The sequence below is a fragment of the Galendromus occidentalis genome, unplaced genomic scaffold (assembly GCF_000255335.2).
Source record: "Galendromus occidentalis unplaced genomic scaffold, Mocc_1.1 scf7180000077451, whole genome shotgun sequence".
Classification (NCBI taxonomy): Eukaryota; Metazoa; Arthropoda; class Arachnida; order Mesostigmata; family Phytoseiidae; genus Galendromus; species Galendromus occidentalis.
In genome coordinates this window covers 292,418-429,529 of record NW_003805439.1, presented here as the reverse complement: position 1 = coordinate 429,529, position 137,112 = coordinate 292,418, and the positions used below count along the sequence as shown (strand labels likewise).

At 51.7% G+C, this 137,112-nt stretch overlaps 15 protein-coding genes across 16 annotated transcripts; 7 read left to right on the top strand and 8 right to left on the bottom strand.

Moving 5' to 3' along the window:
- The first annotated feature begins 34,972 nt into the window (after nt 1-34,972).
- LOC100908790 (ETS-like protein pointed) lies at nt 34,973-49,714 on the top strand. Its single transcript, XM_029111590.1, is given in 9 exon segments — nt 34,973-35,087; nt 35,456-35,547; nt 37,738-37,855; nt 38,879-39,082; nt 42,952-42,979; nt 43,124-43,347; nt 45,294-45,506; nt 47,924-48,004; nt 48,681-49,714. Coding segments are annotated over 9 exon segments (2,109 nt in total).
- Nucleotides 49,715-58,401: 8,687 nt separating this feature from the next.
- LOC100899417 (pancreatic lipase-related protein 2) lies at nt 58,402-60,252 on the bottom strand. The gene is made up of 5 exons (XM_003743738.2): nt 60,217-60,252; nt 59,844-60,098; nt 59,311-59,737; nt 59,039-59,227; nt 58,402-58,842 (listed from the first exon to the last, which is right to left on the bottom strand). Exons 2-5 carry the CDS (start codon nt 60,096-60,098, stop codon nt 58,595-58,597), a joined length of 1,119 nt encoding a protein of 372 aa, XP_003743786.1. The 5' UTR covers nt 60,217-60,252; the 3' UTR covers nt 58,402-58,594.
- A 1,935-nt stretch (nt 60,253-62,187) lies between these two features.
- Mpc1 (mitochondrial pyruvate carrier) lies at nt 62,188-63,655 on the top strand. Its single transcript, XM_003743737.2, has 4 exons — nt 62,188-62,486; nt 62,740-62,743; nt 62,888-62,984; nt 63,108-63,655. Exons 1-4 carry the CDS (start codon nt 62,419-62,421, stop codon nt 63,311-63,313), a joined length of 375 nt encoding a protein of 124 aa, XP_003743785.1. The 5' UTR covers nt 62,188-62,418; the 3' UTR covers nt 63,314-63,655.
- Nucleotides 63,656-65,359: 1,704 nt separating this feature from the next.
- LOC100908648 (VPS35 endosomal protein sorting factor-like) lies at nt 65,360-69,117 on the top strand. The gene is made up of 11 exons (XM_003743796.1): nt 65,360-65,443; nt 65,534-65,655; nt 65,749-65,942; nt 66,022-66,235; nt 66,347-66,576; nt 66,697-66,876; nt 66,972-67,368; nt 67,456-67,677; nt 67,793-68,277; nt 68,370-68,729; nt 68,820-69,117. The coding sequence occupies exons 2-11, from the start codon at nt 65,542-65,544 to the stop codon at nt 69,115-69,117; spliced, it is 2,694 nt and encodes an 897-aa protein (XP_003743844.1). The 5' UTR covers nt 65,360-65,443; nt 65,534-65,541.
- A 233-nt stretch (nt 69,118-69,350) lies between these two features.
- On the top strand, nt 69,351-71,666 carry LOC100899132 (uncharacterized). 2 transcript variants are annotated; one of them, XM_003743736.1, is made up of 4 exons: nt 69,351-69,608; nt 70,440-70,740; nt 70,860-71,123; nt 71,274-71,666. In XM_003743736.1, the coding sequence occupies exons 2-4, from the start codon at nt 70,447-70,449 to the stop codon at nt 71,307-71,309; spliced, it is 594 nt and encodes a 197-aa protein (XP_003743784.1). In that variant the 5' UTR covers nt 69,351-69,608; nt 70,440-70,446; the 3' UTR covers nt 71,310-71,666. The 2 variants fall into 2 exon arrangements, with proteins under 2 accessions (XP_003743784.1, XP_018495234.1); XM_018639718.1 differs by having other exon boundaries at nt 70,860-71,666.
- A 623-nt stretch (nt 71,667-72,289) lies between these two features.
- LOC108864320 (ataxin-8-like) lies at nt 72,290-72,924 on the bottom strand. The gene is made up of 2 exons (XM_018639717.1): nt 72,650-72,924; nt 72,290-72,612 (listed from the first exon to the last, which is right to left on the bottom strand). Exons 1-2 carry the CDS (start codon nt 72,882-72,884, stop codon nt 72,464-72,466), a joined length of 384 nt encoding a protein of 127 aa, XP_018495233.1. The 5' UTR covers nt 72,885-72,924; the 3' UTR covers nt 72,290-72,463.
- A 589-nt stretch (nt 72,925-73,513) lies between these two features.
- LOC108864309 (proline-rich protein 2-like) lies at nt 73,514-75,210 on the bottom strand. Its single transcript, XM_029111589.1, has 3 exons — nt 75,145-75,210; nt 73,815-75,056; nt 73,514-73,684 (listed from the first exon to the last, which is right to left on the bottom strand). Exons 1-3 carry the CDS (start codon nt 75,208-75,210, stop codon nt 73,514-73,516), a joined length of 1,479 nt encoding a protein of 492 aa, XP_028967422.1.
- A 404-nt stretch (nt 75,211-75,614) lies between these two features.
- Nucleotides 75,615-77,763, bottom strand: LOC100898842 (SWI/SNF-related matrix-associated actin-dependent regulator of chromatin subfamily E member 1). Its single transcript, XM_003743734.2, has 6 exons — nt 77,584-77,763; nt 77,331-77,440; nt 76,842-77,177; nt 76,536-76,693; nt 76,254-76,422; nt 75,615-76,073 (listed from the first exon to the last, which is right to left on the bottom strand). The coding sequence occupies exons 1-6, from the start codon at nt 77,642-77,644 to the stop codon at nt 75,807-75,809; spliced, it is 1,101 nt and encodes a 366-aa protein (XP_003743782.1). The 5' UTR covers nt 77,645-77,763; the 3' UTR covers nt 75,615-75,806.
- Nucleotides 77,764-78,399: 636 nt separating this feature from the next.
- On the bottom strand, nt 78,400-79,350 carry LOC100908509 (glycine-rich protein 5). Its single transcript, XM_003743795.2, has 3 exons — nt 79,214-79,350; nt 79,013-79,130; nt 78,400-78,914 (listed from the first exon to the last, which is right to left on the bottom strand). The coding sequence occupies exons 1-3, from the start codon at nt 79,314-79,316 to the stop codon at nt 78,428-78,430; spliced, it is 708 nt and encodes a 235-aa protein (XP_003743843.2). The 5' UTR covers nt 79,317-79,350; the 3' UTR covers nt 78,400-78,427.
- Nucleotides 79,351-79,987: 637 nt separating this feature from the next.
- LOC100908365 (isoamyl acetate-hydrolyzing esterase 1 homolog) lies at nt 79,988-82,004 on the bottom strand. The gene is made up of 5 exons (XM_003743794.2): nt 81,801-82,004; nt 81,564-81,622; nt 81,131-81,341; nt 80,768-80,983; nt 79,988-80,695 (listed from the first exon to the last, which is right to left on the bottom strand). The coding sequence occupies exons 1-5, from the start codon at nt 81,894-81,896 to the stop codon at nt 80,516-80,518; spliced, it is 762 nt and encodes a 253-aa protein (XP_003743842.1). The 5' UTR covers nt 81,897-82,004; the 3' UTR covers nt 79,988-80,515.
- Nucleotides 82,005-88,602: 6,598 nt separating this feature from the next.
- On the bottom strand, nt 88,603-89,582 carry Bug22 (cilia- and flagella-associated protein 20). Its single transcript, XM_003743735.2, has 2 exons — nt 89,081-89,582; nt 88,603-88,921 (listed from the first exon to the last, which is right to left on the bottom strand). The coding sequence occupies exons 1-2, from the start codon at nt 89,401-89,403 to the stop codon at nt 88,627-88,629; spliced, it is 618 nt and encodes a 205-aa protein (XP_003743783.1). The 5' UTR covers nt 89,404-89,582; the 3' UTR covers nt 88,603-88,626.
- A 1,042-nt stretch (nt 89,583-90,624) lies between these two features.
- Nucleotides 90,625-92,612, top strand: LOC100908224 (metal regulatory transcription factor 1). Its single transcript, XM_003743793.2, has 2 exons — nt 90,625-90,844; nt 91,404-92,612. The coding sequence occupies exons 1-2, from the start codon at nt 90,795-90,797 to the stop codon at nt 92,428-92,430; spliced, it is 1,077 nt and encodes a 358-aa protein (XP_003743841.1). The 5' UTR covers nt 90,625-90,794; the 3' UTR covers nt 92,431-92,612.
- Nucleotides 92,613-92,994: 382 nt separating this feature from the next.
- LOC100908084 (protein dopey-1) lies at nt 92,995-116,309 on the bottom strand. Its single transcript, XM_029111588.1, is given in 23 exon segments — nt 92,995-93,517; nt 93,653-93,841; nt 93,975-94,373; nt 94,500-94,655; nt 94,767-95,088; nt 95,345-95,639; nt 95,803-96,054; nt 96,097-96,629; nt 96,718-96,950; nt 97,047-97,245; nt 97,583-97,715; nt 97,884-98,140; nt 98,253-98,495; nt 98,569-99,745; nt 99,834-100,038; nt 100,130-100,325; nt 100,436-100,532; nt 101,066-101,727; nt 101,797-102,128; nt 102,257-102,745; nt 102,922-103,306; nt 103,405-103,648; nt 115,963-116,309. Coding segments are annotated over 23 exon segments (7,518 nt in total). The 3' UTR covers nt 92,995-93,344.
- Nucleotides 116,310-122,685: 6,376 nt separating this feature from the next.
- Nucleotides 122,686-126,391, top strand: CtsL1 (cathepsin L). Its single transcript, XM_003743730.2, has 4 exons — nt 122,686-122,743; nt 124,491-124,583; nt 124,693-124,845; nt 125,397-126,391. The coding sequence occupies exons 2-4, from the start codon at nt 124,491-124,493 to the stop codon at nt 126,144-126,146; spliced, it is 996 nt and encodes a 331-aa protein (XP_003743778.1). The 5' UTR covers nt 122,686-122,743; the 3' UTR covers nt 126,147-126,391.
- Nucleotides 126,392-126,899: 508 nt separating this feature from the next.
- Nucleotides 126,900-129,414, top strand: LOC100907943 (xaa-Pro aminopeptidase 3). The gene is made up of 6 exons (XM_018639715.1): nt 126,900-126,946; nt 127,413-127,599; nt 127,705-127,996; nt 128,105-128,275; nt 128,403-128,747; nt 128,855-129,414. Exons 1-6 carry the CDS (start codon nt 126,922-126,924, stop codon nt 129,281-129,283), a joined length of 1,449 nt encoding a protein of 482 aa, XP_018495231.1. The 5' UTR covers nt 126,900-126,921; the 3' UTR covers nt 129,284-129,414.
- Nucleotides 129,415-137,112: the final 7,698 nt, after the last annotated feature.

Sequence of the window (137,112 nt, the reverse complement as noted above, 5' to 3'; positions counted from 1 at the left end):
AAATGACCCATAGAAACGGATCGGGAAGAATCATGTTCCTCTAGCGCTTTTTTTTTTTGAAGGGTACACAGAGCTCCTGCATTCTAGCTACCCTATTGAAGTCCACTGCACGTCGCGTCGGCGGTGGTTTTCCGGCTTTTGTTCCAATGCCTCAGAGGCTCGGCTCTGCCTCTTCTTGCTTCTCAATTTCACTCCGTAATTTGCTCGGCAATTCGGAAGGCGAAATGTTCTGGTATCTGGAATTACTCGGTCCAGCTTCAGCTGATCGATCTTATTATTATTCTAATCCGTGTACCATCCAGCATCTGAAATCCCAGAGCGAGTACTTTCATGAATAGAGTGCCAAGTGTCGTTTTGTACATGCAACGCTGTCATAGATCATTTTATCGACTTTCAAATAACCAGACACATTGGGTGAAGAAAACGACGATTCCGATCGTGTGTGGGAACTATGCAGAGAATCTATTGTTGAGAAAAAAATCGAAGGACTCTGCGGAACGATTCGTAGGTGAAAAAACTTCTACAAATCTACTGGGTCCGGTCCGTAATGATCCGTGGTGCTTCCCGATAATCATTGCTTGGACGAGTTTTCTTTTTTTCTTCCAAGGTTTCAAAATAACTTCTTCTGAGCCGGCGACTGAAACAAGTAAGGGCTGCGGATGTTCAAACTGGGATCGAATTGCTCGTCGTAGCACATTTTTCTCGAGCCCGATCTATTTGTATTTCGTATCGGTCGCGCAATTGAATACCCTCCGGAATTCGGAATGCACTCTGTCGACAGAAATTCTAAACCGAGATGTGCAGTCCGCGTCTAAACGATCCCGAGGTTCCGGGGCTCTCCTCCAAATCGTCTGGGACGAAGCTTGTTAAAAATGGCTGGCGACCAAGCAAGACCTGATTTGCCCTTCTGATGACAACTTCGAGACAATACGCTCGTTCGATCGACGTCCTGTCCCGTAACATAAACTTGGAAGTATATATATCACAAACTCGATGGAGTCAGTGTCGCTCGCAGATACGAACATGGGTTTCGGGAAGGCATGCTCCCACCTCCCACCTCTGATGACCATCGTCGGTCTTGGATCCTGAGAGCTCAGCGAGTAGGTTATTGCAATGAGGCATGGACCAACCCAGAGATTCTTTCACGGCGGTCAAGGCGGTAACCCTGACAGAATAGCGATGTCTCTTGAATCGATATCCATTCTGTGTCTCACGAAAAAATGTCCACGCCGCCCTACCGAACATCACGAGGTCAGGGAATAGATTCTGTCCGGGAGGGGAAATGAGTATTCATATATTCTAGGTATATTCGTAATTAAGATGCCCTTACGAAAATACATGACCTATCATCGTGGATCTCGATCTTCGCTTGAGTTATTAGCAGTATCTGGGAGGAAAAGCCGATAAGGCTGGGATTTTCTATTCGTTCATCGAATCAGATTCCATTATCGCACTAGGGATATCGAGGAACAATCCGAAAAACGGGAGCCCGTCGAGGATATAACGGATGCGCTTTAATCCGAGCCAATTTCGGAGGAGTCGCCAGCTATGAACATGCCTCGTGATGAGGGATCGGCTGCTTCACCATTCACAACCCCTCTTCCACGGCTACCTAATATTGAATCGTACCGACCTCGACAGAACTGACGACGTCGAAGGTGCGAAACGAGCCCGAGTCTAATAGTCGGCGTATCCTCGTTCAGCTCTGAGGTCGGAGATCCTTTAGCACTGAAGAGAAATCGATTTCTGGAGCATCTTTTCTTCCCCAGGTCTCTGAGGTCTCGACCATGGCGGACGCGACCAGGAAGCGAAAGGTGCGTATTCTTGTAATTATTACGATTTACAGCAACCTTTTAGTTCAACGACTGAGTTAATAGTTCCGCAACAGCGGGGCAATAGTCCAGGCTATTTGAACATCTACGTTACACCGGAGTCCCGCTGCCTCATCTGAAGAACAGAAGATAATTCTTGTTTCCATCAGCTCGGCATGTCAGTTGGATGCATCGAATGCATTGAATTACTTTTGATATTCTTCTCGCGATGCTACGATGACCCCTCGTCGCTCATTTCCCTGACATTGACCCAAGGGCCTTCGGGAACGAGAGAAGTCTCCCACGACACGGCTCCGAATCAATAATAACTACGGCATGCATTTCTTGCTTGTGGAGACGAAGGCGGAAGAAAGTGAAAAGAGAAAAGTCTCACAACGCAAGACAATGCTCTTGACATCATCGATTCGGCCAATCTGAAACCCAGAGACAGAACTCCTTATGTCACTCGAAGAGAAACAAAAGGCATCACAACGGCCCTGAACAAATCCAGACTAGTGGACGGAACCGAGCCAGATTTTCGCATGTCTGAAGAGGTGATTGTGTTGAGCACCGTGGATCAAGATGGTGGAAGATTATCAAGTCCTGACGTCTGCGTCGATTGTCAATACTGTCTGCTGGGAGAAAGATATATGGATGTCTCTCTACCATATTAATTCCCCCGTCAAATGATCGACTGGAAAGCGCCGATCAGATCCCAAGTGAATCGAGGGAAAGCCCCGCGCGGGAGGTGCTTCAGACCCCGAGAAGGACTCCTTTTGCAACCCGCTCCCGATAGGGACTCGCGGCTATCGAGAATATCCACCGGCCAATTCTTACCTCAACGATCCTGGTCGATAAGCTCGGTGCTCAAACCGAGCGGAGAGTATCTTTTTTCCAATGTTCCGATGAGCTAGTTCCTTCTAAGCGGTATCTTTCAAGCGACGAGCCAGCCAGGCGGCCCGCAAGCCAACTCGATTCGACCTTCTTCTTGGAATGGCCATTAATAACAGTGCGTATCCGCGACGTAACATCTCGATCGTTATCATTTGTAACCGATATTTGCCGCTGATATCCTGTGTTTATAGCAATTGGGGCTGGGTACACTACTGACAACGCTAACGTCTCTCCGTCTGTCCAGGCGTGCGTATTTCCTATCTTATCGAGCGTATCTTCTGTTCCGGCCCTTTCTCCACCTCATGAGCGATTCCTGCAGTTCTTAGCGTTGACGGGACCCCTCTGGTTTGCGTGAAACACTAAAGTTGGCGTTCTCCAGTTGGCAAACGGGCCGCGATTAAACGCAAGCTGATCGAGTTTTCGCGATAGCGCCGACACGGGTGCTCGGCCATAGGATTGAGTGGCAATCGAATCGTCGACCGTGGATTCTGTGTCTGAGAGTCGCTCGTGGAGGGAGATCGAGCCGGAAGCTTGTGGTCTCTTCAGTGTTCAGTGACATCCCGTGCGGGGAAGCGGCACATGTGTCCCGGACTGATCCGTGAGTCGTTTTCCCCCGGTACCGTGTGAGTACGATACGTGAGATTCGGTGCTGACAGAGCGCAGCCAAAGCAGGCCCTCGTGCCCCCGGTGAGTTCCTTCCCAAGAGAAACAACAGTTGTGAGTCGCTCCGTAACGAGCTGTTGGCTCAATGAGCCTCCATTGTCATGGGTCTTGTTCGCTTTCTGTGCTCGAAAAGCCAGCCGGCATCATACTCTCACTCGTTCGCTCTCCGTTGGAGAGTCAGACACACAGACAGATAGGCGAACAGACACAAGTGACTCGGACCGAGTTCTCACGGACTTCAAGCAGCTGCTGCTTAGCCACAATCTGAGAGAGCAAGGCCGCCCCCGAACTAAAAGACTGATCTCGGCTCGAGAGAATACCTCACTCTTAGATTTGCATTTTTCACTGTCATACCGAAATCCGAACAGAATCGGTCGGAGTTGAAAGCAAGGAGAAAAAAAAGCTACAACTACACGCTACTGAGCGGCTGCGGTTCCATCCCATCGCTAGCCTCGTTAGCCTTATGCAAATGGAGTGGCGTTTTTTCTGGAGATTCGAGCTAATGCATCGCGCGTCGGGAACGATTCCAAGGGGTACGTAGGCGAGGTCTGGCCGTTCACAGCTTCCGAAAGTTTTCAAACAAGAGTCCAGGGAGTCTGAATGACCTCGGTAATTGTTGACGGAGAATCCTGCCTCGTGGATGATTGGAACTCCACTCGGCTCGTTGTCTGGTGAGCTAATATTTCATCGCGGGTGTCATCTGTATGCTCTCTCCGCTTTGATACATGTCACCGTGTTCCTTAATCAACGGTCTTTCGCTCCGCGTCACTTTGATTACTTCCCTCTGGAATTCAACCAAGTAGGATTCCGTTCGGCTCGCATTCCTCTCGATTCGCGACTCCGCTGTGCGTAGAGGACCGCCTATCATGACTTCGGACTTTCGCGCACGAGCATCCACGGCTGCCGGGGCGCCGATGATCCAAGATCCAGGTTGAAGGCGACAAAGCCTTCCTCAGAGACGATGCTCGCTCGCATAGAACGCCGCGAAGAGTTTTCAGCGGTAACTCCGTCGTATCTGACGTCCAATCTCCGTGGCATTTTCACAGAACTACACAATTGTCACGGTGCAGCATGATTCCGTCACAGTGAGAGCTGTTCTTCAAAACAGGTCTTATACTTGAGACATGTCTGACTTTTCCGAATTCGCCTGTGTGGGATAAGCACACGCGAACCTCAAGAGCCGTATCGTGGGCTGGCTAAGCGCTAGCGGATTCGACAATATTCCCGAGAAAAAATATTGCTCGATATCGGACGGAATACTCGCCGCTCTCGTTTTCTTCCGATAAACCGCTGGCATAGCACACCAAACTCGATCAGGAATTCCTGAGAGAATCCAGAAGCATCGATTAAAAGCCTTATGAAAACAATGAGCTCAGCTTGTAAGTCCCAGCGCGTCGTACTTAGGGGCGAGCTAATTTAATCGGTCAATCGGTCGCCCGACAGAACGTAGCTGCGCGCTCCGTCGTCGATCGGCGTCCTATAGGAGGATCAGATGAGCTGTCGACATCTGCAGTATCGCTAGGATAGCTGGAGAAACGAGGCGACTGTCCATTCGGCATAGGGGCCGATAGCGGTTGAGATTGGCTTTCCAGGAGACTCCTAGATCTCGGCGAATCGCCCTGTATCGGAGTGTGTCGAAACCATCCTGGAGTGGAAATACTCCGGATGACTACTCATCCCTCGATCAAATCGCCCTTGATAAATTCTCGATAGCGTATACGAGCACTTCCCGAGCGAGCCGTGTGCTCTCCTCGTCTGAAAACACACAGGATAATTTTTTTAGCGAAGAAAAAGCATCAGCCAGACGGAAAACCGATTTCTTGCCTACCGATCATTCGTTCCCCGGCACCTGGTGGTCCTGATCGTCCGCGGCCTTCCAAATCGTCGGACTTGTCTCTTTCTTCCGAAGAGTCTCCCATAACCCTCCCTCTGAAGTGCTCAGTTGAAGCTCACGGTATCTCACGTTTGTCGTGTATGAGCTCGAGCTCAGAACGACTTATCTGTGTGGCGCTCCCTGCGCAGTCCACATGCAGAATGCCCCGATTCTTGACCGTTCCGGAGCTCTTGAAACCTCAGGCCAGGCATGCTTCCGCTTCAACTCACCTACAGTTTCCGGTAAAAATAATCAATGTAGTAAGGAATCCGATGCGATCACACTTCGAGGACGCCGCGTTGAGTTGGGCAGAAAAACATGAAATCCCGAATAGTTTTATGTCGAACAGAAATAACATCATCATTCGAAATGTGAGTTGACCGGAGACTGGCCTTATCCCTCCACGGAGGAAACTCTTCAAGCTCCCGGAGGGCGGAATCGATTAAGAGATTTCCGAGCTCTTTGTGGGTGTCTTGGGGAGAATCCTCATTCTGCCGCATACATCCGACGGGGGATGTGTTCCAAGAGGCGCAGACTTCACCATCGATTTCACTTTCGTAGGACCTGTTCGCCGGTGCCCGAGTTCGCGATGGTGTCGCCGCTGACTCGAGCAGCATCCGGAGTGAGAAGACAGGTGTCGCAAGGCAGGCACAACCTTGAATGAGAGTGCAGGTGTCTGTCTGTTTTCACGAGTAAACCTCCATCCTAGAGCAGCTAGCCCGACTAGCACGTTGGCTCGAAATGAAGTTTTTTGGCCTCATCCGGTCTTGAAGAAGGCCGAATCGAGCGAGCGAGCGGCCCGCATCCTCCGAGCCCTGAGAACTCGTGTGGAGTCTGCTTTGATTTCTTTAAATTCCTCGGCGAGTCTTGTTCTCACTGGATGTTTTTGCTTCCAGCGACACAAGCCAAAAAAAGCTTTCAATCAGATTCGTATAAACTACCTGTCGGAATTAATGAAGACAAGCTCGTTCGCCCAGAACATGACGGCAGCCGATCTTCGAGGGTGGATCTCGGCCGGAGCCCTCCACGAGCCTCGATGGTGCTTAGATTCTTCGGGACGCCGGACGAGCTCCGGGGACTATTTGGGAGACCTCCCAATCTTCGGAGCCCGTTCGGAAAGAGATGAGCCAGCGAAGCCGTCACGTCGGGATGAGAACTCGTGAACTCTCCCGAGATTCGTATGCCTCCGCAATTTGCATGCTGACTGACAGTGGGAATAACCGGTTTCGGAATGTTGTGTCATTTTTCTCTAATCTCCGCTTCGAATACAACAGGCTGGGGAGGATGGGCTGTGAGTTCGCGGAGGTGTGGTGTGACCAATCAAGGTGGCGGATGAATGAAAAATAAAAACATACGCACTCTCAGCTACTCCGTGGAGCTCGACGAAAAAAACATACTTCCTCAAGGCTTCGTGAATGAACTGCAAGATACTCTCAGTTACTCGTTAACGGCTAGCGGTAGAATTTGAGCAGGTGCTCCGCACAATCTGACAACTCTTTGCCTTTGAAGCTTCCCAAAGTAAAAGTTTGAATCCAATATCCGCTCAGACCGTCGAGCTATTCTGTTCGCATCGTTCGCCATGGGAGTCATTGCGGTTGTCTATGTATTGGACGCGTCCACCGAAACGACATAAAAACAGGGACATCAGACGAGGGAGAAATGATCGAATCAACAACAGATATTCACACAGAAGGTCGTCACCACGGACCGAGTGATGGTCTAGGAAAACTTCCCACTCGTGTGCGATCGAACGAACGAATGAAACAACATTGATCCGGATCGTATGAACCCCGGTATTGATGATATAATCTGTGACGAACAGCCACGAGGTCGCAACAAGTCGATGATGCTCACGACGAGGCTTGATGGTTACTTGAGGGAGGGGAGGAGGGCATTCGAACGAGAAAGCGAGCGGACATGCAATCGGGCAGCGATGGTGAACCGGCTCGACTAGCGATCAGAGCATCGAACGAACGGAGGAGCGAATCACTGATGGGACTGAAGGAAGCGGAACGTGATTTTCACTCGATAGAATTCTCTTATGTGTTCCGAGCGTCGATATCGAACGAGGAAAACAATATTGAAAGCCGACGCATCAACCCTGTCACAAGCTTCTAGATTCTAAATTGACTGATTGAACGAGTCACTGACGCACCAAGGCATCGAATGCCTACGTAAAAACCTTAGCCGCCGTCTAAAAACGACGCGGATCGCAGAGCAATCGTCGGACCCGGCCGATCGACTGAAAATTCCGTGGTCAATGCCAAGGTCGCTCCAAGTACCGGATTACCCCAGTCCGCTGAAGGGCTCAACCGCTCGTGTTCTTTCGCTCACTGGTTGGTTGCTTCAGTCAGTCGATCGTCATGTCGTTCAGCGCGTTGATAATTCTGATAGAAGAGGACTCGTTGATCGAGCCGTTTCTGATTCAAGAGGGCATGCAGTGAATGCTCCCGATAAAGCGGCGCACGAAGCCATCAGGAGCACCGACGGGAAGGAAAACTCGCGTTGCGAATAGACTTCATTTCCCAGACGAGGTCTGGTTCCACCCAGAGTAGACGAGATGAACGATGATACTCGGAGAGCAGTCTAGATAACCGCGGACACGTGCGCTGGAACTAGAGTCACGAGCCAAGAGGATTTCACTCACCCGGACGATAAACCTTGCAAAAAATTCAGGCCTATCGCCATATCATGCTCAGAGCCGTCCCCGCTCTGGAATCTCAGCTTATCTCTAGGCTTTGGGTCATGATAAGAAGATAAGCATCAAGCGATTGAGCCGAGGTGCGATTGGATAATCTGGAACTTATCGCCACCGACGGCGATAGATCGAGTCGAGTTATGCCCTTTTGACGAGAAGCAAAGACGAGCCCTCATAATTATATTTTTTCTGCTGACGCTCTACCGCGATTAGACAGGTGACGAGACTGCTTGTCCTCGCTTTCCCTCGATCTGATCTCATGAGACTATTACATCAGCAGCTGTCAGATCCATTTCGAGTGGAGCGAAGATGAGCTCGCTTGTAATTAGAGCAGACGATTTCGAGATGCCGCTCTGCAATTGGCGATGTGCGCCGCCTGAGGAAGGAAAAGGAGAATACTTTGCTCGAGAGAAACTCGATCCAAGCAATCGGAATGGTGATGTCACGCGGAATTCGTCGTCGAAACATATCAAACGATTTTTTTCACTCTTCACATTCGTTCGAATGGATTCTCGTACTAGTGACCGTGCTCGATCCGATCGCTTCGGGGATCGGTCGAGCTCAGCTTGGGCCGGCATTTATTCGACCTTTGGTTCCATGGTGCTGTTTTGGTTCTGTTGGTAAGATGACGACAAACGGGAAGGCGGCGGCGGCCGCGGCGATGGAGAGTTGAGCTGTACAACGCTCTCGAATTAGGCCACGATGGACAGCAGCTCCTCTGTGCGCCACGAGATCAACAAAAAACAATCTCCTCCAAGTCGAAACAATGAGGCGCGGCGCACGAACCGCAAACGTTCAAACAAATACTCCTCCGAAAATTAACAAAAGCTTTCGACTTGGTTCGGATTCACCGCGACACTTCCCCCTGGAGTTTGGCCAGTCTCGAAAGTTCTTCCCCATTTCTATCACACCCTCTGAGGAATTTTTTTCCGTTCAGATACTAAACTCGCCAGGGTCCTCCGAGCGGAGACTATTCAATTTTGATTCGTCATCATTAATATCATCCTGTCACTCATCACTAGCATAAATGAGGTGCTATGATCATGATGATGTTGGAAGCAAACTTCCCGAGTTATTCAAGGGAGGAAATGTCAACTTTCTGAAAAGGAGCAAGAGCTCCTCTGATTAGCGGGATTTCTCAAGACGAAGTCCTGGGAGACGGTGCTCGGAACCGCTAGGCTCGAGCGCTAGTCACGGCCGTCCGCAGAGATTGATCAATGACTCCGGTGAAGCCGTTTTTCGAAAACCGCCCTCTCCGTGTCCTATCATGTGTCGCCTCACGTTGTGCGGTCAGGAGGGAAAAGGCGATTCCGGAGAAGAATTTCGGGAGCTTCTCGACGGCGGAGTTCGTATTCCCATCCAGCCACGGCGGGCATTACGATCTCTCGATTCCATTGGAAGCGAAGCGGAAAAAAACGATGCGAATACACTACGGCCTCTCCGCTGACGGCTACAAAAACGAGCCAGCGAGCGTGACAAAGAGAATCCGACGGATCATCGGTGGGTTAGTCGGTTGGTGTTCGGGATTGGTCTTGATTGTTTTTGATGAGGAAGTTGTAATCTGGGCGTCGCGAGCTGGCTCGCCAGGGACACAAACGAAACAGCCTCAGCCGCTCAACTCTAGTTTATGCAGTGGCGAGTGGCCGTGCTCGCACGCGTAGCCTCTCATTGCGCTCCGTCCAAGTCGCACCTGATCAAAACGGGGAGTCCACTCGGCTCGAACTGATCAATAAAAGCCGTTTAACACTCAGCACCGTTAGTGTAGCGGAGACACTTTCGTGATCGGAACGATGAGACGATGAGGAGATCGAACATCCACAGCATGCCCTCAAGTGAATTCCGCTCGAAGTCATATGAAGCTCGAATTCCAAAAGCAGAGAAGCTGCGAGCAATCAAGTTTTCTCCTTGCGCTAGGCTCTCATCGGTCGTTGATTGTGATTACTCACTAGCTTTATCTGTCCTTTCAGCACATCAGCTTCCAGCTGCAAACCAACGCCCGGATTAGGAATCCGTCGCAAAACTACCGTTTCCGTACAATGCAGAAGGTTCCGTCTCTCTCAGACTTGTCTGACGACAGTTCTCCGGGTGAGTTATGGCCTGCGCCGGGCGCTATTTCGCTTTCAGAGATCCTTCATTAGAACCACGAGCACGAAGAGTCTATTCGGTGGCTTATCTTGCCTGATAAGACGAAGAAAGAATCGAATGTCGATAGTTCATGCCGCAGCGTTAAGAGACGTGTCATCGAGCATTCATTGTGCTGATATAGGGGTTTTCTCGGTTTCGACAGCGCGACATTTCATTTCGGAGCAGCGACGCATGTTAACAGCGGTTTCGTCGACATAGAGTCATCAAAGAAATGTTATTCTGCCATTTACGGGCTAATCTCGAAAATCGTCCGTCGGAATCAATTCTGTGTCCCGCTCCCATGGTGCCACGGAGAACTCATTTTCCCGAGGAACGTATGTAGCGTAGCGACTGATTGATAATCCGGCAGCTTTTGAGCCAGCGTGTGGCCGATAAAAATAGGTACATAAATGTGCGTCGACCGCTCGAATTTCGTCTTTGACGAAAGAAGAGCGTACTAATAGCGACTCTCGATACAGCCCACGCTTCTGTACTTCTCATTCTATCTCGATTTCATTCTTTCATTCAATTGGATACCTTTGAGGAATTTCGCGCCTTCCATCGAATGAATTTGCTTGATTGGCTCTATGAGCATCCATATCATGGCGCTTTATCTCTAAACTTGATCTACGTAGTTGGAATTTGATTAAGGAATGACCTTGATCTTGATACCGGACTTTCGGATATGGCGTAGATGATAATTCAAGAGTGTTCCAGTTTTCCCGATTTTGCCGCCGCTTAGCCGAAGGACGTATTCAATCACGAGCTCTGTCCTAGGATTCGTCGCCGGGCGATACTCGGAGAAAGTAAGACGCGGAAGAAATGCATCCGCTCACCTCGTCCCGTCGTCAGCGCTCAGCGCCTTTCGGGTAGGAAGGAGTGTCTGTATCTTTGAGTCAGCCTCTGGTGTTCCCTCTTTTCTCCGTCTTCCATGAAGATTTCGCCGTTCGAGAATTTACGATTCCGCCTCGCCGACCGGAGATGATGCCAATCACAGTCGAGTCGGTAGTGTGAAGATCGCTTCCTCGGCGTGTCTCAGAGGTTCCACGCGTGTGTCGACCCCACCCGAATATATCGAAACGCCGGGAGCCGCACTCTTGTGCCAGCGGAACGAAACACCTCGTAGCCGGCCGGGATCTTCATTTTAATTTAAGCCTGAATCACCTTTACTCCGAGATTCGCCTCATATTCCATCTCATTTGTTTCTGTCGAACGGAACTCGCAGGCTGCAGACGACTCGCGCAACGGCTCTCCGAGACGCGAGTGGTCCGTTTCACACCTCGCGATAAGATCGCAGTGTTGTGATCTTCCTTGCGTCAGTAGAGTAGAAGGACGCGCGGACAAGGGCGCTCACAACAACGACGGATCCGGCGGCGTCGACGACGATGAACAGTAGCGGTGACGAGTATGCAAGGTCCTCGTGCGCAACTTGCCCAAAAATGAGTGAATTCGTCACGCTGTGACTTTTTTCAAGAGCCCCCTCTATTTTGGCCCGTAGGCAGTCAAAGTGGCGGTCGCGCGACCGGTACTGCCTCTGCGGCTACTCCACCCACTTGAAGGGAAGGTGTCAAGCATCCACCTGTCTCATTGTGGAGTCGTAAATCTGCTCTCAAGACTTCATGGCCATTGAAATAAAAGCAGACTTTTGGCGTCTGTCTGCTCTTACTCGGTATTTCAATGTCTCCTGACGTCTGTTCGTCCGTCACAGTCAGTCAGTCAGATATGCCTCAGGTGCCTCGATCTTCGAAGTTCGGAGACGCGAGGTGCCTTAATGACGTTTGTCGTTGCCGAGGAGAGGTCTACGCATCTGATTAATGCTCCTGTACAAGGGAAGCAAGCGAGAGGTGATCACGGAGCAGTCTACTCCCTACGGTGCATCAGGTGCCTACGATCATCCAGGAAAGAAAGCGGCCTTCCATGACTCCCATAGGAGCTGGCGATCGAACACCGGCCGATGAGAACGCTTTCGCTTCGGTCTGCGGGGTCCCTCTTGTGCGCTTCTCCTCGCGCCGGCGCCCCATCCCCCCCCTCCTCCCTCGAAAAATTTCCACGAGCTTCATTCTCTCGTCGGAATTCTGGTCATCATTCGATCCGCTCCGGAATTCCGGAAGACTTCGGATAGGGGCCCCGGAATGAGCAAAGATCCGATATTTCGTAAGCGTCTTCGATGAAAGAATTCTCTGCCCGCAACGCAAACAACGCGGTTAGAACCACCTTGTTGACATTGCTTTCGGTGCCGTGGGTATCCCATTCTCCTTAAGGCGGACTTCCGCTATCGCTCCATTAGCGTGGCGTCGATCTCGCTCGTTAAGTGGTCCAGTGCTCAATATTTTCGGCTGGAGGGATTTTCTGAAAAATGTGCGAACGAAGAAATATGGAGGAATACGGCTCGATACGTTTTTTTTCTTGCCCCTCTGGGACTGAGGAAAGTAAGAAACACCGCGAGACAAAATCATTCGATATCCGGATCCAGCATCCGGCTCGATAACCCGTTACGAAACGACAAGGACATCTGCGTTCGAGGAAATTCGTCAAACGCTTTCCTTAGTGTCGCAGAAGGCATTCGAGAGAAGAAAAAAACTGAGGAAGGGAGAGATCCTTTGTGGTACTTCAGAAGATCACTCCACACGTTGCAGCTTTTGAATCGAAAGCTCATTGGTTCTCTCATCGGAAAGAAAACGTTGCGCAAGATCGGAACTTTCACGTACGGAATTTTCAGAAAGCGACTTCCTAGCGAATAAGGTCTTCAGAGAGAAAAAAATTCGGAAGCCCCTCTTGTCCCGGCTCGCTTCATCTCTGCTTTAAGGCCCAGCTTGTGTGGACTTTGTGGGCGAGAGGGGCCTTCATTGTTGATGGTGGGGGCGACTGGCTCAGCATAGAGACATCGCGTGACCAGAGCTCCGAATGGACAACATGGATAGAGGAAAAGTTCTGTTCCAATGAAAATCTTGAAAAGCTTCAAACAAATCACGGCGAAAACGACGCTCCTTTTCGCATTGTTTCAACCCCCTGTTGCTTTCGTCTCGAACAGAACTTCCATGTCGAATTTGTTTTAGTTACTGATTCTCATTCGCCACTTTTATCAAAAAGCGTCTCAAGGTCTAGCATTGAATTTGTGCTCCGACCGAGAGATATCGTTTCGTTCCCACGAATAGATTCAGTGCGGAAAACCCGCGGAAGCGGGATAGGATTATTGAAAACAAAGGATCAGCGTGGGACTGTTCCTCAAAAATAGGTTGAACTCGATTCTCCCGGAGATCGCGCAGTAATTCAACCGGACTCCGTGATGGCAAACGGGGAATGCTTCCGCGGATCCGCTGGAGAGTCCCAGGAAGAAGTTCGCTCATAGTGGAGTCGCTCCGAGGCGCTCCTCGAGCAGTCCTCCGTAGGAGATTTGCATCAGATACTGCGGCAAAATTCGTACTCGAGGAAGGGGAGCGATTGGAGCGGACATTGGTCTCAACTTGTGGCCTCTTCGACTACGTGGTTCCTCTCCAGTGGAAAGACCTGATTCTCCCATCAGGATCCGGTGGAGCTCTATAGATTTCGGAAATTCGGCCACGGAGCAAGTTTCCGGACCCGTGCAGCAGCGTCTCGGTGAGTACCTACTATCGAGTTGCCCTCCTACGCGCTTTCCCAGTCCCAATCGGAACCATTCACGATTCAGCGCCGTGAACTCGGGAGAGTTCCGGATGCACGATATCCCCCGATTGATTCACCGAAACCAATGGGCTTGCTTCAGAACGATTCTCATCAGCTGTGTCATTTTCCCGGATACGTGTGCGAAGTATCCGTGTGACCTCGGGGTATCCCCTCTCTATCCAATGATCTGCTCAGGCTGAGGAAGCGGCTTGAAATTCGATCGGTGGTTGGTACCGGGAAGGAACGGTCACGTTGTATATGGAACTCCAAACGGCGGCGGATGCGGCCCGGAGGGAGGGATGCATGGATAGTTTCATACATGACGGGAGTTGCGTCTAGCAGAAGGCTCGTCTTCGTCTGGGTTTCTCCGAAGGTTACGGAGTAGCTTCATTGTGCATTCAAAAACGGTTGACGGTTTTTTTCGCCTGAGCAACAAGACCGACCGTGTGTCAGCCAAGCAGTCAGTCAGTCATTCAGTGAGCGCGCCAGCCGGCGTCGCAGGAAGGAACCACACCCGAATAGTGTTTGGGCTTCTTCATTTGCTCAAGATACAAATTGCGAATGAATGTTCCAATAGGCACCCATGCGCCTCAAATCGAGAGCTTCCATATTCGGCTACCTCTCCAGACTGTCGCGCAGCGATTCTGAAAAACCACCTCCTACTCCTGCAGTGGTCGCCCCGAGCCGTCCTTCAACGCCTCGGCGAAAAGTCCCCCCCCCCCATCAGATCCTCTTCGAATTCATTTCATCGACCCCTGAGCTCGCGTATGCCGAAATAAAGAAACCCGTTCGTCTTGAATTTCGTCGCCGAAGACACAATGATTCGTTCATCTTGGAATCCCGGCACTACCCCCTTCGCCGTACAGCCGCGCCGGAGAGGTGAGAGAGGAATCGCCAAAGCGTGAACGTTTTTCGTCTTCTTGAGCTAACCACGTCTGCTCTACGGCTGCCGCCATCTCCATGGTAGAAGTGCTGGTCGCACCTGTGGACTCTTCGGCGGCGATTCGGTCACCAGATGGGGAGCCCATACACGGTTTGTTGCCACGAAAGCGACTCACCTAGGCGGACAGGCACACTCTCACGTAACAAAAAAAGTACCCAAAAAGTACTGTGGTCCTAGAGCGGGCAGCGAGCACGCAGACGGGCACGTAGCTCCGTTCGCTCGATGAGTCGGAATATTCATGAGTCAAACGTTTCTCTGGCGTTTGTTTCTCGTCATCGGCGATTAATGATGGATGCGTTGGAACGTTGGAACGAAGGACCTCCTCCGTTAACCTTTAGGGTTCACGGCCTCGATTGAGCGTACGCTGCGACGCACACCCTGCCGGAAATATTGGCATTTAAGAGCGGTCGGCTCCCGAATGCGGACGTGGGTCACGCTGATAAGGAGGGGCGACACGGCCTTTCTCAAATTTTCGACGAGAACGGAACACGAGCACCGGTCGATAGGTTCGCCTGCAATCGAGTCGAGAGCAATAAAAAAATAGAAAAGCGATTGAAGCGAGATTAGACCGGACGCGAATTCGGTAGAGTGACGTCATTCACGCTCGGAGGCACCAACGGACAGCTGAGAAATTTTCCTGAAAAATTTCGATAAGGACTCCCGTAATCCAAGTAGTGCGCTCAACAGGCACAGTCGCGCTCGTTGGGTCAGCTTCTTCGAACGGACTTTCGCTGTGATTGTGGGAACGTCAATTCATGCACGTGCTATGGAAGACTGACTGAGGTGTGACATACTACATGGTCGCTCGATCGCACGCACATCCTGCCCTAGGCAAGGAAGCCCGAAGGAAATCACAGCGGGAGAAAAATTGTACTACCTACCATACAAATCGATTCACAGCCTGCGCATGCACAACGCGTTCGGCTCAAGCGACAGCAGCCATGAGTTCACCTGTGCTTCTTGTCCCATGTCCAGCTATGCATCCCACGTAACTGGACCGGAGAATACGGTGGCCTCTTGAAGACCGGTGGTGGTTGAGCGCAGAATAGGCACAGAGCCACTCCGACCACAACCGACACCGTTGACCAGAGAAGACGGAACGCCAAAAAAAAAACTATGATCGCGTCTACCAGACAACACCCAAAAAAAGTCAACGGACGGAACAGTCTGACCCACTGACGTCATCCCGAAAACCCCAAATCTCCTCGAGAAACGTTTCGGCTTCCCGATTTTGAACCTCCTCTGGTGGAAGGTCTCCGGATAATCAGAGTGAATCCCGAAATTACTCGCGAGACGGGGCAAAAACACGCGGTTTTCCCCCTGTCGCTTTCGCCGGGCAGTTCCCGGAAAAATTTCTTCCGATCGCCCGATTTAATTGCGGCTGACTTATGACAACGATGACGTCAACGGCGCGGCGCCGATCCGACAACGCGACCAGATCTACTCGACGATGGAAAATGAAGAAATGGAAGCACTCGAAGTACCAGAGCGTCGAGGTTCATTTCGAGAAGTCCGAGACGTACCCAATAACCGTGACAGGGAATCCGGGAGCCAGAGTGGCCCGGCTCCTCGCTAATTACTCGTTCGATGAGTATATTCCCGATTGGTGCCCAGCATCCACTGAGCAAAGGCCGGTCGGGCGACGGGTTGGCCAACTGGCCTCCGTGATGACCGGTCTCGTCTAAGAAATCCGTAGCTCCATACGAGCAGCGGTCTGAGCATCTGTCGTGGGTTCCCACGTTCCTCCTACACACATCGTACACATACTCGTAGACATTCACCGGCTGTGTGGCCGCACCGACGGATGGGGTATTATACGCTCATACACTCCTTCGTACAGGGCCCCTAAAGCACAGTTTCACTTGCCTGCGTTCCGAGCGGCCTGTTCTACTGCCTGCTCGCTCGCTCACTCGCTCGGCTCGAGATCGTGCTCAGCGTACTCCGAGCTTTCCTTCCCGAGACAGGTGAAGAAATTTCATGAGAATCGGGGGAAATTCTCGGCAGATTTATCGCGCATGGAACCGCGGTTCGGGCTCAAGTTTGAAGCAGAACGGGACCCTTGGCTCGATGAATTACCGAGGGCGATTTGTCGATTTCTAGGGAGTCAGTGGAAAACGCGAGATCAACTCACCGTCATTCACGGCATTCCGAGCATTGAAATGTCTCGGAACGCTTCGGCGATAGTTTGGAACGCTCTTCTTTCCAAGGTGTGACTCATCGAAAGCGAGCGGACCATTATGCTTCTGATTTGTCCAAGGTTAGCTTCCGAGTATCCGCCCGCAACTTCTGGTCACGCTGCGACGTAACTTCTCGCAGCTGCCGTGGAAAACTCCACACCCAAGTTCTCAGCTATATTAGAGCATATGTAGGGAATTTGTCTTATAACCTCATAACTCTCTTCGAGGAAGCTGGCTCGCTTCGGCATTATTCTTGGAAGCTCCGAGCGCATTCACGTTCAATCGTTGGCTCACCATTTCTGCTTCCGTCTCCCCTCTGTGCGTATTCGGAAACTGCCAGGAGATACATGATTCTACAATTCGACGGATGCTCCTTGTCGATGGAAAATTGTTCCAAAATCATATCGGAAACTCGCTTTTCCCAGATGCGTCTGAGACAGCAGCTGTCCGGATCTCTTCGCCCCTGGCGTTACCGTCAGCGGATCGGATTTATCGGCTTCCGACATGCGTATGTGTTTGCTGTGATGCGATTGTAATGACGCTGATTATAGTGGCGTTCACTGATCACGCGGCTTGGTTGTCGTTCCACCATTTCCGACGAGTAAATGAACGAGCTGATTGTAGAGATTCCGATGGATAATTGTGCGGAATTGGAGAAAGTTGAATTTCTATCTAAGACATCAAGCGGCATTCGGAAAAATATTCCGCCTGCAGTCCGTCAATCTTCCAAGGTGCGAGCGGACCTGCGGACGCGATTCCGACTCATCGACAGCATCAGGAGGATTGTTCTGGGACCTCCACCGAGTGAGTGTGAGGATGGAGGTCAGGGGAATTCCGCAGTCCGTAGCCGCGCGGAGCGATCTGATGCATGTTCTAATCATGCGTCATATGGATTCTCGCACTTCGGCTCGTTGTTCGCGTGCGGCGCGTCACTGACCATGGTTTTCGTCGAGATCTCGTCAAGTACGGAAAGAACAGCCCAATAATAATTGCTGCGAGTGTGAAATACCGAAAAGGCATTCCTACGGCTTGGGCAGAGCTGCGAAATGGCGAACATGATCACGGTGGCCAACGTCGGAGCCGGTGCGAGAATCAACGCGAGGAAATGAAGCTAAGATGTGACGACGAATCACGATTCACAGCCAGTCTTCAGATTAGTCATCAATAATTGTGACGAACTGGCGTACATGCAAGGAGTCCCTACAGGTGGCTCTGAGTCAGGAAGCAGAACAAGACAAATAGATCGAGCATGGAAACGCGAAAAATAGCGACTGGAGGCGCGTACCGACCGCCTCTGTGCTCTACGGTACACGAGCGCGTGTGATAGTGTGTATACTACAGGGCAGGGTTGTGTGTGCATAGCGCAATTGCTGTCGGACTTGACTGGGGCCTCCGCCTTGTCTGTTCGGCTTGTGCCAGCGGCAGTTGTGATGGTGGTTTCAGCAGTAATCAAATATCTATTAAACAAAACGCTGTTCGGCGAGATTGGAATTAAGCGACGCTCGCCGACCAACGGTCTCGTCGCCCCCGCCACCACCGTTATGGTTGAGCGTAAAGCGAAGCGGAGCTCAACAACATGACCGAACGACCCAGCGTAGAAAAGACCTCCCAGTTGACGATCGTGACGGGCGTGCCCTAACTCCACAGTTCGGTGTAGTAGTAGTAGTAGTTGTAGTAACAGCACCAGCCACGACAGAACCGAATACAACTCTATTCGCTCATTGAGAAACACGGATTTTTTCTGCATTCTCGGAACGAAGCCTCGCCGTCTCTGGGTTTAACTGAATGAATGAATGAATGAGTGAGTGAGCGAGCGATCTAGTGATCCGTAGATCGAGGAGTTCTGTTCCGTCCCAACGCGCAGTCTACGGGCTGGCGGGTCCGGCTGAGACGAAAATCGCGGAGGGGTTACTCGATCCTCATCGAAAATTAGAGTCATCGGCGCCGCGCCATCAGCGCTCACGGAATCCATGAATGAATGAGTAAATGAATGAATGAACGAGAGGAGACAACAGAAACATTGTTCCTCGGCTGCATTGTCTTCAGCCAGCCCGTCTGACAACCGGCAAGCGGGCTGAAGCTTCTCGAAAGTCTGAATGGCACTTGGAGCCGCTCGCCGTCGTTCATGCTCCGTCAGAGCAGACAGGGCAGTCCCAGCTTGTGGCTTATGCGGCAATTACTCTCGAGATCAACCAGAAACGATAACGACAGGCAACGATGGCAACGATTTTCGGCGGCGGTACTTCTCTCGAAGCACTCGGAGTCGTCGTATCTGCAGAGCTTCCTTCTCGGAGATCACATGCTGAGTTTCTCTTTCGGTGAACTCTGGAGCTCACACCTCCGAGGCGTGACTTCCGAAGACTTCTCATACTAGATGTCAGTGGCTTGAACTTCTCAGCAGCTTGCCCCGAGTTTACTTTCGTGGGATGTCTTTCGTGTTGTTCGGATTATTGATATCTCCAATGTGTGACTCGAATTTCGTCAAGGCGGCCGTAATGAGCGTGGAATCTTTCCTAGTAGTCTCGGCGGGGCCGGATCATCGGATCGGACCTGAAGACCTGAAAAATTAATGAATTTGTCACAGTCATCATCCATTTCTCGAATTCTGAGCGGACTCCATCTCCGGGAGGAGATCGGTAGTCGAAGATGTTTCTCAACGGACCTGATCGATGGCGTACACAGGAAACCCTTGACGAGGCCGAAGACTTCTGCATGAACTTCAGCAGAGCGAAGTTTTGCCGTAAAACAGCTCCGTTCGATATTTGCGTGCACGTTGGCCCCCCTCTGGAGGGTTGCCGCGGCGGCTTTTTTTTGTCAAGCATTATCGTTTCGGGTGGCGACCAGGTGCAGCAGCCTGCACCAGGTTGTTTAATTATGGAATGAGAAAAGGGACCCCACGACAGGTCCTACATTTTCGACCCAGATGTGAAAGCAGCTCAAGTGCCCGCTCACTGGCTGCTATTTCTTCGTGAGTTTTCTCTTGTTTTCGGCTTCTCCGAGACAACATGAAAGCTTGTTCATAACGGCATTGACTACTGTGGCAGCAGCAACGCCGTCAACGGCGTCAACAGAGGCGCAGCAGCGTAGATTATATCTGCGATCTGTCTATCTCCGTTGTGTTCATGAACATGACAGGGAAGAGACGATATGCGACCGAGCGAGCAGCACTCTCTACGAAACAAACCACCTGAGTTCAGTGTAGCTCGCGTCGCTTTCTCCGTAGAGTTGCGTATGATTTTCCTACGCCGCCGCTTCTTGATCGTTCGAGAGTCCATGATTGGGAGCGCTCATCGAGATTTCTTTGTGTCTCGATTCCCCGGTCAGAAGTGTCGATGAAACTTCGCACCGCGGATCCCATGGAGTGTTCGCTCTGGGTCGACACGAGTCGATCTCTATGCGCGTGTTTCCGTGTGGTCAGATGAGATATGAGGAAAATGAGCCCATGGCGGAACAGTCGAGTTATCCGCTCGAGATCTAGTGGAAGAATTTCTCAGCTGCTATGTCTTGCGCTCGAGAATCGTCAATCGGCACACAGCCTTGCATCCCATTCCTTAGCGAATTCTTGATGCTCTCCGGTCAACACACGGTCGGAAAGACCGATCAAACGGATCACGGGTTCGCGGAATGCGTTTCGCGAGCTCACTCCCAAAATATTCTTGATCTCGCCCGGAACAATTCTGGGAGAGGGTACCGCTTGGACTTGGTGGGATGAGCATCTGATCCCCGAAAGCTGTTGCGAATTGAGTAACAGGCTCTGGAGGCTGCTCAATTCATGAGTCCATCGAGCTAGCATTGTATGCGCGATTTCGCCCCATGTAGAGGAGGGAATCGTAGACGACTCGAGAGAGAATCACCCACAAGTTCTCGAACACCGCTCAGGTTGAGGGGCTTAAGCGCTCATTCGAGTAAACGGCCGTCGCGTCGCCGCTCTACTCTCTCATGTCTCCGAGCCGGGTACCGAGCCGGGTACCGAGCCAGCAGCACCAGAACGAGAGGTAGCAGGTGTCACTACACTATTCAAAAGGTCGACCGTTACAACGGTAATCGTCGTGGCCTTTAAATATCAGCACCGGCATGGTGGAGCTATTTTCTATGCCGCAGCGAATACAGGGGATCGCTGCCAATTATTATAGTCGTTCGATGCCTGTTGCCAGCCTCCGATGCGCGGAATCACCGGCACGGAGTGAGCAGGTCCGCGGCTTTCCGTCTCGTGAAAGCCCTCCATTTTGTGAAGGCCCAAAGAGAGCCTTAGGAGTTGTTTGAGGTCGAGAAAAGACATCCCAGAAGCTGGTGATGAGCAGCGTCCCTTCTCTCATCCAATCCAAGCTCGCTCGATGGAGTGCTACTTTTCTTTTGAATGGAGTACGACGGCGTAGCGGCTTCTGATTCTATGATCTCTCCATGAGTTTAATGAACGGCGAGCGGATGGGTGTTTGGCGCATTGATCAGTGGCTTGATCGACGGCGCGGCGGAGCCGCCGACGCCGCCACGTAGATTCATGGCGTACACGGTACTGTAGTGCTACCCTTGTTGCTTTCAACAAGTACTAGTAGCTAATCTCCTCTCTTAGAATAGACGGCATGGATGCCCTCTCGCCGCGAGAGGGCGCCTATAGACAGCGGTAGCAGCCGCAGCAAAGTTGTCTATGCACGAACAAGCGGAGCGTCTCGCGACCATCCGCCTACACTGTGACAGTGAAGAGCTGCGCGCGCGGAACCACGAACAATAGTTTCTTCGAGACTGCCTTCCGCTCATTCACCCGCTCGCTCAATTGCTCGCACTTCAGACGTTGTTTTCGCTCGCGTAACGGACAACTCTTCCGTTCGGAAATTGGCATTTGCTTGACAGCTGTCAAACCGTTACTCGCTCCACCGAAACTTCAGTGTCTTCGATCAAGAGCGATCCCCTACGTTTCTGAATTGGGCGACTCACTGTTTTGTGGATACTTCTGACGTGGAGGTGATGGTCCTGATGCTCGAGGACCGGTGTGCCGGCTTTCTGCCCTCGTGTTCCATTCCAAGGGCGAGCGAAGTCAGTAAAATGAGACCGCCCAAACCGAAGATGTCCATCCGGAATCTCAAAGGTACGTTGTCGTATTTTTTCGGGGATGGTTTCTGGGATTAAATGCGCGTCGGAATCGGAGGAAGCATTCGTCGTATTCGGGAGAAAAAAATCGAGCCATAGAGAAAAAAAAGTCTGAGCTTGTGATGGAAGTCGATGATCAAATGAGGTACCGGCTGTATTGGGAGCACGGCTCCCTCTTCGTCAACGGTGGCCGCAACAGGTGGCACAGAGAGCGCCCGAGTCGGCGCAGACAGAGAAGGACGTTTAGGTTACGAGATGTCTCGTGTGGTTTCGCTCGTCCAGTCTTGACTAGGTGGCTTCTGAAAGAACTCCTGGAATTGTTGAAGCTTTTGTGGCGGGCTACATCGATAGATAGGAGACGCCTTTGGATATGGAACAGCACCGTGAGAATACACGATGTCCATTCCATCGGAGGATGCGTGAAATCCAAGATGCTTGTTGTCCATGCTTGGCGCATCTGATCTTTGTTTTAAGTCCTAGGCCCAGCCCGGAATTTCCGCACTCTGGAGAGGAGCTCAGTTTACGGCTTCGCACCGGCCTCGCGCTTTGTCATCTGTCTGTGCCTACGGACTCCAGTGCTTGACCCAAATAGGGTAAGAAAAAAAACTTCGCAATCCGTCGTTTGGCGGACGCTCGATCTTTCAGTCTGGTACTGGCTCCTCGTGAGCGGCACTTTGTTCTTTTTTTTTTGTCGCTCCCATATCGTCGAGGAGTTCTCGGAGTAGAAACAAGTGGCCGGAGCCTCTTTTATTGACTGGAGCAGAGACAATCTCTGATCTCTGTTCCCTCTCACCCTCTCAATCAGTCTGTTCTGATATCTAATGTAGCCACACACTCCAATCCGATCGAGTCCGACTCAATCCACATGGGCCTGGCGAGCCGCACTCGATCCACACATATTGAGTTTACAGCCAATTATTCCGGGATCCCTCCGACGAGCATGGACTTGAGTTGGAGTTTCTTTTTTTTCTTGTTTCCAGAAATCAGAACAAACTTCCAACGCCCAAAGCACGCTCGAGGTCCGTAATTCGCAGAGTTGTTCAAGTGGCCCACCTTCGAGGCCGGAGAGTTTTTTTTTACGACACTCCGCTAGCTTGGTGGAGCGGCGGAGAAATTTCGTTGAGCCTGAAGAACGAACGCAAAGCATAACATCAGCGAGCTTTATCGAGGGATTAGGCGATCTACGCGATCACGGGCCGTCTGAAATTACCTCCAGACGATTCTTAAGCCGTTATGCCGTGCCCGGAAAGTTTTTTCTTTACTTTCGATACGGCTGAGCTCCGTCGAGCTCAATCGACGAGAGTAGCTGCTCTCTTCAGCGGCCAGCTATTAGCCATGCTGATAAAAGCTCAGCCAGAAAACACAGAACTCTGTCTGCTGCGCGCACTCGGGCAAACGGCGCGATCTGTTGTAACTGTTGTTGCTGTGATTGCTATTCGGATGATTCCCTTCTGCTGCAGCTGCAGGCTTCGTACGCCGCTTAGAGACCGTGCGCATCTGCTCTCGCGTCTTTGTCGGCAAGAGTTGCGTCGCCGTGGTCGTCGGCGACGTCTGCCATTGCTGCGAGCGTCCGATAATCAGTGGGTCTGTCTGTCTTCCGTGAAGTTAACTGTCCGAGTGAGCAGAATTTTTTTCGGCTAATTATCCGTTCGAAACCGCAAAGCGATCCGGTGTCGTAGTCTGACTTCGTCTCACCAAAGCATTGTTTTGCATCTCGAGTTTATTTCATCTGCCCCGAGCGAAAACCACACGTGGTTTGTTATGACGGGAATCCCGAGACAACCGAGACCGATTCGACAAATTGCGAATAAGACGAATGAGATTTAGAACGACGTCAGTCGACCAAGAAAGCTCTACGACAACTGGACCCAAGTTCGAAGCAGAGGAATACAATGACTTCGTGCTCGTAGACTGGTTTTCCATTTGTTTTCGCCTCGTATCTTGAGGTCATCCTCCACTTTCGGTCCGTTGAAAAGACTACCATTGATGCTCTGTTATCACTGCAATTGCGCAGTGCTCTACGTCGGCCAGCGTCGATCGTAAGCTACGAGTATTCATTGTGAATTGTGACGATCCGAGTCATTCTCATGGGCTAAAGCGATCACACCGCGGTTTTCGCAGCTATTTGACGTTATACGGGGGACTGATATCAAATTGATAGGATTAGACTCTTGATGTTATGCTGGAACTTATCGCTGCCGACCTCTCCATCGTCTAACGAGGACATCCAGTCGACAACACACTCATTCACCGACTCCCTCGCTCACTCCGTATAACGTAGGCATACGGGAGACACTGACCAGCCGCGTTCAAGCAACCGTCAGTCTGGGTCTACTCCGCGCGTGTTTCGAGGAGAGAGGAAGAGGGCCCTGGCTCGGCAACAAAAGAATCTAGGTGTCCAATTACGGGAGGTGTAGAATTCCTCAAAGACTTTCTTCTACACAGTGACTGGCTGACTGGAAGGATGCTCGCTCGCTCGCTCGGTGGGTCACTCGGTCGGCTAGCCGGCGGGCCAGCCGGCCCTATTGGCGCGCCCTGCGGCCTCCCAATCCGTGAATTCACTCTCGGTTTCCCTAAAACAAAACTCCGAGCGCTCTGAAAGCGATGGTGGAATCGAGATCGCGATATCTGCGCATATCCCTCGTCGGAGCGTAGAAGAGGCTCCCGCAACTCTAGCCAAAAGTGGATCGAACTTATAATTTGGACGCTTCTACGAAGAGGCAAAACACCGGCTAATTGGCAGCGAACACTCGACAGCGAACAGAAGCTGACCATCCACCATCCTTCGAGCCGGGGAAGGAAAAGGAAAATATTATACAATCAGGTGCTCGACGCCGCCGGTGCAGTCGAAGCGGACTGCGCGGGTAATTTATGTCAGCTTGAAGTTGTCGTTGCTCCACTGCTCTACCGATTGGCTCGATAAGACAGACCGAGGTGGGGGAGATGAGGAAACAAATGACATTATAGCGAGGAAGCGAGCACTGTAGCGTGGTCGGATTGAACCTCTGTCATGCATGCTCTCATGATTTCTATTGACGAAAAGACTGCCGAAGCGATCAGGGTAGGAGAGCGGCGAGAAACCGGCTCGCTATCTCCATAAGCGAGTCCACCGTCCACGCATCGGCTTGTCCATTTGTCCGTCCGTCCGTTCGTCCACTCGGCCGCCCGTCGATGGCAATGGTAGGGGGAGTCGAAAGAGTCGACGGAGAGGCCCCTTGAAGATTTCGGGATGCCGTGCGCGCGTTTACTACGTTCTGCTTCGTGGGCGAAGTGGTGGCCTTTCTGGTGCTGCACGGGGAAGTCCGAGCTGAAAGTTGGATAGACTTTTTTAGTCGTTCGGGCACCGTTCTCTCTATGATTTGATGAATGACGAGCTTAATTCACGCACACTGACACACGGAACCTCCTTCACCACCCCTTCTCTCTCCCAGGCTTTCGCTGATCTTCTACCTATCCTGCACAAATGCGTGCGGGCGTGCGTGCTCGTGTACGCGCTGACCGGAGTTTACTTGTGCCGGTGGGCATTCGGGCGCTCGGGTTTTTCAGTCTTGCCTGGGCGATACAATTCAAAATTATGGCTTCAGATATCCTACTTTCGAAACGACGACGACGACCGAGCTCGCGTAAACATTTAGACGGCGAGATTTGAAGGTCGTTCTGCTGAATTTTGTTGCTCTCCGAATAAACAGGCGTGCTCTCTCGGACATACATGGTTTAGCCCACACTTGGAGTTGGAGCACGGATGCGACGAGACACACGATCGGGCACGGGGCCACCGAGACCACGAAGATCAAGAGGATCTTCTGGTAGGTACTGAAACGAGAAGAGAATCCAAGATTACTCGGTACGGACCGATGCTCTGGCTCGAAAGAGTTCAAATGCCAGGGCTCCGGCTGAGGTAACGATTCCATCAAGTCGCGCTATAGCCTGATGACCGAAAAAGCGTTGCTAACAGGTCGCTCGGAGCAGTCTCTCGCTCTACATGTTCGTCCCAATGATTTCGATCTCAGGATTCGGATTCGTAGAGTCTGAGGCCCTTACTCCGAGTGGCCATCGCGTAAAGCGGCCGGGCTGGGAGTACCTATGTACACAGCTATCTCACGGCGTTCGAGTGTCGTATCTTGGCTAGAATCGTCTGAAAAGCAACGCGCTCTAGCACTCGGCGATCCGTTCTGTTGAAAGGTGGACCGAGATACTGCCGGGAGGCTATCCGATGAGCTCGGAAAATCAGCGAGGTGCGCCCCCAATCCCAAAAAGATGAATTCATCGAGAAGTAGCATGACGGGCGACTCTCGCGCATGATACATTATGCGACGCTCCGCTGACACTCGTCGAGACCAGTTTGCAAATATTGTGGTTGGCTGAATCGAACGACCTCAATTATCGATCCCAGGGCAACCGAATGATCGATCGATCGATGGATCGACCAGTCGTCCACTGGTCCGCGCTGAATATCCAATGCATGTCCGCGTTTATGTCTTCCTCGTTCCGGTTAATCGATGGTCGAGTACATTCCGGGTTCCGGAAAGACATACTGGAAGCCCCGAATGGATGCGACGAAGGGGCAATTCGAGCCTTCGACGATCGTGGTCGCCGATCGAGATTCGGGCATTTTGAATGAATTCCTCAGCGGACCGACCCCGATAGAGGACAGAGCACTCGTGGGGCGATCGGCGAACCGATCGAGTTCTCATGGCTGGATCTGAGGTCTAACAGCTGTCAAGGTCATCGAGTGACCGACCGTTAGCCCAGAGGATCCGTATCTGCCTCGTTGATCTCCATGGGAGGCTTCAGTTGGACCGACGGAGAGCCTCGAGTTCGAAATCGAGATTTCCTCCCACAATCCGACGACGACGTCGACGGGGCGAGCTTACAGGGGCCATTGGCTTCGATGATCTGTCTCCGGAAGAGGTGAATGTATTGCGCGCTTTCGGATCGTTGCCTTTCTTCTCGGCGTTTTTCTGTCCATCATACACACGAGTCACCCAATCGTCTCCTCGTTGGTCGGAGGTGTATCCAGCTTCTGACCCAAATCAGCTTGTCATGGGACGAGAATTTCCGGAAGTTCGGGGCCTCGGTATTTCCGCTGTGTTTAACTCGTTGGCTGTGGAATGGTTTTTTTTCTTGAAATGCTCCTGCTCTAAACGAACTAAACGCTTCGAAAAAAAGAGGAGATACGGCTTGGAACGAGGAGACAGGTTGAAAATAGCTTTGTTTCGAAGCCGACAACTTCCTGAGTGGAGAAGAAGAAGGAGACTCCTTTGGTGATCAAGGGGTGAAAGGCAAGCCTCCGCATGGAAAACGCATTCCGGATGTTGTCCACATGCCCTCCTCGGAAGGATTCCTCTGTTCCAGATGAAGGAAAACCTTTTTCCAGGCGGATCGTTCTTGTTTGCTGTTCTGAGTTTCCGAACTTTCGTCCTTCAATCATTCTCGAGCAACATCATCCAAAGCACCGATTCCCGAAGTCGCGCGATTGGGTGGTCCGCCCATACGCGCCCCGTTCCCGGAACGGGTCCTGGTCTGGAGGGAAAAGAGTCTCGCGGGCACCTGATTCCGACGTTCGAGCTTCCCGCCGATCGAGTGCACAGCGAGGTGCGAGGTCCCACGAGCGGCTCCGGCACCGAACGGGAGAACTCATGGGAAATTGACGGAATATCGGTCGGGAGATGAGACGAAATCATTCTAATCGGGATACGAAGAATCGGAATTTCAGCTCGATTCTATTGTTCTAGTCGGTTTCCTGAGCGAATGAAGAGATCCTTCGCCGAAACTTTGAAGGTCGGTGTCTGAGCCGCGGTTCAGCTGCACTCCGATCACCGTAGTGTTAGACGACGGGGGTCGGCTGGTGGATATGGAGCAGAGTAGCGGTCACTACTCGCGGTCAGGTGGATTCCCATGCAGACAGGCCTGCCGGCCGTTCAGCAAACTTTCTGCCAGGCATAGTGGCAGGCTGGTGGGCAGGCATCAAGCAGTCTGTGTCCAGGCTAGCCGTGACCCCGCTCTTCGTTCCCACGGTGTCTGCACCTTCTGGCCCATGTGCTCCCTCTCGTATTATCAACTACGAAAGGCCCAACCAACCTGAGGCCCTGCGGCTAGTACCGACTGCTGTCATCCATTCAAGCGATCCCTTCATTCAAGCTTTCGCTCTCGTTTCGGGCGATCGTCTCGAGACTCGACACAAGACCGGGAAGATGGATTCCATCCCCTAAAACGGAAAGCTTGCGCACGAGCGTTCGTATGGAAGCTCCAATGAAATCGAATGGAGCTCCGGATTGCTTGGATGTAGACCGAGATCTTCAACTCGGTCGGACGCGATCGATCGATGTAAAATAAACTGCTCCACGAACGCCGGCCGATCTCTTCGAGAGTCGCGTCTTTTTCAGCGAATCTAATTTGTTTGGTTTCGAATCGGTTTATTTGTGGAGCCAATTCGATCCGGGCTCCGAGATCGGGCACAGGGCATCGACGATCGTCGCATTCCGCTGACATACGAGAAGTCCGCTCTAACTCGTGTCAGAAACGGCTCAAAGAGCGCTCCGATCGATGGGTGAAGAGTCGGACACATGATCCATTGAGAGATTTTTTTCTGCAATTCATGCAAGAGTCGGTGGCTCTCAACTACTGACAGCGTACTATCACATTACAAATGAACGAGACATCGCGGATCTCGGAGGAATCCACGAGTTTCTTCTGGCTCGGCACTACTCGTCTAGTCGCATCGTGTCTCGTCGTAGTAGCGGCTCTGGCTATGAATGAAAGTCCCCAGAATGAGAAGAATTCTTCTTTCTTCTTCTTCTCACTACTACTACTACTACGATGGCGGCGGCGGCGGCGGCGACAACGACGACGACGACAAAGAAGAAGAAGACCTCTACTACAAGTTCTTCAGCTACTGCGAAAATAGCGACTACCGCATGAAGACATACGATTCCTTATTCGAGAACGATGTATAGATCACTGACCAGCCGACGTATACGACCGGGCATGGGTCGAATGTGGATATTCTCTCTGGGTTATCCAACAAGGAGCGCAACCTTTGGAGAAAGGCAAATATGCTTGAAAAACACTAACGTTGAACGGAACTCGTATCGGCCGAAGCGACGACCGACGGGAAGATCTTCTGCTATCACAGCGAATTCTGGCCGCAGTCGACCCGGCGTTTGCCACCGGAAGCGAAGGCGGGGCTTTGTTCAAATAGGAACAAGTCGACGTCACGCCACGCAAAGAACGAGATGAACCAGAAAATGGCAACATTCGCCCGTTTCCCCGTAGAGATAACAAACCGAGCGGCTTGCTTGGCAGGCAAACCAAGCGACCGACCGCCCAACCGCGTGTTCGCCCGCTTACCACCGATGCACCACCCCATAAGACGATAAACAACGGTTTCATCGGGAAAGATCATTCGTAGCAAATGTCCGCGCTTCCCAGATCCGGACGTAAGATCAGTTTCCACGGATTTCGCCAACCTCGTGAGGACCGTCTGAGCGATTTTGAGATTTCGGGCTCTTCAAAGGGTGCTGAGTGAGTCCTGAACTCCTTAAGGGGAATACGAGCCTCGGGGCATATCGAATTCGATTGGGCGAAAGGACTGAGCAGAGATGCGGGAACGAGAAGTCGAGGGAACCGTCGCGTCGTCTGGAGGTGCAGGCGGCGTCGACCGCATAAGTGATACGTGCGCTAGGGAGCTTTTGCTAGTGTATTTGAGAAAGAGGAGCTACTTGATGATTGGGTCGAAGATTGAGGGTGCGCCGTTCTTCGGCTTCAATCGCTTCGCCTTGTGTTTGATCGGGCAGCTGAAGAAGCAACGGGACTCTTTGTGAAGAGCTAGTCCGGCGATCTTTCAGTGGGCGCCTTCCCGCTTGCTCTCGCTCGCCTGCGATCACAGACACCCGACGAGTTGACTTGAGGACTGTATTCACGTCGTCGGCGTCATCATCATCATCATCATCATCCCCATCGTCTCAATTGCGTTCTTCCATCAGCCAGATTCTGACCGTCGAAGTTCGAGCAGGTGCCTCTTCTCGTATAGGGTCCAAACAAGAAAGCGAATTCGACAACGACCGGTCCTGGGAACCGAAATTTCGGTAGCATGTTCAGTAGTTGATGTTTCTGTTTCTTCGACCGACACGGCGTGTATTCGAGGCACAAGTGCCTGAAGAGATCGCCGCTCCATCGGATCAGGCCTCAGGCGTCCATTAGCCGTAATATTCTCAAACGACTACTTGAATCGACCGTGCATCCGAATGATCGACCGCTAGAAACACTGGGAGAGCTTGAATGTCCTTGTCTTTCCGCAGCGTTTCTCGACGGTTCCTCCGTGAGTCTCCTGAACGATGGAATCCGTGTTCTACAGATCAATGATTATTGATCTGCAGAACCCTCGTTCGCGCCAGAGGGTTATCGCGCGATATTCAAGCGATAATATCACTCGATTCCGGAGGATTTCTTCTTCTCGAGCGCTCGGGTGTGTGCTTCGGATCCCTCTCGAGCTGGTCGGGACACGATCGCGGTTGCCGGCACGTCGTCTGCCCGGATGCCTAATTAGAAGAGACTGTAATATCGACAATGGGAATACACTAACCCCGGACCGGGGGTGGAACCGGCACCGATGAATGAAAAATCTGGATCGACGGAACGCATGGACTTCTGAGCTCAAAACTGACATTGTAGGTGAAAACTCATCTCCTTCCAACTCTTATGAGCCTGAAATTCCAAGAGGGGACGGATAATGGGCTGCCAGCATTCAGATGCAAAACACCGCTACTTTCAAGCGAGCCGTGACATAACCCCTTCTGTGTGGCGTCGCTCTGCTCGTCGCGGTCCTAGCGGTTGATGGTACCGCGGCCGCTGCGGTAGTCGGCGGCGGCGGTGGTGGGGCTTAATTCACGGTTTCCGGTACTGCCAAGAGACGGACATACGGACAGACTACTACTACTACGACGACCACGGGCTGACTGCTTGGCTCTCTCCATCTGTGCTGGCTGAATGGCTAGACTTGCCTGCCTGCCTCCCTCCCTCCCAGTCGGTCGGTCGGTCGGTCGCTCGGCCTGCTTGCCTGCCTGCCTACACCTCAACAGCTTCGTCGACATCCGGTGCCTCTTCAACGGCAGCTCACGGCATGCGACACTTCTGCCGACCGAGAGAAAAACCGGGAGAAATTTGATGCGATGAAGACTCACTGCCACCACCGCCTCCTCTTTCTCCAGCGCCGGCCGAGCAGCAACCGAATTGCGGGCGATCGGGCTCATTGTTGAAGCGCAGAAGTTGTGCTCCTGCCCCATTCATTATTATTATTATTAATTAATCGACATCGATATCAGCAGTTTGTCGTGGATTCTCCCGAGGTATCCGCATCGTGCGACTCGAGTCAGATACTTTGACCGATGCGTGTTTCGTATTTTTCTGTATTATTCAGGATTTTTAGCGGGGGATTTCTGAGAACCTCACTTCCGAGGTTCATCCGTGCGAAACTCACGGGACGTCGACGCAAGCGTATTACGAAGTTCCGAATAAATGTCTATCGAGAACTTCATTCGAAAACATCATTCGATCACTTTGTTTCGCGTTCCGCGTGATTCACACGAGAGCGAAATCCACAGTGAGTTTTTCCGCCACTCACTGACTCGACGACGAGAGTTCATACGCCTGCCGCGCTCGACATGGTTTCGCGTCGAATTATCTCCTGCATTCGTGCTATTCGTCGTGTTCAGCAGAGATCGCATCTGGAGCTTCGAGCTCGTCATTAGGCTTTCCTCAGCGCTCGATTGAGCCGGCGTGATTGGTCAGGCAATAGGTGACGCTAACTAAGTATCAAAAACTCGCACTCGAAAGATGTGCGGGGTCCATCGCGGGTAAACACCCGAATCCGTGAGCAGCCGATCAAGGACACCGCTCCCCCACTCCATCTGAGGTTGATGTCGGGTCAATAATCGACGGACGTCGGATCTGCTCAACACGAAGGAGCAGGTTGACGACGGCGAGGCTCAGATTCGAAAACCCTCGGAAATCTCATCCACGTCAATCTGGTCGAGACAGGGAAGGCGCAGCGGTAATAAGTCATGGGTGTGAGCATGTTGTTTTCCTAGCTCACACAACTTTTCCAAGGCACCGACCGCAGTCGGCACCGACGTCATCGCGCCCGTCACAACGTCACAATCAGCTCCAATGCCGTCGCCGATCACGGACCGTTGCGGGTCACGGAAAGATTCAGGCACAGTGCCATTTAGAGATCGGTTTCCAAGAGAGAACTCTCTCATTCGTATCGTGCTTAGCGCGGAGGTTCGCGGACCCCGATCCATAGCAGCCTGCTGAAACAATGCTCCCGTGACTTGCGGCGTTCTTATCCGTCATTGAAAACGGACGAATCAAATTCAAGGGAAAGGGAGCGAATTGAGATAATTTCAATGTTGAATTCCGGATCCTCATCGACATGGTCACTGGCGGCAGTCGAAATTTCGTGCTCTTGGGCGATCTCTCATCGGAGCGGAGGCGGCCACCTTGCCCCAGAATCGGCCGTTATCTGGATGGCATGGGGTAATTGGAAAATACACCGCACTGAGTCATTGGGACACGCTTGACCTCCAATGTCCCTTGTCAAGTCAGCTCACAATGTGTTCGGCTCGTGCTCTCCTGACCGGCTGCCGTCGGCTCACCTGTTGCCAAGCCCGCCCGCCCGCTCACTCACTCTGTCCCTCCATCCCTTCCTCGCCCCATCGCTAGTCCGGTCTGGTGAGCAGTTGTCGAAAAGCCTGAATGAAAAGGCGACTGCACATGGCATACCTAGCATCTCGTCGGAGCTTATCAGCTGGTAGCGGCGGTGGAAATCGCGACCATCTGTAGCGTCATTCCGCATAGGGCTCACCCAAAAGAACGAGCGAGCGAGAGAGAGACTGACTGACTGGCGACACGGTGAATGTATGAGAGAGTGACGGATAAAATGAGCCTCGTTGAAATCGTCTCTTAAAAGGGGTCCCCAACATTGCAGTCCGGATTTCTATGCGTTTCCGGCGTATTGTCTGAACAACCGCCGCTGGGCTGTCCACCGATCCCGCTGACGTTACCGATTTTGCCAGCAACAACAACAGCCACCGTGTGTTGGTGGATTGGTTAGTTTTTCATTCCCTGGGTGACTTGACCACGGTGTGGCGCGACGGACTCCTCTCTGGACTGGCGCTTGATGTTGTCACGAAGGTCTCCGTCCCACATAACGTAGCCGCCGACCATTCTGCCGAATCAGAGAGAAATGAGATGAAGCACCCCGCTAGTGTATGAATGAGTGATAGAATGAATAGATGGAATGACAACGAACGAATCACGTCCATGGAACCCGACAGAACGGGGTCTGGCTCTAGTCGAATTTTAGCAACGGAGGGCTCCGATTTTAAACTGATTACTAAATCCGTTTGTTTCGGTGCTAAGTAAGTCGTAGGTACTCAAGCGACTCCGACGTGACGTCGTGCCGCTTCGCCGATGGACATTTCCGAAGAGACGCTGTCGATTTTATTTTCTTTTTTACGTCAATCATCATCATCATTATGGCCTCATACGTCAATCAATGAAATGATCGAGATCATGATGATGATTATCACCGACGAGATTACTCCGTAACATTATCAGCGACTCTTCGGGAAAATAAAAAACGCCCTCATCTGTACGCGGAACTCTTCGGTTTCTATCGGAATACCCAACCCTTCTTCGCCATGAAATCGCCCGACCAGAAAAGTGTTTCTCGTCCGCAGCAGTCCAAGAGCATGCGAGTTCGCGATAGACATTCGGATTCGTCACCCGAACTTACGCACTAATCCGATGAGCGAGCTAGGACTCGAGACGTTCTCTTCGGATAGAGTTATCCAACGTATTGAGCTGCATATAATAATCTAATTATTGTTGTCGTACAATAATTGAATCGCTGTTCCGCTATCCGATCGACCTTGAAACGACGCTTCCCGGTTTTTCTGTCCGGGATGAGCCAATGTATCAAGACGCGCAACAAGTAAAAGGAGCAACGTTTTCGCCGACCGGGCAGCTTTTCTTTATAAAAAAAAGTCTTATCTCTGACTTCATTGCTTCGCGCCTCGTCGACCTCCCTCTTCATCGCCTTTCGCCGATGCGTCGGTCAGATGCATGGATTCTCCAGAGTGAGAACATCGCCAAGAGTGGCGACTCGGCAGTATGCGATCATATGAGAGTTCATAGTTCAATCACCATATTTTTCAAGGCGACCCCGCTAGCAGACGGAAAGAACTGCTGGAGAACTTGCGAGGGCGCGAGCGGATGGTCGAACGAACGAACGAGCCAGCTTTCTTTCCTTATGGCTTTTGCGACGATGTCCTTGCGTGATATTGAGAGAAAACTAAATAGATTTGTGTCTGTTCTGCTTAGTTTGGAAAACAAAAACCACCGAATACTGAGCTCGGCGACGCCTTGAGTCGTTTGCTCGTTACCGAAAATGCTGGAACCGATGAAGACCATCGACAGAATTAGAAACGACGGAAAAAACCAACGAATTCTGTTCCCTTGAAAAATGTCCATTGGACTTAGAATTCATTCGAGCGCCTGAAATATGTTCGTGCGCTTCTCCTGAATCTCATCAACAAGGATCACGTCGTGACTTAAAAAAAAGAACTGATAAAGCAGAAATTCCTGAAAAATCGGCCAGCTTTCTCTTCCAAGACGACCCCACGATTGATCTTCTGACTTTTTTTTTCTTCAAAAAAAAGTTCGTTCGAGAATCCCGTAGTGCTTCGCCTGTCCGTGCTTGCCCCTTGTGATGCTTCCCGCTGTTGTTGTTCTAACTCGAATGAATTGCTCGAGTGAACCGACGACGGTGACGATGTCGACAACCGCAGCTATTGCGGAGGCTTTGCCCCGAGAGAAAAACAAAACACGGTAGACTCGAATCTGAATTTCCTACAAATCTGCAAACCTCTGACGCGCGTCAAAACACCATTAGAGATAATAAACGAGACGGAACTCAAGCGTACACCTGTAGTGGGCAGAGGGCCTGATTCTCGATCGAAGACATCGTCTCAAGGTCGACGAAGTCTTCTCAGCGACGTCATGACGCGGCCGCTGCCGTTCTTGATGCCTCCAGTAGCTCTGACAGCAGCAGCCGCGGATCATCCATCGAATCTCGTGGTTGCAGCGGCCGCGCCAGAGACCGCACACGTTTCAGGTCTGTCCGAGCGAGCATTCATATTTTTTTCTCTTTCACGCAACGACTCCCACTTGAAACTTGACATCAACAGATCGCCGACGAATATCATCAGAGTCTTGTTGTCACCAAGCGACGACAGCGAGACAAATTCGATCTTAATCACGGACAAACCGCTCCGAAGTCAGCTCCGATGTCTTCAATAATTTTTTTTCTCTTGGTGGCCAGCCAGGCAATCTGTCAAAGTCGACTCTTGATTTTCATCAAGTGTGCGGCTCATATCCATCGAAGTATGCGGGCGATCGAGTGACAGGCCGACTGCGATCAACCACAGAATAAGAAGAAACTCCACGCGATATCTTCCCACTTACTTTGTCTTTTGCACCGAGTGTGTTCCCCGTCGTCGCTTCTCCCTTATTCTCTCGAAAGAAATGCGAACGGCCTCTGACAGCGATAAGCCAGCCGGCAGGTGATTCGAAGTCCACCTACAGAAATTATATAATGTCCACAATTTTCGGCGGATGACGGGTACGATCTGGCCAGGTCATAAATTTTCCGCTCTTTTCCGTGGTGGAACAAAATCGGAACTTGTCAATGGATAAGATACATCACTTTTGGCGTACGAGACTTGGAAAAATTAGGAATTTTCTCCCTGGAATCGCTGTGACGATTTATCGGATACATCTCACCCCGCTGCCGCATCAGAAAAAAAAGTCCCAGAACAGTTTTTTTCCGACGTAGTTTACACCGAAAGTTTTCTCCACTTCTGGGGAAGCCAATGGGTAATTCCATCGGACGATAAGGACTGCTTCGCTTTCGTTCGCGTCTAGTTGCAATGGCTGGCTCCATTTTGCCGAATTAGCGCTAGGAAAGCCCAGAAGAATCATGGCATAAGAAATTGTATCACGACGGAGCTTCAAGTTCTGAATTGAAAGAGTCCTCAAAAGCCCAGTGCTGTGAGCTTCCTTGCTCGGCAGTGAACTGACTCTACCTCATGGCTTACAGCGCACAGGTGCATTGCAGCGGCGAGCGATAAGGCTCTCGTTTTCTGAGACGACGGATGCTCGGCGATCCCGAGCGGGATTATGAATGCGGAACTCTAGTCCCTCGATACGAATCGGAGTTATCCCGGTAGCTCATTCGCTGGGTCGAACCGTAATGTCCGGCACTCGCCTCGACTCCCTCCAATGTCCGAAAAAGTCTGGCACGAGAGCGATGTAGAAGCGCTCCGACATCGGAAACAAGGCGGCAATCTGCGGACCGGGCTGGAAAAGGGGAAACATGTGGAGCTTCCATATAGCTCTCGTTCTCGTATCGTTGGGAGGAATGGAAACGCAGGCTGATATGAATGAGCTTCCATAGTCCGTACGAGAAAATACGCCATGAGGGCTTTTCACCAGCATCAGCCTGCATGATGAGCAGCGCGTAGATCTGATAAATTTCCGTCAGCATGTAAGCTAAATCGAGACACCGGCTGTTCCGTACAAGCGGTGAACGTAATTTAAACCGTCCCTGAGCCATTCACGTACCCGTTCGTCAATTAGTCCTCGTAGGGACTGGGTAGAGTTTGTGTGGATTTTATTCTCAAGATCCTCGATAGGCTCTTCAATGCGCTTCCTTACGAGGCCTCAGCGTTGGCCTTGAGAAAGAGCTCTGAATCGAAACTCCAGATGTTGAAATGAGCGAGCTCTTTTAGTGGGAATGCTTTGCAACCGGTATCGTTGGTGAAGGAGGCATCAGCATCAACAGCGAGATGAATATAAAGGATCCCTGTTCTTCTCCTTCGATTCTGATGTCGAGAAAACTAGTTTACCCGCCGCCCTGGACTCTTCGTCGAACGAGTTGAAGGATACAGAATCCTCGATCCCCATGGATTGAACGAGTTCGGGACCTCGATCCACGGCCGAAAGGGCGACGAGCTGTGAGAAGCTCCTGCTTAGTCTGCGAAAACGAGATGATCCTGTCCGTCGTCGCTGCTGGACGGAGTCTCCCGGATGAGGTGACTCAAAAAGGGAACGAGGGTGTCGAGGACGCGGTAATCGAATATATGGAGTTCCTTCTCGACGCAGGCTAGAGTAAAGCGAGCCCTCCGATCGCTTAAGTTTGATACTTTTTGCAAGTTTTGTGGATCTTGGTTGCGTGGAGCATCCCCCTTCCGAAACAACGAAGGACAAAGTTGGAACGGAATGAAATGGAACGAGAGCCTATTGAGTTTATTCTTCTGGGGAATCCGAGCAGACTTTCCTCGTGTTTGCGTAAATCATCGGATTCGACGATTCCGAGCCAATGGCTGGATAACCATTTACATCTTTTCTTCGCTCGATTGTTTTTCTCTTGTCGAAAGTTTTCCTTTCGCTTCTTGTATGTATGTATGTATAAGCCGACCAAGCAAGCGACTATCGCCCGCTCGACTAACAACCAAAGCCAAGGCTGACATTTCTAAGTCCAGAAATATCGACTTCAACTCGCCGACGAATTCTCGGCGTTATGCGACGTCGTTTCGGATCATGCGCTGGGCAATATATGCACTTTGACTCATGGATGGGTGACGCGGCGAAAACGATTACGCCCGAGAATGGGCAATGCTCGGAACGTTCGGAAACGAAAACTGATGGACTGAAGTCGATGACAACGTTGATTATAACGATCGGTGCTTCTTTTCTCTTCCGCAGATCTCCCGAGTCAGGTCCCACCGCTCACACCTGGCACCAATCAGAAGATGGCGCAAGCCTTGCGAGCATCGTTTGCATCCTGGGAGAAAGTTCAGGAAGCGAGTAACACTCCAAAAGGTGAATGAATGTCATTTGTCTCCTGTATTTTCGAGGCCTCTCCGAGTTTCCTCGTGGCGTCTCCGAGTTTCTCCAACCCCTCTCCGGGGGACGTATTTCGTTCCGGCACGAATGCGCTGCTCACGGTCCCGGGGCGGCTGAGTGAGCGTCCCGGTGGCCATCGGAGCTAAATCGTAGCGGTAGCGAGTTCTGACTGAGCACGACGAACTCAGTTTTGCGTGGCCCTGTGGATTTTTATGGCTGTTGAACAGTCGAGAACGGCTCGCTTCGAGGGACGATGGCATCACGGAGAGCTCATTTCGAATCAAATGGTCAAAACGTTTCGAGGCATGTTGCGGAAAATTTCGGAGAGTCAGATGAAGAGCGTATCAGATAGCTTATGGCGGTAGTGCACAGTTATCTCGACGGCTACCGTCGGAGCCTCTCCTGAGCCCATGAGAAGGCGAGAGAGAGAGCGTGAGAGTATCAAAGAGAGAGTTGGAGTGAGGAGCAGTGGTTTTACCTTAACCAATTTGAGAGCTTGGCTCGTGCACCTCTCTCACCGGAAGTTCGGACAGTCCCGGAAACGCGGCTTTATATAACAAACTAGAGGAACAACGAGATGAAAATGAAGACGACGCCGATTACCACGAAACTGGGGAGAGATAGGCGAGCTGTACGGCGAAGCAGATGCACGATGTTTTTCGTAGAACGAACGGATGAAATCGAGTTGAATTATCGCTTGACACGATCCGTGCTCGCCAAGCTCTTCTCTCGGCGTCAGGGATCGGTCTGGATCATGCGCGAACTCCGCCTGAGTGACACATCGATCGTTTGGTCACTTGGACGGCCGCCGAGGGAAGGAATGATACGCTTTTGTTTTCCACTGATTCGTTTGGGTCTCCGTGACTCTTGTTCACGATCGGCTATGTCTGATCAAGGCTTGGTCGAGTGGAGATCTTCTAGAACGGAGCGCCACGGTGGAGCCCAACCATGTGCTGCAGGGCTCGGAGGAAGGAAAATCTGAAACGTGATGTTTTGCAGATCCACGCCAGTGGTCCTCTCAGGACGTCCGCCATTGGCTGGCATGGACCATCAAGGAGTTCAGCCTTGAAGGGGTGGATCCTGGCCTATTCGGTACGTTGGACGGTCGCGAGATGTGTGCAATGGGCAAAGAGGCTTTCCTTGCGAGAACCCCGCCCTACTCGGGCGATATCCTCTGGGAGCATCTTGACATCATGCAGAAAGGTGAGTTGTGTTGCGACGTACTTGTGCTCATCTCCGGAGCTTCCTGTCTGAGCCTGTCTCCGATGGAGCTGATCTGGGACTAGAAAAGCGTGAAAAGTAAGCCGAGTGCATGAAACGAGTTGGTGAATGAGAAAATCGGTCGCCGAGCAAGATTCTGCATGGCGGTTCAGCATGCGCGCGAGCACTCGTTCTAGGGGCGGACGAAAAAGCAGTAGAACGACGAACTAGCAAACGAACAACGAACAATCGAGCGAACCTTCACGGAGCAGCAATAGGAATTTTCAGTGAATTTCGGTACTTCCGCTAATTGTGTTGCTCTCCGACGACGGCGGGACTGCGTGCCTCGCCACTAACAGTACTCGGCAGCCCCGAACAACAGGGCCGACGGTGCGTGCAACAAGTCCAAGGCGAAAAGTCGTCCGGCCTTCTGAAAGACAAGCGGGCGGGCGGTCAGGCAGACAGGCAGAACGTCGTCGCCGCCGTCGTCGTCGTCAGACATGGTGAAACGCGCGGTGAGTTCAGAGAAAGTAGTGGACTTTCTTCGGTCACACCTCCGTCTCCGACATCCGGTCGTTGTCTTCTCGAAGAAGCGAAACGAACGGACCGAGCCAACAGCACGATTGAAGTAACAGTGCGACTTCCGTTCCTCGCCATTATCGTCGCCGTCGTTATTGTCGCCGCAGCAGCAGCAGCGTCGGCGCTTAAGGACTCGAGTCTCCGGAGGGTCCGGAGATTCAGCCAGAGGTCCGAGGTCGGGTTCAGGCTATCGACGAGAGCAACCACCTGAGGTTATGAACTCTGACCGATCCTGTAGTATGTAGTACCCCTTCTGTTTTTTTCTCTCTGACTGAGTGAGTGAGTAGCAATCAGGTGGCTTTTGCACAGGAATCCGCATCGGCGGTAGGGGACAGTTTATGAACAAGCGGTTGATGCCACAAAGTGGCGGGGGAATGAGGTTGGTGACCTGATCCACAAGTGACACAAAGGACAGGAAGCCAACTGGATCTAGACTGCTTGGTGCAGCGTTCTATCGCCGGCTCGTTCGATTCTGGTTCACGTTCCGGTCGACCAGCCCCAGCGGTTCCCGTGCGCTGCACTCAGCAGAGTTGTTGTCACCGTTCGAGCCAGGCTATGAGGTCCGCTATCTGTTCGACATGTTCATTTGTCCTGTTTACCAGTTTCGCTCCCTCCCTCCCTGCCTTCGGCTCCTGCCAAATAATTCCCTCCGCTGGTGGGTTGCTCGACTGCTTTGTCTATTCGGATGCTGGTGGGTGGGCGGCCGCGCAGGCAAGCCGGCAGGTAGGTAGGAAGGCATGGCAAACCTGGGCGAGGTGGCCGGGGCAGAATGACGCTTGGCGGAGCAAGAAGGTAGCTCCGTCGGTCGCTTGATTTGTTCTCTGGTTGGTTGGTCTGTTGGCAGCTAAGCCGTTCTTTCAGTCGACCCGGGCCTCTGAGTGGCGCGTGGTGCCCCAGTTGCGGCTATCCAGCACCATTATGACTACTCACCGCCGCCTCTGTCGAACGTCGTCCGCATTATGCGTTGCCGTGCGCTTCTTTCAAAGCGTACTGCTGCTACCAACGCCGCTTCTGCTGAAGCTTTTTCGGTACACCGGCTCCGAAGGCCAACCCCTTCCGATAGGCTGAGTTTCGGCTCGTTCGAAGATCGATCGACAGACCGAACCATCGATCGATCGATCGCTCGCTCGATCGGTACTGCGCCGGTGGGGGCGTCGGAAGTGTGTAGTAGCGGATAGCAGAGAAATTTTCTGTTTACCATCCAACCCGTTTACTCTGTGTGTTGTTTCTCACACGGAATTCATTACACATCAGGAGGGGCATGTGTTCCTGATCATCGTGTCTTGAGAGCGTGAATTTCTCGTGGGCAGGCGAGGGCGCGAACTCGGCCACTCCTCCTCCAAAATCGCGAACATACTGCATGCATGTAACGAGCTGAACAACGATCACCCAGCATCGGATACGTCTGGCGCGGCGGGAGATGGCGACAAGAATCGGCGGTATCGGTCTCGGGCCAGACCAAGCCCGCGGCTCGCTCACTCGAAATCTGAGGAACTCATCCCAATGATCGGCATGTCTTTAATTTAGACTCGACGCTCCGTAGAAGCGCTTCGTAGAAGGTGTGAAAATTGTGGGAGCCCATGTCTCGAGACTTACGGAGCCATCCCCACGAGCTTCGTCGTAGAGTTTGTTTGTATCCGATGACGGGGAAAAATCGGAGCTGGCGTCATCCAACCAGATGGTTCCGAGAGTGCTCTTGACCTAAAACCGATCGCAGCCTCAAAGTTCTTGAGACGAAAAATCTCCCGCGTGCTCCAAAATGATTCACGAGCTAATCGTGGTTCCGGTTCGAATCCTAGCACTGGTTTGGACCGTGAATATATTTTCCGAAGTCCGGAGGCGATATCGAAAGTGAGAAGTCTCCGCCAAATGATTCGAGGTCCTCCATTCCGGTTCGGACCGCTTCCAGTTTTTTTTTTTGTATTCTTCTGACTGAAATCTCGAATAATTGATTAGTTGAAAACCTTTCTCGAATCATCTGCTCTGGGAACGAGCGAAGTCATTGATGGATTATCATCTGTCGTCGGATTAATGAATGACCGCAAACACTCAGGATGACGGAGCGCATTTCAAAAAAACAGAATTTTTTCCACGGATGCCGAAGTGAACAAACGTGTGTCTTTCTGTCCTGCCGAGTGAGGGTGTGCGAATGTTTGTGTCGCAATTTTTCCCCTGCAGCCCTTTCCAGCTTCTGTCTCGGCTCTGCGAGAGTGGTGTGGATGATGTGAGCTGTGCTGTGGTAAGTGACGGTAATGTTGGCAGCGGCAGTGGTCGCTCCGCCTGTTCGCTCAGCTTGTGTCAAAGCGTCCAGTCAGTCGCCATCAGCTTGCCAAGCCGCGCGGACATACTCGGCCAGTCGCTCGACTGTCAGTCGGTCCGTCAACCCACCAGCCTCTCAGTAGTCAGTCAGGCAGGCGGATTTCTCTCCGCACCGGCATGACACCGGCGCCCGACACTTGTTGATCTGTGTTTCCGTCAGAATTGGTTCGCTCCTGGATTCGCTTTGCCGCCGGCCGGTTCCTGACCGGTGAGCATTCTAATCGCCTCGGAGGGGGACGAAAACAGAAAGTGGGTGCCCGTTCCGCGGATTCTGAACGTTCCTGGTGCGCGGGAGGATACACCGAACCCGACTGAAACATTTTCGGCTCATCGATTGAGCTCGAACTGGATTCTCTAAAGTTCGTTGTGCCGATCGGAGATTACTATAATGACTATAGTCGGACTACACAGTGCTCCAACACCTGTTGACATGCATCTGATGAGATCGTTCGACGGGATTCTTTCTGAAGGTCTCGCTGACCACGAGGATCTACAACCGAGCGTGAGCAGTAAGTTTCCCTACGAGTGCGGAACGAGAAGTTTGCCCGCGGCGGGAGCATCGGAAAAAGTCGCGCTTGTTGCTCCGAGTCGCTCTGTCTTCCTCCTCGGGCATGATCCATTTCCTTTGAGGTACCGAGGGTCCGTGATGGATCCTAGCACCTCCGCTTAAGCAAGTCATTTTCGGCCCGGACGAAGCGCCCTATACGAAAATTCCACCACTTCAGAGTAGAGAAAACAGAAGGGGCAAGATTTGAGCCCCGTCATACTCCGGAGCGGCGAGAGCGTCTCAATTCCGTTGGCGCCAACTTCCGAGACGTGGTCCTCGAGGATGGCTACGATTCAGAGGCCCATCTCCTGGTTGATGTCGTCCGAGAGCAGCGCGCGCGGCTCAAGAGGATACGTCGAAATCGCCGCTCCTCGAATATTCTTGCCGCTGTGAATTTGACGTTGGATTTGTCGTGAATCGGAATCAGAATCCAACGCGCGCGCATCTGGCGACCTGTAAGTGCTGGGTCGGGAATAAGTAATCCATAATTGGGCTTACACCGACCCGATTCGAGCAGCTCGATCACATGTGGATGCCATCTCGAATTCCGCGCAGGTTCGGAAAGCAAGCTCTTTAAATTCCTCGCTCAAATTTTGTAGAAGAGCTCAGGATCTATCATCCTCGAAAATCGAGCTAAAAACCTTGGCTGTGACGTCAGCTAGAGATCTTCTGAATTCTCGTATTTCCTCGCTGATGTTCTCTACGATTACGACGTTAATGAATTGTTGTCACGAGGAGATCGTTCAGAATAAACGTCGAGACATCGCATTCGTAAAGATATCGAAATCTTGTTCCCGTTCGCTCTCAATGAACGCGTGCGTGAGTGCGTTTACGCTGTTTACGTTACAGCTCGAAGAGGGCACCGCAACAATTGAACCCAGCGTCTGTAGGGTTCGATCGCGTGTTCCGTGAATGAATGAATCGGGTTTGTGCTCGATGAGCTCCGTAGTGGGCATCATCGTGTTGTGGTCGTGGTTGTTTTGTTATGCGATCATACTCGATGCTATGTTTTCGACCGTGTCATGGATCGAATTTCCAAGCCCAGGAAAATATTTTCCCCTCTCTGCTCTCTCTGCGGGTCGGTCTTCTGCCGATGCTCCCGAGATAACCCCCGAGGATAATCTTTAAAAATGTCCCATCGTTTTCTGTAGATGCCCTTCGGCATTCGTCCGAGAATAAAAAAAATAAAGGACTGAAACGACGGAGCTTGGCGCACTAATTCGCCACCGTCTGATGTTCGATTTCAAAAGGAAGAGTCGATACAATGCCAATACCTCGCTTGAAGCTATTCAGAGCTGTTCTCCACGTCTGTCCGTTTGTCCGAAGGATAACTGAGCCAGATAACCCGGTGAGGGACTCCCGAATCGATGCAGCATCTTCAGTCGCCGCGATCAGCTGGCACTTTCTGTGGTCGACAAATTGATTCACCACCGTGAAGATGTTGATAGGCGGTCGGTGTTCGCTTTTGACAAGTGGTAGCAACCAATCTTTTCTATTCCTCCCGTCGGAGCGCGCGGATCATATGACGATACGCGGACAAGTCATTGCCGCTCGGGTGTCTTCAAAAATTGCAGAAGAAGAGATCAAGCTATTCTCAGTCAGAACGAGTCAGACCTTGACAATCACGGAGGCGGCACGGAGACAGCGTAATTGGCGACGCGACTCAAAAAAAACTCCGTCAGTGTGTCCTTTCAACCGTCTTTCTATCTGTCCATCCGTCTTTCTATCTGTTCATCCGTCGTTGGTCGGCTGGACCGGCTCAACTCCTGATTGCCAATTCGACGCTTTTGAGGGAGCACTTCGATTTGGAATCAATAATCGTCGCTAGCGAAGCTCCGCCGATGTCTTATGCCGTCATCATTAGCCTATTGCGGCATCGCATTTTTCTCTCCTTCTCGGAGCTCACGAGTCGGAAGCGGAATACACGTCTCGTCAATCTGTAAAATCCTCCTGGCACACCGTCGACTCGAGAACGAGACTGAGAGATCTCTGACGACATCATAGTCATCGTGCTGTTGAATGAAAATGTAGTTCCGTACACAGTTCACAATCAGCTCACCAGATGAGGAGGCGAACTGGGTCGCACACTCACTCTGAGCGTCAAGGACAGCGGCGCACTCGACGCTCAGGAGTCCGAAATCCGTCGTGACGTTCTTCAAGCTCTAATTTGTCCGAAGCATGGCCGATCCGAAGCGATTTCGGGTATGAGAGAGCGGCGAATACCCTTAATATTTCTCGGACATGCGATATCGATGTCGATTATCTCTTGTGGAGTCGCTTTTCTTCTGGTTGTGCATCTCTGTAAAGCGGAACGTTGTGCATTAAAGGCTAAAGAGGCTCGCTGAGACGATTTCGCTCCATAGGTTATGACTTAGTGGCGAGTTGTTGCTCTTCTAGCCTTCAAGAGGGCCTCCACCTCAGTCGATCGGGCCAGTCGGCGACGCTAAGTACTGCTTACGCACCTGTGCAGATATATGAGCTATTCGAGTTGAACAAGCAAAAGCTGACACGCAGACAAAGATTACTCCACGATTCACGTATTTTTCCTCTCTTCTGTGAATGTGACCGATGCCTGTTGGCAACGGAGCGGCTCGACGTGAAATCACGGGTCGAATGGATCTCGAGATGACGTCAAAGCATGCACATCGAAGAATATAGATGGAGACTTTACCTTCGCTTGAAAATTCCGGAAGAATCGGTCTCCGTGCCTCATCCATGCATGCCGCACTCGAGGACGTGGAATTATAATGCCGCATTGTTTCCTTCCAGATTCAGATAAAGCTCTCCCCGAAACGCCGGTCGATCCGTTAGCTCCCGCTTTCACGATGACCTCGGCGTCGGCTGCGGAGTTCGAACATTTCTTCCACCATCCATCGCTGAACACCAACAACAACAACAGCAACGATACCAATAACAACAGTACCAACTCAACTGAAAGTGCGATTCAAGCTATGAAGAAACAACGCGCAGACCTTACGGAAGGTAAGTTCTTCGGATGTTCAAACCTAATGACGACCATCTCCACGGAGCTGTTCTTCTCGATTCCAGTCGAGCCTTAAAATCTTTCACGAATGTACCTACCCAATTTTAATTGTTGCGTATGAGTGAATCTCTATGCTTAATGGGGCTCATGAGGAGAAAACGTCCATGAAGCCTTGGCCGAGAGCGCGTTCCGAATGAATATATTCGAGTTCTCCCACGGCAAGCAATCGATAAGAAATCGCAGTTTGTCGGCGAGCAGCTGCCGCCATCGTTGACGGTCCGCCGAGGCATCGCTGGCGCCTCCGCTCTCGAGTGACCGTCCCGAGATCTCCACCTCATGAGTCAATCGCTCGGAGAAGATTTGAATTTTTTCCTATGTCTCCCGAAATCCGAAGAAGGTGTACAGCAGAGGATCCCGTCCGTCTCGATCCTCCCGGAGCCGAACAGGGGGAAGACGGGATCCGTCTAGCGCTCCTCTTCCCATCTTCACATGTTGTCGAACCAAACGAGCGTGTCTGACCAAGTCCAGGTTGTTTAGTAACGGACTTTTCCGGTCCATTCATCTCAGAATGGGGTGGTGTTCGCAGTAGGAGAACCGGCTCTCGCGCTAGGTATGCATGCGCATATTCTTCTATATATACTGGTTCTTCTCCTTCTGCGTCGTCGTCGTCGTCGTACTACAAGTACTAATACTTCTAGTGTGGCTGCTGCCGCTGCTGCTTCTTCTTGTACTTCTTTTTCGTTTTCTGTATCGTGCCATCCATCGGGGGTCTGCCGGAAGCTGACTTCCTGTGGGGTTGTTGAGCCAGCCCGCTAGCCAGCCAGCCAGTTGAGCCATCTATAAAAAGCACTACAGACTGTTGTAGCCTGCTGCCACTGCGGCGGCGGCGGCGGCCGTCGATGTTGCCGATGCTGCCGCCTAGTAGATTGCCGATAGATCTATCGTGCTGCTATCCACCATCACCACCACCTCCTCCCCCCAAAGGGTAGTTGTTGATGCGGCGGTTCGTAGCAGTAGCCGTAGTAGAGGCTGTTCTACCTCGTCTTCTATCGGGGAGCGGAAGTGTGGCCGGATGTCGGATCTTGACCTAGAGAGGGGTCATGCCTCCCCCAGTAACAGCGAAAGTTTCGACAAACATGTGGATGCATGCATGCGTGCGCTCGCTCGCTCGCTTGCTCGCCTTCCAATCGGTACTGCTCGCTTTCGATTCACTCGCTCGATTTTGATTCGACAATGCGATGGAATACGCTCTGAAGGATGCGCGGTTCCTAGCTCCACGGGAAAGAAAATCCCGTGAAGTTGTAGACCGTTCCCTGCAGGCCCTCTCGAGTTTCGCTCGGAAGATCTTCAGGGTCCCTACCTCCTCGACAGAAGCGGCGAGTTTGCAGAAGCCCTTCTGAAGATCTCGAAGTTTCTCGCTCTTCGTTCCTCCAGCGAGGAAATATCGGCCTGTAGAGACGAGAGGCTTCCTGTGCGCACAAGACGAGCTGGAACCCTGACCCTCCGTTGCTTAGATAGTAGATATACAATGTGAAAGGTTCCATCAAGCGGAGACGATGAGCTCCCGATCTCGACAAGTTGAGGAAAACGATCCGCGTGGGAGGGGGCATTGTACACATTACCCGTGAATGGATGTGGATTGTACACATCTCTGGCGTCTCGTCTGGTGGTGCTTTCGGTCGGTGTTCCCATCGACAGGTGCCGCACCGCGATCGTCTGACTGAGTGTCTTGAACTTTCTTTCTCATCCCTTCAGACGACTATGTCGACGACGGCTGCTGCTAGAGTTGCCGTAGCAGCAAGCCGAGTTCGATTAGTTGATTCCCACCCTGTACGACAATAGCACCACCTGTGCTGAGTGCCTCTCTTTTCTCTCTCGGTCGTCTTCTTCTTTCTCTCCTCTTTCTTGTTCTGTCGGATTGGTGCACATACGCAGTTCTGTCGTTTCGTCTGGTTCTCCGTCTTCTTGAACCGGCATGGACCGAAGCGTAGACCAATGAGCGCACAGCTCGCCCAGTTCTCCCTTTCTCTTCCGGAGAGCCGAATCGTGAGACTTGAATGAACGTAGTCGGAGGCCTTCTACACCTCCATTCAGTTGAGTTCGGCAGGCTGAGCAGTGAAGACACAGACTTTTCGTTTTCGAACTTTGTTGTCGAACGGCCTACCTGCCCTGTCTGGTCCTACTCAGGCCAGTCCCACTCTGAGCCCGGTCCAGCAATCCCGCTGGGGACTTGTTGACGTGTGCCGAGCTTGGAAGCTATTGACGTGTTCTGAGCGTGTTCAGTGCGACGACCATCTCACTAGGATTACTCGCCACCCCCCCCCCTTCCTTCTGCTCGGCCTTAGGGCAGAAGTCGCGCACCTTGATAGCAACCAGCCAGCCACGATTGAAAAGATGTTGCTCTCGTCGGTTCCAGGAACTCCTTTCGACACCAGCAGACTTAACGGATACCGTCTACCTGCTGACGTGCAGATCAAGGTCGAGAAGGCCGATTGTGGTGAGTAGTTCCCGCTCGATAGTTCCCATAGGGGTCGATTTATAGGAGGATACGTTGCCTGCATGGAGGACACGTTGTTCTCCGCTCCCTATCCCAGTCATCCTCTGTCCTCTCTCTTCCCGAGCTGACATGGATTGCTGAGATCTCGTACGCTCGCCTTGCATCTTGGTGATTCGGTTAAAGACTATCTTTCGGAACCCCTCGCCCTCTAGCGGTTCTCGTTCGAATAATCGTCGAAACCTATTTGTCTGTCTCGGTGTCTTGTGCTCCTCCGGCTATGAGTGGACGCATAGACGGTCCAGTACATCCAAGACGACACCTGATGGGGATCAGAGCGGGCACTTGAACAACCTGTCCCTTAGGATATACCCTAGGCACAACAGATGGAATCCGAGGCATCTTCTCTCCGCTTCTCGTTGTCGTCCCCGTCGCCGTCTAGGTCGTTGTTGAGACGCAGTCGGATTTTTTCTGTGCGACCATTTGTTGATTCTCGCCGCTGCAGCGTCTCTGAGGAATATCCATTAGAACTCCCGAATTCGGGCGGCGGCGACGCCACGGCTTCCTGCATAAATTCTTTTCGAATGCATGAGGTTTTGCCTCCCGTCGTAGACTTCTGATAGGCACCGTTTCCGCTCCTGAGAATTGTTGTTCTGACGTCTCGATCCCTCTTCCACAGGTTACATATCTGAGGGAATGGCGACCAGTGCTCCCGACGCTTCCCCCGAAGTCATAATCGGCTCGACATTCGACGACCAACACTACGGCCCAGACCCTGGCCAGTATTATCCCAACTATTTCGAGCAGTCGCCCGAGTTCTACCCCTCAACCTCGTATCACAACTCGTCGTACACGGACGTGAAAAATGTCGCTACTTATTCAACTCAGAAGAATCTCTCTAATGCTCAAAAACCCTATCCGATTTCGATGTCGACCTCAGCCAATATCAACAACAATAACCTGTTGACTCCCAACAACAACACGAACGGCACCAACAACAACAATAATAATCAGCTGTCGAATTTCTTCGACCCGAGCTACGAGACCCCCTTCCAGACGGTACCGCAGGTCCCGAGCTCCCAGCAGACACCTCAGAGCTCAGGCCAGGGCAGCCCCCAGGCGCTTCAACAGAACCGGGCGGATTCGTCATCCCCGAACGCCTGGACGCCAACGTGCATGCCCCAACAGAGCAGTCCACCTCAAAATCCCAACCAGAGATTCCTCAACAGCAACGCACCTTCCGCCGTCGACGCTTTCTATCCCCCTTACCCCATGCAACGGTACCCCTTGACCAGTTACAATGGCGATTCGAGACCAGTTATCCAAGCGTCGGTTCTAGCCGGTAGCGGGCCAATCCAGCTATGGCAGTTTCTCCTCGAGTTGCTCACCGACAAGTCTTGCCAGAGCTTTATTTCGTGGACCGGTGACGGCTGGGAGTTCAAACTCACCGACCCCGATGAGGTCGCGCGCCGATGGGGCCATCGCAAGAACAAACCAAAAATGAACTACGAGAAATTGTCCCGTGGACTACGGTACTACTATGACAAGAACATCATTCACAAGACTTCGGGCAAACGTTACGTGTACCGTTTCGTCTGTGACCTCAACAGCATTCTGGGTTTCACGCCAGAGGAGCTGCATGCCGCCGTGGACCTCAAACCCGAATCGAAGAAGGAAGAAGATCAAAATCTCCTCTCGATTAGCCAGTGTTAGCAGATGGCATTCAATCAAAGCACAGAACGAAGTCAGTGAACATATTGAGAACAACGCTCCTCCGCGGCGAAAGTCTCTCAGATGAGCTCCGGAGCTGTCACGCAGGGTACAGAAGACACGCATTGAGAGCACAAGCACACAGAAGGTGTTCAGAGGAAACTAGGAATGAGTTCCCGAGAAGAATGAAGACGTCGCGAAGAACGACGGAGGATGAGGAAGAGGACGATTCCATCTATGAGGGTACGTCCACGCGTGGTAACCTGCGTGAACTCGTTCTGGTCCCGACCCTATGCAAACGCCGCGAAAATTCCCCCTCGGAGCCCCTGCATACGTCGCGGCTCGCGCCTTAGCTGAGAAGATATTGTGGAAGGCGGGCTGGCCGACTGGCTGGCTGTCATCATCCTATGAACCCTGTACTGAAGTGCATCGTATTCGGAGCCCGCTGGTTCATGCAATAGCTGTGATCTCAAAGGTGCGTCCTCTACCATCGGGGTCGCCTTGCTCTCGAAAACTACAAATACATCATCACTTATTCTCACCCGCTATACTTCATCAACGCTTGGAGCCGTTCAGCGGAAACCGTTCGTGTGGCCGAACCTAATGCTCTCCACCTCTGCGTGCCCCAAATCCACAGAAAGTGCCTTAGTTTATGAAAAACAAGGTTTCGGAACTAGGCGCACGATCAATGAGAATTTCGACGAATGCTGTTCTCGTCCCGGGCCGGTTCGAGTGCCGTCCCGCTGTTAAAGTGCTGTACATAGATGACGTAATATATTACTTCGTACCGAGTATATTTATTTCATAGGGAAGCAGGAAGAATGACAGAGCGAAACATACCATGGTGAAGCAGAGCCTGATGAACAAGTAAATAACCAAAAACCCTTTAGATAGTTCTCAGTAATAAATACGACCAGTTACATTTAAGTACGAAATTCTGTATTCTTCACTTACATAGATGACTCATCCATGGGGCCGATTGTCCTTCGCTGTACCTGCCTGTCCAATTCGAGGGTGGGAAGGGCTTATGATATTCAAGCAGCTCCTCACGCCAGCCAGGAGTCAGAAGGGTGTAGTTATTTTACTACTTTGAGCTTGATTATAGCGAGAATATTCACCGGAGGTCGCAAGGCTCCTCATCAACTCAATTGATGGCTGGGACCTGGGACGCAATCGAAGCGAGCGAGGAATAATTGCTGATTCCGAATGTTCCGGTGTGCTTGAGAGCACTTCGGCAGGGGAAACGGGCATGAGAAGTAGAGCTCCCGATATTATATGGCGTAATACATTGTGGACAGCCTTTCGCCGACGCGGTACGCTCAGAGCTGATCTTTCCGGACTTGGTCACAAACTCAGTCACTCGAGATTAAGTGACATCCTCCGCATCTTCTCTCCGCGATACCTGGTGATCAAGGACTCCGATGAAGGAGCCTTGAGCTCATGAAAGAGATCGCAGAGTCGAATGCCACCGGAATCTATCTGTGGAGAAACCGAGACGAAGGCAAGTAGAAATATCGGTTGAGCGTCGACCGTTTTATGAATTCGCCGCGTTAAGGCTTACGGAGAGTGATAAGGGGAGATCCCCCTGATCCTCTGCCCAAGACATGGCCGTACTCCCTCACTAGAGGGCAAAGAATGTATTCAGTACATATTCAGTATGCATTAGGTAGTCTGATCGGGGACCAAATTCCGTAATTGCTCTTGGAAGACTCGCCATAGGCGAGAATCTCTTTGGTAGGCGTCTGGGTCTGAAAGTCGAGGGGCGGAAATCTGCTAGCGGATGGCGATTTTATGAATCGAGGGCTACGCTCTCATCCCCCAGTCGACAAGCCGATTGCATCATGATTCATTGCTCTTAAGTTCTACCTTTACCGATCTTACACCAGAATCCCATTGGCCGTATGAGGACAAATCTCGGCCGAAAAAGTTCAAGACGCAATCAAGCTTCTCTTCATACCTCGCGAGTCATCGTAATGAAATTTAGTAAAATCGAGAATTCGCTCGCGCATGTCGATATGAATATGAAGACTTCCGCGCCAGAAAATCGACAGATTGCCCTCCGCTCGCTCATATCGATATGAAAACTTCAGCGTCAGGAAATCTACAGATTGCCCTCGTCGGATTGTCCCCCATTTAAGCTCCCACCATTCATGCCCATCGTGGGACTGCAAAAATACTGACGGCACTCTATCGAGGTTCGTCTAATTGACAGCTCCGGTTTTGTGACGAATTCAACGACGAAATCATGAAACAATGAGAACGGCTGAGAAACGACCCTCAGAGTAGGGCGACCTCGTAGCGTAGGAGCCGAGAGTCTTTTCTCGACCTTCTGATTAAAACGGAAAACAATGGCGAACCGAATGAACAGGCGATCTGAGTCGTTCGAGCTAAGAGCCGAAATCAGATGATGAAGCAGTTGCCAGATGCTACATGGATTGGATGCCGACCCCTCAGATATTGGGGGACGCAGTTTCTCGGAACGCTGTGTCTCCGTCGAGCTCGAGCCGCAGAGTCCCAACCCTTTAGAGCAATTATCTAGGAATTTCGACGTCGAAACGTCTTCAACTTGGACCGGGTGACAGCTCGAATGAACTTCGTCATATGACCCTGAGAAGCCATTTTAGTCGGGTTATCACTCCGGCCCCAGAAGGTGCCCAGGTGCCGACATTGCACGTAGACATTTGTATCTCAAGATCTACAGTTCCATCGCCGTCACGCTGCCATTCAAAGCCCCCTGGAGTTGGCGCCCTCTGTCGATAAGCGTCTCTTCCGAAGAAGAGCGTGTCGTTCTCACGCATAGGCTATAGAACGCAGCAGGCGTGACGTTTTCGGGATTACTTCGAGTGTATTCGGAAAGACCTGCATCGCCTTCCTGCTAAATCGTTGCCACCGCTTCGGAGGCCTTGCAGGTCAGAATATCAGTGACCCGGTCGATGCCTATACTATGGCTTTGTTTATGCCGCGTCCCCAGTCCCCACGATGACGACGACTACGCGTTCGATGTCTACATGAAGAAGAACATGATTCGAAGTGTCCTCCCATCAGCGGCCTGGTGAGGAGATGGAAGATATTCCCTCGGATCCAAACTCATGCTTGAGCTAGCCCCACATGGAGTATTTAATATCCCTCCCCCATCGGCTTCAACCTGGCTTAGGACCCACCCGCGCAAAGAACCCCTGGAGCTCCGACATATCGGTGTAATTGATTCAAAGCGCCCGAAAGATCCACCTGAGCGACCGCCATCTCCGCCATGCGAACACGAACCAATCTCGTCCGATGGGACTATGGGTGTCTCGAAGCGTCGGCGTCGCAACGAGTGGACCCATCAACCGGTTTTAAGTGTAGATAAATTATCTGATTGAATCACAGATGTGAGAACTCCAATTCCGCGAGCTCGTGAAGAGAGCGGAGTCGAATTCAGCTTTCAAGCTAATGGGTCAGGAAGTGCTCTCACGATCCGAGTCGCCGCGGCCGGAACGGCATTCAGGACAGGTCCGCACTCCGGATCGCTGTTTGCGAGCAAGAGGGAAGATAATTTGAGATATGATAGAGAATCGTGAATCTCGTGGGACGATTGATCGACACGAATCAGGTTTTCCTGGAATCGAAACCTGATTCAGTACAGTATTGGGCTGCCCGAACGAAAAACATGTTCGCCACGGCTCGTCATCTCGCTGACCCGTAGGCGTTTCTGGCAATGAGTGCGACCGGAACACACTGGACACCGGCCGAAGCTGGTGCGAGTTCTCAGCGGTCTCTCCGGAGGATACAGAAATATCGAGATTTCTGAAGATGAGTAGTCTATTCGACAAGCTGGACAGATGAAGTTTGCAGGGGTGTTTTATTTACAGGCGTTTGTTTGACGTTCTCCTGTCATGTTACAGGTAAAGCCTGAGCACTAACTGCGGCACCTTCCTCCGGCACAAGAACGCTACAGCCTGATATCGGCGTCCGGCAACCGCTTGTCCGCATCCTCCAACTATTCGTTCCGGCTACGAAGGATAAATCGAAAGAGGATCGGTCAATCGGAGACTCCAGCCGAGTAGGACGCAACAAACGCATTGACAAGAGCCAGACATCCATCGAGTCGAGAGTCGAGAGACGAATAGTCTTACGCCAGACTCATGGATACGTCAAGCTCGGGCTTATAGCGGGGGATCCCTCTGAAGAGATGTGAGGCGTTCTGTACCATGGATTGAGGAGGCGGAAGGGCGCCGGGAGTTTTGGCTTTGGCGCGCAGATCTTTCTTGGTTAGTGCCTTCGATCGCTTTTCGCGTTCTGGGGACGACGGGTCCGTCGATACAACTTTCATCGATACTGTCATTCATCTGAGGTTTGGGTGAGCACCCATCGAGCAGGTCTGTCGGAATCCAGATAGTCAGGCTCAGTCATCGGCTTTAGCAGAGTACATATGCTCGTATGGCCTTACGTCTCCGGCTTCCCAGCTCAGAGAGAACTTACCGCAGGCGCCGTGTGCATGCGCCTCCTGCTCTGGAGCGATGTCTCCGCCTGCCATTCCGCTTCGATCCGCCATCCGAACGAAAAGTAGCCTTAGGGGCTGATGAGCCCATGGTAACAAGACATGATCGAGACAACTGCGATACCGGAGTCCCGATCTATGGAGCTTGATAGATGGATATGGGTTTTTTGAAAGATATAGGTTTTGGCTAGAAGTTTTCCAGGGGGCTCAAAATATGGATCTTGCTTCTACTCACTGACTCACTCCGTCGAATATGGGACCATATCCGTACCTTTATCCTTGGACGGGCTCAGAGCATTCCGCGAGTCGGACACGTATCGGGGAAACCACGTGCAGAAAAGTGATGCCGTCATGAAAGCTGTCATTCGAGGGAGAACACGCCTATTCCTCAAAGAACAGGCTCTTCTGATTGTGCAACTCGTTCTCCCTGAGGCTGACATCTTTAGGCCCAAATGGTCAAAACAACTGCTCGTGACCAGTATCGGGAGCACAATGATCTGTGAGATTAGAGTTCCGAACCGAATCGGCTCTGACGAGGACGATGAGAGATATCGGGAGTTCTGGAAAGGATGGCAGCCATCAGCTTAGCCCTAGCTGCTGGACTTTGGACAGGCCGCACCGATGCGGCCTCGAGCTGCGGAGAGCAGAATCACACCAGACCAAGTTGCGAATACTAAAATATTTACTAAGCAAGTGAAATTCAGTCCGCTCGCCTCGGGGGTGCTTCCTCCCGCTGCCGCAGGTTGTACACACATCGAATCGTCACGGTTCTTTTGACGGCCATCGCTGTCAACATATACGCAACATCGAGGCAGCAAAGTCTTCAAACACTCGTACCGGAACGACGTTTCCCTTTCGGAGACCTGCGACTCCTTGGAAAGCCCTCGGCAGGACACCGCACAACCCGTGGAGCAGATTCGCCAGACATAGATGGAATATTAATTTGTAGATTCTACTGATTTCACGGCGTTGCCAGCCCACCAGGAAAAGACAGAAGACGTATCCATTAGGGGGACACATGGCCACCTACAGAACGCTGTATGACCAGCTCAACATAAGAGCTGCCGTGCCGCTCCGGCCATCAGCCGTGCTCGAAGTAAGACACCCAAGTCTGAATAGTAGTTTCGAGTACAAGGAATTTCCAATTCGAACGAGCGGATGAGCTAATTTCCAATTCGAACGAGCGGATGAGCTAATGTCCAGTTTTGGAAACGATCTCCTACAGATTTCAACCTGGAGGAAAGGCGTCGTCCCATTTTATTGAGTCGACGGCGCGGCGTTCTGTCTCGCAAGCCGATACCACCCGAGATCCGGGTGAGCAGCTGTTGCATGAGGATGTTGTTCATGAAATGAAGAGTCATTGAGATTCCTTATACTTTGTAACTGTATATTGATCTCAGCGCGAACAAACCGACCGATACATTCCATGATAAGAAGGTAGGCATGAGAAGGCTCGCTTCATACAATCAGGTTCACGTGTATATCAACAAAAACTCGACTTGATCGAGTGAATCATTCGACCATCGATTTCTCTCTAAACTTGAGCAACATCTACCACAAACGATAACGGACAACAAGGGAGTATTCATTTCTGTAAAAAACTGGACTCGATTCGAAACTTCACGATGTAACATGGTGGCAGCTCGGTAAAGTGAATTTAACCAATCTAGCTATGATGAAAGGCTCTTCTAACACTTTTTCTTCCTACATACGGATGATCCGAAATCTACCTCGAACGGGGGATGCCGATTTCGGGACATATCTGTACAGTGAGCGTCGTGGAAACGCTCTTTGACACTTTGAAATTTTTCCTCCTCGCGGGCTTCGAGCTGACCCGTCTGCGTCTTCTCTCCAAGCTGCGATCCGATTGAATGAAAACTCTCGAAATTAAGCAAATGGCTGCTGACGAATGAGTGAAGGACTGGAACGATCACTGCCAAAAGCAGCACTGAACTGCGGTGGCCTCTTGCGGGCTCCAGGCTGAAATATCCGAGCGCATCACCCCTTAGAAATTCCTGTTATCGGCACGGAACGAGCCCCGGGTATCAATAAGCACTGATCCGCCTGCGAGAAGCTACCAGCGATAAATACCTGTAGTCATCAGCTTCTGTCGATGTTGTCGCGACTCGAGTAGATATGAAAGATGGAATCAGACTCTCGATCCATGGAGTCAGAGTCTGCGCAGAATTGCACAGATCCGTTTCGCAGAAGCACATGTGGCCGTTGCCGTCGCTCTCCTGCATGCAAACGTGGTCTACCAGGAACAAATTAATTTGCAGGCTAGTCGTGCAAAGACGCCGCACGTTTGTCGTCACGTTTGCTAGGCCCGATGATGTTCCAGCAGTGCTGTAAGACACGATCTTCACGCAGCATCTGGAGGGAATTGGGCGTGAGCGTGATATTAATGAGATTATATCAGGATGATTATTTACAATATTACACAAATACAGGATAGAGTTATGATGATCAGATCTCGACGCTGTCGATGGAGCTCCTGCGTCCCCACGTTTCGTATGCGTCGAGCACGCACGCGTGATGCGCCTGGACTCTCTGGCGAGCGCAAATCTCGGGAACTTACCCCAAACATTTCTCCACCAGAAGTTCGCTGTCGTAATAATCCGTATAGTTCCATGGATCACCACATTTAGGATCATGGGTGGAGTCGCATTTGTAGCAAGGTATGCCTTCATCTGCAAACGGAAAAAAAAAGACTCTTCAAGAACGTCGAACACTAGAAGAATTCCACAACAAGGACAATGGCCGTCGTTTGAGCTAGAACCGATTCGCTGATGTCTGACGAATATTCCCGTGTCGGGATATCACCTACTTATGCATTCTCCTTCGGCAAGCGCGACGCCTTGATGGCCCACTGAACAGCTGAAGATCGCGGCTACGGGAATATTCGAGGTTTATGGCGACGGTCGATTATTTCACTTCCGGGATCCACGAGTCGACAATTAAAGACAGCTCACCGGCTAGAAGCATCACTCGAAAAAGGAGATTCGAAGCAACTACTGAAGACAATCCTCGCAAGGGATTCCAATGCTCTGTCCTCTGACTCGCCGTACGCGTTCTGGAATCACGTATGCATGGTACTCGGATATGGACCGTGATAGCTCATTCAGTATGAAGGATAAAACATACAATACCACTGCAATAATTCTCACCGTTTCATCGCGCGTCTTATCTCTCGTGATCCGATTCTGCAATTCGACGATTTGTTTCTCGGAGCGCTGTGCACACGACGGCTCGGATTGGGCTTCCAACCGCGAGTATAGCCCACCTGTGGAAGATTGCGAGCGTGAATGCTCTATCTTCTCGAATGAGATCATGGGAGCTGGTATTTCGCATCGTCGAATGATGGGTCCGAGGTCGAGACTCGCGGTTTTGTGGAGGAATCGTTCCATAACCCGAGTCGGGGACTCGACTGATGTTCATGCATTGCGAGGCAGTCTCTCCTCTTTGACCCATCAATCGACTCGATAGCGCGAAATCGAATGCACGGACGTGGACCCTCCATCAGGTCTTTTCGCCGATGAGCTCATTATTCACATAAGAACTACCGATCTCCTCATCGGGCTCTCTACAACACTGCGACCGTGGGTTCAGTCCACTAACGTTCCATTCTTTTTTGGTCGCGAACGATCCGCTGTGGATTATTTATCAACGGTCGAGCTCACCGTGTTCCAGTACGTTTTCCGCGAGACACACGCTACGCTCGGGCGCGTGCAGCTCCCAGAAAGCAAATCTCGCTCGTTCCATCCGCAGGCTCAGGCTCTCAGGAAGAGGGACGCCATTTTGATGGCCTGCTGCTCAGAGAACAAAACTGTATCTACCAGCTGAGACATCGAGAGGGTGCACTTTGGACCCGCGCAGGCCTCGAGAGAGAACCTTCGCCGGTGTATTCGGCTTCTGATTAGGGAACAGTCCTCCCCTCTCAGGGGATCGGATGGTAAGACAATACCCGAAGACGAAACTCGTGGTAATTTCGTCGGAGCGTATTTTTCTGTCGAGCTGAACCCTGGTTCAGAGACCTCGTCAGTCCCGCACCAAGCTTTAGGGTCGTAATTTGATCCCAAGATATAGCGGAGCGAACAAAAAGCGGCGTGCTGGGAATGAGCGAGGACGGAACGGACGGAATATCTCACAATCGTCCTCGATCTAACTCTCATGACCAGTTGACTCTTTTCATTCGAGTACCCATACATTATTCTCAAAAGTATTTATTCATCCAAAGAGCATCGTCGGCTTCACCAGGCCCTGTTGAGCGAGTGAACACAGCGCTGAAGAATTGCAGAAAAATCGGCTGCATTATACTCCGGCCCGGTACTCTCCCTTTGTTGAGTAGCGACGAAATTACGATCGAGAAGTCAGCCAAGCTGAGTCTGGTCACACCGCATTATTTAGAGTTGGTAGTCCGTCATGCAGAATGGCTTAGCATCGTTCGTTCTTAGGAAGAAGATTGCATGTTCGGCTGTAGCGTTGAACTGGCTGATGAAATGTCTCGCGTCCAAAACCGGATGGCAGCTGCCCTTGAACGCGTGTTCGACCGAGGCGCAGGGGAAACCGCGATAGAGGCAGTTCTGGATGCTCGTCAGAGCTTCAACGTAGTACTCGTACGCGCGATTGTGGGCGCAAGCGAGGTCCAAGACTGGGAAGCCGAATCCTACTTCAGTCTCTCATTCAATCCCTGAGCTAGCTTGTTCGTAGAAGAAAACTCAAGGATCTCGATCCGAGGCTCGCTAAGAGTTCGTTCCACGAGTCGGAGTGGAGGTCGGAGTGGGCACGGACGAGTCATAAAGGTCCGTCTGATTGGGTGAGCGAATGAGAATACTCGTTATACTCACAGCGACAGCCGGGCTGATCGATACCCCCGTTGGGGTAGTAATCCACGTGTCCGTAGTCCATGCTCAGACCAACTTTGCCTCGCCATAAAACATTCCCTGCAGACGTATGCACCGCTTCCAAGAAATGTACGTGCTCCTTTGAGGGCCAAATTCCATTAACCTCGAATAAGGGTGCGGCGCAGTCCAGAGCTGAGGGAGATGGGAACGTCAAAGCCTGCTCATCCGTAACATTGACTCATGGAAGCTTCATGGTTGACGAGTTTCATAGATACCTGTGATTTTGCCGATCTTTTCCCCCCAGATTTGGAAAACTTCTTTAGCGAAAAAGCCGGCAACCTGAGCACCGAGGGAAAATCCGATGAACTCGACGTTTTCCAAAGGGATCGCGTACTCCTCAACAAGCTTCAAGCATAGATGGGCGGCGATCCTCCCGACCACATCAGCGTTCGCGGCAGCGCCGAAATAGAGGGTCGAAGCTCGAGCGCCTTTCGTCCAGTCGACTATGATGACGTTGTCACCGTGGACTTTCGTTTTCGCCTCCTTAATCTCGTGGAGCCAGCTCAGGTCGCCGTTACCACCGAAGCCGTGAGCGACGAAAACGAGCTTTTTGCGTGGATCTCTCAGTGACTTCTGAGTTTCTTCATCTTCCTGACCTACGGTCGACTCGTAGCCATAAACCCTCGCCGCAGAATCTGAAGTCTGGAAGACAATCAACGTCATTTCAGGGACCCCACCCGATTTCCTATCCGCGACAAGCTCGGGAAGACGTCAACGTTCGAGGATCATAAGCCTTTGAGGTCCTTACTGGAGTGTAAAGGCGGAATTTGGGGCTGATCGATTGAGGTGGTTCCGGAAGATATCCGAGAGGCTGCCTGCTGAAGCAACCGAGGTCACCGTAACACGCGCTCGCGTTGAGCGAATACTCAGAGTATGTATTCACTCTGCGGCTCTCAGCGTTCATCATCAGAGCGATCAGATGATTATCGTAGGCATTCTGCGCGGAACCTGCGCTGACTATCGTGGAGCCCGCCAGAAAAGTAAGTCCGCAGAGGAGATACATCTGGAAGGTTCGAAACCTTTTCCTTGGGCAACGGTGTCGGCGAGGATCGTGCCATCATTTCTCGAAACCTCTGAGGTCAATAACGACGACCCCGCAGCGCTGAAACGTAAGACATTACCTTGCTAGGCGTTCCGTGGTCTGCCCTCGGGGAAAACAGCGTAGTTTGCCGAAGGAGACAGCGTTTAAATATCGCGATACAATCTCGAAGTTAAAGCCGAAACGATTCAACTTTGATTTACAGCTGTTGAATTCCAATGTCTTTTCATCTCACGCTATCCGAATACTATGCGAGGAACGCGATAGACTGTATCGTTCTGGACAGATTAGTCGCGAAGATAAGGATCTTGGATCGCGTCGCAATCTTGGCTCCCCACGCGAATGCCCTACTTCGTAATGACCACGGACTTGAATATTTCGTGAGCGTCAAGCCTTTCCCTACAAAGGCCGTCTAATGCTCCCGGCTCTGCGTAGCCTCACCGCGAGATCCGCAACATGTCAGCGGCCGCGATCGTAATATGAATAGGTATGTTTTTCATGATTATACGTAGGCGTGAAAATAGAGGATGTTCTGCGCGGAGGGCGATCATCCGTATCCGCGGATCCCGGTTTCGCAAATCGGCGGATCTCGAGAAAAACTGCCGATATATGAGGAGTTCAACCTTCTCTCGACCCCCGGGGATCTTCCTCTGCAGGAACGGGGGCCGCCAGAGGGCTCCACTTGGAGCGAGGATATTCGTCGTCGTTGCAATTTTCAGTTTTGTAGAGCTCGTCGCGACCTCGTCTATTGAGTCTTCCAAAGAAGCTCCTTTGGAGAATCGCAGCCAGGGAAAGCCGCAGAGGTTTTGGTCCCGCTGAGAAGCTGATGAAGAGCGGAGGCCATGGGTGATGCCGACGTTTCCTGTATACAACCTCACCTCGTACCACCGCGATCAATTGGGGAAGTCTGGCGCACGATGGAATATTCTCGCTCCTTTCCGCGCGACTGCGTGAGAGCATTCGGATCCCATTAAGATGATACCGCTCCCGGATCACCTCAAAAAAGTGTGGTTAAATTATCATGTGTTGTGCCATGATGATAATGATGAGCCTCGAATACGAGGATCGATGTTGGAGCTTTGTTCGACTACACAGAATAGCCATGGTAGATGGTAGACACCCATTGGGACATTGGTCTAGGAACATTCTTCATGCGTCGATACGTCCATCATCCCCTTGGAAAATGTCCTCAAGAAGTTCTGAAGGATCTCGTCTGACTGAGTTTGCGGATTCGAACCGATGTTATGGCACGAGACAAGAAACATCTGAACTGAACAGCGACATTCGAGCCTCTACAAACGGTACGCAAAAGTCCTCAACAAGGCAAGGATCACACACATGCTATCCAACCCACAATCGTCCAGAGCATGTGTTCAATCTTGCCTCCGGATTCCGCTAGGGGAGTACGAAATCCGAGACCAGAAGCGACGAAGGGAAGCGACCGGAACTTCGATTCTAGCCGCGCGACTCGGTTTCCCGAAACCCGACATCGGCTGCAGTATCGATTGGAATACAACCAGGAGATTCCTCGAGGTCACTGATGTGATAGCAGGTATGTCCAGGCTCGACCTTGATTTCCTCACAAAGTCGAAGCTCCTCTTGAGGCTCTCGACCTATTGTATCTCACGTACTCATTTTTATCAAGTTGGGATAATTATCTCCACTATGCTCGGAAACAGCTGAGAGTTTTGCCGGACTTATTCCGTGAGATCCCATGTCACCTCTACCTGATCCGCGGGAGAGGTGTGCGCCTGCTATACAATTGAAGTTAGGACCCCCAGCCACTTTCACCTCTCCATCCGAGTCTTCTTTCGAGACTGCATGATCAATTTTCGCGGGGTCGTGTCCTCGATCCTATACACACAGCCTAATTCGAGCTGAGTCTCCCGTGGAGAAAAAAGATCTGGATAGCTCAAGATTTCGTGGAATACGATTCGGGCATCGTTGCACTGCAATGTAGGCCAAGACAAACGAGCTGTGAGACGAACAGTGAGTTCAGCGCGAGGCGTGCACTCGTCCAGAACACAGCCGCATCGTCTCTCCATGCAGCAGCATTGCCACCGATTCTCTTCAAAACGGTGGAGACAGCATGCGAAAGGTCTGCAAAACACATACTACCATCGCTACTAGAAGAAAGGGAGAAGGGGATACTTGTCTACGGCAGTTTGTGCTCCATAAGGTTCATCTGTGAGAGGCTGCTGCTCTGGTCTTGTTGTTGTGTTGACACTTTGACATTCGCAAGCCGCTCTAGAATATCGGCATCTCACCCTTGAAATCCCGAAATATGTCGAGGTTTATCCGAGCCCAGCTGAACAATCTCAAGTCGAAGGAATTCCGAGAATACCTCTGCAGGTGAGCGTAGGTCTCGGTCTCATATTCCCATCAGAATATAAGAAAACCTCTCCGTTCCATCGCTTCACGAGCCCATTTGGACAGGAACTCTAAGTCGTATCTGTAGAGTCTCACGACGCATGATTTCGTGATTTTGACCTTGCCAGTAAACCGGAGATCAGGCTTCCGTTTCCTTGAATAAATGATTTTCCTCCCTCCCTCGCTCTCTTCTGCCATGGGCTCTACGGTATTTTCCATGGTCAACATTCAACAGTACAGTAAGTGCTTTTCGGAAGCGTACTGACAGCCTTCTATTCCTCTGATGCCGTCAGGCGAAGTCTCGAGCATTATCCTCCGGAATACCTCGGGCATGAGCTCTCATCATGCGAGGACTCCTCTGATTATCTCTATTCTCTATCCAGCACTTCTGGGGTCCCGTGGCGAATTGGGGATTGCCATTGGCCGCTCTTGCTGATATCAATAAGGATCCGGAAATTATCAGCGGCAAGATGACCGTGGGTAAGTTGGAGACAGCCCAAGCTGGCGAGAATAGGAAATCGCCATTCGCCGGAGGGGGGACTCCTCGCAGCAATAGCCCTCGTCAAGGGGTAATAAATCCAACAGCCGATTTTTTCCCTCCAGCCCTGGCCCTCTACTCGGCGGTCTTCATGAGGTTCGCAATCAAGGTCGAGCCCCGGAACATGCTACTATTCGCCTGCCATTTCACCAATGAATGCGCACAGCTTACACAATTAGGCCGTTTTACTAAATATCACTACCTTGGGGGCAAGAATGAGGTCAAGAAAACTTCCCTTACCGCGGAAAATTCTCCTCAAGCCGCCTCTTGATCGGATTCGATGCTATCTACATTGTTTTTATGATCGATTACCGGCTTGTATTGGCGGTTCAGCTCGATCGCGGATGAGCTTAGCTTCATCGGGCATGAGGATAATTTAGATTCGCCTTTCATACGAATGAATGGAATTATTTCCTGAGATTTTCGAATCACTGAACTGCTCCATACGAGACGGATGTCGCGAAAAGCGACCGAGTTAGCGGCGGTCCGTAGTCCGAGGTGTCCTTTGGGTTGAGTAGATGGAATAAAACTGCCTGAACGATAGGATGATTATTACCATTGAATTCTTGTCTGTCAGTTTTGTTCTGGGCGTGTAATCTCCGACCATCCACTGCCTGAGTAGGGGAGAAATCTTCCTAGAAATCATCTCGAAATCCACTTCGCATGGAAAATCCATCGTTGTGGAAGCATCATGAAGTCATCTGACTGAGCCAAAGCTAGCGATTACCATGCGAAACAACGAAACTCGTATGCCTTGTTCGAGAGCGGGCTGCTCGTCAGGGGGATGTCAAGATGGTCAAAACAGGCTGACCGATCCAGGATGTCAGTGCGCCTCATGCAGCGACACGTCGCTGCCACCGTCTTCTCGGAGTGGCGGACCTTCCCGCGGCAGGAATTCGAAGATTTCGAAGGCTAAGTCGAATCAAATCGGCAAACGCTTCATTCCCAGCAAGGGCCAGTACCACAAACCTATTACGTTCGAAGATCTCCCCATCACGATACCGCAAGCATGGACCTCCGACTTGCGACGAGCGATAATATCGAAGCGATTGACGAACGACTCCAAGCTGATAGCTCGTGCCATGTACGGAGGGGACGTGATTCCCGGCTGGGCCAATACTCGCGGCGAATGCCACATAGCCTGGGGTGGTCAGGTACCTCGAAATCTCGGCTCGGAGGAACTGCCTAATGAGTTCCGGCTCCCCTGAGGCTTGTCCGACTTTGCTCCAACATTCTTATTGTTCCGGTTTCTTCTCTAGAGCATAGTTGTCAACGCGCCCCGGAGAGTGCAGTTCCTTCTTGAAAGCGAAAACTTGGGCTGGATACCGTGGAACGGGACGATTCCAAGAAACGCTGTATTAGCGGGTCGGTCAAGCTACGGGGAAAGCACCTATGTCGCGAGATTCGGTGTCGGTCGCGAAATGATCTCAGGTAGCTACCAGATGAGATGTTCGTCTCTTATAAATGTCGCGATCGCTACATTGGAGCGATTGAGCGAAGAAACTTCTTACCCAGGCAGGTTTCAATCCTCTCACGATTGCATGCTCTTGAGTAATAACGGGAAGGAGTACGTAATCAAGACTGGCTTCGAAATCCTGATCAGGAGGCCGCGGACACGAATCGATGAATAATAAATGTATTTGTCGGAGCCACTCACGGCATAGCTACAGAATGCTCCGCCGTCGTGGAAACCGCAGCGTCTCATCAGCGACATCCTGGAAAAGTGAGATTTGAGCCGGGGGTGTCGGAAAGTCCTTGTAGGGACTTACTCACAACGGATTCTCCGGCGGGATGCTGCCGTAATGGGGAATGAAAGCCGGGGGAAGAGCGGGAGCCTGTGTTCGATTGTTCAAGTGAAATGATAGCGGTCTTTCAAAGCATAAGGAATGGTTTGTTCTGAGCCGGAAGGACGGTCTCTCCAGGTGCGTCAGGAACGCTCAAATATCTCCCCTCCCCCGGAGGAGGACCCGAAACAATCTTGGCAGATTTTTGTCGGGTTCGTGCGATGCTTCTAGTACCATCGATCACTCATCACCGCGGTTCCTTCCGATGTAAAAAAGGGGGAAGGGGAACCTGACGCATGTGAAGATACGTTTCTTCTAATCCGAACCTCTTAGGTGTTTTTCTGGCATCTCAATAGTTGGGCCAGGTGAGCACTGCAATTCCAGCCTCGGGTCGTTCGCGTGAAATCCGAAACGTCAGATGTGCAGGGCCGTACGGCGGGTTCGTCACGAGCGCGCTCCTGGCTCGTGTCGTCTGCTACGGCGGCTCTCTCCGAACAGCCCATGTTGAAAACAGAGGGGCGATTGACAGATAATCAGCTGTCTGTGCTCGAGTTCGTGGGGACCGAAACGTGACTCTACTTCGATTGATGGGCGTTCGAAATTCACTCAAAAATTAGGTGAGTGAAATAATGTAATTGCTGACCTATCTTGAGATCGAATGTAGAAGTTGTGCCCCGAAACGATCCGAACGAGTGACCCCCGTGCAGGAGACACAATGTCTTGGAAGGCTGCGACTTACGTCGACCTCCAGGAACCGGACTTGAGATCTCCGCTGGTACCGGTGGGTACACATCCCCTGGCTGGCAATTTATCCCCTCTCCGAAGCAAGGTATCTATGCCCTCGAGGCTCCGCAGCTCACTCACAATATACTGTACCTCGAGGTTCTGAAGAGCACAAGCGAAAGGATACGTTCCTCCTCAGGTGATTTCGCAGAGCTCCGAAGAAAAGTCTGTCAGGGAAGAGAGTTCGGTATCCGAGACCAAAGAAGAAGTTATTTGGGATCCGTTATCAGCCTTCGCTGGTGAGAACGCACCGGACCAGGATGATGCCGTTCTCGTCGACAAGGATAGGATCATGGATACCTGGGCAAGCAAGAAAGCCGGAGTATTGTCCAGGTGAACTATGCTTCAGACAATAGGCGGATGCAAAGGCTAGCAACTCGTCCCGAGCCTGAAGGGACCCTTTCCATTCCAGATTCGGTTCCGGATCCGAGAGACTTTCTCTGGCGTCGTCGTATCTTTCAGGGGAGATGCCTTCCCCAGTCACTTCTACCGCTAGGCACGAACAATTGGACACATTCGATGAGGGCACCGTCAAAGAGTTGAAGAATCTCTCGGTGCAGGAATATACGCAGAGAATAATAGAGCTCCGGGGCGCAATGGTCTCGGCATGGCATCGCGATGAGAAGGTATGCAAACGTGGCATTTCGTTTGGCCGCTCTTTTGCCATCTCACGTATTCCCTCATTCGATCGGATGCATCAACATCGATTCGAAAAGAATATCGAGTGCTTTTTCCAGGTGAATGCGCTGAAGATCGTCATTCAGTGTGCCAAGCTGTTGGTGGACGCGGACAACTCCGTTCGTTTCTACCCGGCGAAATTTGTATTGATCGTGGATGTCATCGACATGTTCGGTGAGCTCGTTTACGAACGCTTGCACGTCAAACATCAAGAAAACACCGAAAAAGCCGCAGAGACCGCTCGCAACTGGTTTTACAAGATAGCATCGATAAGAGAACTCATCCCAAGGTTTGATATGGTTTTGAATTCCCTTCGGCAATGAATGGAGTGAATCCCGTTGGCATTCAATGATTCATGTCGGGGGACCGTGCGATCTGAGCCTATTCGGGACAATGCTCTCTTCTTCAGATTTTATGTCGAAGCCTGCATCCTCCAGTCCTACAGATTCCTCGAAACGAAGGGTGTTCAAATGCAACGTTCTCTGTTGCGTTTAGCAAAAACGATAGCCGGCATTGGTGATCCCTTGGTCGCTGCTTACGCCAGATGTTACCTCGCTCGGATCGGGACTCGCATCGCTCCGAACTCCAGGTCTGTTTCTCGGAGTACGGATGATACCCACAGAGAACCCGGTCGGGAGTCGATTGTTGCAACTATGGAGAATCAAACTCATCGCCTCCTTGCAGAGAGCATTTGTCCGAGATGATGTATGGTCTCCTTATCACGTACAAGCAACTCGAGGGATCCGTCATCGAAGAACGACTGAAGTCCGATCTCGTCGATCTTCCGTCATACTACTCATTGTTCACCCCTGCCTTGGAATTTCTGCTGCAGTGCGTGACGCAAACCGCGTCCGAGAAACAACTAGCGGACCTTTTGAACAAATGTACCCAGAGGAACTCGGCCCTTTTATTGAATTCACTTCTGACAGCCCTGCGACCTCAATTCGTGGCGCAAAGGGCGGAAATACTCGTGGAAAAAATTCACGAGTCCGACACAGTCACCACCCCTCGCTGCCAACTCTATAGAAGCTTAGGTTTATGTCTTATGGTCGAGGATCCTCCTGAAGGCGTTCGCGTCAAGGTGAGGCAGTGTGGAGAGTGCCATTTAGCGGGTGGAAGATGTCCCGTGACGATACTTCATTTTGAAGCTTCCCTTTTCCTCTGACAGGTTCTGAATCAAGTGTGGAAGAATGTTGCTCGTTTTAAAAACCCAGCGGATTATATGTCCTGTGCGGAGGTCTGGGTTGACTACGTTTGTCGTCACATGGACTTCACGGATATCAATACGTTCCTCGCCGTAACGATCAAGCAAGTGAGCGTGGACCGCGCCTACGAGCGACACCAGAGTCAGCTGTACGCCGTCCTCGACAGAATAGCGTCAAATGTTCAGGTGATGCTCGAAGATTTTCTGAAACCTCACTGTCAAAAGGAGAATGACATGTATCCGGCGATTGCATCGCATAGCCTTTGGCAAACTTTTTCTCACGTAATCTGCGTCTTTTCAGGACCTGGTCGCTTTGTTCAACATGGACCGTTTACTGCCGCTGTTGGATCTAATTCAAAAAGATCCGTTCCGTACGGACGCGTGCCGATGTCTCCTGGAAATGTTCACGAGACACCAAAAGAGCCCTACTAGCGATACGGCTATCGTATCTTCCCTCATGCACGTTTCGAAAACCATGTTGTCGTCTGTGAACGCGCTGACGCTCGAGGACTCGAGGAAATCGCTCGCCAACATAGTGTGTCGGTTCCTGAATTTGGTCGAATACAACGATGTGGAAGCCCAGTTGGCGTTTTACATCGACGCACGAGCAGCTCTCGCAGCTCTGAATGATATTTTGATCCACTTGATACACTCCGTCAATCGACTCGCGGTCAAACTCGAGAAAAATAGCCATGGCCACCACTCTCGCAAAAGTACTGCTCAGGCCAAGGCCTGCCTGGCCTATTGTCTGGTCACGATTCCATCGGTCTCGGATGTCACGATGAGGTTTGCATCTGTGTTCTCGGGAGACGAATTCTGCGGTCCGGCCCTCACAGTTTCTCCCGGCCCACTAATTCCAATTTCCCTAATTTTTTCAGGTTCAAGCTCTATATGGAATCGGCGAGCGTAGCTTTGAAGAGTCAGTGCTATGCTCACGCTGATGATTGTTATAACGCTGCACTCGATATCCTCCCAAGCATCCCAGAGAAAGACCTGTATTCCTGTGTCACTTCCTTGATCGGTCAACTAGTCTATTCGCCCGATGATCCGCGAGAGGATCCCTTGATTATTTTCGGGCAGCTGCTTCAAACAATCGACGATTATGGGTTTGATCCGCATGCTGACGTCAAAGCCAGAATATGGATTGCGATGCTCCGTGTTCTATCGCGAATGACGAATCCGTGGATGGAAGAGGTGCAACAAGAGTGTAACGACACTATCTACGGCGGCGACGAGAGGCAAGAAAGAATTCCTCTGTGCGCCGTAGCGCGCGTGATGAAATCCCAGGCTGGAGGTCTCATATAAGAACACTGTATCTCGCATTCCAGGTACGTGGAAACGGTCGAGAAGGTCGCCTCCTCGATTCTCACCAAGCTGATCGACTACATTGCCTTACTGAGAGATTCGAAATTATACAAGCGGCAAGGAATTCTCCTCATCGAGCTCATGTATGCCATCGCGAGTCACGGTGGCTTGAACGAGCACGCTCACATGCAGAATCTCTTCGTGAAACTCTGGTGCCTCACGGGAAATCTGAGCTGCATACCGCCGCAGGCCATGGTGTCGCTGAAACATTATGTCGAGATGCGATCCACCACCAAAGATCTAATCGCCAAACTCACTTGAAATTGCAAATATTTGGTTCGGCCTACCGGCTTTGATTTTCACAGCATGTAAATACAAAAATCTGACGATTCTGAAGAATGACTCCTCATTCCTCTCCATGGCCCACCGGATGCTCTGGAAATGAGCGCTGCAGCTGCCCTAGCCGACTCGGAGGGTCGGGATTACTCGGATTTTCAAAATTTGGCGCGCTCGGAACATATGCTGTACCCAAACAGCTGATTGCCATCACAGTTTCTCTCGTTCAGTCCCCAGTCCCCAGTCTGCAGCCTGAATCGTGCTCCGCTCAACGAGAGGATATTAGTAAATAACGGGCGGCTCCTGATGACTGAGGGACAAATTATTGGTGGAGAGCCGTGAAATCATCAGTCCCGGCATCGTGAACACCCTTTACGCGGGCGAAGTCGCTCCTCTCGATGTGGGTTTGATTTCGGAGTGAGAGAACCGAACTGAGTGAGAATCATGCCCTGTGCCGTCAGCAACTTCGAACAAGCGTACGTGTACATTTGATCTTCTTCGACTCTTTCATATTCTCTCTTGGAGGGGTAGCTTTCTCGAAAACACAGAGTCGGTATCCACGATCGCGTTCATAGTTCTCTGAAATGCTTTCCGCAAAGCACCTCCGTAAATTCCCGAGGTGCTCACTGCTTCCAATCAAGCCCTGGAAAGCACCCGAAATCTATCGGGGCGAAAGAAATCCGGGGGGTGATCAATATCTAGAACGCGCTGCTTTAGCCCTGAGAAGTCACCCACGATTTCTTCCCGAAGGTGCGGGAACGAGTCGAGAAATCATTGGAGGGAGAAATCTCTTCCTCAAACTTCTCCTCCTTAGTTGAATCGAAATTGGATCCGCGGTCTGCAGTCCGCACTGTTGATCCGAATCTGCACACGGTGACAGTCTAGCCGTCTAGCCAACATTTGATCGGACGAGTTTTCTATTTCGGTCGGGATCGAATCGCGAAAGGCGTCGTTTGGATGAGTCGAACAGCGTCGAGCCCTGATTCCCGAAATCACGTCTCGTCCGACGCTCTCGGGCTTCGAAGAAGACGTTTCTCAACGGATAAGCCGAGATTATCACGCGTGACCCGGAATGGGTGTAAATCATCTCATAGAGTTGAGGAAGTTCAATTCACGTTTCCTGCCCTTCGCGCGATCCCGAGGAGGCTTTGCACTCTGCACTTCAGAACTGAATGTGCCTCTGAAATAATGTCCACTCGTACCAGAGGCACTTCGTTCGGAGATCCCCATACATTATTGAATGAGGGGTTGGCTCGAATTACGGGAGATGAAAGATTATAGTTGGGCTTACCGAATTCTTACCGCAGTTGAGTCATGCTGACTTGGAATTATTCTCTCACCGATGTGGTCATCGCCGTTCTCGGCATCTGCGTGGTGTTCAACTTGCTCATCCTCATGATGAGATCGCTAAGGAGAGCCGCAGCGGGATCTGGGGGCTCGTCAGTAGTCTTTGTGAAGAACCCGATATTGGAAACCCAAGTTCAGAGCTTGTCGACTCCAGCAACCGTGTACGACATCAAGGATTTAGGGGACAAGACTGTTGAGCTGGATATCCGGAGCCACAGGGAGCACTGCAAGTTCGTTGCTTATTGGGGCGTCCCCATCAAGGTAAGAGTCCGTAGGGGCCGTACTTGGCTTGCGTCTCCCTGTGCCGGATGAAAATCGGAGGTCGGAATAAGAATTGTCCACGCAGACTGAGAATTGTTCTACGCAGCCAATCTTTCCAGGACTTCCCATGGAGTGATGCAGAGCCCCCTCATCAGCATAAAGAGGAACTCTTGTTAGGATACGTAGGATCGCATCGACTGCAATTGAACGTCAAGGATTGCGAGCTGGGGGATCAACCCAGGACACATTATCATCTGGTGACAGTGATCTCTGCGCCGGAAGCCGAGTCTATGTTGTATTCAATCTATCACCTATACGGCTGCAGTTTGAAGACGAGTTTGCTGAAGCAATATCTGAAGTCTGAATCCGGGTCGATGCTCGCGGTGAGGTCGATTTTCAATGAGAGCCGATGCGTGATCTGTATGGATGCGCCGGCGACCTTCACACTCCTACCCTGCAGACACTCATGCGTTTGTCGTAGTTGTTTGCCACACATTCAAGAACAGTGTCCGATTTGTAGAGTTTATGTGCAGAGTTACTTCGTGACGAGTCCTATTGATACGGAATAGCTACAACAAGAAGGCGGTCCGACATCTCGATGAGCGGCCTGTCCGCTTGAAGCAGTCACATAGCCCGGACTCTCCGAGACATTCTCCGATCTCAAAGGTTTGGTAGGGTCGTTCGTTCCCAGTCACTCTGATTGTTACCTCTAATTTTTACCCAGTGCGATTAACTTCATATCATATTCTCTGCCCTCCGCACTTCATCTGCTCACGAATCCTATGGGAAGTGTGTCGCGCCGAGTCCTTGTAGTCTCTGCCCTATTCGTCTTCCCTGTGCTTCGATTTGAGAGCTGATTGAGATCTGAGAGATATTTGCAGGAGATTCATAAGAGGGGTGACAATAAAATCTTGCGTTTGTTCACTCGAGTGGGGGAAACTTCTTGCGGTGATCATGTGACTTCGTCCAACTTCCGATGGGTGAATGTTCTCCGCACACAGCCGATCCTTCTCTCGGGAGCTGGCGGTGCTTATGCTTACGCTCACGGCTGGGGGGGTGGAGGCCGGCGCTGTATGGCTATGCGATGACCGCGTCGGATACATCACTCGAGTGACGACAACGACCGTTCGGAGACTCCTCGAAACCGTGTGAGTCCCACAAGAGCGTCGTTCCAGAGCAGATATTCTTCTGGAACCTCCAAGAAACAGAGTATCTTCCGCTCTCCCCTCGAAAAAGCAAAGCAAAGATATTTCGTCCTTTCGAAAGCGACACGGACTCCACTGAATCGATCTCGAGCCCCCTGTGTACGGGACCGTCCAGCTCATCCGTACATAGTGACCCCTCATTTCATGATACTATAATATAATCATTGTCATCGAGCATCATTCGTGGAGTACTCGGATGAGCGGCAGCATGCCATATCGACTGATTCGGGCATCCCAGTCATCGTGGAATCACGTTCGAGAGTCCATTAGGCGATGCGAGACTAGACAGCGACGTCCCACTTCGGGCTGCATAATTGACTACTCACAGAGTTCACACAACAGAGAGGAAGTATCTTCTATATTTCGTGGTCTCGAGAAATCGATGTCTTTTTTTTTACAGGAAGGTTCGCCGACATGAGGGTCATCTTACACCCCGAGAGGGCCGCTGAATAATTTAAAACGATAAGGATGCAACTCTCCGTAAATTTCACGTCCTGTTATACAATCGATCTCATGATCTATGGATCGGCTTGACCGGAAGGAGGGAGGGCTAGGCTCTCCGTGGTCGCAGGTGCCGCTTGAGGACCCGGCTGCTGCTGCTGCTGTTGTTGTGCATGTTGCTGTTGTTGCTGCTGCTGCTGCTGCTGTTGTTGATGCTGCTGTTGTTTGATGCTGCTGATGCTGCTGCTGCAGTTGTTGTTGTTGCTGCTGCTGCTGTTGCTGCAGCTGCTGATGCTGTTGTTGTTGCTGTTGGGTCGGTACTCCCTGAGGCGACATCTGCGGCATGTTTCCCGGGTGAAGCTGAGGGTGAGGCTGCATATGATGAGGCATGCCTGGATGGGGAGGACCTTGCATTGAATGAAGTTGATGCGGATAAGCTCCGTACGGGGAATGCATTACGGTTCCTGGAGGAGGACCATATTGATGATGGGGAGGCATATGGGGCGGGTATCCCTGATGGTAGGGGTTTTGCAGGTGCTGAGGGTGGCCCTGTAAGTGGGGTGGCAAGCCCGCTTGCATGTGATGACCCGGATGCCCTTGAGGCGCTTGATGGGGACCTGCATGTTGTCCTGGATGTCCCTGTGAGACTGGGATTTGCCCTGATTGTGCCTGTGGGGATTGAACCGGTGGTGTGGGACCTTGAGACGATACAGGTGGGTGTCCCTGAGGATGTGCAATGACTCCAGGATGACCTTGAGGAGGGGGCAAGGAGCCAAGATGAGTTTGGGGCGAAGGCGCCGAACCAGGATGTGCCTGCGGGGATGGAGTTTGGCCGGGATGGGCTTGGGGTGATGGAGGCGGTCCAGGATGGGTTTGCGGAGACGGTGCTGAACCAGGATGGCTCTGTGGTGAAGGAGCTGCGCCCGGATGGGGCTGACCTTGGTGAATAGCGCTAGGATGTCCCGGATGTCCGCTGAAAGCGCTGTGGTGTCCCGGTGACGGGGCTGGGGAAGGGTGCGGAGTATTCGGGTGGTGACCCTGTGGCGGGGGAGGAGGAGGCGGAGGAGGAATGGATCCAGGATGTCCTTGGGGAGCGGGGGCGCTTCCCTGGAGATTCGGCGGACCACTCATATGCCCTTGCGGAGGAGGTCCGGGAGCTGGATGGCCCTGCGGAGATGGATTTGAACCCGGATGGGATTGAGGAGTCGGACCCGCACCTTGATGACTCTGATGAGCTTGTGGTCCACCAGGATGAGTTGGGGGTGTTTGTTGTTGCTGCTGTTGTTGTTGCATCGCTCCTTGGATACCGTGAGGGGGCCCAGCCGTCAGATGCCCCTGGGGAGCTTGAAGAACGCCCGGATGATTCTGGGAGGCTGGCAAGGCGCCCGGATGTCCCTGGGAATGCTGAAGCGCGCTCAAATGACTCACGGGGACTTGCACGACGCCCGGCATCGTGCCTGGATGAGTTTGGTGCGGCGGCATTTGGCCCGGATGAATTTGAGACGGTAGCGTCACTGGGTGTCCCTGAGGGTGCTGAATGGTTGTGGGATGGCCTTGGGAGGATTGTATTGCTCCAGGGTGTGCTTGAGACGAGGGTGCGGACCCCATGTGACTGGGCATTTGCTGACCCGGGCCTGGGTGTCCCATGTGACCAAGCGGATGCGAGACGGGACCTGGAAGTCCCGGACTGGGTGCAACTCCTGGATGTCCCTGAGGCGGAGCGTTCCCTGGATGTCCTTGCGGCGGAGCATTCCCTGGATGTCCTTGCGGCGGGGCATTACCCGGATGTCCTTGCGGCGGGGCATTTCCCGGATGTCCTTGCGGCGGGGCATTTCCCGGATGACCTTGCGGCGGGGCATTTCCCGGATGACCTTGCGGCGGGGCATGTGTCTGGGGCGACGGTGCGCTGCCTGGGTGTCCTTGCGCAGGAGCTCCGCTCGGAGGACCCTGAGGTGGAGCACTCCCGGCGGGTGGCTGGCTTGCCGCGGCATTGCTCGCGAGACCTTGCGCAGATGGTGCTACACCTGGCTGACTTTGGGGTGAGGGGGACGCACCGGGATGAGCTTGCTGAGCTCCATGAATTGCCGGATGGCTTTGTGGGGGCTGACCCCCTGAGTGGCCTTGCGGGGGCGTCCCTTGATGTCCTTGCAGAGGCTGAAGGTTACCTCCGACCTGTGACGTGGGTATGACTCCGGAGTGTCCGGGAACTGCCTGAACTACCCCTGTATGAGCCTGCGACGTCGGAATCATGCCGGGATGAGGTACTTGGACCACACCTTGAGCCACCGGAATCCCCATAGGATGATTTTGTGGACCCGGGACGAGGTTGGGACCTCCTGGCGCTGCCTGCCCAGGCATCCCAGGGGTGACCTGACCTTGGGCGTAATGCGGAAAGCCGGGATGCCCTTGAGCGATCGGTGGATGCTCTTGGGAATGTCCGGGGGCACCCGCGTGCTGATACTGCACCAAATGGGGCGTCTGAGGGGACGGCTGGTACTGCGCAGACGTCGCATGGGGAAATTGCGCTTGAGAGGGGGGCTGCGCTGAGCTCGGTTGCTGGGCAGCTTGAGCTGCGCCAGTTTGCTCGTTATTCGTCGACTCGTTTGACGGATTCGGCGGGGATTGGGATGTCGGTACCGCCACAGCCGCACTCGGAGCCGCGGACTCGTCCTGGAAAGCCAAAAGGTTAAATGAGTACCAGCCGCGTCGTACATTCACCGTCGAATGTCCAGCTGTGTCATGGGAGCACTCATCATACCATAGGAGTTGGCTCTGCGGGAGCGTTTGATCCGGGAGGCGTAGGGGTCTTGCCTCCTGTCTCCATTTTCTCGGCGAGCTGCTCGGGAGTCTTTTCACTCTCAGGTGGAGCCGCTTCTGTCGGAGGATTTTCATTGGCCTTTACCTTTTCCTTCTCTGCCGCTGCTGCTGCTGCGGCGGCCGCGGCAGCTGCTGCAGCTGCCTCTGTGACAATAGAAAATAGGAAACTTTAGTCGACTGCGCGTCGGTTGAGCCACATGATGTACTAGAATGAAGTGCGAGCTTACCTCCATTAGGAAAGTGCGTTCAGTGGTTTCTCATAAATCAACTCTCAAGCAACGACATGCAAAATGTATTTTGAGGATTAATAGGGTTTTCAACCGAGTTCGAAGGCCTCTTGATACGACAACTCTCGATCAAATCTTATTTCCCGCGGTACTTTTCACAGTAACGATTCGTGCAGATCTCCATCTCGTCTCTCGAGATCGGATCAAACACAGATTCCGAGCTAGGTAGCCGTTTCAGTGTCTCAATCAAAAATCTAGCCATCACTCAAGCTCGGAAAATAACAATTGCGTAACATATTTTGTTAGATTATTGTGTTATTGATTGATTAATCAAGAAAATCATCACCAGTCTTTGATTCGCATATGTACAGGCATCTTATGAGCGACATGCTTCGAAAACTGCGCTACCGAACGCATTCATGATTGTCATCCTGTCCTGGCTACTTCCATGCATCGATCTCTCATGAGGACAATCCGTACCCTTTTCGGCGCGTTCCTTCGCTTCTCTTTCCTTGTCGAGCTCAGCTTGTTTCGCCTCCTCTTCTGCACGGATGGCATCCTCCTTTTGTTTTTCCTTCAAAGCTTCCAGAGCTCGGTCGACCATTTTCTGATACGCCTCTTGATCAACAGCTTTCACTGTTCGCTGGAATTGAGCAAATTTAACTGTGAGTTCATTCTGGATACTTGCTCAGGAGTAGATGAGGAAAATTTACGCAAGATCGCTCGTGCTCGGATCGGGTCCTCACAAATACTTGGATCGGCGCCCTTCGATCCAGAGGTTCGTTGACATTCAAGAGCTGAACGGAACCTCGAGGTCGTTTACCTTTTTGAGCTCGTTATTGAAGACTTCGCTGGCCTCCATGAATTTCTGCTTCTTTGCACTGAATTTCTCTTCTATTTGTTGAAGTTCGGTCTCGAGTTTCTCTTGATGCATTGTTAGAGACTGAACCTGCCGCTTCAGAACGGCCATGCGCTGCGTTGTCACGACGGATCTGGAGATACTCGGTGGTAAGCTCGGAAAATCGAATACTGCTTCGAATCTCAGTGTATTTTCGCCACAGGAGAAACTCTCCGACATGCGCCGTCCGATTTGAATCCCACTCACCGAACGTCGGGGACCACAGCATCGGAGAAAATTTCGTGAATGAGGCGATGATTCCGCATGTATCTCGAAGCAGCCAGGTGTTTCACCGATAACTCGTCCGTGTCATCGTCGTCTTCAGCCGGTTGTATCGAAACCTTGTTGGCATCCTTCGAAGAGTACTGCAGAAACGATTATCGCTTTAAGATTCATGGTCAGAATCAGCCATCCCATGAGCCATCCATGATTTCGCCGGCTAGAGAACTCGGATATTCGTGTCGTCAGTATTTGCGACGATCTTGTGGAATTTCAGTGACGATCTGTCCTTACCCCGCCCCGACCTAGCTTCTCGTTTTGTTCACGCTCCTCGGCCGCTTGTTGGGCACGGACTTTGTTGGCAACGTAGCTCTGATAAGCGGGGGAGCTGTGATAGTTCTTGAGATTCTCATTGTACTCCGCTTTCTCCTGCTCGTAGTCATCGATGTACACCTGTTTGCTCTCCTCTGGAAGCTCCTTCCACATCTGACCGATGAGCTTGCCGACGTCCCATAACTTCATGTCAGGGTTCTGAGCCTTCACTTGGTCCCATACTTTTCTCGAGTACCTCAGGTAGGGCATCAAGGGCTTCTCGGGGGGCTTCGGAGCTTTAGGAACTCGTGAATCAACCTGGAAATTTATTCTCTGCGTGATGTATTCGGCTATCTATCCAAATGGTATACTCGTGAGAGATTATGCACTCTTATAAGTCGGTGAGTGTCGAACGAGAGCGCTGACCACGGAAAAACCGCGTCCGAGAAGCTAGCGAATCGAGCCACTGACCTGTGTGGCGGCTCTCGTGCCGACTTTCAGGGGAATAAACTGCGAATGACCATGGCCCGTATTCACAAAAGGACTGCCCCCCATCGTCACGGGTCTCGAACTCTGCCGCTCTGTAACAAATATGTCAGATGAGAGGATGTTCTTCTGCGATTAGCCACTGGAAGCGCGAGGAGCTTATCACATTTATGGTAGGAAATAGCTCGTCGTCGAAGTTCAAGAGCTGCTCGCTTCGACGCGAAGTTGTTCAACTCACGCTGCATTTGAACATTCTGACTCATTAGGTACTGCTGCTGGCGGAACGGAGGAAGGGCCATCGTGTTTTCGCACGGGTCGTCTCCGTATACGAGCACAAATCACAAAAGTCTCCGTTATAATACCGGCAGATCCTCGACAGTATTGTTTGGCGTCACCGTGCTGCCGATGATGATCTTGCCTGAGATGGTGTTACAACAAAGAATAACATGGAGGCGCCGGTACCGCGCGCGCCTTCTCCCCCTTCGAATTCGAGAGGAGCCTATCGCGAGTCGTCTGCTGAGAACTATTTCGGCGCCAATCCTTCAAACGGCTTGGACAACGGGAGGAGAGCGAGCTCACGAAACGAAACGAATGCACGAAACAATGCACGGAAAAACTTCGGAATTCCGAAAGACTCCGGAAATCACAGCTTCATGGAGATTCTCATGTGATGCCACTGCCGAATGCTCTTGAGATACCATGCTGATACTTCGGAGTCGGTATCTGACAGACATTCGAGATCATCCGCATTACGCGAACCCAATCGGAATGCTATCATGGGTCCGAAAAATCGTTCAACCTGATGGGCCCGATCCGCATGCGGGAGTCTCCCGAGGCTGCTGGTTCCCAGTTATCCTGTCTCTTCTTTCGACCCTCGCTCCACGATTCGCGGGATGCTCATCCGGGAATACTAGATAAAGCCCACGCATACTCACTCGAATTTCGAGATCGGAGTCAGAATGTACAGGGTTGGACTTTTATACACGGGTTTATTCTCTATGTATTTACAATATGAACAAATAAATATATGCATCGCTGAATCTACTCTCTGTAACCGTAATTAGCTCACGACGCTACGAGGATCAACTTTCTTGCACTCCAGCAGGCGCTCCTCGGTATCCTCCGCCCTCCGCTTTAGCGTGACCTTCTGTCTTCAGACTCCTCCCGTAACCGTGTCCGCCGATGAGACCGAGCCCCCCGAAATCACCGCCGTAGCCTCCACCGTAGCCTCCGCCATAAACTCCGCCGTGACCTCCGCCATAACCTCCGCCGTTGCCACCTCCGAAACCGCCATCGTAAGCGCCAACCAAGTTTCCTCCATAGCCTGATCCGAGGGTCTCTACGCCTTTAGCGAAGCTGTTCCCATAAGCTCCGCCGTAACCGGCACCCAAGTTTCCTCCGTAGCCTCCTCCGTAGGCTCCGTGTCCCAGACCGAGTCCGTGTCCGTAAGAACCGCCCAATCCACCGAGTCCGCCTCCGAAGCCTCCACTGTGGACAGGCTTGTGCGGTACGGGCAGAACCGAATGTTCGTGATGGTGATTATGAATGTGAACTTGGCCAGGTCCTCCGCTGCAAGACACGCATCGATAAATATCTTCGACTTTCACGATCCACCGCGACAATCTCGGTCACGGAGTCAATCACTCGAAGTTCTTATGGATACTCACTGTGCTCCGCCGAAGCCACCGTAACCTCCCTTATGCTTATTGAAATGAGAAGCGACAGCGGCTCCTGTCAGAAACCCTCCGGCAAATCCAGTTGCACCAGCGGCACCGGCAACGACACCTGGAACGAAGCCGTTCTGGAAATCGTGGTCGAGCATGCTTCAATTTGCAAGAGCTCAGAGTCTTCCATCGATGTCAACTCACCGCCGGCAGCGAGTTTTTTCTTCACTATTTTCCCAGCATCGATCACGTTCAAACACATTGCCACGCACAGAACGACCCAGAGGGTTGACGTCGATCGATTCATATTGAGCTTGTTTCTGGCCACTTCTGTTGTGTTTGTCTATGTCAAATACTTACATCTGGCGAATCAACCGCCTTTTAAAGCCCCAGCCTTCATGGCGAAGAAACCCTTGCCAAGCGGGTTTCCCCCACGGTATCCGATTCGCATCTTTCGCTGAAAGCTTCTGTGGTGGTCAAGGTTCGATCGGGGAAGCCCAGATACGTAGCATTCAAAGCTACTAGGATTGCTCTTCCGAAGTGATCGTATTGTGAAACTGAAAAAAAAAGTCACTCTAGCGAAGAATGATATCAATCAAGCACGACATGTAACTGTTGGAAAACTCCGGACTCGAGGGAAATAAATCAAAACACCTCCCACCACAGTAAGCCGCTAGATGACCTTCCTTGAACCTGTGCTGGCCATCGTCAGAAGAGGAGCGGTAGGCGAGCTGACACTCCGTTGGGTGTTGGGTCCCGTGTCTATCGGGTTCATTCAAGATGGTGGTGAGTACTGACGTCGTGGCATTGAAGTCGAAGCTTTTGTGGACTACGCCCGTTTCGTAATAGCATGGAATACCGTTATCAGCCCCATCAATAACCAGATTTTTCTGCAGTCCTTACAAGGGACTCATTTCAAATCTACCAAACGGAATAAACCGCATCAGAAAACTCGTCGATGAATGATTCAATGAGATGCTCATTTATTGATAAGTTATCGAGCAAGAGCTTCAGATTGAATTCGTCGCGCGAATGAGCCTCCTTCTGCCCCCTCCCACCGCTCTAAAGTGCTCGAGCTGTTATTCTCCTATATGGAGCATCGCGTGGCATCCCCTTTCGGGTCTGTAATAATTCGACCACCAGCGAGTTGCGGTCAGAGTCTAGACACCTCTGTGAAAGCACTCTAAAGAGCTCGGCGGAGAGGCTCATCATCAGCGACGGGCGTAATTGACAAAATCTAAAGCAGCGGCGTGATCTCGACCGTGAATGAGATCATAGTCGAGGCCTTTCTCACAAGGATATGATTTTCTTCCGAATCATATTCACGATCCATGACGTGAGTTGAGCCCGTCGTCCATCTCTATTGGGTGTCCGATGAGTGGATCTCGATTTCGAGACAACGTGGCTCGCTTGAGCGATATGATCGATCCTCGAGGTCGACGAGATGATTTTCGGCTTCTTGTACAGATCGGATGCGACCCACATCATTCTCCCCAAGCCCGGAGCTCAAGGGATCCACTGCTGAATTTGCGATCGAACGTTCGAGAAGTCTATCTGCTCTTTGTCGGGGAATATGCAAGGCAGGCTCTCAATGATCGGATCGAGAACCGAGGCCAGGAGCGAGGCGATGAACTTCGCTCCATCGACATTGAAGTGAAGACCGTCCAGCATCAACGATCGCCAATCCTGCAGGAGAATATGGATCTTAAGTTCCTAAACAACTCCTCACGAGCGGTTGAAGACTAACTCAGAACTCACATCTCTGGCCTTCATAGCAGCACAGACATCCACCAGCAGAGTCCCATTACGAGAAGCAACTTCCGCGCAACGTCGAGCGTAATCCTCGCACAAATCTTCTCCGCGACCCACTTGGCTCTCCAAGACACCATCCTTAGCTTTGTGGGCGACCCAAGCCTTGTGATCGTACTTCGGAGGGGTCAGGAGGACCACCCTCTCTCTGGGTATTCCGACGGTCTACGAGCGGAAGAATGGCACTCTCAGTGCTGTGAATTCCAATCCCGGGGAGCCTCGGCTCGTTGCAAGAATTCAGGTTTTGGGTTCCAGGAAACAGCCAATCGGCGGATCGCCTTTCCAGGACGAGGGCTCGGAAGCTCGACTCACCGCGGCGTGATTCATTATGGACTTCAAATTCGACTCATAGTCGTCCAACGGGACATGCTGTGGGGCTTGCGGAACGCAGCAGTCGTTGGCACCGAACCAGATGAGCATGACGTAGGGAGCTGGAGCTCCTTTTGGGAGGAGTCTCGGCAAGAGGCAAGTAGCCTGCTCGGAATTGTAAGCGCTGAATCCTCTGTTCAGCACGTCCACTTTCCTGTTGATTACGAGCTTCCAATTTAGGATAATATATTGAAATCATATAGGGGCCGTCAGAAGCGGAGTCGGGGACATCTTCTGCAGGGAGAAGCATGGGTGGGAAAGAGAAGCCTAAGACTCAGCTCCCGTATATGATTTCACTGACACCGGCACCGACACTGAACGTCGCCATTCGACCTCAGATTCTGATCGGTCTGAACCGCGAGCCCTGAGATCCCACCTCTGATATCTGGATGCCAACATGGCACCCCAGCAACCGTCCTCGGTATTGAAGGAACGCTGAAAGAAATAATTCGAATGCTTACAGGGACTTTGTGCAATCGAATCCACGTATCCCAGATTGGAAACTTCATGTATCCTCCTCATCAGCCAATTTCGACATCTTCTCGCACGCTTCGTATGTGGAGAAGTTCTCGCTTGAGGAGAAATAGGCTCAAGCAAGCCTCTAGCTTCGTACCTGGGTCAATGAATCGCCGAAGCAAAACAATGCTGGGAAATCCACGCGTGACATTCTCAGAGCCGACCGGAAAATTCTCGCGGTAGGACCGCACATAAGCCGGGTCTCCGGAATATGAAGTGAGACGGATGTATAAGCACAAAAATCAGCGAAAGTATGCGGCGCTCCAGATCGAAGAGTACTATGGCCATGAACATCAGCTGTTCGAGTGTTTTCGAACGGAAATTCCCCCTCTCCCATCCTGGCTCAAGGCTCCGCGCGAAAAGTTCCCCGGGCTGGATTCGCCTGACAGGGCCGATCCCGATTACCTCTGATCTCATTCAGGATCCTACGGTCGACCTGCGCACGCACCTCAATCCGTCAGGGAATTCGAGGATGCTTACGTTTCCTTTCAGGAAACTAGCGAGCAACACGACTTGAAAATTGAAACATGGCACAGGTAGAATTACGTGGGGGAACCTCTCCTCACTCCTCCGTGCATGGAAACTTTTCAGATGATCGTCGGGAGAAGCATGGGAACTTCTCTCTGCGGAGGGTTTCCGGAGTTGATCGCTCGACGCAATTTCCACCGACTTCCGGAAGCTTGTTCCTCCCTCAGCACGTGCTCCCCGAGATTGAGGGAAGAAACAGAGAGCAAAGCGAGAAAAAAACGAAATCTTGCGATGAATCCTTTCATTCGGTCCTCTGGACATTTATTCCGCATATCGGACGCGAGTGTTCCATCGTGCTCGGGAAATGATCAGAATAGGATGTATGTGTGGCCAGAGCTCTTACAGGTAATCCGCAGGTCTGATATTGTCGAGGTGACCTCCTGGAGGAGCTCGAATCCCGTACATATACGGAAGAGAGATTCCTCTCCACAAATTCAGATGCCGCTCACCCTGGCAGCGAAACTCGCGCGACTGTGATTCCGGAACAAGCTTTGAGATCCTTACACAGTCTCCCGTTTTTTCCCCCAGCATTGCGCCCGCTCAACTGTGCGGAGGCCATTTGATCGCCAGAAGACGTATGCATACAGGACAAGACGAGCCACATGATAGGTGGTGATCTCCCCCGATTCGGGCGACACGCTCACACCGATGCAATTACCTGCTTCTCATTGCTCATGTCTGGACATTTAAGCATGGCTGTTTCCTCAGACTGATCTCACGTCGTCTATCCGGGACTAGTTGACCGCTGTAAACTTCTTTTCCGTAAGCAGTGGCGTCTGAAGCATTTTTCTTATATGGGGGCTAGCTCATGGGGATTCAAGCCCCTTATCCCCCCCCCAGCGGACGCGCCTGTCCGTAAGACTACTAAATTGGTTGCCTTGGTGTCAAGAGAAAGCCAGCATCTCGCGGAACTTAGGCAGATTTTCCGGAGTGAGCGATTTCGCCAGCCGACGAAGCCTCGCTTCCAGCCAAGTGTTGGACGGAGAGTTCACGAGGTACCCAGGTACCATGCCCATCAGCTCCCGGCTCAATGTCACAAGTCCTGACTCGTCGCTTTTCGAGTAGAACACTTTCCTCAGAACTCTGGCGGTCAGACTATCCACGTTTATGACACCGATGTGGAATATTTTGCCCGACTCATTGAAAGTGTCGGTCCATGCGAAGTAAATCGCTCCACCGACGTCGTAGAAGCGGAAGTGCGACTCTTCATAGACCCCCTTCGAAGACGTGGATGAATCCCGGGCTCTCCACTCGCGAGCGTCGCCGCGTTTGAATCTGGGAAATCGGAATTCGTGTATGTTTACTCTTCCTCTGATATCATAGGCCAAAGAGCGATTGTGAGTCTGATCTGCGTTTCGGACTGACGCCAAAATTTCTCGGACAGTCCTCCCTTGAACTCACTTGTTCGAGTACTCCGTCTCGAATAGAGAAGAAATTTCGGATAGTTCGCATATGTTTGCTTTTCCGGCTTCAGATGTTTTGAAGTGATTGCTCACGAGGTCGAAAACTCGAATCACGTCCTTCTGTCTGTAACGTGGAGCTTTTGCGTAACACAACGCATAAATGAAAACCAGAGAGCCTCTCACAATCATGTCCACACAATGCACTTGTAAATCATCTTCGGCAATCATGTGTTTTCGCATTTTTCCGGTTCCTGAATCGACGACTACGAATGAGTCTTTAGTGAGAATCAGAATCTCATCGCCGTGGAGTGTCGCGACGACGATATCGACGATCTCGGTCGGTATGGGAACTTCATTGAACGTTTTGTTGATTTGAGGCAGAGCTTCGAAGTATCCCAGTCGGTGTCTCCTCTTATTTTTTTCTCCAGAATTGCGAAGCTGAGAATCAGGCGGGAACCGTCAACGCTAAGGCGCTTATCACTAATCTCTTGCTTGAAGTTGAAGGGGATTCTGCGGTGGGGCAACCGTATAAGGTCATTGTCGTCACTCAGAGAAAAGCCCTGCAGGTTGATGTTGGTCGATGGGAATACTTCGTCTTTGACGTTCGCGTACATTGTGCTCCCGATGGTGACCTGAAAACGTTCGGGGCTGCCCTCAGTCAGTATGATGTCGCTATGCTTCACCAAGGGATCGGAGATGGGATTTCGTTCACGCGATACCGGACCATTTCGAAACTCTCCGGGAGCTCCAGCTTGTCAAAGTCGGTGTTCAGTTTGAGCTTCGCATAAGCATGGGCTTTCTCTTGACGGTTGAGGCGGGAACCGTTGAGTATCAATACGGACTTGCCTTGGGGTAGCCTGCAATTACTTGACTTCAGCGGAAGAAAGCTCGTCTCCGCCGACGTCGGATAATCTTCTTTGCAGCGCCGAGCGCCATTATCTAGGAAAATCTTGGGATAAGATTCCGGGTCTCAACCTTTTCTCTATCCAGAGCACATATGCCTGAGGCGCCAAGCATCGCTTAGTCAATTGCGCGATTGGAAAATCTATGTCGATGGAATCATCAAGGAGTCTGATCCTGGCGAGGTTCGGTATTCGGCTCGCTTCAGCGCCGGACGCCGACAGAAAATCCTCAATCTATTCGAAGAAGAAGATTTCCCGCATGAGCTATCTTCAGTTATTCGAACCTGAGATGTGACATGTGATCCGAGACCTTTTGATTACCTTCTGTATCTCGGAGAGATGGAGTTGAGGGAAGCGGAGCTCGTTCAAGAGTTGCATTGATTCCTCGATCGGGGGCTTGGTCAAAGCCAGGTACCGCAAGACCAATTCAGCGATCTTGGAGGATAGTTTCTGATTTAGAACTATTTCCAGGTAGCTCATGGAAAGCATAATTTCTTCGGATTCTGGGAGTACAGATGTTTTGTTTGCCTCACTTCAGTTTCAGATTCAGCGACCGCTCCATGTTCCAGAACGCCTTTCACTAGTGAAATCGGAGCGGATTCCAGGAGAGTCGTGGGGAACTTTGGCGAGCATATGCATTCGCTGAATTCTTGAACAACCTTCGTTTCGAAACAGGTTATGCCGAACTCTTTGCCTTCAACGAGAGAAATTCACTTCCCTTGAATCGGAAGTGAGGCTGATTTTCCAAATGGAGGATGTTAACAAGATAATCGAATCGAAGCTTTCAATTTTAAAGTATCTAGGAGCGAGGCGAAGTATTCACTAACCCAAGTTGAAGAGCAAGATAGCACTCTGTCGCTGAAAATCGAAAGCTTGGTCGATACCATCCACCAGACTGCCGAGCTTGAAACGAACGGCGTGCGTCAAGGCTTTCCGTAGCGTCGTGATATCATCGATTTCCAGTTTACCCTTATACATATAGTTCAAGAGTAGAACAGTGTCCTCCTTCGGCACATCCTGGATCGAGTGGAAGCATACCCGAATGAGAAAAGCTCAGACGTGTAAGATAACTCCGGCTGACCGAATTCTGTCAGAATCATGGAAGCAGTATTCGCTCTTGAATTCACGGCAAACCTTGATAGCGATGTCTGACATCCCGTTCTTGAAAAGGGCGCCGTAATGAGCAAGCATGTTCTTGTTGACACCGCCGACGTTCTTTTTCTTCTTACCGCTCGCTGAAGCGCGGAAGAGGATTAGGAACCTGTTTAAATCTTACTTACAAGGATCCATAAGTTCCTCACTCATATTGCGTCAGAGCTCACCTTCTTCGATAGCTTCCACCACCGAATCGAAGCCTTGCGTCTCACATGTCTGGATGATCATCCTCTTACCCAATGAATGGGGAGATCCCGTGAACTTCATCAACGGGTGCTCCGATCTCCGCTCTTCTACCAGAACCTCACCCGGAATCTTCACGTAAGGACTCAAACCCGGGGGCGCCATCTCACCGAAGTTCGGAATATGACTCGAGGAGAGTCCAGAGTCTCTGATGAGTGGAGCGCTGCACTGTTTTTGTCAAAGTCGTGATTCGACGAGCTTCGAAGCTTCGTTGGTCTTCGAGATCTTCCCGAGTCCCGGGTCCCGAGTTTGTATTTCGGGATGGAACCCTCGCCGAATTTTTCCGGGCAAAGCACGCGCTTCAGGTGTTCCTGCGACGAGGGCGACACGGAACACACTCGATCGGTGATGAGATCAGTCTTCTCGAGACTAGGGACCACCGTCGCAGATGAGAGCTTAAACTCTGACCTCGCCAAAGTGAGCGGCAAGAAGGTTGAGCCCGGCATGATGAATACTGTCGCGATTCACGGCCTTCCCCACGGCTATGAGCTGTTCGTCTGATCTCGTATCCTTGGCCTATCTCGCATAGGTACTTGCCGTAAGCATGAATGGATACGTCAATGATCAGAGGAAATGAGCCACCTCGCGGGGCGAGATGCATCACGAGACGGTGATGGTTCCGAATACCGTGACAAACGAAATCCGAGCAGAGAATCTCTTCGGGGTCCCTCGACGCTCGGGATAAGCGGGCCCTCTCGAAATACGTAGTGTGACCGTCGGTCAAATCTCTCTCTATCACGTGACGAGCCTTCCGCTTGAGATGCTTCCCCACCACGACACACCGGCTCTGTCGATAACGCGCTTAGAGTTTCCGAACGATTTCCAGACTTCGGCCTCGAGCGCTTTTTACGAAATATGCCAAGAGCTTCTCCCTCGCCAACAAAGTGACGTCACATGACCATAGACAGCATTTGAATCCATCCGGAAGGACTCGGTAGAATCCTGATCCTGAATCCAACGAGTTTTTCCTGCGCAGGAAGGTCTCCAGAATCCACGATCAATTCTTGGACTTCTGAGCAGATAGAAGTCGTCAAGAGGGAGAGAGGGGATTGTTCCGGGAGAAACTCTACATAGAAGTTCTTGAGAGGGTGTGTGTGCGCGACGGAAAGGATCGATGCAGCGTTTCATCGAGTTAGCTCTTCTGGTCCTGTGGAGCTTGCGGCTGCTGCTCGTGATCCATTTTCACCCCTGCCTCGCCAACACTATTCAAACCCGATTCCGAATGGGAAAGCACAATAGGAAGTCTCCTTTTCAGAAAGAAATCAAATTCATCATATGTTTCTTGCTGCTGTCCACCTTTATGAAACTGCCTCCATATCCTATTGGTGACGAGCGCTGGATCTGGGTGTCCGAGGAGCGCTCCCAAATGCCATCGACTTTGCCGGTCGATTGGTCGGGAAGGAGGTTTCTGCGCCGGCATCGCTCGCACAACTTCCACCTGCTCCAACAGTCGGAATACGAAGGGAATCGATCGGGGATATCGACGAGTCCCTCGAATAAAATTTAGGTTCTTGCCGCAGTGCTCCCCAACGCCCTTGATATTTTTGGCAATAGTTTATTTATGGCCTGCCTCTCCAAGACATGGATCTTCAAGCATCTTTGTTCTGCCGGGCCTGCAGGAAGGACGCAATGAGTCTCCGAGCCTCGAAATCTAGTCCGAGCTTGGTTGATGTAGGGTGAAAAATCCAACTCACTCAGCGCTGATGTGAGGTTGGCGTACCCGTGAGACGACGTCGACCTCATCGATCGTCCACGACCGCCCTGCTAGAGTCGATTGATCCATCGACTGTTTCCTCGAGCTGCTGAGGAGCCAGACTTCGAGGAGCGGCGTCTCAATGAGGAACCGGCGAGATCTCAAAGTGTTTCCAGTGACTGGTCGCGGGTTGCGCTTGATTTGCGCGATTCACATTTCCCCCAAGCGATCCCTCGGTAATGGGACTTCTAGGTGGCGGTTCGCGCGGAATTATTCCAGTTTTCCAAATCTTTTGGAATCATGCACCGTCGGATATCCATGATGCGTCCGTCTTAGAACTCTTCACTTCGATCCACGTATCGAACTTCATGAATCGAATTCACCAGCCGAAATCATCGGAAATGCTCGAGCATGGGGAAGCGGCCCCGCCGGAAGAGCTGCGTGGTCGTTAAGGGATGAATCGAAGCCGCGGGTCGGAGCTCAGGGCTCAAGATCTTCCAGAAAGGGAACTGCAGCTGCTTGGGGAAGCTGACCGAAAGCCCAGAGGCTTGACCTAATTCAGAAACGTGTATCCATTGACCTGAGTACATCGGGAGTGCCCGGGCACTCGGCAGCCCTGACCTCAATTCTTTGCGCCGCCCGTATGGATCCTACAGCGGTGGTCGAAGCGACAAAATTGAACGAACGGTCGGTTCCGGGTTACATCGATGATTATTATCGGAGAATCTTTATTAACACCAGAGAATGCTTCTCCTTGATCATGTACAAATATACAGTGCGTTTTTCGATTGCAGCTCAATTCTGCGACCGATTCAAGCGGGGTGAAGGGAATAATTCGATTTCTCGTCGAGGTTGCTTCGCGTAGCTCATGATTTCAGAAATACTCGAGGCAAGGAATCGATCGAATAGGTGGCGAGAACGGAAAGATCACTGTCGACGGGGTTTAAAGCTTGCGGCCTTCCGATTGCAGATTTTATCCCATTAAGGCGTATTTTAAAGTTAGCGTTCTCTCAGAGCCGCAGCCGCAGTGCGATGTTGAACTGGCAAATAAAGTTTGAACTCGGCGGGCAGCTCATCCTCCGAGTACAGTCTATCAGCGAAATAGACACGTCGGATCCGGCAGTTCGCGTGAATTTGAACCCGCAGCGTTTGTACGTAATTCGTTCCATAGGCGCGCCTGGTGAAATCCGCCAAATTGAACTGAATTTGGTTCCAGCCCTCGTCCAAACGCATCGGCATCGTACAGATGAAAGGTTTGACGCGCGTCGTGCTCTGGAAGTTGCTCGCCCGGAACCTGTTGAGGAGAAGAGGAGCCCATGGCTAGTATCGCTACGGTCATCGCACGGAGGAGTCGACATCATCCAGCTGACATATGATTACGAAATATTCGGTGATGCTTCTCTTCATCGATCTCGATCGCATCGAACTCGGCTGCTCTATCTCGCTGGCTCACCTTCGCCTGATGTTCTTATCATCCAGTATTTGAACCTCGAACGTGAAGTACTTCTTCAGGTTCTTGATTATCAGTATGATGAAGGGGAGACGGATTCCGAGGGTCTCTCGAGGATCAGCTGGGCACGTTATAAACGCTGTGCTCACATTACTGCCCATCACCTCGAGTACAAGGGACTGAATGTCGTTGTCCGTTATCCGTTTGATGTGACCATTTCGAACTTTTTTATCCCAAATCTGCAGAGGCTTCGATCCGAGGCTGTACAGAATCGAGAGGAAGCCACTTTGGAAGGTATTTTTGAACATACCGCCACGTGCCTCCATTTCGTGTCGTTCACAATCTTGTTATTTAGGGACCGTTTTAGCTCTCGTTGGCAAGGAATGAGGTTCGCACAATCAAACTTCTGAGACAGGAACCCGTGAAGGAGTTCACCTCGTATCCGAGATCGGCTCACAACTATGGTGTGTGAGGGATTTGAGTGCCGTCCGATGCGGCTCCGAATGTTTACATCTGGTTGTCATGGAGATGAGAAAGGGAGAAACATTTGGAATGAGGGCGAGGAATTAATACGCGCACTCTGCGGCGATATCGTACATTGTATCTTTTTCCCTACGCCTCCTGATACTTCCCGGTTGGGAATTACGAACGAGCTCGAGGGATGAGGATGGGGAAACCTGGTGAATTCGGGACCCGGGCGGTTTCTTCCGCGTCGCACCGCGTGCAGTGGCATCCTCCGGCTCGATAAGAGAACCTCTGGAAGCGAGACGGACCGCTAAGAATATGTATTATGTATTTTTTATACATGCTCAGTTGTTTCCTAGTTTCGCTAACAGAGAGTTTCTTTCGCTCCCCTTGTCTGAGCTGAGTCCATCCTCGGAGAGGCCGTCGACTGGGGCGTAGCTGAAAGTAAGCGATGATCGAATCGTCGATTAGGGCCCGCGATAAATGCGATCCAGCTGAAGAGAGAGAATCCGGTACGGGGGAATTTCCGAGGGTCGTGTTCTTCCACTCGGAAGTTCCATCGAACCTGAATAGAGAAACCCTCAGGACTACGAGACGCGAAGGAAAATTCGACTTCTCATTGCTGAAGAATCCGGGAATCTCCTCTGGTTGCTCCTCCAGGGAGAGAACTCCATCTGTCCCCTAATCAAAGGTCTCGGAGCCGCCAGTTAAATTCTGCCTGCATCCGTTCCCCGGATATCAGGAGGGCAGTGCGATAATTCAGGGTTAAGGCGGGGGGGCCTCCGGGAAACGAGAGAAGCTTTCCGGAACCCCGCGAACACCAGGACGGCGGCACCTTTCCGCGACGGACTCAATTGTCGGTAATCAACAATCACTCCGCTTCCCTGAGTTTCATCCCATCTGAGTGAGGAACATCGCCTGATTCGACTCCCTGCAGAAATGCGTATAGCTCCGGCCATGCCCCGAGAGTCGTGCTCAGTTTCCGTTGGGATTACTCTCTCCCTTCGAGAGCAACAAACAGAATTGGCGCCAAAACTTTTGCGGAGCCTCCTCCTTTGGCCGCCGCCGGCAAGCGTACAGACGACATCTGGGTTGGTTGAAAGGCGCGAGCGGGCACCACCAACCAGCGTACCTTTAACAGTGGTGTGGCGCCACAATTTTCAAGAAAGCAAGTGACTCGATCGTTCAGATCCCGAGCGCATAAACACTTCTACTCGGAGTCGAGCAGAAAGCTCCTTTGGTCGAGGTGAACATGAACGAAGATCCGAGCGGGAACCCGCAGGTTATACTCACGCCAAAACGGTAAGCGATGTCCCTTAAGGAAACCGCCGGAGCCCCACTCCTTTCAAATCGCATGTCTATCTCGGATTCCGTCTAGAGTCTGTTGAGACCCAATTAGTGCGTAAGTGCGCTAACACGGAAGTCCTGGCGCGAGTTCACGCCTGGACAAGCTCGATGAAGATCAGTGACGCAAGGCGACGGCTCATCTCGTGCAGGAAGAAGCTTAAAAATGAACTCTCTCGTCGCAACACCCTCGATATTATAACCTATCCGGGAACCGAGCTTTGGGAATAAGGGCTCTTTCTCGAAACTTCTTATCGAAGGTCATCGATGACCGCTTAGATTGCTCGTCGGATGTTTACGCGCCAACTCCATGAGTCTTCATCGATGAGGAGGCCGCTAACGGACGTCGCTGAATCTCGCACTCCTTGCTCCGTGTGTTTATCTCTACACACTCTGAATAAGTAAACCGGTTCCGCCATCGGAATCTGCTGAAACCCCGTCCCAGCGAGGGCTATCGGTCTCACCCTTCCGTAGGATACGACTGTGCTGAGACTACAACACCTGTTACGTATTACAGACCCGTCTTGGCCGCCCTCAATGAAGTCTCTCCAAGCTTCACACCCTCCCCTTCACCCTCCTCGAAATTCTCGCGGGGGAGACCGCGCCTGGATGCGATAACCTCACTCATCCGCGAAGGCTCAACATCACCCTGTCAGATAAAGTGCGATGTATGCAATCGGGTTTTCCCTCGGGGAAAGAGTCTTCAAGCTCATCTTAGAACTCATACCGGCGAGAAACCCTACAAGTGTGACTATCCGGATTGTGCGAAAAAGTTTGCGCAGAGTGGACAGCTGAAGACCCATCAGAGACTTCACACCGGCGAGAAACCGTTCAAATGCTCAGCGGAAAACTGTCGGAACCGTTTTACGCACGCGAATCGGCATTGTAACTCCCATCAGTTCGCGCCTTTGGTGAGAGATGAAAGCGGGATGGAAATTTGTGAAAACACCGAAAACAAGTCTCAAGAAGTTGTGGAATGGCTGGAACGATACAGAGCCCAGAAACGGAGACCGAAAAGAGTTTTGAGGAACGAGTTCGACCAGATGGCGCCCCCGTCTCCGGAGAGCGCGTGCGGAGCTTCGATAGCGCCTCTGGAACTGCCGACTCAGAGAGAAAGTTTCGACGAACCGAAATTCTTCCTCGAGGACGTACCGCTCCGACCTCTGCAGCCGTCGACACCGCGCTCGCCGCACGTTGGATCTCCGAGGGTTTTGTCCCTTGTAAACACAACGCTCCTCATGTCGCCGCAGGCGAACAAGCCCCGGGCCCTCCCCGTCTCGCCTTCATCGTCGTCGGTGCTTTCGCCGTCCTTGCCTCGATCGAACGAGTCGTCTCCATTCTTGACCCCGACGTCTCCCTTGGCCCGCCGTCAGCCGACTACTCCAAAATCCTCGTTTACGCCACCCCCGGCGAAGAGATATCTGAGGGACATCGCAAGAACTCGTCTAGAAGGAGCGATGGCGCTAGTCGAGCTCAGTATCTCCCCCAGATCTCCTCGGCCCCCAGTCTTAATTAATGAGCCGTTAGACCTCACCAAGAGTTGATTTTCATAGCGAGATGACTGCATAAGAGCAATATTATATATACATTCATATTTATCATTTGGTAGGCTGGATAGAGTACTTTTTGACAATCTGTCCTCTCGGAATTTATGTATACCTATAGACCTATTTAGTTCTAAAATCGATTTGTGACCCTCGCCCCCAATAAAATGGATAGCGTTTAAGTCAGCGATGCACCCACTCATTCATGCTCGGATTTGGTTAATACTCCCCGCAGCTCGTATTAGCGTAGTCGTACCCGGTAGAGGCCTTCGGGGCCACCAGAGGTAACGGATACTTTCAGCCGAGAGCTCTGAAATTCTTCCCGGATAAGAATAAAGGGCGTAGGGACCGATAGGGATCCACCACCACGGAGAAGTCACGGATCCAGTATCGACAAATGCAGCATTTTATTCATCAGCAGTAAATACTCATAACTTTATCGACAACATTTTCAAACTCTCTTTGGATACCTGTACTTCATGAATTTTATACTTGACTGCCTATCTTCTCGCGCGACGCTCACAGCGAGAAGTTGTGGACGATCGAACAGCCGATCCATTGTCGCTTCACTTGGTCACAGTTCCACTTTTATTACATATCATCATCATCATCTAACTCTAGGATACCTCTAGGAATCACGAGTTCTCGCTTCGATTCAAATTTTAATCATGTATTTACACGCTTCGTCAACTTCTCGGGTGACATATGCTTGACCTCTCAATTAATTGTGTTTCTAAAGTATCGTCTCTCTGAAATCCTGGTTACCGCATCATTTTACTATCTGGTAGCGGTTTCCTCCATGCTCGACTAATGCTTCCGTTCGAATTCTCAGCTCTGCTGCTGTACAACACCACCACGGATTGCTAAATCCATTAAAAGCTCATAAGCTCCAGCTCGCTCCATATTGTACGAACCTAACTTGTACGCTGTTCAAGGAAATCACTCTCGATAATGTTTTCAATATAGTCGAGCGCGGTTTTGTTTTCGACATGATCTTTGGGAGCTTCCCTCAGACTCCTACTTTGAATTCCGTGCGACAGTCGTCGAGAGAGAGAAGGTTGTTGCACTAAAGGTGGATGACTTTCGCCTGAAAGGAACATTCTCAGAGTGAGCCGTGACTCGAGGCACTCGCAGACAATACACCCGAATGTTCCTGCTCAGGTTGATTCCCAAGAGGTTTCCATGTAATTATCCGCTCGGGCGAGGCGATTGTCCCGCTTACCTGGCGTCGCTTTGGACTTGTTACTTTCAATGAGTGTGTTGAAGAAAGGCTGCAGATCAGCCAAATTCACAATTGATGTCGCGTCCAGTATAGGTCTTCCAGGCACGTATGGGAGTCTTGTGCGGTTCCCGGGAAATCGTTGATTCAACAAGATCGCTAATCTTTTCATGTGCGGTACGAACTCTTCACCTTCGGAGCGAACGAGGAAAATCTCAATCGGAATGCTCGATTCTATAAAGTGATTTTAGACGCCCCAAGCGAGTGAGCGTCGAATATCTGACTTGGGAATCCGGATTCACATCGAGCTCTCCCTGGTACTCACCATCGTTTCCATCTACTGAAGGCGCACCGTCGCCAATAAAAGCCCATCGGTACACTTGGAACTGCGGCAGCATGTCGGCGGGCAAGGCGATGGCTATGTCGAGAAGTTTGCACGCTGAGAGGTATAATGTCAGATTCGCGGGATTCGGGGCCGTGTTCACATTGTAGTCCAGCGATTGGAGATGTGACGACGCAACGGTCTTAGCAACCCGCTGTCCTTCAGCATCGAGAAGCTCTTGCTCCATCATCAGACACGCGTGCACTAATTCAGTGATGATTCCTGGCCACATCGAGGTCACGTTCAAAGGCGACACTCTCAGTAGGATCACGCGGAAACAGAGGAATACTTGGGATTGGATTATCGGCACTTGCGACAGCTTCAGGTTCTCGGCGAGGCGTTCTGTGCAGGAGGAGAGATCGAAAACTGAGTCCTGGACTAGGGATATCGCTCGCGTTCGGCTAAACTACCGATTCAGAACGATATGCATCGACTTCAGGAAATATTCTGACAAAGGGACAGGCGCACCTGAAATTTCGGGCATGTACTTCTGGTACTGATCCGGCTCGGAACAGAAGATAACGTAAGCCAACCGTTTGAGGAGTTGGGCCCTCTGTTCGTATTCCTTCTCATTGCTGACGAAGATACTCAAACTTCCGGACTGAGGTATTGACGTGACCCGAGCTGTGAAATGATAAACCAGAATGAGAGGTACCGACCAAGCGTATCGGGGACGCAGCTGAATGAATGCCGGGCGGTATAGTATGATTTTCGTCCGCGGGACTGCGTTCCTACCCATGAAATCTCTGTAGGTGGTTTTGTCATGCGTCATCAAATGGTCGATGATGCTCCTCCAGTGACTGAGGCACGTGTGGTCCATCTGGAAGAACTGCGGCTCGCACAACAGGTCGAACGCGTCTTTGCGCCACGCTTTCCGGGTGTATTGGTAGCCCGAAAACGAAGCCAGCAGCTGCGAGCAGGCTCGGAACGATGGTACGTTGTTCTTGGAATGGTTACGCAGAAATGGTGACACGTAAACCATGATGGCCGAAAGGAGAGGAACGACTTTCTCCTTGTCTTCAGACACGTACACAATATCGAGCACTGAAGCCATCCACTGAAAACGATCCAACGAAATGAGTTGTGGGCGCTCGAGCCTAGATTCGATCGCTCGAAGGGCAAACGTTGCACACGGTACTGATTTCTCATCCTGTACATGTTATACGTGAATCACTCTCGGGATCCCGGATCAGGATCATCCTTATCGATCATTCTCATTATTCAACTCTATCGGAAACAAATGGCCTCTCACGGCGCGTCCGCCTATGAGAGGAATTATTGCGCTAATACAAATTGCCAGCTACTGAACGTACCTCGGCTAGAACGAAGAGAGCCTGTACGCTGTACGCGCTCAGATTCGCTGTGCTTTCGACCGTGGGAATTTTGACTTTCACCGCGTCCACCGTATCCATATCGTCTTGCTCTGTTATGTCCTGCTGTACGCCGGACTTGACCGCAAGCGTGCGTCGGAGCCACGTAGTTTGCTCGAGAGAGGCCGAAGCGACTGTGGATATTGTTTCGATGAGCTTCTGGGCGATCTCTTGGAGATCTTTCTGATCTTTTCGCTCCTCGATCAGTGGTGCCTTCTGAACGAACTCATGGAGAATCCTGCGGGGAAAGAGAAATGAGCCGATGATAGCAGGACCTCGAGTATCGGCATAGGGATTGGAAATTATTGACATCGACACAATCGCGTCCTCCTTCCTGCTTCCTTCCGCGGCCTCACGGTCTCCCAGAGCACCGTCATCATTGTGGAGCATGAGGAACTTACGCCAGCAGATGGAATTGCACGAGAGGCATACTACTGAGCTGTAATCCTTCTTTCCAGAGTCCCATCAACGAGTGGCAAGCACTCGGTAATGCCTCTGGATTCGGATATTGTTGCAAGTATGCGAGAAGGAATTGGAGGATTGAAACCTCGATGCTGGAACACTTCTTTTTGTCGATCAAACCCGGTGGATCCTTGAGGATCTTCTTCACAAAATGCACTATCCTCGTCAAGTTGAACTGCACCTGGTTCCGACTGACATCCTGCGCCCCCGTGGTCGGGTCTCTTTGCTGCGACAGCTGATAGACTAGGTCCACAAGCAAAAGCTGCTCCGAGGACCAGACCGGCATGACGTGGTGCTTCGGACCCTTCTTGGATTTTTCCGCCCAAGCGCTACCAACAGCGGCCAGGAACGCTTCCCCGTAGTTCTCTGAGATCGCTTGGAGGCACTGGATGACTTGCTGTCTCACCAGTTTCGGAGCACCCAGCACTGCCAACAGGTGGTTGGGCTTCTCCGCTTTCTCAGCTTGGGTCACGGCTTGCCAAACGGTCAGAAGGGCTTTCAGGTACCGAGGTAGATCCGACATCAAGGCTTTGCGTATGCTGGTCATGACGGGATTGGAGACTTCTTTCAGATTTCCGTCCTTGACTTGATTATCTGACGTGAACGCGTGGAACAGACTCGATAGGAATGGTGCGCCCGTCGGGTTGGGATTCGGAGGTCCTTGCTTCATACTTTGACCTTGAAGAGGAACTTCATCGAGCAGACAGTAGTGGAGCAGGGTGCGGAGGTTGCCGATGGTCGTGACGAGATAATCCGGAGGGCAATTCTGCGGAGAGTCGGAGCGCTTCTTAAAACCGAGGACATTCCTATATCGCCAGGAGTTAAGATATCGCATGATTCGTTCGAGCACTCACCAAAGTCGGTTTTTGGCTATTGACCCCACTGATCATCGTGTCGAGATTGACGCAAAGCTCCACGACGATCTGGATGATGAACTTCGCCACTGATTGGGATTTATTTTTCACAGAATACGGAAGTGACGTCATCGTCAAATCCATCCAATGCGTCTGCAGATGTAGCTTCTGATGCTGTTTCAGCGCCACAAGCGCAGTGGTTGTGAACATCTGCTGCGACGGAATTGGAATATCTGCAGGGAACGGAGGATTAGCAACGCAGAGAAGACTTCCCATTTCCCGAGTGATTTCACATCCTCTTCTTTCGGATATTGGGCGCTATTACTTACTGGGAACGTATTTCACTGTGCTCATATGAGGTCGGAACCTGATTTTGCCGAAAGACCCTGCCTTGTTATCGACAGTTTCCGCATTCGCATTTGGCTTCATCACGCTGTCCTCTAATTGTATGAGGGAACCCATCAATTTGAGGAGGTGAACTTGGAATGTGTCCTGTGAAGTACGGCTGTTATTCAGTATCATCGATGATTAATCGATCTCACGACGCGTGCGAGACAACGATAGTTTTCCACCCCCTTCAAGACTCGGATACTCCGCGGTGCAGGTCAGATATAGGCGCAGGATAGGGGCGTCGTACCCAATCGCACAATCATGGCATTATCGAACAGAACGTACCGCGAACTGTGAAGATGCCAAATCGAAAGAAAACTTTCGCTTTATTCACATTTCTTTCGAGTAAGGCGGCAAAGCATAAACGCAATGTCTGACGCCAAATCCAAATACACGCAACGACTTTCATCCGGGATTGATCCGGGCCGTCTTGGCAAAATACTGCGTGAATTTCAAGCCGCGGGCTTCAACTTGCCTGGAACTCCGCAGTCTTCTTGTCGTTGTGATCTATCACTTGGAAGGTGAAGGCGTCGGCGGTTTTTTCGTCCGTCCTTTGCTGATAAACGCATGAGGCCAGGCAATGCAACAAAATTTTCTGCACCTTACACCTGGAACAGGAGATTCGGAATTTCGTTGCTGTCCACCGATGCTCCGGGAATATGTGTCTCCGGATGCCTCATCGAGCGCCGTCTGGAATTTCCGATGGCGCTCGATGCTCCTCAATTCGGAACCTGTCCGAGGATTCCGCCGCTACGGAGGAAGCTCCGCGAACTCACCGGTTTAGTAGATCGAGTACGAGACCTGGCAACTCTTTGCGAGTGTGCAAACGTTCTTCCAACATCGAAAATACGCCTTCGAGTACGTCGCAAGTCAGGAGGCGGACATTACAGTTGCCTAGGACGTCCTTGGCTGTCATTTGGCCTCGAGGGACATGTGGGTAGTAGGAGCGAAGGAACTGGAGGCACAAGTAGACGAGGACGTCCAGGTATTTGAAAGATCGAAAGTAGTTCAGCTGTTCTCCGGCGATTTCACCCTGCAATCGAGATTATGTCATCATGTCGGTAGATAATCTCTGAGAACTCATCAATCGCCGAGGGGGAACTGAAAGGAGGGGTCCAGCCACCGGAAAACCTGCCAGGACTCACCGAGAACGTGTCACCGTCTATTGCTTTCCTGTGTCTCGCCAGGAGCAGATCGACCGCGGGATCCCTCTTCATGAATCCTCCGTGGTAGATGCATGTGTTCGCCATTTGCCAGAGCGCTTCCTTTCGAGAGGAATCAAGAATGTTCTTGATCGATTGCAGGGCGTAAAGGACTTTCTCTGAATCGTAAACTTGCGAATATAGGAGAATGTGCTGATGAAGTGGATGAACCGAGGAGTCCACCGACTGCAACAGAAGGTTCAAAGTGAGTGAAACGGCTTGAATGACGAAATCATACTCTCGATCTGAGCTTATTCACCTTCAGGGAATCGAACACGACCGCGTGATCCGACGTCGGTGTGGCTGCTTCCGAGTTTCCCCCGAAAATTCGTCGCAGGTTCGGGGTTTCACTTCCCAGGCTGATCGTATCGGCGCCCTTGACAGCCTCGTCAAGAAGATCTTCGACTATCGAGTTTACGACTTCGGCTGTGCCCGTCGTCGAGATGTTCCCTGGCAACGAGGCTGTCTCGGTGATCCGCGACGATTCCGATTGCGAGTCGTCCAAACGAGCGGTGGAAACGTTCGACATGCTCTGCACCTCGTCGTAAGAGGCTTTCCGCATCGCGGCGACGTCGATTCGCGAGACGCACGACAGATCGGGCACGACAGAGGTCGACGAGTTCAGCGAGTCGGGCTCCAGGAAATCGTTCACCAAAGACGAACTTGAGCCCATCGGATTTACAAACACCGACACGGATTGCTGATGTTCTAAATTCGCTGGGAACTCAATGTCTTGCAAGGGTGTCATCGCGGTGACGTATTTGTTGGACGCTTTCGTCGACTGATTCCGGGAATCGAGTGAGGTGAAAGCCAGCTGTTTGTCGGGAGAGCCCACGGGTCGCATAGGGGTCTTGTCCCCATTCATGTGGAATCGTATGCTCCCCGCAACGTGGGAAATGGCGTTGATTTTGCGATCGAAGTCGTCGTCTCTCACGGCGTCCTGAGCACGCTGATCAACCGTCAGGCGTTGTTTGCGGATCGAAACGTGAGCGATTCCGACTCGGGACGTGTCCGGGTGCAGCAGTACGATGAGGATCGGCTCGAGGATTCGGCTCAGATCTCCACGAGAGAGCGAGTGCTCCATCCAGAACTGGGATATCGCTCGATGGGGACCTGAATCTTTCGTGAGACAATCCAGCATTTGGAACAGACATCGATCGAACCATCTCATGGTGGCCTGAGGTCGCTGTCGGATGTCGCGCAGCAGATGCCACAGAACAGCGAATTTCTTCTGGGCTTCGATCTGGGTCTCGGCGTTGTCTGAGGATAATCCGTGACACAGCACATTCTCACACATTGCGTCGTTGGGTGCTAAATTGTGGAGCTTCTGTAGGAGTTCCGCTACCCGCAAATGGTATTGAGCGTCGTCTTCTCGAAGCAGTTCCCACAGTCGATTGGTAGCCACTTGTATGAAACGGGTCTCTTCCATGATGAATCTAAGAAGGAAATGTCCATGAGAATCTCGTTGATCGCGCGGAAAATCTGGCAAATGGTGGAATAGCTCCGCCAGAATATATTCTTTACCTCAATTCTAATGGATGAATCATCGGCATGATGACCATGGACTGAACACCTTTGCCGCGGAATTCACTCATCAGTGAGATCACAGTGGTACGGCTCAGGTATATCAGGTCGAGCGTCATCGAAAGGGTCCATAGGAGACAGTCCTTATTCTCGGCGAAGCACGAGAGCATCAACATGTGAGACAACCATTTGGGGAAGCCATCACCTAAAAAACGAATTCGAAACAGACTTAGACCCAAGACTCCTCCGAACGATCATCTTTGACCTCCCCCCCCCCACCCTCGGCATCGGTGAACTCTACTCACAGATTGAGCCTTTGCTGTCGAGAACTTGTTTGGAGTTCGAACACAGGCTAACGGGGAAACTGCTGAGTTCTACGATCAAGGAGCACAGCGTATTGAAGGTCTCTTCTCCCCAATTGCTCTTCAGCAAGAGAACAATTCCAGGAAACTCTGACGATGAGCTCGGAACACCTATTGAGATTTGGTACACCTGAAACGAATAAAAGAAACGCCGTGGGATAAACGTTATCGCTGACTTTTACTCCCCGCCTGTTGAGAGTTCACCACCCGAAGAATTCGCTTCATTGGCGGAGTACGCACCTCATCCTGCTGCAGGCACTTCTCCAGTAGTCGTGACAGGTCCATCTCTCGATCCCGTGAATCCGGTTGACGCTGACATAGAGCTCCATGGAAGAGACTGCGAAAGCCACCAGAAAATCACGAAACGATGAAGCAGTGTCTAATTATTAAAGGGAATTTCGAGACGTCATGGGGGCTTCGAGTGACACGGAAAGACTACGGAGGATCTACGCACAGCCTTCGACAGCAATAAGGTAGAATTCATAGGTATGCAACACTGTGAGACATTTGTCACAACATTCGTATGTATTTCTTCCTTCGCATCGTACGAGCGAAGCTCGCAGGGCCAGTGAAAAAAGAAGAGAATAGCAAGAGCGAACGAAGGGACATCACAAAAACTCTGGCGAACCTAAACTACGCTACCTCAACCTGCGAAAGCACATTATTACCCGATTAGTGGTATACTGCGCGTGCATCATACTGCTTCCGTTCAGAAGCTTACAATACAGGACGACTTGGCGAGGAGAACCGAGGTACGGAGAGGACAAGAAAATTCGGAACACGCTTTCCTTAATCAGGCAGGCACCCGCAAATCTAGTATCTAGCTCATGCATTCGGTGTGAAGGGATTCTATCAGCCGAACGAACTTACTTCGCGGCTTCCTGCGGATTGTTGAGCACTTTAAGCTCGACGAACTTGAGGAAAAGTTGTTGAAACGCCTCGATGCAATTCCCGATCATCGAAGGCAAGGTCGTAGACTTCTCGATCTCTTCCTGCGTCACGCTCTTAGCGGATCTGATGGTCTCGATGGAGCAATTTGAGGCGTTCCGTGAATGGCTGGGTTTGTGACCGCCTGGCACGGCGGTTTGAGGCGTCGGTATGGGTGTTTGCGGCGGTGATTCGAGAGCGTTCCCCTCATCCACGATCAAGTCGGGAGGTTGTACCTGCGAGGCAACGAGATTGAATCCTCTCGACTGATGTCCCACGGTCTGACCTGGGCGATCTTCCGGGTCTGAGAGGGCCGACGTTCAACGGATACGAACCTTCAGAAGGATTTTCGAGCACAGTTTGAGCGATGCCAAGAGCTGAGGCATGGTGAGCTTCTCGCACGCATGTACGAGAGCCTGACTGATTTCATACAACAGGGTGGGCAAATATTCGCAGGGAGCTTCCTTGTAACTGTCCAAGGTGGCGACTTCGAGCAGGAATTCCAACAACTGACACACTTCCAGAAGGACGGGCCGGCCGGAACCGACGGGGGCGACCACACTTTTGATCTCGGGTAGAAGGCATTGATCACACGATGTTTTGAACTCTTTCGCGAGATACCTGAGCGAAAGAGAGAATTTCAATCAAAGTTCGCTCGACAAGTTGCGCTCGACTTCTCTCCTGATAGGGGTCATGCCGTAGGTGTTTTGATGATCAACCCACCCCCAGAGATATTTCTGTTCCAGGTTGCAGAAGAATAGGTTCGCCGCCTTGACAATGTCCTGTTCGGGAGTGTGTTTTGATATTCTCCTGTGTCCTTTCGACTTCCTCGTATCATCGCGACTAAGCTTCCTGGCGGTATGACACTCGAGGTATAACGAACGGAAAACATCGATCAGGATGTCATCCAATATGAAAACGCTGATCTCGTTCCGATCCATGAGGGCCGTCAGGACTCGGTAGGGCGAAATCACCGAGAAAGATGTCGGAAAACCCAACGTCGAAGCTGCCGGAGAGTACTGAAAGGGAGGAGAGCGTCGTCGTCAACTTCCTCAAAGAACGTAAGACGGGATGTCGGGAGATATTGTCGGGGAAATCTTGTCGACGGTCAATCGAAAATATTCGAGAGAGAACACGGAAAGTAATTTCTGCTCACACTAAAGAGGTTCCGAAGCGCTTCGAGAACAATCGGCGCCGAATGCGTTTTGAAATAGTCCATTGTGGCGCTCGCCGCGTCACTCGTATCGGTCTCGGCAGCCTCAGCACCGAAGATCCATTGATACAGTCGGCGATTCAGACCCACGTCGCGACGAAGGAGCACGACGAGCGAGGATGTGCATAGGCGAATGCGGTCTTTCTGCTCCACCACGCACTGGTTCAGAGGAAAACCGGCAAGGATAAAATCCAGAGTATGGCGCTGTACCAGGATCGACGTGTCCTGCAGGGACGAACAGACGGCTTCCACCATGCAATCGCGATCAGTTCCCAAAAACTCCTGCTGTTCTTGCATGGGCCGTCTCTTATCGAATTTCGATGTGACGAAGGTGATCGCAGGCAACCGAATAGCCGGATTGCAGAGAACGCATTTCCAGAGGCATCCATAGAAATAGGTCACGCCGACTCCTGAAATGACGAAAGCAAATGAAATAGCGGCGATGTCCAACATGGAACATGAATAATTAGCCATGAATCATTACCGATTGAATATTCCGTGGTTATCCATCGATTAGTCACGCTAGAAATCAAAACAGATGCCTATTCTCCCACTCCAGAACAGAAAATGTCCACCGAGACCGTACCTCTCGCTACGTCGACTAAAAGCTGTTTCACTCGGTCGAAGGAATCTCCGCCTTCCTCCATACCGGGTAGGACCCCGACCAAGAAGCCGTTGAGCCCCGGTCGAAGTTTCTCGGCCAATGGTATGAAGTGGTCCTCATATACTCTCAGCAGGATTGGTTTCACGTTCATTGCAGCGTGCCCCAGCAGAGGGAATAGGCCGGCCGAATATATGAATAGATCGTGCGCTAATCTCTCTTTTCCGATGCACTTGAATATTATGTCGTAAGTCTCCAGGGCTTTGATGTGCACGCCGAACGGCAACACGGGATGCATACATTGGGCAAGTCGTTTTCCGATGATGATGCGTTTCGGGATCACGGGATACCTCATGTTCGCCTGCAGGAGCTGAAGGGAGAGGGAACGGTCAGAAGAAATCGAAGGGTGCTCTCGAGAACCGACCACATATCGCGCGGAATAATTTGCCGTTCCAGAACCTCACTGACCCGGTTTAGCTTGCTCAGAGAGGAAATCAAGTCCTGCCATTCAGATGTTGTGTCGAAGGACTTCAGAGCTTTGTCTATTTGGCTTATGTAATTCTTGTACTTTGTATCTAGCAACAGCTCGGCTTCTTCTGCCTGCATGGCTGACAATGAGCCGGGGGCTGCTGCCCCGCCCCCTAATGCACTCATCTTGCCGCCGGGCCGTTCGCCAGTTCCTCCAGGGCTCCCGCCAGATCCTGTCGGAAACCTAGAAGGAAAGAGGAAATTATTTTAAACCTTTTTCGTGGTCGATCGAAAGCGTTGGAGCTCACCCCAGCAAGGGAACGGGTTGGTGGGTACCTGCGCCGAAATGCGTTCCGGCGACACGGTCTGGTTTCATTCACGAGATTCGATTCGGTGGCTCGAGAAACTTCGACGACACACACAGCCGAGAAACTATTTTTAGATCACTCCCCGGACGTTCCAACCGCAAGACGGGTCGCCGATCCTACCGCTGCATTGTCGCTGAGGGTGAGGATCGCCGTAGGTCCACGGAAAATACACGCACTTCTCATCCTCGTCCTTCGAGATCGATATGGCCTCGCATCACCCCCACGGAATATGTTGGCCACGGAGCATAATGACGATATGTTCGGAGCATCGTCTGATGCTCTTTTTGAAAGGGCGCAGCTAGTTTTCTCGCCAAGTCCGGTCGAACACAGCAGATTGAGTCAAGGAAAGTCTTTCCCTCCGCGTGGATCTGTTTGAGGAGTTCGAGCGAGAAGCTGATAAACTTGGCCCTCCAAAGATCACAGCTTGTGTGAACGACGCTCCACCCAGATATTTAGGCCAGCTTTGGGCCTTTCAGTATAACTACTCGACGGCGAAACAAGCGTCAAGGGGCGTATGGCACGGGCACGCAGATTCGACTGTCCAGAAACGTGGAAGTTCATTCGGACTCGCCAATGAGGCTGTTTAGAATAAAAATCGGAAAAGTTCTCGACTCGCAACCAGGAATCTCCGCAGAATCCGAAGGGCCGCCGTCTCGAAGAGGATCCTCGAAAGCCGCTCTCACGGATGAGTATTCGTCGACCTCCAGAGAGAGCTCGGATCTCTGAAAACGCAGTGGATCCTCGGAGCAGTGAGTTTCCGACGTGAATTCTCGCTTTCCCTCGGCAATTCCCATGGTTCCTCGACGCCGCCGTCCATTTCGATTGGAATTTCGGTCTTCAGTTCGAATTTGAAACTATTCCCCGCTCATTTGTCCGAGGTCGAAGGACACTCGCGTCGGACCTATAGTCCGACGAGTACAGTCGGCTTTGACGCGTTCTAAGCGTTTCGCGACGCCTGGCTAATTCAGGTAGAATGTCGTTTTTGTCCGACGCGATCCACGAATGAAATTCCAGCGACGGACGAGAAACCAATTCGTCCGACGACGTTCTACAGTTCACGCCTCGCTGGATCTGTCACATGACGACCGACGTTCAATCGGAAAGGCCCGAGACGACAAGGAACTCCGCGGGAACTAACTTGTCTTTGTTTGCGCTTTTCCATGGCGAGATCTTGTCAACGAGGCTTGGCTTCCACGACTGAGGCGTCGATTGCGGTTGCGGCGACGGTGGCGGCGTCTGCAGTAGAGGCAGCCGTTGTTGCTGTTCTTCCATTAGGTCCATCCATCCGTCAGCCACTGATCACGGCTATTCTAGCCCGCAAGAAGCCCGAGAAGAGCGAGTCCTTCCGAATGACTGACAGAGAACGACGGACAAACGGACGGCGAACGGCTGATGACTGTTCGCCGACAACTTAGCTGGTCGGCTGAACGGCGGAGCAATGGCAACAGGTTCGAGAACACGAAGGACACGGCCAGAGGAACGAGTGTAGAGTTGCATTCACTCGGCTGGATTGCCCTAAGCCACTGGAAAGACTATGGCCGCTCTCGTGGACTTAATTCCGCTGTTCGTCGACCGCAAGCGTTCTCGGAGGGCCAGCCCAGCACGAACTGGAATGGAGACGTTAACCAGAGACCTCCAGGGGAGATCCCGCACAGGCTACACCCGTCTCTGTTGCGGACGGCTTCCGTAAGCTAAACGGTTTCGCCATGCGACTTTTGCACAATTGCGGTAATTCGAAGACAGAACTTCCACGAGCAGGCGAGCGACACGCTAATTGTGCTCTTTGCCGAGGAGGGTCGTCTCCCAATGCCTTCGGATCTGAGGCCCGGTCTGTGCTCGGGAGTTGGCCCGATGAGGACTGAGTCAGAAATGATTGAAAACAAATGGAGCAATTTCTCAGGCTGGGAATCCTGTCCTTTTCCCGGATGGATCGGAGCCCCCCCGCGGGAGATTCACGGATTTCCGAACCAACGACTCTAGCGTCGCCGTGACGTATTTGCACCCGCCAACGAGAGCAGGTGGCGGAGGCAAGAGCTTCCCGCGCGGGGGATTCGCTGCCGCCTGCCCCTTCCTCCTACGAGAGCCTGCCGAACGAGAGTACGGAAGCCAAGGTGAGGGTGACGCCGCGCCGAGTCCTGTCAGAGAAAATCTCTGATCTGTCCTCGCCCCGCTAATCGAGGAGGCGCTTTATTCTTCATACCTGACTCCCAGGCAGCTTATCCCTCATTCATCGGCCTACCGCGGGACGCTGACCCCGAAACTCTCCGCTCGGAACGATGCGACGCAAAGGTGGCTGACGACAATCTGCGAGTTTGGTATGAACGAACAGCTGAGCCCTTCCGGCTGTCCGTCAGCGGCGGCGCTCATGAGGCAGCGTCAACAAAATTATCATTCGTGATGCTCTCTCGAGACTTGAGTGAGGCGGAACAACACGCGGATCGGCTCGGGACAACGAGGGAGAACATGTCGAGGCCCTAGGACCGTAATCCAGACGGAAACAAGTCGACCCGACTCCATGGTCCGACGACCGACGAATAATCAGAGAATGAAGCGTCCGAAACGCGCCATAGAGTCCGCGCATAACAATTAGTAATCTGCACGATAGGTCTCTTGGTTCGCGGGCGACGAGACAGATCCATGACTCCGATAGAGACGGTGCGAACTGATCACCCGACTTTTTCCAGAGAAGATATTCATCGTTCACAGATTCTTGCCTGAGGTTCGAGACTCGGTTAGACAGAGATAGCGCGAAGAGGCTTCGTACTTCGCTTTATCTCGATTTCGTTGATTGTCTGAAGGTCGGCCATACCTCGATTTCCGATCCTCGGGGAGGGCGAGATTCCGACGGCGGCGAGATCCCCCATACGAGGAGCTCTTATGGCATACCGGACGACACGAGGCTGCGACCGAATGTGCGGAATCATCAACAAATCATTCCGCGGAATTCAATATCCTCAGTTTCGGTCCGCCGCTCGGTGCGCAGGAAAACTGTGAAAGTTGGAGAAGGTCATACCGGCGGCCTGGAGCAAAAAGACATCTCCGACTGCCGGTTCAGTCGAAACTCCATCGACGAAAGTATCGATCTGACATCGATCTCAAGGAGAGAACCCCGCTCTTCCGAATCCAGCCCAGAATCGACAAGCTTTCCGGCTTGCGGTAGATAGGTAGTACCTTGATCGTTCGCGAATTTGCATCAGTTCACGGAACCACCCCGAGGCCGGCCGAAGGGCTACATTTCGGCTAACCGCAGACTTCTGCAAGGCTCAACTGCACCATATCCTGCCCAGATGACTGGCTACTGTCCAGTGTGTCAGTCGACCGACTGTGCACCGAAGAACACTTGGAGCGGAATTCCGTCAACCGTTCACAGGAGTGTCATCGAACGACCCGGACCAGCCGAAGCCCTCCCGACAAGTCCCCCGACATCGATGGAAACGATCGCCATGGGGAAATTATCGTCCGGCGACACGCGACTGGAAATTCTACAAAAGCTCACGGGTCGCGTTCCGACTGGCAGATAATCATGGAGCTAGAGTGAAATGTCACCAGAAGGAGCCCGAACATATCATTGCTGTGCCCGGTGCTAGAGAGCCATGCTGTGCTTGTCATTGAAGTTTCTTACAGGATTTACACTTGCTCGCTAGATCGAACGGATCGAGTTCGGAAATCTACGTTACGTTTAAACTGTAGGTCTATCGAGGCGTAGAACGAGTGCAGGCATCGCTCGGAACAACACAGATAGCGGCACCACGGCAACATCCACCGTGACTCCCACCTGAGAGTCGGCAGTGGAAGGAGAAGATGTAAATGTCACACCGAAGCATTGAACTACGGCACAACTAACCACTAGATGGAGTTTAGACGACACATCAGTCGCTCTAGGCCGACGGGTTCGGGGCCTGCGTTCGCGCCTGACGTCCTCACGTCTCACGGGCACGTCACAAAAGCAGCAGAGTACTGCTGCTGCTGCCGCTGCTCAAATCAGTAAAGAAAACAATCTCAACAACAACTGAGTAGCAGCAGCAATTCCGATGATGATGATGATGACAACATACAGACAGACACCACCGACCGACGACGACTGACGGACTGACCCACCAGCCAGCAGCAGCAGCCGCCAACAACAGCAACCAGCCACCAGCCAGTCATTCGACGACCACCGCACAGAAAGCTGAGCGGGCAGGCAACCACCACAGGTCTAACGACGACGTCGACACCACTGAGCAACCACACACAGCTGCTCGCCGTTCGTTCCCGTTCTGGGCCTTCAGCTGGTTGATTCGAAGTTCTGCCAAGAGTGACCGATTCGGTGCCACATGGAAAGCGCGCCAAAATTTGAAATTTGTCCCGGTACGTCCAACTCCGTAGAAGAGCAGCGGAAGATTTCGGCGGTGGTCGAGGAAATGACTCACGGCTATCTTTCTCCCTTTCGGGGATGCGATCTCTACTCAACAGTGACGAGACTGCCTACCCCGACTTGTTTCGATACAAATATCATCGCGACGAGTGCGGACGCAATTCCGAGTTTCGATCCGTGGGCCCCTGCGTGATTCTGTGACGCAGTGATGGCATCAGGGATATGAGTTGCTCCAAGGAAAACGAAACACGTTGGGACGGTCGCGAAATTTCATGGAATTGAAAGTCGAACGCAGTTGGCAACGCGAAAACGGAAACCGAGCGAACGGCATTTTAACGAAGTGCGTCTCATGACTCACGCTGACGTCGAAGCCAGTTCATCGACGTGTCGGAAAGAATCACGGAAATCGGCTGCCTCGGGAGAACAGTCTTTTCTCGGGACTTCGCGACACTGCAGGTCGCATCCAAGCAAACCTCAGATGCTCAGAAGCTCGATGGGAGATTTTCTCCTGTCCCGCTCAGAAATAGTTTTTTAACGCTCCAATCGTAGGGCACGAGCATTTACAGAAAACTCGAAGAATCCGAGAGATTCATTCATCGGCTCCTCGCACCGGATCCGATTTCTCAAATGGCCTCATCTTTTACTGTACAGCGGTTGACCCAGTGCGGCCGGAAGTAGAGTTATGTCCAGGTGTCCTGCTCTCCTCGCCTGCACAGTGGACTATTATAGCTTTGGCTTAATTTTTTATTTAGGCCTTTAAAGTTCTGGGCAGAGGCTCTGATCATGCATCCGGTAGAAAAAAAACATTCCTAATGAGACATCCGGGAGGAATTTGATTGGCTTCAGATAAACACACGCAAGAGGATAAGATGCATCTATAAGGAAGCGAGGTTCAGTGATGCGATATATGGACTGCCTGAGAGATGTCAGCTCTGCGCTGAAAAATTATAAAGTAGGAAATTGTGAAACGAAAGTCCAAGCGAGACGCCGAATGGACGTCCCTTGGGCAAGTCGAGCTCGAGCGATCGCCATCCACAGGCTGACGACGCGTCAGCTTCGCTCTAGGCCTGCCGGCATGGCTTGTTCCGGGGAAGGATACGCGGAAGTTTTTCGGCGGTCATCGTGTAAACAGCTCACCGCGGCCCTCGAAGAGTTCTCAGATATTCTCAAGCGATCTCTATCGACAGAAATTCCATGCCTGTGTGGTGGAGTATACCGATAAATGACCATCAAAATTGGTTGACGTCCGGATTTGAGCATGAACCCAAATTTCGTTCAGCCGGGAGGAACCTATCAGCGACCAACCCTGTCCATGAGTCAAAATGCAAATCTTGCCTGCATAATCTGCTCTTTCGTACCTGTTCTACGCTCTTTCGTATCAGACTCAAGGCTGCATTAGTTATTTGCGTCGAGGACCAGAAAGCATTAAGGCAAGTCACTAGCATGGCCTGTCGTCTATTGTATGACGCCTTGAGATTATGAATGAGCTCCTCAGAATACATGTAGTCTGTAGAATACAGGAAGTCTGATTACTCGTTTTGATGGGATGAGCATGAACAGCAAGCTTCAGACGATTGTCTCAAACGGGAACACAATCTGAGCCCGGGAGATGATAAGAAGTCAGAATTCGGATCGCATGAGACTTCGAGTTGACGTCGACGGTTTCCGGAAATCTCAAGATCACTCCTCCCGTGCCTGTTTTTCTGCTCGTTCGCCCAGCTGACATCATCTGCCATGAATCCTTCGAGATCGTGAAGCGTTCACCAGCTGCGATGGTATGATATCTTCCGGGAGGGATTTCCATTAACGCTCTTCGCCAATGACAAAGGACAAAGATCGGATGAGAGTCTTCATTATTTACGGGCTCATCGTGGAACACCTTAGGTGATCGAAATTCGTTCTGTGCAACTTTGTCCGGAAGCCTCCTCATTGGAAATATCTGGGAATCGATTCCCTCGAGGTAAGAAGCTCCGTCTCAGGCGCCAGGGCTCAGTGTTCAGTCTGGGCAATCGGTGTCATTCGGATATGCAGGGAACGAAATGCCCGAGCTCTCCGGAAAAAGTTCTCCGAACGGCTCGTGAGCTCCATTGGGCTAGAGAAATCCTCCAGGGCCGCCCCTCCTTCGGCTGCTTCGCGAGGAATCGCACGTAAAACCGCTTGCTCCGCAAAGAATCGACTGTACTCCGCCGATGAGGCATATGCTCTCTGAAGGCGAAACCGGTATAGACCCTTGCGACACCTGTGTAAGATGCAGCCGGACTGGTAGGCATAGACGTACCGCGTCCGAAGGCGTTACAGTCATTTGGCCTGAGTGCAACCTCAGCTCGAGAGCCGAATTGGCTACTGATACCCAGACCTGCACTGGAGAGACTCATCCCCTCGTACAAAGCGTTGCTGGTGAGCAAAGGAGCTCAGCTTTCCGAAATTTCGTTTCCGGATAAGAGAATCGCAAGCTCCGAGGTATCCTTCGATGCCGATCATCGTATGAATGGAGGCGTTTTTTAAATTTCTCAGTGCATTCTCTGGAGCGTGGCAGACAAGGAGCTAAGAGCACGCTGATGTAATCGTAAACTCATTAAATTGAAGAGTCTGATCCAATCTCCATCCGCAATGTGAATCGGGACCAGCTGACGATAGGACGCCCCGAAAACTAGAGAGGGTAAAATGGGGTTCACTGTGAGCCTACGCAAGAGTCTGATTGCTCGTCGACTACGAGTCTTGGCGCTTAGACGCCATTGGAGCCGCATTTCGTGGTATGGAGCGCGCTGATTCCGGGTCTGCTCGCTAGAACATGCTATCTGGGAGCGCAGAAGACCCATGAGTCATCTGGGCTATCGGAATGGAGCTCTTCGCGGTATGAATCTTTAAACTAGTCGTGGCGGCAGGGCATGGCGATCCGCATAGAGCAGCTCATTACAAAGTCAAGCTCTACCACTTCACGTCTCTGGATTTTAACTTCCCATCCTCCGATTCGATTTCCGATGTCCGAGGCGGGCCGGAAGGATACGATTCGCGGAGTGTCCCGTTCTTCCGGAGAGAAGCGAACGAGTAGGGAAACCAGCTCTCTGTCTGAACAGCTTTCAAAGAGAGGGACGGAACACATCTAGCTGCTGGCAGCCGAAACGCTGTGCATCTGAACTCATTTCCGTATTCAGATCCCTGAACGGGAGTCATCAGGAAGAATCGGGTAATCCAGAGTCAGACTGGGCTCTACAGACTCCAATACGTAATGGGTTGCTTGCTCCTCGGCAAGAAGCATTTTCTTTTCCGGAGACCAATCATGAGTTGGCGTGATCCATTTGTTTGCTACTGGTTTCTTCCGAATAAAATTTTGGCTGGATCGGGACTTCGCGGTCAATCAGTCGCATCTGGCATAGGGAACACTGTGCGTGATCCATTTTTCCGCGCATAGCTCCGATTCAGAGGATTTCCATAGCAGCTGATGATTCGAGATGTTCATTGAAGGTCCGATCTAGTTCGTCTACCGGTCGCACGCGAGGGCATTTTCTAGATAGAGTATCGAAACTGATGGAACTCACGTGAAATTCATGGTCCGTTCCGCCGATTAGGACGCACAGAAGCTCACTCAGTTAGGCGTTTCACAAGTAGATACTACGAGAGCAACGTCACCATCATGCGTTCCAAGTCTGATTGATTTGAAAGTGCATTACGATCTTATCGGCCAAGCGGTGCTAATCCGCTCGAAGTTGCGGCGTAGGCGAGGAGAAAGTTGAATCGCTTCATGCACTCACCGTCTCTCCAAACTGTTCGTGAACGAGCCATTATTGCAAAAACGCTCTTCTCAAAGATCGAACATACATTGATGCCACATTTCCCGTCCGATGAACGATTCATTCTCTCCGGATCCGTCGCCAGAGGTAGGCATACGTTTAGGAGTACTTCAGATCCGATTAAAAGAAAAACTCCCGGCCGCAACATCCTATACATACGATCAGTCTCAACTTGTCTCGGATCCGCGACGTCTAGCCGAGTTGAATCTGATTCGGAATATTCGGCACACTGACCCAGAGGAAGAATCATGGTCTCTTGGATTTGACACAATGCAGATAGAGGAGCTCCAAGCATCCGCATGCCGCATCGGTGCCATCCCGCGGGCCATTGTCTCATCGATCCTGGAAGTTCATGCGGCGAAATCCTTTTGTTTTCGCAACCGTGAAAAAGTCCGCTACTAAGCGCCGCTCGATCGATCCCATTCGGGAGTAAATCGGTTGATATGAGGTGATCGGGTATTTCGGTGACCAGTCACAAGGTCAGATCATTTCAATGAGTCATTCCTTCTTGTTCGAAGATCTCGCGGCTCGGTTCCTCCCTCTCCTCTTCCACAAAGATCTAATCCAGTGCGTCTTGCTGTAGTGATTATTGTTGTCGTTGATGTTGGCGAAGCTACCTTCTCGGGGAGCCGCTGACTGACTGACGAGCGCCTACATGCATACCCATCACATTAAATACGTGAATGAGCGTGACGCTGAAGAGCCGGAGTGTTCTGAAGCCGATGCTGGCTCAGAACCTTGGGCGCATCCGCCTGCTTGGACCCGAAAAAAATATACCGTTTCGCACACGGAGCTCCTGGACCTTCTCTTGATCTTGGGCCGTGTCCCGCAGAAAAAGACTTTCAGTCACTTTTTGAGAAAGAAAACCCCTTGCCTCACTCTGCGAGGTCGTTTTCGGCTCGGGACGCTGCCGTCAGCAGATCGATCAATGCCTGGAGATTTCTGGCATTGATCTTGGTTCTTCCGGCCCGCTGCGACGTTACTCCGAGACTGAACTGGCGGATGCCTTCTCCATCAGTGCGTGGTACGCTCGACCCTCGACAATGTCGGACCCCATTCTCCTCGCCACATATGGGTTTCTCTTTGAGATCGAGCCGCTAGGCATCGAGTCAGTCTCGCGTGGATGCCGATCGACGAGCCTTGCTTCAAGAAGCGTCCGATCGATCGCGGTGAGTGAGGAGTTCATTCGAGCTGGATTACGTGGTCTCCGTGCTTTTCCGCATCCTCGACAAGAGAAGGCGTTCTGCTCTGCTCAGCTCTATTGGTCCGAGTTGTGCTGCTGGATCGTTCGTCAGCTGAATGCTCATCGCGAAGAGGGAAGATCCCGAGAATCCGAACTTTGAGCTGTTCATAGTCGAGAAATGTTCTTCGTACGGCTGCCACTCGAAGATGAGCCCTAGAAGTCGCCGAATTCGCGTGGGACCTCTGATCCAACCCTAACCTCGTGGGATACGAACAGGAATCTTCGGGACAGTGCTTCTGAGGGAAACTCCGTTAGGCTTGAGGATTACAGTCTACGCGGAAATCCATGCGGGAGCCTCCCGACCTGTCGGGAGGTCTGGCGGACGGTCCGGCATTCTTATATGAGCATTTTAAGCTCGTATAAGAATTTCAATCTTCTCGAGAACTATCGGCGCGATCCAGTCGAGATTCCGAGGGAGTATGAGTGCATGGCATGTGCATCAGCATCGCTGTCTAGCGTCGATTCGCTCTCACTCTTTCTGCGGTCCAACCCTATCGAACGTGCCGTAAGAGCGCTGCCTATCGAGTGTCGCTGAGAAGCGAGCTATTCTACGCAGATCCACGAGCTTTGGGTGGTGAGCTCGACGGTGACGGTCGGAATTTTGAGCCTATCCGCCTCCTAATCGGAATCACCCATTAACCTCAACGCTGATGAAATGACTTGTCTCGGACTTTCGTTCAGAGACCGAATATCTTAGGATTCTCGTTCGTCAGCTCAATCTCGCGCATCATTACGAAGACCCTTCGCTCGGAGTGGAGCTTTCGAGGGAGGCCCTCGAATGTTCCTTGTGCCCGGCTCATCGCGTCTACAGGTGTTCGGGCGTTATTCTACTAGGCTTTGCCTGGGAAGGACGTCATTCTGAGCCACCAAGCGCGGAAGTGTAACCCAGACGAGGAGTACCAAGCCACCCAATCTTCTTCGCTTGAGGGCTGAGTGCTCGTTTCGGTAACTCGCCCACGGAGCCCCAAGGGTTCCGCGGAACCCAGTCTTCTCGCGTCCCTCAACCATATACGCTCCCGATAAGCAACATTACTGATCGATCGCTGGGTTTTTCTACAGTCAATGACAATGTTGCCCCTGCCTCACCTGGCAGAGATTCGAATCGACCTTGTCGGGACTATTCGATTCCAAGCGGCAGAACACCGAGGTGGGGACCTATTCTGTGCAGTGAGACACTCAGGAGCTCGACTCGGAGTCCAATGCAATCCAATGCGCACGGAGAGGAGATTCGATATTTTTTCTTGTGATTCTTGCAAGGTTCGACGCGAAACGGAGCGTTGAGGCTCCTACGTCGGGGCTTCCCAATCGAAGGTCCTCCTTCACATTTTGCATCTCAATGCTCGCCATAACATCAAGTACGTCATCGTATAGATCTCCTTCGAATTCAAGGCGGATCAATTCGGAGACATGGTAAGTTAGCCTCCGTCGTGGAACCCTCCGATTGCATTCCATTTACCCATCCCCGGATAATCTGCTTTTTGGCTTCGTCCGCCGTGCTCTAAATCGAGTTCTCAAAAGACGAGGATCGACTCGTTTATTTCATCCCTCGGTACGATTTACAATCGATTCGTTTTGTCGGAACTTAAAACACTCCGAATCGACTTCCGTTGGCCGCATCCTGTCAACATAGAGTCGTTTGTTCCAATGGAGCTCACTTGAGCGCGTCGAGGCAAGCGGAACGTTTGAGCGTTTAATTCAGAGATTATTGCTCGCTATGCCTACCGGTCCTCGGACTCCCGCACGAGGGACACTCAGCGCCTCAAACTAGGTACACCCGTATTCCTGTGCGATTGACGTTCGTGAGTTTGCTGAGTGGGCATCTTTCAGGAGAGACTGCCACGAGCGCAACGATAAGCGAAACGAGCGGATTCGCCATGAATCAGCTCGCGGTCGGACGGAAGGGTGATTTTCCCTGAAGCGAGCAGATTAGACCCTCGTCAGATTTGATCTGTGACAGCGCTTTCATACTTCGACCTTACGGCGGAATTCGATCCCATATTGGACACGATATCGCTCATTGTTCGCTTGATGTGTTTGCTGCGAACACGCTGAGCGCCGGGTGTGCCTGGCGGGTGGAGCGTCAGCGCCAGGGACGTTTGCATTGTGACGTGACTGGTCTTTTTTATTGAAACGTTCTCTCATACAAGAGCAGAATCCGTTCCGCGTGAAATCGACAGTGACTTATGATTTTTTCCCGCGGGCGGCCCGCTTGGTGTTTTCGCGCTAGAGTTTCGAGAATATCGCGGTCTCGAGGTCGTCGACGGAACGTGCGGAAATCGGGCGCACCGACTGCGTATGCGAATGCCCTCCGAGATTCCTCCGCGAGCCATTCCGTACTCCATGTCCATCGACGGGAGAGCGTGAACTCAGCCCTGTAACCACTTGTGACATAGATCATATCTGGAAGATGGTTTCAAGAGTTTCCATGGGCTGTTTTTCTCTAGCGCGCTCTTTTCCGCGGTCTCAGGGCGCCAGTCCACGGGAACGCAAACGCTCAGCCTCGGAGGTCGTTTCGTCTCTATTGCGGCTTCCCGTTCCGATGACGAAGCGGGGAAACGAGCAGAAAAATTGGGCAACATTTGCTGCTAACGAAGGGGGAACGAATCGCGGATTTATCGAATGTCGACTCAGCTCATTATTGCGTTCCCTGGGAGCTCTACTTCTACGATCTCCGACAACGGCTGCGGTACCGCCAACTCTGGAGTGAGGCATACCACACGTGCGCTCCGCCACATTACGAATATTCTCACTCTGATAAATCTTTACGACTATGTTGCCAATACCATCTTGAGTACTCACGTTTCGTGCTTGCGTTTTTTCCGTCGAACTTGACCGACGCTGCCGTTCATGAGTCGGTCGAAAACATCCGATCGAACGGTCTCGCTGTCGGAGAGACAGTCCCGATCGCTTCCGCGCGACGATGTATCGTCTTTGTCGGACTTCTTCCTGTTGTAGCCGAAGTGGAACACGTCCGGGGAGATTCGTAGCTTTTCGAACTTGAGTGCCGCCATCGGACTCAGTCTCGACGGGGTTCTTTCTTCGATCGGCAATGTGAGTTCGCTTCTGGACTCGGCGGTGTCGCCCTCTGAGCGGCGACTCCGGGCTTTTTTGCTGAAGTACCCTGACATTTGACCGGAACTTGGCATTTTGGCTCATTGGTTCTCACTATTGACGGAGGCTTATATTTGTTGCGTTGAAAGACGACCACGGAGCTGACCAGCAATTATTCATCCGCGCGAACACTCCGACGTATCCGAACAAGGCACGCTCGAGCTCATCATCGACGTACATACACACGTTCGTACGTACGGAGATTATCAACTGATGAAGACAGCTTCACTCTCACTGTCCTATCCACCAGAAGCACTAGAACACATTATCGCCGGAAGCTCGGTCATGGCGTTGCACCTTGCACCTTTGCCTATATCGAATCCGCGACCGAATGAGTAGGCAACTACAACGCGACGGCTGGCGGGCGGCACTAGCGACGTCGGTCCTAACTACGGCGAAGAGAGACGACTGAACGGAACGGACTGACTGACTGACGGACAGACGGAGCGAACCAGCGCTGTCAGCCGGCAGCGGTCTCCTCAGCAGCCATCGCGCTTGTAAATATTTTATACGCGGTCTGCCTTTCTGTCTGCCCGTCCGTCCGAGGTCCCTTTGCCCGGGAGGCAGGCAGTCGGTCAGTCGTCAGTCGGTCAGTACGACCGCCGGTCGGTCGGTCGCTCCGTCCGATGGCTTGTTTTTCGCTCCAACGGCAGCTCGGTGATCGCTCTCTCTATTAGGTGTCTGTCTCCGTTGTTCGCCTGGTCGCCTTCCTGAACGCGTGTCAACCAGCCGTCCGCTTGACATCGATGGCCAGATGTTGTGCCAAGTAGCTCTCGATGTACCGCCCGTCTCCAATTCGTTTCTTCACCGGTTGAGGGTCGCACTTTCCGAAACACTTTCCTACGCTCGTTGCTCCAATCGATCGACTACGTGGATGGATGGATAGATGACTAACCGAGCCGACGGTATGAGTGGACCATGGGTGTCGAGTGGCGCCGCCGCTCGCGGATGAGTCGCGGCTCCTCTGGAATCGGGAGCATGCGGGCTCACGCACGGCCTCGCTTCCAGCCTTCACCTTGGGTGGTAGTCTGCGGTGTCCCGGGAACAACCACGTAGAGAGCGTTTTCGCATCTGTGTCGAAGCCGCAGTCATGAGGTGATTGTCGTGAGGTGCCCGGCCCGCGGTCTTCGATCGAGGGTCACCACAGCCACAGAACAGGTACCGGCGAGAATGAACTCACTTTCCCGCGGGATGTGTTCAAGAAGTGAGTTTGTATCTGTCTCGCAGCAACAGCTGAGAACCTGGCCAACTCAATGAATGAGTTGTGACTGACAACACTAGATCTAGGCACCACAAGGTCTATCTACGTTGTGTACCATGTTTCCTATTCGGTGCTCTCCCACCCGCCGCATTTACGTGACGAATGGCTCAGCATGGAGGCGCGCCATCATTACATAAGCAATCGGAGCCCATATGTATGCCGCGATGTTTCGTTTCTTACGTTTGTTTATGATAATACAATTGTAACAATACCGTCGATTATGATGACTCGTCGCAAGAGCTGTCGTAGTCGCGGCCACATGTTCGGCCTGCTACTCGACTTGCGTGCGACGAGACCCGTTCTTCTTGAGCGAAATGGAAACATCTCCGTCTTCAGAATGTTTACTCGAAGGTCCCGGGAACACCTTCCCCTGAGCTCCGCCTCAGTGGAGCTCCCGCATCCGAGCGATCGTCGGATCATCGAGCTGAGTCCGTTCCAACACTTGCTGAGTCAGTGTCCGCGATCGACTATTTTTGTGTTTCATGGTTTGTTCAAGAGGTCTCTTTATTCCAGCCCCGCCAGGGACGGTCGCCTCCTTCGGGATAGCGCCAGCCGACTTCGGGTCGACCTGGATTCAGCCCAAATCCGCCTCGCTCTCAAGATCCGTCGACCGGAGAGAGAGGAGTGTTGTGACTCCCGTCGAGAACCAAGGTCAATGCGGGTCGTGCTGGTAGTCCTCAAGCACCGGAGCTTGTCTGTTCAGAGAGACGGGTGAGCTTGACTAGCTCCCAAAGCAGAACTCGATCGGTTGCTCGACCTCGTACCTCGGATGCGTTGCCGTACCCGTGGACGAAAGGTCACGGAGATCATCGGGATCGACACCGAGCAGTCTCAGTCTGCCCCATGGGGGCGAAGAAGGAGGCAGGAGTCGCGATGACACGGAAAACTCGGCGGGCCAGGCGGAGGATTCTGCGGACATTCCTCGCAAGATGGGAAGGGCACTGACTGAAGCTCTTTACCTCGATTTACCTCGATATCGGATGCTATCGACGCTTCTCATGAGAGTCTCCAGTTCTACCATCATAAGGCAAACGACTCCCTCACTTCACCAGACCACGGCCCGACCCTTCAGATTCCGTATCGATTCCAGATATGAACAAAGCTCGGAAGAACAAACGAGGCATAAAGTACGTAATTACCAGCAGACTCGCCAAGCTCCAAAATTTTGACTTCGAGACTTGAGCGAAGATCCTATGAGGGCTCATCACGGCTCTGACGGCCAAATCGTCGTGGAATTGATGGCGCGTCCGAGGAATTCACAGCTGGGCGTTTCCGAAGTAGGTCCGGTCATATGCTCCAATGCGATCTGATCCTCCCTCGGAATTGAAAATTCATCGAATTGAGGAATTATTCTCGTAGGTAAGCGAACTGATAGCGCCTCATCTCTCCGAAGCTATTCAGGTTTCCAGCGGAAATCCGTCCTGATGCGACGCAGGCTCCAGGTCTAGAGGGGGCTCGAAGCAATCGTACCATCCATTTCCTCGTGCGGCATTTTCGGAGATCTGTTTCGGGTGGGCGGCGCCGGCTTGAAACCCGAATCCAAGGTTATGATCATGGAGCAGCTTTCGGTGATAGACAGACTACTTCTTCCTCAGAGGAACACGGCTTTCTCCCCTTCAAGGCTCTGAGGGCTTGGGGCTCAAAGATTCTGGATCTGTTCTGAATTGGGAGACTTCTGCGCCTTCTGTACGAAACTCGAGTCCTTAGTTGCTGTTCTATCGCGTATGGCGAAAGATTCACGGATCCAGTTGTTGAGCCATACCCCTTCCATGATCTGCCAGCCATCATGCCAGCAACGTACCCGGGATGCGTCCAGGCCTCCCTCTTTCATTCCGTGTGGGACCCACCTCTCTGCGATTCACTCATGATTCTTTTTGGTATTCCTCGTGGGAATCCATACCGGAACCCCGGAACCTCAGTTTCATCCTTGAGACCTTGTTTTGAGCTGCTCATTCATCGTGCGACTACGGATTCCTCGTTGGAATGCTTTCCGCCTCAAAGTCAATTGAGCAGCGCCGAAAAAATCTCGTGAGTTCGTAAGCGACGGTATGCGAAGCCATTGAGCCGCAGCCGAATCATGGAATGGCCCTATGCTCACGACCTCATGAAGTCCGTGAATACTTGTGGAATAATGAAACCCTAACGAAATCATGAGATCATCATGAAATCCTTATGGAATCATGAAATCTTTATGAAATCATGAAATCCGTCACATGGCTCCTGTCTCCAATGCAAACATATCAGTTGGGAGTGGGAGGCGCGTACAAACGAATAGGTCGATCTTGATTCACATGGATATCTGATGGAACAAAGCGAATTCATTGTCTCGGAGGCTGTCTCGCGCCGACTCTTCAAGCAGGGCTTCCCACGTTAGTGACGTCCGCGCCCATGATTGCTGGAACGGACTTGAGCAAAGAGGTACGGCCGCACTCGCAGTTCAGCATGAGGTCGCAATCTATTGGAAAAAGTTCGCTGATCGAAGCTCCCGATTGGTGCTCTCGAGGTGATCTCGTATCTCCTAAGAGAATTGAACCACAACGGCAGTGATGTATTCTGCGGTTCTCAGCTGGAATCTAAAATTGGATATTCCATCGGCGGCGCTACCGGTCTACGCCGTGAGGACGAGTGGAGATAGCTCCGATCCCTAGATCTTCTCAATCAGAAAGTGCGCCAGTCGCCGGATCATTCTCTGGAACTCATACTTTTTTATTCTTCGTTGGGTTCTGTACCTCTGGCTCTTGAGAGAAGATGAAAAGGCAAGGAGAAGAAGGAGGAGTGATCTTGCTCGATCCGGATATAGCGTCCTCACCTTGAAGTCGATTGTGTACACCCGAAGCTCTACTCCCCACAAGCAGCGGGTTCTGGCGTTCCTCAGGGCGGGGCAATTTTCTCCTTCTGTATCTCCCCTACGCCCTCGACCTCAAACAATATCTCCCGGACAACATCTCTTGTCTCCTCTTCGCGGATGACGTTAAACTGTACGGACCCCCTCGAAGCCAAATCGTAATGCAGAACATGCAGTCGGGAATCGATGGATTCACTCAGCGAATTACCCTTGTGAACTCTGCCAGTCGGCGCGGCGTGTGAATTGTATCTTCGGGTGCTTCGTGGTGCGAACACCTGAAATCTACATCCGACTCTACCAGTCGATGATTGTATCTAAGTTTCTGTACAGTGAACCCGTCTGGCTCCCCTACAAGGGCAAGCATCGGTCACTTATGGACTCGATGCAGAACTTCTCCATCCGTCGGCTTCGTCAGCGTTGTGGATCTTCCGTCCGAATCCCAACCTTCCCCAGCCTAATGTCCAGTCAAGGCACTATTGCGCTCCGTAATATCACGAGGCTCAATATATGGGATAAGTTTCTCGATGTTTCTCAGAACTGCCTCAGAGGCCATGTCTCGGTTCGCTCGAAATCCCTTGCCACCACTGATCTCGTGAACAACATCTGGTCTTGGAGGATCAGCTCTAGGATAGCCTCCGAAGACTTTCCTCCTCTGTCGTTTCGGGAATGCCTACAAACGCGCACAAATCCGTGACGAGTGTACATTCTCTACTTACTGTTATCAATCCCCTTGAATAAAGGTGCTTATTAAATGAAAAGCATTTCACAGATGAGGTATTGTGGATTCACCGGGGCGATCTGCCAGGAGTTCTTGGATATGACAACTGAAGACTTCATTCTTGGAAGCATTATTCTGAGAAGTATTAGATTCAGCTCAGAGTGGTATGATTTATCTTCCTCATCATGCGAGAGACATTCGAACGAAGGTGTTCAGGTTCCGGATCGCAGCCACTGGCGGATCCAGAGGACCTCCCTTGCGGGGATGGAGAAAAGGCGGACGAATAGCCACGATACACCTTCACTGGTGGATGATTGAATGATTCAAGGAGTAGATGGTAAATGGAGACTAAATATGAGAGAGAGATATCGGCTCCGCGGTCGAGTTTCAGCATCCTAGAAGAGGGAAGGGGAGGGAGCCTTATATTCTGACTACACATTCGACGAATCAGCTGTGCACGGGTTTTGCCATCGCTAGTCACAGGCTGACGAGCTAATTTCTTCCCAGGACTGTCTCCGTAGATTGACTCGTTAGACAATAAGCGATCGATCAAGAGACGATCGCGTACCTATGGAAAAAAATAAAAGAGTCATGATTGTTCTAATTATTTTGACATTCAAAGAAGCGCATCGAGAACGTCGGGAAGATGAAAGATTATCGCTAAGACCAAAGCTCCACCCCTCTCGCGAGCTACGTCGGAGTCCGTGAGGTTTCCTGGAACTTCGAGATGTTCCGCGCCTCGAGTAGAGCTCTAGCTGAAAAGACGGGCGACCACCAAATCCAATTAGCAGGAAAATACCCCCTCTTTCATGATGGGTCTGCCCCCTCCCCACTGAGGATATCTCCAAGGGAGAAGCAACAACCAAACTACTTGCCGGGATTTTCTCGATCCTGAAAACTCTGCTCCTAAATATCCCTTGGTCGACTCGACTCGTGATGGGGATGTCATGATCGGGTCTTTCGGAGACGATTCAAAAGTTGCGTCATTTCTGTGAGTCATTTTCCTTCATATTAGGAGATCGCAGTGTCGGCTCCTCAATCTGTGTTTCACCGGTATCTTCTCGAGAGCGCCGTGTAATTGTCGTCATTGGTGCTGGCGAAACCACTTCCTTGTTGAGCCGCTGACTGACAAACCTCCGTATGCATAGATACGTTCTGTCGCTGGATGAGCGGAACGCTTTGAAAACTGAATGAGTATTCTGAAGCCGGCGCCCGCTAACGACCTCTAGCGCTTCCGGTCACTCGATCGCGGAAATCGTTTCGCGGTGCGAGGAAAAACCGCGTCGGGAGCCTTTGGCCGGTCTCGTGATCGCGAGCCGTGTCTCGCAGGATGAAACTTCCAGTTGAAAGAAAAGACCTTGCCCTAATCTGCATGGTCGTCTCGAGCCCGAGACGCTGCCGTCAACAGATCAGTCAATGGCTGGAGATTCCAGACATTGATCATGGTTCTTGTGGCCCGCCTTCGCTCCGAGACTGAATAAGCGGATGCCTTTTCTTTCAGTGCGCGGTACCCTCGTCCAAGTTCGCACCCCATTCTCCTCTCCAGAGATGGGATTCTCTTCAAGGTCCAGCAGCACGGATCGAGTCAGTCTCGTGTGGACGCCGATCAACGAGCATTCCTCCAAGAAGCGTCCAATCGATCGAGGTGAGTGACGAATCGTCCCGAAGCAAGCTACGTGATCTCTGTGCTTCTCCGCATCCTCGGCGTGGGAGGCGTTCCCCTCTGTTCAGCTCGGAAAACCAACCTGCCGTATCGCTCGTCAGCTGAACGATTTCCGAAAAGCAGCATGGCATTCTGCTGTCTCTGCGACAAAGTTTCGAAAATTCGAAGTCGGAGTCCATGCTCGGCACGATTGCGGAATTCTCTCATACCGCAATTCCGGTCGACGATGGGTCCGAAACTCGGTCAGAACAAACGAGTAAGACGGATTCTGAGTGAACTATCGAGTTTAAAAACCCCGTAGAGTTCAACGAGCACGGACTGCGACGGCAGCTCTCCGGAACTCGTCTCGAAGCGTCGGCATTCCGTCGGAACGTCCAATCTAAGAGGAATCCGTCGAACTGTTATACAAACACTCGGATTTTCCAACGAGCTCCCGACTCGATAGAGAGCCGATGATTCGCGAGAGTACAATGGCAGCGGACGCGACGACAAACGGAAAAGCAAGCTACGTTTACGGAGTCGGTGTAGTGTTTCCATGATCACAAGCAGATAGCCAAAGCAAGTGCATCATCATCGCTATCTGGCAACGGATTCTTCGCAGTCTTTCACTCTTTCTGCGGTTCCACTCTATTGAACGTCCTATAAGAGTGCTCAGTCGTCGACAGTCCCTGAGAGCGAGGCATCCCCCACAGATTAGCTAGCTTGACAAGGTAAGCTCGTGCTAGTGACTTCCGGGTTCTGGAGGCGTCTTCTAGACCGAGTCGCTATCTCTCATGAACACTCTCGGAGGAACCGCGATGTTGTCGTGGACATCTGCGTATGTATGTGATTCGAAATCACCGGATAGATAGCGTCCAGCATGCGTGAAACTCCGTTCAGAGACCGAGAGCCTTCGGATGCTCCTATATGAGCTTGGGTTCGATGCATCGTCATGACAAAGTCTTTCAGCTCGGGCTGGCGCTCAGCTGTTCAAGGGAGGCCCCCGAATGTTCCCCTCGCTTGGCTCATCGCGTCGACAGGTGCTCGAGCGAGACGTCATCTGTGAATCGGCTGTGAGCGACGTCATTCGGAGTCAATAGCTCGATAACGGAACTCTAGCCAGAATAAGTAAGCCATTCAGCCTTCCGTGGTGCTGGATTAAAAGCTTTCCTCCACGAAGAGCTCGTTTGAAAACAAACACTCAATCGCTGTGCTCGTGGCATCTCGCAATAATTATCATCCGTTCTGTCCCAGTGTTTCCTTGGAGAGCATCGCGGAAAGAAAGACGCTATCTCTAAGAGTTGAGCTCTATCGATACAAACACCAACGTCGAATCTATCTATGCCCGCATCGCCGTTCACGGGGTACTGGGGAAGTGATTGTGTTGAGTGACACGTGAGAGCGTGCGACGTTCTCTTTTTCGGAGACTTCCCTCCTCGAAGACGCGTACAATCACTGGCGTTCAGCAGACGGTGCGGAGTGTTCGTTGAGACTCGTTGCTGGTAGCCAACCGGAACCAAGACTATTTTGCGAAGTACGGGTAGCTCGTTCGTTGCATGGAGTGCCGCTTCCAGCTACGACGCGCCTGCCGGATTTTCCCTTCACTCTTCTTCTTTCATTTGTTCCCAAGAAAGCTGTCCGAGGCAAATCGGAAGTTTTTTGTCCGAAGGAACGGCGTGCCGCGCCGTACTTCGAGACCGATCGCTTATTCTCACTCAAGTCTAAACACTCTCTCATTTTTTTCCCACAGATGAAGTTTTTGATCCTTGCGGTGCTCGTTGGAGCGGCGAGCGCTGCTCTAACCTTGGAGCAACTCTTCGATGCCGAGTGGCAGAACTTCAAGGTGAAAACCCTCTCTAGGGGAATCGACCCTCTCGAAATCTCTTCGGAAGCCAATGGGGAGCGATACCGCGAATAGAAGATTCAAACCTTTTTCTTTTGATTCCCCGAAGGTTCACCACAACAAGAAGTATGAAGGCTCCACCGTGGAGGCTTTCCGCAAGAAGATCTTCCTCCAAAACACCCATCTCATCGCTCGCCATAACATCAAGCACGCCAAGGGAGAGACCACCTACAAGCTCAAGATGAATCAATTCGGAGACATGGTGAGTCCACTGGGGCTAGCATACGTGAGATCTTCCAACCCGTCCTGCGGAATCCTCGAATCGCAACACAATCCGTCGCCGAGCGATTGAGTTCCTGGCTCCGTCCGTCCACTAGGGAACCGATTATGCTCGAGTTTACGCCTTGTGGAAGAGACCACGACACGAATTTTAGGAGCGGAACCCGCAAGGTCGTCGTGTTGCAGATCGCGGCTGACGCGGTCAGATCGAAGTCATTGGATCCGTCGATGCGCTTCCATGCTTCGACCTCACGGCGGAACTCGATCCTATCTTGGTCGCGATGTCGCACACCCTCGATGTGAGGGAAACCGCGTCTCCTAGGACGCGGCCCCCTCCGGCCGATTCGGAACAGTCCGTCTGCCACAGAGTTTCCCCCGAGCCCCGAGAGATACCCATCCCAAAGCTCCGCGTCGCGTCGTCTACGACAGAGCTTCCATTCGGCTCCATACATCCCGACCTATTCTTAGCCCATGTCGGTGATGTCCATTAACGTGATGGATGCTCTGTTTGACCGACTCGTAATTTTGTTTCAGCTCCATCATGAATTCGTTTCCACCATGAACGGTCTCCTCCGCTCGAACAGAACCTACTTCGGCTCGACTTGGATTGAACCCGAATCCGTCTCGCTCCCCAAATCCGTCGACTGGCGGGAGAAGGGCGCCGTCACCCCCGTCAAAAACCAGGGTCACTGCGGGTCGTGCTGGTCGTTCTCGACCACCGGAGCCCTCGAAGGCCAGTTGTTCAGGAAGACCGGCGAGCTTGTTTCACTTTCTGAGCAGAACTTGATCGACTGCTCGACCTCGTACGGTAACAACGGATGCGGTGGAGGTCTCATGGACAACGCGTTCACTTACATCAAGGAGAACCACGGCATCGACACCGAGGAGTCTTACCCCTATGAAGGCAAACAAGGAAAGTGTCGCTACCACAAGGAAGACAGCGCGGGTCGGGACACCGGTTTCGTGGACATTCCCTCCGGAAATGAAAGGGCATTGGCTAAAGCTCTGGCTACGATTGGTCCGGTCTCGGTCGCCATCGACGCTTCCCACGAGAGTTTCCAGTTCTACCACGAGGGAGTGTACAACCCCCCTGACTGCGACAGCCACTCACTCGACCACGGTGTTCTGGCCGTGGGTTACGGAACCACCGATGACGGTCAAGACTACTACATCATCAAAAACTCGTGGGGCGAGCGCTGGGGCCAGGAGGGCTACGTCCTGATGGCCAGGAACAGCAAGAACGAATGCGGCGTGGCGACTCAAGCTTCTTATCCTCTCGTTTAGAGGGTTCCGGTCCGGCTGCTCATAAATTAGTTCGTTTCCGCGTCGCTCGTGCGCGGCTCGAGGAAAACACGTCTATTGGAATCTAAAACTTAACAGTAGAGAATGAAAGAGAACGGCGGTTTTATATTTTCTTAGGAATATCACCCGACTTTTTTGTGTCCGAACCAACCAGAAGTACCATCTGCCTCTACACTGGGGAGAATCCACAGTGGATGGAGAATAAAACTATGTTCAACTATTGCAATTCGCGCCTCGATCTCCTGGCTTCTCGGCTGGACAGGGAGATGTGCTCTGTCTTGAGAGGGGAAGAAGGATTTTTGAAGAGTTACTCGCTGAGAGATAAGTCGAATGAGCCTCACGGTGCAAGGATTCGGATAATACGTAATAATAAGAGAGATTTAATAATAATAGAAAGTTAGTTTTAATAGAGAGTTGCCCATACAATGCTGATGTGGAAAACACAAACGCTTCCTATGGAGCCCAGCACCCGAAGCAATTCCATGAGGAAATCTCCCGGTGCAGGTTTCCCCGCCCGAATATCTGAGCCAGCGGAAATGGTCTTTGGAACAGCAAATGATGAATATTCTGCAGAAACTTGAAAGACGCTCGAATATTTCGCTTGTGACCCTGAGAATCCAACTCGAACATTCCGTCAAGAGTCTTTGTCGGATGACAGGGGAGACAGCCATTGTCTTTTTTCGACGCTGCTGCCGCATCAGACCGCAGCGCGTTTTAAGCAAGATCATCGGTCATCATTGTGTCCAAACATCCAGCCATGTTCAGGAGAGCTTCCGTTCGGCGTGAGTCTCCAATTGAATATTCATTCATTTCACGGAGAGACAGGCCGAACCGTATACGGGGGTAGGATCTACTCGATCCCGGGAAGCTATACGCTCAGACTAATCCATGATCTGAGCACCTAAGCCACGGAGATGGACTGCTCACGGCGGGCTGCATCGCTTCTCTGCGCGGATCGGTCCTTCTTGGCGGTTCGACGATGTTACCATGAAATTCTAGATAATGTGATAGGGATCCTGGACAGGTCGTTCTAATCCTTTTTGGAACCGAGTTCGATCCGGTGTAGTTTGAGGACGCATCTCGCCTCGCGGGCTGCAATTCGATTTCGATCCGACCTCTGCGGCCAACTTGCCGGTAATCTTAATTCTTCACACGAAGGATGTCCGTGTGAATCACGGGACTCTCCAAGGAATAGAATTTTTTTCACGCTTGGAAAGTGAAGCCCGCCAACGACTTACCTTTCCCCAGTTTTCGGACGAAGGCTCTCCTCGAGCTCCTCTGTGTGCGATAATCCTTTCGACCGTCTCACGCCTCTACCGAAAACGGGATGTTCCGTCGTCGCTCTCGGCCAGCCGACGGCGGAAACCCATCCACATCTTGTCAGGGATAAGCAATGCATACCGGGATTCACAGCCGAGGAACTTTCAAAACGGAGGTATCGACTGCTTCTGACTCACCGTTCTGTGAATTGTTTCATGTACATATTTTTTAATATGGCCTTTTTTCTCCCATCTTAAATGTATCTTACCTCCTGTTGCAGAAATGCCTTTTTCGCTCTGCTGTGCAAGCTTGAGCCGTCCGCAGAACGACACATAGCTGTGATTCCCTCGGCTACTAAAGTTTTCATGACCGAGAAAATACCCTTCAGCTTTCGCCAAAATAGTAATTTCTACTACCTTTGTGGATTTTCTGAGCCGAATAGTGTATTGGTCATCCATGGGCATAAAAAAGAGACTCCTAGAAGCGTACTATTCGTGCCGAAGCATGACCCAGCCAATGAGCTCTGGGACGGACCTAGGACGGGCCCCTCCAGAGCTGTGAACCTGCTCAAGGTTAGGCCGGAATTCTGGCAATCTCATGGTCTTTCTCCGCAGTGTTCCTCGGTATCCATGTCTGCCACCGGGATTCCCCCCTCTAAAATTTCAAATACTTTCCCAAAGGTCGACGAAGCCTACGGGGTAGACGAGGTCGAAAAATTCATCTCTTCGTATCCGACAGCCAAGCAATGGTCCCAGCGGACAAACTTCCCGCTGGTTGATCACCTTCTCAAAGATTCGGAACCTTTCGATCTTGCAATCCAGAAGCTCCGTTTGATAAAGAGTTCGGCAGAGGTGATTTCCGATTTTTTTCCCAGTCCTTACGTCCCCAGAGTCATTCTCGCTGCGCTGAGTTCTGCGATATTATGCTTCAGTCATGCAGCCCAGGGCATATTCATTATTCATTTCAATCCGCCTGCAGATAGACGTCATGCAGAGAGCTGCCGATATAACTTGTGAGAGCCTCGTCGAGACAATACGGTCGTCGCATCCCTTTGTTCTCGAAAGTCAGATGGCCGCGAAATTCGAATTCGAGTGTCGGATACGCGGAGCCGAACGCCTCGCTTATCCCCCGGTTGTCGCGGGTGGAGACCGCGCGAACATCATCCACTACATAGCGAGCAATCAATGCGTGATGGCGAACGACATGGTGCTCATGGATGCCGGCGCAGAATTACACCTCTATGCGAGCGACGTGACTCGCACTTGGCCGGTGAACGGGAAGTTCACGCAAGCTCAGCGCGACGTTTACCAACTACTCGAAGAGGTGGGCAGCGGTCTCTGAAAGAACTCCAGAAGTTTCACGAGCCATCGATTCTCAGAATCGGATCCAAACTCACGAAGACGAGCATCTCATACGTCCTCTCTCTTCAGGTCCACGGCAAGCTGATGTTGTCGCTCTACCAGTTTGAATACTACACACTGGACGACCTCTTTGAGCAGATGTGTCTGCTCATCGCGCGGGGCTTGCAGGAACTAGGAATAGTCGATCCAAAATTGACGTCCGAAGCCGAGCTCCGCCAGGCAGGTTACCAGTTCTGCCCTCACCACGTATCCCACTATCTCGGCATGGACGTCCACGACACGCCCCTTATGCCGCGTCGGATGAAACTTCAGAAAGGAATGGTGGTCACCGTAGAGCCGGGCATCTACATACCTCGCAAGAACGCCAAAGTACCGATGCGTTACCGAGGTCTCGGTCTGCGGATAGAGGACGACGTGCATCTGACGAGAGATGGTCCGCGAATTCTGAGTGCGAAGTGTCCGCGTTCTCTGTTAGATATCGAAGGTTTATTCAAATGAAAGTGATAATTGACGAAACATTGATCGTTTGCGTGTGGGAAATCGATCCCCATAATTCGGGCTCGGACTAATGCAATCTGTCGAGCGATCTTGCGCTGTATCAACCGAACTTGGATAAATAATTATTGAACGACGTTCTCCGGAGGTACTCCCGTTTCTGATTCGCGACGACGAATGGCATAGAGGGACAAAAATCTCCAACTTTATTACAAATATAATTTCGGATCCAACGTACAGAATACATAGCGCGTTCCTGAATCTTTCTGCAGCTACGATATACATAAGGAAGCGGGAGAGATCTATTTCATCTCTCGATTCGTCCGAAAGTCCACACAGTAAAGAGAGAGTCTCGGTATCGTCCTTATCACAGTCGGTCGAGATCGTTCGTGTTATCCCCGTAGAACATTCTGGCCTCTCTAGAAGCTTTTCAATCGGGATGCGACAAATTGTTAGTCGCCTCGGAAAGCCGAGTCAATGAACAACTACCCTGCCCTCGACCTCTTGTCGAGGTCGGGGCGAATCTCGGAAATCGAGACGCGTACCTACAATAAGGCATGGAGGTTATCCAGGGAGGCTCTAAATTGGGAATCGGAAGCGATCGCGAAAATACTAATTCTTCTTCTTCCGGCGTTTTTCTTTCGGCTTTTCCTACTGGCCTCTTGCCCCAGGTGGGACGCGTTCTCTGCAGCCTCGAAGTAGCTGAGTCTGTCGTCTAGAGGCAGAGACTCAAGATAATTTTTAGCCACAAGAAGAGCATCGGCTCTACCCAAAGCAGGATCCTTATCACTATCACGGAGCTCCCCGTCCAACGTCTCGAAACTGCGCGCCCGGAATAGAGCATTCTTTACCTTGTAGATTTCAGCGGTCAGCTTGGAGTTCCCACCGTGTCTATTATTCATGTAAGCTAACATCTGACTCCTGTACACCGAGTAAACATGATGACTCTGTATTTGGAAGCCATCGAATCGCTTGGCCATATTTTCATGGAAGCGGGACAAATTCGCGACACTCTGAACCAGTTCCGGATTTTCGCTGAAACTCTGTAAGGCCGCCATCAGCGCTGATTGTCGGAGTGGATTTCCAGAAGCGATTTCGTCAAAGGGAATCCACGGCCCGAGACCTTCCGCGATGAGACATCTCGTGAAAATCGATAGCTGCTTCTTGATTGAGACGTTTTCGGAGTTTTCAGGCTCCGTAGCGTGACTCTTGTAGAAGACAGCAACGGCTTTCACCAAAGAAGTTATATCTTCAGGCATGAGGGAGAAATCTTTCAACTGGGGGAGTGTCTTGTGGAGAAAGGCAACACAGCCTCGGGGAAACGGTATGGAAAGTCCACTCCGCGTCCAGCGTTCGAGCTCGAGCTCGACTGTGTCTGTGATTGCGATTCCAGCTCCGAAGAAGCGCACGATGGCCCACGCGATCGAGGGGGCGATCACTTCAAAATTTTCCACGCTTCGAATCGCATTACGGATTTCTTCTGAGACTTCGTTCCACTTCGAAATTGGTCTCTCAAATTTTCGATACGCGATGGGGTCGTGCGCGAATTCCTCTTCTTTTGAAGATTCCACTAGAGGCACTCGTTCCGAATCTCGTATGTTCGTAGCAAGTAAGGCAACCAGTGGTGAGATAAGCGGCCTGAGGGACATGTGGAGCCGTGATCCTATTGTACTGCAATATCGGATTCGGAGTTACTCGAGTTGCGAAGTTCATCGACTTCTCCGAGACGCGGCGTCTCGAACAGATTCCGTGATCAGTGGTCGCCTTGATTGTGAAGCTTAGCAGAAACGAATTAATAGACGGGAATTTATTTTTCCCACGGCGGAGGAATATAGATTTGGGTCTCGATCCAGCGCCGGGATGACTTACCACATATCGAGACAGGTGAAGAGATTGATCAGCGCAATTTTGCAGTCGTCGTCTTCGAGTACATAATTCCTCCTGCCAGGAATCTCGTAGAGAAAATTTTCGGTGAACGGCGTCGAGTTCCAAACAGTCGGGTTGAATTTCACACATTCTGGTAACTTCATAATATTTGACATCACGATCTTCCGAACGCTGGTTTCCACTCCTACTCATATATGAAGAAAAAGTAGACATAGAGAGCGATGAAAAACAGCGACAAGATCAAGCCGAGATCAACGACGAACATGGCTGGGGAACAGAAAGATACCGTCAACTTGACTCGAATCTTAGCTCGAAGGCAGAACGGGCTCTGTTACCGCAGATATAAATTCCCGGAATATGGAACGAGGTCCCGTTCTTTTGCGCCATACTCTCAAATGTCAATGGACGGTCTCTCACTCTAGGCGGAGACGGACTCCGCGAAACTCACCTCAATTTCTGAATCAAGGATCCATCATAGTGCGTGACCACTGGCACTAAGACATTGTGTGACGGTGCCCGATACCCTGGAAGAGTTGGCACGAGGGACATGTACGAGTGTACGTATATCCGTACGGTCCCAGGTTCTCTTTGGTCGTTCGGTTTTGGAACGACATCTGCGGTGCATGTCAACCCTGAGGGTTGGCCCTTACCGAGCGCGGGGAAAAATCTTCTCGCGACACTCTCTCCGGAAGCCTTGACACTTGAAGAAGAAGATGGTTCCTGGCACTCCTCCGATCCCTGGCTGTACGTTCAATTTTTTCGGCGTTTACTTTCCATGTGTTCCCCCTAAGGACATCGGAGGAAGTCGGAAATCGGCGTCGTTCCCCATTGATGGGGCTGAGCCCCACCTCTGATGAATCCTCATCCCGTACTGCACCACCAGGCTTCGGAAAATTCGAATTCCTCCGAGTGGTACTGCTTCCGTGGGCTTTACGGAAAACACTTTCAGAAAGAGGACGGATATCATCGCTACGACCCGTGATTTCGTTCAGATCGATATTCACATTGCGGAGCCGAACAGTCAGAAGGACGGGTACTTCACCCCCCCTCATTCCCCGATCGTCCTATCGAGGCTCGTTTCCTGATTTGTCTGATCGTGTGATGAGCTGTGAATGGACTTAGCCGGAGAAAAGAACGGCGACTCACATTAATACGTCGTCACGCCCACACGCCTGTTGACACTATATCGAATGATTCTACTGAGCACGCTTAATCGGATGATTTAAAGCTCCGTCGGACCCATTCGTGCTGCCCACGTAACAATCGCCCGAAATTATGTTGTTCTCCAATAAGTTTTCGGACGGGAATTTTTCTGACTTTTCCTCTGCCGCTGTGCTTTTCGCATAGCGTTTTGTGCGCCTTCTCCGCCCGCTCGCGGCGAAAGCTATCATCGGAGCGAACTAACCCAAATGCCAGCTAATGTCTTCTTGAAAAGGAGGAAAACCAACGAATATTTTCAAGGAACATCGCTAATCGAGACACGGGCGGAGGGCTTGCTAAACCATTCACGTTGGCGAGCCACTGAAGACCGAAATCGTGGATGAGGGAAGACCTCTGCAATAAATAACCGAGGCTCCAAACCTCAACGAGCTTAAATTTTCGTGGTCGACCTGAAGTAATTGATTCGATCAGCGATCTTACGGGCGCAGCCTTGTTTGCTCATCGAATACGGCGGCAACATCAGTGACACTCTGACCCATAGTTCCCCCGAGCACACTGAAACAACGACAGTCATGCGTGATAAGACAGCCTGGGTCTAAGTGGATTAATCGAGTGCATTAGGCGCATTCCCGCACTAGAATTAGAGCAAATGCACAAGCCGCAGATTTACCTGCATTTGCCATCATGAGGGTTTTCTGGGGATAGGAATAGAACACCGTCAGCAGTAATGATCGTTCGGATCGTCTACAATCGAACATTCCTGTCTACTGATCAGCCGGCTGATCGCTGAATTTTCGGCAAACTCCACCTGACTCGCTATTCCTGCCGCCGCCGAGACCTTTTCTTTTTCGCTCGCTCCTCACCAGCGTCGCGAGCATGGACATCACCTTCGAAAATCCGTATCATCTGTCTACCCAGACAGGACTCACGATTGACCCGCGGCCAAGAGAAAGAACGCGACGGCAACCACAACGACGTCTGTCAGTCCGGACAGTCTTTTCTGAGCTGGTGGTTCTTCGGCCACTGAGTTTGTCCGCCAAGTCAGACCTTCAGACCGTTAGGTCGGTCCGTCCGTCGGTCAGTCGGTCGATTGCTCGCTTGACCGAGAACGATAAGCTAATCCGTGAGCGCCCCCAGGCGGTAGGCGTCTGAGCCTGGCGAAAGGCACGTCGTTGTTTTTCTCTCGGTGTTACATTTAAATCCCTCATTTATTCACCCCCGAACCCCCATGACGTCACACATTCCCAAATAGCCGCAGTCCATTTTTATGGCTATCGTCTTTGGAGCGCGCGAGTGAGCAAACATCATGCCGAATTTTCGTCGTGTGCTCAGCGCAGCCCGAGATCGTGACGGATAGAGTTCTGAAAGCAGCTTGAAGCGGACGATCCTCGATCTCGGATCCGAGACACGCGGAATGCTCGGGGTTAGTCCCGCCTCCGTTCCAGAGATGCTCGGGAAGAATCGAAGCGCATTCGGAGACATCGAGCAGCGGGAATCCCGTCGGGAATTCATCGTGACCCGAGCGGATGCTTCGAGAGGCGGTATACGAAGTTTACGTTGATTAGCTTTCGCTACCTTTCGTCGGTGGCTTTGGTCAAGGGTCATGCTGCGCGTCAAACTCGTCCCTCACGTCTCCGCACCGATGCATGAGCACGACCACGGGTGTCTTGAACTTTATCCCTACGCGCCAACACCATTCAAAAGTGTCGAATGTATCGAATGATTTTTCATCAAGCGAACTTCATTGGGTGGAGCCTCAACAGTCAGTCAGTTCGTCTAGCCAGTGAACAGATGTCATTCTGTATGGGTTCATGTTCACTCTGGCTGCTGAAGCTGTATGGGGACCGCCGCCTAATTATGTAATTGCTGGGCTCGGTCGCTCGCCCGGCAGCTAGGTTCGTCCGCTGGTTCGGAGCCGCTGGCCCAGAACTCAGAATGATCACCTGGTCAGTTTGGAGAGGCGAGCACTCAGCTGTTGGCTGCACGCTTGTTTTGTTTTGACGAGCAGCTAAGCGTGCAAGGATTGGCTCCATTCGGTCAACTCACTATCCTGATTCACTTGCTGAGTGATTGGCTACCACGGACTTGGTGACTGGAATTTCCTTGATCCTTAATTCCACCGCCTCGTAGAGCCCCCAATATTGCACTTCCCTCCAGTGGCGCCCGCAGGATTCTTCTTGGGGAGGGGGCTATAGTCGCTTTAAGCGCCTCCTGCCTACGCCCCTGCTCCCCTCCGTACGTCCCCGTCACCCATGTCTCGGCCGGCCGAAGGCGATGCGACCTAGGGTGAACGTTTGAGGTCGATCCGCTCACGGGAAGTTCTCAATGATCACTAGAGGTGTTGGTTCGGTCATACTCCCGCTCTGAGAGAGAAGAGGCTACTGAATTCATGTCCCCAGAACATTGGATGGGAAGAAGTTCGTGTCCCATCGAAAAAAAATTGTGTTTTCATCCGACAGTCTTACGCCGCTCTTCGCGGTGCAATCAGCCAACGAGGCGGCCTTGAGAGAGTGCGCCGGAAAATACGATAGATCTTCATACTTGTCTCTACGAGCGCGGAAGACGTGCCGTCGTTGACGGTCGTTGAACATTCGTTCTCCCCTCGATGAGCGTTCTCCTGACCAGAAGAAATTACCCTAAAATCCCGACCATAAGGAACCGGAAAAATGCGGAAATGGGCACCGTATAGGGAACTTCCCGTATCAGGAACCCTACTCATAGGGAACTTTCCGTATAGGGAACCTCGCCTATAGGGAACTTCCCGTATAGGGAACCTCGCCTATAGGGAACTTCCCGTATAGGGAACCTCGCCTATAGGGAACTTCCCGTATAAGGAACCCCATCCTTAGGGACTCTCTGTATGAGAAACTTTGCCAAAAGGGAATTCCCCCAGGTTCCTTATACGAAAAGTCCCCTATACGTGGGGTTCCTTATACGGGAGGTTCCCTATAGGCGGGGTTCCTTATACGGAGAAGTTCCCTATAGGTGGGGTTCCTTATACGGGAAGCTCCCTATACGTGGCGTTCCTTATGGTCGGGATTTTAGGGTACTATCGAACGAGGAGCATGCTGGGCGATCCGCGCGATTTTTCGCGATCCCGTATCCCTTGGTCTGGAGGAGATGACGGCTCCGGCAGCATTGATCCTCGTGAGAGGCTTCAAAGATCTTGTGGACGTCCTGATGTTGGCTGCTGATCTGGTACTGTTCTCCCCCTTTAGGGTGCACCTCAAGAGAGCCATGAGAACTCTCGAGAACTACATGTCCGAGAACGGGCTGGTGATCAACACGGAGAAGACGAAGATCGTCGAGTTCTGAAACGGAGGCCCTAAGGCCCAGGGAGATCTGTTTCATATCGCTGGTGGTCCCATTGAAAAGGTTCGCCACTATTCATACCTCGGCATTGTTCTCTGCCGTACTGGAATCTCTTGTTCAAGGCACATCGCAGAGAGGGTTCGGAATGCGAGGCTGGGACTAGCTTCCATTCCATTTTCGAAAGCGTATCCCCACTGATCGACCAGAAAGAGATTGGTCTACTGGCTGGCTGATACGAGCTCGCTGTCGGAAGAACTTCGTGAGAAATTCAACCTACCGATCACCGACGCTTTCAGAACCCATCTCGAGCACTGGCTGAAAAAGATGACGGACATCGACCCAGAGTACCTTCATACCCCGGCGATGAAGAAAAATTTCGGGAGAGACGCTCAGTGCAAAATCCGTAGTCGACTGACAAGAGACGCAGTACACGGTTTTCATCACGTGTTATGAAGAAAAGGGGGCTGTCATCAGGTAGAACATGATTGTTTGTGCCGACTCTGCTCGGGCCCATGTGACCAGTAACATATATATTCCTGTCCAAACGCCCAAGAGATCGATTGGCGAAATGAGACGACGTGATATACTTTTATTTAGAACTGTACGCACGCGGAGACTATATCAATACACCACAGCATGGTAATAACCGCATGAAAGAGCGAGAGGCTTTACTGATACGGGAGATTTTCACACACGGAGACGGCGATTCCGAGCGAGCGGCGCGGGCTTCCGACCGCGCGGTCTGTCTCGGTGTCGGTTCCTGAGTTGATCGACACAAGTTCCGGATGAGCTACGGACTCACTGAGTACTGGATGCTGACAGAGCCCAGAGGGACTTTTGGGTCGAGCGTCGACAAATACAGAAGACCTGAGAGCGTTCCCTGCGGAGTGTGGCGCGGGAGAAAAACGTTCGCGCTCGAAGTCGCCGGGACCGATAGTTGGTTTCAGCGAACACACCGGAGGGGAAACTTTCGACCTTGTACCGTGCGTCGGTGTCTTTCGCGGTATCTCGAGGAGCTGAACAGAGTTGACTGTCTTTCGGATAAACAGAAAGATACGCTGCTGGACCGAGCGACCGATGGATGCACCGACTACGAAGCAAGCGACGACCGACCGACCGACCGACAGACTGACACAGTCAGTTAGATTTGGTGGCCGGGCCCTTTCCCTATGCGCCTCCGAAGCCGCGTCGCCGTTTGCTAGATCCGAAAACCGGCATTCAGTTCAACGCCAGAAGCCAGCCTTAGCGTCGGTCGTCGCGTTGTGCGTGCTTTGTGAACATTCGCGGAGGAATAGAATCACAGTTCCAATCGATATTGCCTTCAATCACTCAGTGAATCACCTACGAGGACGCTTGGTAAGTGCAATGCGTCTGTACGAGCGGTCTGACAATCATTTTTCCGTCGATCCGGGCTCCAGAAAACGAACGTCTGAACTAGATGGAGTCACTGCCCGCGCTGCTGACAGAGGCGC

Excerpts from the sequence above, each read along its gene's own strand:
- LOC100908365 (XM_003743794.2), bottom strand. The coding sequence starts at position 81,896 with ATGTGCGGTCCTACCGCGAGAATTTTCCGGTCGGCTCTGAGAATGTCA. Across the intron at positions 81,623-81,800 it reads TCGGCGATTCATTGACCCAG|CGTTCCTTCAATACCGAGGA; the intron begins GTACGAAGCTAG and ends TATTTCTTTCAG. Across the intron at positions 81,342-81,563 it reads TTGGCATCCAGATATCAGAG|GAAAGTGGACGTGCTGAACA; the intron begins GTGGGATCTCAG and ends CGTAATCAACAG.
- LOC100908648 (XM_003743796.1), top strand. The coding sequence starts at position 65,542 with ATGTCTTGGAAGGCTGCGACTTACGTCGACCTCCAGGAACCGGACTTG. Across the intron at positions 65,656-65,748 it reads TATCCCCTCTCCGAAGCAAG|GTGATTTCGCAGAGCTCCGA; the intron begins GTATCTATGCCC and ends GTTCCTCCTCAG. Across the intron at positions 68,730-68,819 it reads ATCTACGGCGGCGACGAGAG|GTACGTGGAAACGGTCGAGA; the intron begins GCAAGAAAGAAT and ends CTCGCATTCCAG.
- Mpc1 (XM_003743737.2), top strand. The coding sequence starts at position 62,419 with ATGTCGAGGTTTATCCGAGCCCAGCTGAACAATCTCAAGTCGAAGGAA. Across the intron at positions 62,985-63,107 it reads CAGCGGCAAGATGACCGTGG|CCCTGGCCCTCTACTCGGCG; the intron begins GTAAGTTGGAGA and ends TTTTCCCTCCAG.
- LOC100899417 (XM_003743738.2), bottom strand. The coding sequence starts at position 60,098 with ATGTATCTCCTCTGCGGACTTACTTTTCTGGCGGGCTCCACGATAGTC. Across the intron at positions 59,738-59,843 it reads AATTCCGCCTTTACACTCCA|ACTTCAGATTCTGCGGCGAG; the intron begins GTAAGGACCTCA and ends ATTGTCTTCCAG. Across the intron at positions 58,843-59,038 it reads CGATCAGCCCGGCTGTCGCT|TCTTGGACCTCGCTTGCGCC; the intron begins GTGAGTATAACG and ends TCGGCTTCCCAG.
- LOC100908509 (XM_003743795.2), bottom strand. The coding sequence starts at position 79,316 with ATGAATCGATCGACGTCAACCCTCTGGGTCGTTCTGTGCGTGGCAATG. Across the intron at positions 79,131-79,213 it reads GAAAAAACTCGCTGCCGGCG|GTGTCGTTGCCGGTGCCGCT; the intron begins GTGAGTTGACAT and ends GCTTCGTTCCAG. Across the intron at positions 78,915-79,012 it reads GGTGGCTTCGGCGGAGCACA|CGGAGGACCTGGCCAAGTTC; the intron begins GTGAGTATCCAT and ends CGTGTCTTGCAG.
- LOC108864309 (XM_029111589.1), bottom strand. The coding sequence starts at position 75,210 with ATGGAGACAGGAGGCAAGACCCCTACGCCTCCCGGATCAAACGCTCCC. Across the intron at positions 75,057-75,144 it reads CCGCAGAGCCAACTCCTATG|GACGAGTCCGCGGCTCCGAG; the intron begins GTATGATGAGTG and ends TTGGCTTTCCAG. Across the intron at positions 73,685-73,814 it reads CGGGCGTCGTGCAAGTCCCC|GAGCGATGCAACAACAACAG; the intron begins GTGAGTCATTTG and ends ACGGTATCCAAG.
- LOC100908224 (XM_003743793.2), top strand. The coding sequence starts at position 90,795 with ATGAACGAAGATCCGAGCGGGAACCCGCAGGTTATACTCACGCCAAAA. Across the intron at positions 90,845-91,403 it reads GTTATACTCACGCCAAAACG|ACCCGTCTTGGCCGCCCTCA; the intron begins GTAAGCGATGTC and ends TACGTATTACAG.
- LOC100899132 (XM_018639718.1), top strand. The coding sequence starts at position 70,447 with ATGCTGACTTGGAATTATTCTCTCACCGATGTGGTCATCGCCGTTCTC. Across the intron at positions 70,741-70,859 it reads ATTGGGGCGTCCCCATCAAG|GACTTCCCATGGAGTGATGC; the intron begins GTAAGAGTCCGT and ends CAATCTTTCCAG.
- Bug22 (XM_003743735.2), bottom strand. The coding sequence starts at position 89,403 with ATGGAGGCACGTGGCGGTATGTTCAAAAATACCTTCCAAAGTGGCTTC. Across the intron at positions 88,922-89,080 it reads GATAAGAACATCAGGCGAAG|GTTCCGGGCGAGCAACTTCC; the intron begins GTGAGCCAGCGA and ends TCTCCTCAACAG.
- LOC100907943 (XM_018639715.1), top strand. The coding sequence starts at position 126,922 with ATGTTCAGGAGAGCTTCCGTTCGGC. Across the intron at positions 126,947-127,412 it reads CAGGAGAGCTTCCGTTCGGC|TTTTCGGACGAAGGCTCTCC; the intron begins GTGAGTCTCCAA and ends ACCTTTCCCCAG. Across the intron at positions 128,276-128,402 it reads TGATAAAGAGTTCGGCAGAG|ATAGACGTCATGCAGAGAGC; the intron begins GTGATTTCCGAT and ends ATCCGCCTGCAG.
- CtsL1 (XM_003743730.2), top strand. The coding sequence starts at position 124,491 with ATGAAGTTTTTGATCCTTGCGGTGCTCGTTGGAGCGGCGAGCGCTGCT. Across the intron at positions 124,584-124,692 it reads CCGAGTGGCAGAACTTCAAG|GTTCACCACAACAAGAAGTA; the intron begins GTGAAAACCCTC and ends GATTCCCCGAAG. Across the intron at positions 124,846-125,396 it reads TGAATCAATTCGGAGACATG|CTCCATCATGAATTCGTTTC; the intron begins GTGAGTCCACTG and ends ATTTTGTTTCAG.
- LOC108864320 (XM_018639717.1), bottom strand. The coding sequence starts at position 72,884 with ATGCCTCCCCATCATCAATATGGTCCTCCTCCAGGAACCGTAATGCAT. Across the intron at positions 72,613-72,649 it reads GCAGCAACAGCAGCAGCAGC|AACAACAGCAGCATCAACAA; the intron begins AACAACAACAAC and ends TCAGCAGCATCA.
- LOC100898842 (XM_003743734.2), bottom strand. The coding sequence starts at position 77,644 with ATGGCCCTTCCTCCGTTCCGCCAGCAGCAGTACCTAATGAGTCAGAAT. Across the intron at positions 77,178-77,330 it reads GCACGAGAGCCGCCACACAG|GTTGATTCACGAGTTCCTAA; the intron begins GTCAGTGGCTCG and ends ATAAATTTCCAG. Across the intron at positions 76,694-76,841 it reads AGAAGCTAGGTCGGGGCGGG|TACTCTTCGAAGGATGCCAA; the intron begins GTAAGGACAGAT and ends TCGTTTCTGCAG.